We start from the raw sequence: 144,179 nt of genomic DNA, 5'->3' as shown, positions 1-144,179 counted from the left end.
TGCGGCGGGTGACATAGCCCACGGAGTGCCTCCTCCACCACCTCCTCGTTAAGACGTCGCCCTCACACCAAGGCGCGCGGACCCATGGCGTGACCCGCCGCGTGGGGCACCCGCGCGTGAAGAATGAAGCTGCCAGGAGATCCAGCGGCCGCAAGGGGAGGCGCCTGTGAGGGAGTCCTGGATTAGGGGTCCCCAGGTGTCCGGGCTATGTGACATGGGCCGGACTGGTGGGCCGTGAAGATACAAGATAGAAGGCCTTCCCCCGTGTCCGGATGGGACTCTCCTTTGTGTGGATGGCAAGCTTGGCGTTTGGATATGAAGTTTCATTTCTCTGTAAACCGACTCTGTACAACCCTAGTCCCCTCCGGTGTCTATATAAACCGGAGGGTTTAGTCCGTAGAGGCAATAGTCATAATCACAAGTCATACAGGCTAGACATCTAGGGTTTAGCCATTACGATCTCGAGGTAGATCAATTCTTGTAACCCCTATACTCATCAAAGTCAATCAAGCAGGAAGTAGGGTATTACCTCCATCAAGAGGGCCCGAACCTGGGTAAAATTTGTGTCCCCCGCCTCCTGTTACCCTCGATCCTTAGACGCACAGTTCGGGACCCCCTACCCGAGATCTGCCGATTTTGACACCGACAGCGTGCGCTTCCAGCACTGCCACGTCAAGACCGTGCGCCGCCTGTCGTAGTGGCGCGCGAGCTCCAAGATCAAGCCCCACCTCCACGACGGGCTCCAGTGACCATAGTGGGCTGCCGCGCCTTCACTCCCGAGCTTCGCAGTGTCGTCTGGCCAGGGAAGTTCAAGCCTGACTTGCCTCCACGCTACGACGGCAGCCCCGACCTTGCGGAGTTCCTGCAGCTCTATGAGCTGAGCATCGAGGCGGCCAACGGCGACGAGAAGGTCATGGTGAACTGGTTTCCATGGCCCTCAAGGATGGCGCACGCTCGTGGCTCCTGAACCTGCCCGCGGGATCGATCTCCTCCTGGGACGAAATGCGAGAGCGTTTCGTCACCAACTTCCAGGGCACTCGCGACCGCCCGCCGGCCGCGGGTGACCTACGACGCATCAAGCAGCGGCCAGGGGAGACCCTGCAGAAGTACATCCAGCGCTTCAACAGTGTTCGCCTCAAGATTCCCAAGGTTTCGGACAAGGCCATCATCTCAGCATTTTATGATGGCGTCCGTGATGTCAAGATGAAGGAGGAGCTCGCCATACACGAGGACCTATGCACGGCTCTGGAGATGTTCAACATGGCAACCAGGTGCACGAGAGCTGAGGAGGGGCGCCTCTTCCTCCTCGAGCTCCCAGGGACGGACCAAGAAGACAAGAAGGCCAAGGTCAAGGACGTGAAGCGCAAGGGCCGACCGTGCTTGCGGCTGAACCGGAGATGAAGCGCGGCTGCGACCACCAAGAGTCATCCAAGGGCAGCCGCCCGTTCTGCGTGTTCCACAACGTAGACAGCCACAACACTAATGAATGTCAAGAGCTCAAGGCTATCCGCGACGGGCGCCTCGGTCGTCGCCCCGAGTGCAACGACCGGGGCTACGGCCGCAGAGGAGGCCGAGGAGGACGACGCTGGGACGACCGTGCCCCCCGCCAGGAGTGGCCCGATCAGCCTTGTGAGCAGCGCTGGCAAGCCCAGCCTCGCAAGGGCGCCTGGAGAGACCATCCTCGCGAGGACCATCCTCAGGGCAACGCTGACCTCCCTCCGCTACCACCACCACCAAGAAGGAACGACGACCACCTACAAGACGAGGGGGCTGGGGGCTTCCAGGAGCCTCGCGCCGCCGCCTGCATCCTGGGCGGCGCCCAGGCCCCGGCCTCTCAACGCATCTTCAAGCAGTTTGCCCGCGAAGTGAACGCGACCCTCCCTAGGCTCAAGGCCACGCGTCCGCTCAGGTGGTCCAAGTGCACCATCACCTTCAGCTCATCCGACCAGCTCAAGTGCGCAGCAACTGCCGGCGCCCTCCCGATGCTCTGTTCACCCGTCATCAGCAACGTCCTTGTCACCAAAACCCTCATCGATGGTGGTGCGGGGCTCAATGTTCTATCTATCGAAACATTCGACCGACTCCAGGTGCCCTATGACCAGCTGCAGCCCACCAAGCCCTTCTTAGGAGTGACCGACGGCTCCACCACCCTGATACGGCAGATCCGCCTCCCTTTCACCTTCGGCCAGCGTGACAACTACCGCACCAAGCTCATCGACTTCGACGTCGCTCACATCCGCCTTCCATACAATGCCATCCTTGGGTATGCAGCCCTGGCCAAGTTCATGGCGGTGACTCGTCATGGTTACAATGTCCTCAAGATGCCAGGGAACCGCGACATCATCACGATCATCTACGAGGAGAAGGACGCGGTGTGCTCTCTCGAGCGCGCCTACCAGGCTGCGGCGGTCGCGGACCCAGACGACGAAGGCACCATCTACCCTCCTAAGGCTGTCCCCAAGAAGAAGAAGCAGTTGCTCCGCCAAGAGCCTCAGGAGAACGGCGTCTCCAGCGGCACCACTTTAGGACCTGCGCCCACGGACGGGGCGCCTCCCTTTCTCGCATAGGAAGGCGCGCCCGACGCCCCTCTCAAGCTGGGCTCGGGGGCTCTCCTCTGGAGGGCCACTGACCTAGCCCACGTCATGAGGGAGGCGCTCGGGCACCACGTGGAGGTGCGCTTCAGCACACGCTTCCGCCAGGAGGGCACAAGGCACGGGGTGCCAGGTGCTCAGGAGTTCATCACCAAGGCAACCGAGAAGCTTCAAGGCCTGCCGAACGCGGCTGTTACCTTCCAGCGCAACCTGCGGAGCATTCTGGCGGCTCAGGAGGCCAGGCACCATGCGGTCCTGGCGAAAATGGTGATGGTTCTTTGCGAGCCTCCCAGGCCCCCAGAGTCTCCCGAGGCTCAGGACCTGGGTGGCTCGTGAGGATCGACTTCTTCAGCACGCGTCTTCAGCTACTTCAACACCTCTTCAGCAATGGTGCCAGGTGACATTTCCCGGTTTATTCAGTTGGGGGCGCCCCTCAGGCTGCATTATCCCCAGATCGCATGGGCCTGTCCCTGCGACATGTATCCTTTCGCATCTTTAATTCACTCTGTTGGGGGCGCCCCACGGGCCGCATCATCCCCAAGCCGCGTGGGTCCGTCCCTGCGGCATGTATCGTTCTTCGCATTTATTAGAGCTGGATCACCTCCTTTCATGAGTTATTTTATGATTATCATCTGCCTGTCTGGTACTTCGTTGCCATGAATTCCATACGCCCTTGCAAGCCCACCCACGACCGCCTCATGATTAAGGACTGGCACGGCGTCTGTGTTCGGGTCCGTCCCTGCAGCGTCACTAATCCCAAGAGGCCGAGCTTTGGCTCGCGGGCCAGCTCCCGTGTACGTCACCTCCCATGGCCCTTGGTGCCTTTTTCTCGCATGAGCTAATCACGGGCGGACGAGCTAGGGCGCGCGACCCGGTGCCTCGTCACCATGGGAGCCGCGCGCCGTTTGTCTTTCTGCAGGATTTTTGCATGAGAAGACTGGGCACGGCGTCTGTGCTCGGGTCCATCCCTGCAGCGTCGATAAACCCAATGACTGAGCTCTGTCTGGCGGGCCGGCCCCGTTCACGTCACCTCCTAGGGTCGTTGGTGTTTGGCCTTCTCATGTGATAACCTCAGGAGATTCATTCGGCGCAGGTTGCCTAACCACCTCGTAGGGCCATCACAAGTGTTCCGAATCAAATCCAGGCGCAACCCTCCTTGAGGTACGGCCTCGTGAGTCCCACTCTGGCTCACGAGTGCCCAGACACACCTCCTCTAGCCCTGCCGTGCAAGCCATGTGTCAGGGCGGGGCTGTACACGCGTCGGGGGCTCCACTCAGAGGGAGCCCCCACCCACGCACCAGTGGAAGCACCATGCTCCGCGCTGGCAGTCAACACGATTGAGGAGCGGCTATGCCCGTGCAAGTGCGGAAGCGCCATGCTCCGCGCTGGTGATAAACAACTGGGGGCGGCCCCATGGCCGCATTAACCTCAGGGAGCCGCCAGGATCGGTGTTCAGCCTCATTGCAACGCTTTCCCTTCGGGAGAGTCGCGCGAGGGGGCTGGGCACGGGGGCTACGCTCAGGTCACGCCTAGCGTACGCCACCCTGCCAGGTCCCTCAGACCTGGTCGTCGCGCGCCCCTCCCGAGCGGGACCTCGGCGAGGAAAGGTATGGAGGTTTGTTCGTACGTCAAGGGGGACTCCTGAGCATCGCGACTCAGGAGCCTAACTGGTCACATAGCCCCTCACCCCTTAGTCTCGTCCTGGCGATCCGGACGACCCAACGGCGGCTGAGGTATGCGCGGGGCCGGGCCCTGCCGACGCAGAACGCTACGGCCTACTCTCGCATCTCCTTCCCGAGGGCTGTTTGTACGTTAAGGGGGACTCCTGAGCATCGCGGTTCAGGAGCCTAACTGGTCACGTAGCCTCTCACCCCTTGGTATCGTCCTGGTGATCCGAACGACCCAGCGGTGGCTGAGGTAGCGCGGGGCCGGGCCCTGCCGACGCAGAACATTAAAGCAAACGGGAAGGAAATCACAGAATCCTAGCAAATTATTACAAGACATACTGTTTCCCAGAAGTACGAAGCATAAGTTCTTACGCCTCCACGAGGCACGATTCATATTGCAGGAAATAAAATGGAGGGGAGCGCCACCATCGAGCTTCTTCTTCAGCCTTGGGCGCTGCCATCGCCCGCGAGGAGTGCCCCGTCGTCGACAACATCGCCGTCGCCCGTGCCGTCAGCCGTGGCCGTAGGGTCAGCGGTGCCATCAGCCGTGGGCGCAGGGTCGATGGCGAGGAACTTCCACAACAGGGCCTCCACCTGGTCCTTCACAGCATCAACAGTGGTGGTGCAGTGCTCAAGGTCCACAGGCTCAAGCAAGGCTCCGAAGTCGAAGCTGGGATCGCAAAGATGGAGGTGGCTGAAGATGCGCGTCACAGCCGAGGCGGAGAGCACGCGGGCTTCTATTGTGGAACACAGTAATTTTAAAAAAAAATCCTACGCACATCCAAGATCCATCTAGGTGATGTATAGCAACGAGAGGGGAGAGTGTTGTCCATGTACCCTCGTAGACTGAAAGCGGAAGTGTTATGACAACGCGGTTGATGTAGTCGTACGTCTTCACGATTGACAGATCCTAGTACCGAAAGTACGACACCTCCGCGATCTGCACACGTTCAGCTCGGTGACGTCCCACGAACTCTAGATCCAGCTGAGTGTCGAGGGAGAGGTTCGTCAGCACGACGGCGTGATGACGGTGATGATGAAGTTACCGACGCAGGGCCTCGCCTAACTACAACGATATGACCGAGGTGGAAATCTGTGGAGGGGGCCACCGCACACGGCTAAACAATCAACTTGTGTGTCTATGGGGTGCCCCCCTCCCCCGTATATAAAGGAGTGGAGGAGAGGAGGGCCGGCCCTCTCTATGGCGCGCCCAAGGGGAGTCCTACTCCCACCGGGAGTAGGATTCCCCCCTTCCCTAGTTGGAGTAGGAGAGGAAGGAAGGAGGAGAAAGGGAGAAGGAAAGGGGGCCGCCCCCACCCCAATTCAGATTGGGCTTGGGGGGGCACCTTGGTTGCCTCCTCCTCTCTCCCACTAAGGCCCAATAAGGCCCATATACTCCCCGGGGGGTTCCGGTAGCCCCCCGGTACTCCGGTAAATGCCCGAACTCACCCGGAACCATTCCGATGTCCAAACATAGGCTTCCAATATATCGATCTTTATGTGTTGACGATTTCGAGACTCCTCGTCATGCCCGTGATCATATCTGGGACTCCGAACAACCTTTGGTACATCAAAACACATAAACTCATAATACCGATCGTCACCGAACGTTAAGCGTGTGGACCCTACGGGTTCGAGAACTATGTAGACATGACCGAGACTCATCTCCAGTCAATAACCAATAGGGGAACCTGATGCTCATATTGGTTCCTACATATTCTACGAAGATCTTTATCGATCAACCCACATAACAACATACGTTGTTCCCTTTGTCATCGGTATGTTACTTGCCCGAGATTCGATTGTTGGTATCTCAATACCTAGTTCAATCTCATTACCGGCAAGTCTCTTTACTCGTTCCATAATGCATCATCCCTCAACTAACTCATTAGTCACATTGCTTGCAAGGCTTATAGTGATGTGCATTACCGAGAGGGCCCAGAGATACCTCTCCGACAATCGGAGTGACAAATCCTAATCTCGATCCATGCGAACTCAACAAACACCATCGGAGACACCTGTAGAGCATCTTTATAATCGCCCAGTTACGTTGTGACGTTTGATAGCACACAAAGTGTTCCTCCGGTATTCGGGAGTTGCATAATCTCATAGTCATAGGAACATGTATAAGTCATGAATAAAGCAATAGCAACAAACTAAACAATCAAGTGCTAAGCTAACGGAATGGGTCAAGTCAATCACATCATTCTCTAATGATGTGATCCCGTTAATCAAACGACAACTCATGTCTATGGCTAGGAAACTGAACCATCTTTGATTCAACGAGTGTAACACCCCGCATGTAACTTGCCATATTTGTAACTCCGACTCTTGCCATTTCCGGCTATGTGATATGTTTTTCCCTCCGTTGTTGGGTTTTGTCTTTCGTTTTGTATTTTGTCATGTCATGCATTTTCATATCATATCATCATGTGCATTGCATTCGCATACGTGTTCGTCTCATGAATCCGAGCATTTTCCACGTTGTCCGTTTTCCAATCCGGCGCTCCTATCTCCTCCGGTGCACCCCTCTAGTTTTCTTTCGTGTGCGTGTGTCAAACTTTCTCGGAATGGACCGAGGCTTGTCATGTGGTCTTAATATACCACCCGAAGACTACCGGTCAAGTTTCGTTCCATTCGGAGGTCGTTTGGTACTCCAACGGTTAACCGGGCCTCCGCAATGTCCATTTGAGTATCCAGCAAAAACCCCCTCCAAAACCAGCCCAAAGCCCACCAAACTCTCTTCCATGCTCTAGGTCGTTCGATCGCGATCGTGTGGGCGAAAACCGCACCTCATTTGGAGTCTCCTAGCTCCCTCTACCTATAAATGAGTGGGCATCCCGAAAAACGAAATCTCAGACGAAACCCTAACCCTCTTCCTCCGCGCCGCGCCGGACGCGTCCGCTCCGGCCGGACAACGTCCGCCGCGCGCCCGGCCAACCGGAGCGCGCCACGTCATCTCCGCCGCCGCCCGGACCGCGCCGGCCCGCCGGGCCCGTGGCCGGCCCCCTCGGCCCGCTCCTCCGCGCCTCCCGTCGGCCGCCGCCGACTCCGCCGCCGCAGCGCGCCGCCGCGCCCGCCCGCCGGCCGGCCAGCCGCCTCCGCCGCCGCGCCGCGGGCCCCGCCGCCGACTCCGCCGCCGCGCCGGCCACCGCCTCCTCCGGCGCCGCCCCCGCCGGCGGCCCCCTCCTCCGGCGCCGCCGCCTCGCCTCCGGCCGCCCCCGCCCTCGCCCGCCGGCCCCTCTCCTCCTCCGGCCCGAGCCGGCGAGCTCGAGCGCCCGCGCCTGGAACCTCCCCCGATCCGATCTGGTCAACGGGAAGGTTTGACCCGAAACCCCTTTTTTTTTCCTAAGTCTGTGATTTCCATCAGCAAGTGCTTGTGTTCCCGATGCCGTAACTTTGTGCATGTAGCTCCGATTCGTGCGTATAATATGTCAAATTGTTCGTCTCATGATGCTCTACATTTTGTTCAATTGCACCATATTCATTAGAGGTCATCTTGATGCCCAAATATTCGTTGGAAGAGGGCTAGTTGCTGTTAATCTCTGGTTCTTATCAGAACTTGGAGATTTGTCATTTTTGTATCATTTATTCTGTGCATCTTTTGAGCATGAGCTCTACATGTGTTTTGAAGTATGCCACGCCATCTTTGCAGTGGTATAGTCCATGTATTTTTGTGGTCTATGTGGTGACTAGCACAAGCATGCAAAGTAGGCCCCGTAATAATTCTGATTTCAGGGACTTAGTGATTTCTCTAAGTTTTTGTCTGCTGTAATTTTGTTGCCATGTAAACTTGATGCTAGAGAGAGATCCATGCATATTTTGGAGATGTTCAGTAAGGATGTTTTGTAGATATAGTTGCAATTGATCCATTCCTGCAATTTTAGAGTACCATAGCATGACCCAATCTTGCTCTACTTTTGCTATAAAATATTTCTGGCAGATTCTTAACATGACATGCATTTTTGCCAAGCTTATTGTAGTTGATCCATACATGCTATGCAATTGTTCTTGCCATGGATAGCTTCATAAACATGCGATCTTGCTGTAGGTATGCTTGGTTTGTCATGCATTGCTCTGTAGTGAGTGCTTCAAGCTCACAAAGAGGCCTACATATTAATATTTCTGCCATGCTCTGTTTTCTGCTAAGTCTGAAACCTGATAACGAAACTTGCTATGTTTACATGCTTGCCATCATATCTTCTGGTCCTTGTTGGCTTATGATCAGTAAGGGACTTTTGTCATGTGAATTTAGTAGAACACTACTATGCCTTGTTTTGCAATGTTAAGTTCCTGTAGCATGTTGATTTCGTGCTCTGAACATTGCTACCTGATGCTGATTTCTGCCATGTCCAGTTTTTCACTAAGTCTGTGAACCTATAATCTTTTGCACTTTTGCCATGCTTGTTTGAGCTTGTTATGTTGTGAACTAGCCGTAGCTCAGTGTTTATCTTTTGTCAAGCATCTCCTGTAGATTACTGCCATGTGCTTTGTTGCTATGTTGGGGTGCTGTAGCATTGTTACTTGTTGCATTTTAAGTGCTATCTTGCTGTTTATCGCAGATTAGTGTCATTCTTGTTTTGCTTGCCATTTGCAATCCGTGCATCCGATTCCGGTGATCTTTATATCGATTTCGACCGAAATCATCTCATCTTTCCAGTGGCATGCTTGGTTTGCCAAGTTACTGCCATGTTCATCATTTTCCTTCCGGAGCACGCATACGCATCGCATATCATATCTTGCATATCATACATGTCTTGCATCATGTTGCTTGTGCATTTCTCGTTGTTGATTGTGGTTCCGTTTGTTTGTGTTCTTGTCTTGGGTAGAGCCGGGAGACGAGTTCGTGAACGAGGAACCTGTCGAGTACGCTTACGAGGATCAAGCTTTCGACAACTCTGAGAATCTTGCAGGCAAGATGACCACCCCTCGAAATCACTTCTATCTTTGCTATACTAGTTGTTCGCTCTATTGCCATGCTCGCTACCTATCACTTGCTATATCATGTCTCCTATTTCAGCCTTGTCAGCCCCTAACCATCCTTTCCTAGCAAACCGTTGTTTGGCTATGTACCGCTTTTGCTCAGCCCCTCTTATAGCGTTGCTAGCTGCAGGTGAAGTTGAAGTTTGTTCCATGTCGGAACATGGATATGTTGGGATATCACAATATCTCTTATTTAATTAATGCACCTATATATTTGGTAAAGGGTGGAAGGCTCGGCCGTATGCCTGGTGTTTTGTTCCACTCTTGCCGCCCTAGTTACTGTTATACCGGGATTATGTTCCTTGAGTTTGCGTTCCTTACGCGGTCGGGTGATTTATGGGACCCCCTTGACAGTTCGCCTTGAATAAAACTCCTCCAGCAAGGCCCAACCTTGGTTTTACCATTTGCGACCTATACCTTTTTCCCCCGGGTTTTCTAGAGCCCGAGGGTCATCTTTATTTTAAACCCCCGGGCCAGTGCTCCTCTGAGTATTGGTCCAAACTGTCAGTCGCCGGTGGCCACCAGGGGCAACTTTGGTCTGGCCTATCGGAAGCTTGGACAATCCGGTGTGCCCTGAGAACGAGATATGTGCAGCTCCTATCGGGATTTGTCGGCACATTTGGGAGGCTTTGCTGGTCTTGTTTTACCATTGTCGAGATGTCTTGTAAACCGGGATTCCGAGACTGATCGTGTCTTTCCGGAAGAAGGTTTATCCTTCGTTGACCGTGAGAGCTTATGATGGGCTAAGTTGGAACACCCCTGCAGGGTATTATCTTTCGAAAGCCGTGCCCGCGGTTATGAGGCAGATGGGAATTTGTTAATGTCCGGTTGTAGATAACTTGTCACTTGACCCAATTAAAATACACCAAGTGCGTGTGTAGCCGTGATGGTCTCTTCTCGGCGGAGTCCGGGAAGTGAACACGGTCTGTGTTATGTATGACGTAAGTAGGTGTTCAGGACCTCTTCTTGGTCATTGCTAGATGACGTCCGTTCCATTGCTTCTCTTCTCGCTCTCTTTTGCGCAAGTTAGCCACCATATATGCTTTTGCCGCTGCAGCTCCACCTCTTTGCACCATTTCCCCCTTTAAGCTTAAATAGTCTTGATCTCGCGGGTGTGAGATTGCTGAGTCCCCGTGACTCACAGATACTTCCAACACCAGTTGCAGGTGCCGACGATGCCAGTGCAGACGATGGCGTCGATCTCAAGTGGGAGTTCGACGAGGAACGTGGTCGTTATTATGTGTCTTTTCCTAATGATCAGTAGTGGAGCCCAGTTGGGACGATCGGGGATCTAGCATTTGGGGTTGTCTTATTTTCATCTGGATTTTGACCGTAGTCGGTCTATATGATTGTATTTTGGATGATGTATGAATGATATTTATGTATTGTGTGAAGTGGTGATTGTAAGCCAACTCTTTATCCCATTCTTGTTCATTACATGGGATTGTGTGAAGATGACCCTTCTTGCGACAAAACCACTATGCGGTTATGCCTCTAAGTCGTGCCTCGACACGTGGGAGATATAGCCGCATCGTGGGCGTGACAACGAGCTAGTCAAGTAGAGGCATACTAGTGACACTCTGTTTGTCTATGTATTCACACATGTACTAAGTTTCCGGTTAATACAATTCTAGCATGAATAATAAAAATTTATCTTGATATAAGGAAATATAAATAACAACTTTTTTATTGCCTCTGGGGCATATTTCCTTCAGTCTCCCACTTGCACTAGAGTCAATAATCTAGATTACACAGTAATGATTCTAACACCCATGGAGTCTTGGTGCTGATCATGTTTTGCTCGTGAGAGAGGCTTAGTCAACGGGTCTGCAACATTCAGATCCGTATGTATCTTGCAAATCTCTATGTCTCCCTCCTTGACTTGATCGCGGATGGAATTGAAGCGTCTCTTGATGTGCTTGGTTCTCTTGTGAAAGCTGGATTCCTTTGCCAAGGCAATTGCACCAGTATTGTCACTAAAGATTTTCATTGGACCCGATGCACTAGGTATGACACCTAGATCGGATATGAACTCCTTCATCCAGACTCCTTCATTTGCTGCTTCTGAAGCAACTATGTACTCCGCTTCACACGTAGATCCCGCCACGACGCTTTGCTTAGAACTACACCAACTTACTGCTCCACCGTTCAATATAAATACGTATCTGTTTTGTGACTTAGAGTCATCCGGATCAGTTTCAAAGCTTGCATCAACGCAACCATTTACGACGAGCTCTTTGTCACCTCCATAAACGAGAAACATATCCTTAGTCCTTTTCATGTATTTCAGGATGTTCTTGACCGCTGTCCAGTGATCCACTCCTGGATTACTTTGGTACCTCCCTTCTAAACTAATAGCAAGGCACACATCAGGTCTGGTACACAGCATTGCATACATGATAGAACCTATGGCTGAAGCATAGGGAATGACTTTCATTTTCTCTCTATCTTCTGCAGTGGTCGGGCATTGAGTCTGACTCAATTTCACACCTTGTAACACATGCAAGGACCCTTTCTTTGCTTGATCCATTTTGAACTTCTTCAAAACTTTGTCAAGGTATGTGCTTTGTGAAAGTCCAATTAAGCGTCTTGATCTATCTCTATAGATCTTGATGCCCAATATATAAGCAGCTTCACCGAGGTCTTTCATTGAAAAACTCTTATTCAAGTATCCTTTTATGTAATCCAGAAATTCTATATCATTTCCTATCAACAATATGTCATCCACATATAATATTAGAAATGCTACAGAGCTCCCACTCACTTTCTTCTAAATACAGGCTTCTCCAAAAGTCTGTATAAAACCATATGCTTTGATCACACTATCAAAACGTTTATTCCAACTCCGAGATGCTTGCACCAGTCCATAAATGGATCGCTGGAGCTTGCACACTTTGTTAGCATCATTTGGATTGATAAAACCTTCGGGTTGCATCATATACAACTCTTCTTCCAGAAATCCATTCAGGAATGCAGTCTTTACATCCATTTGCCAAATTTCATAATCATAAAATGCAACAATTGCTAACATGATTCAGACGGACTTAAGCATCGCTACGGGTGAGAAAGTCTCATCATAGTCAACTCCTTGAACTTGTCAAAAACTTTTCGCAACAAGTCGAGCTTTGTAGACAGTAACATTACCATCAGTCTTATTCTTGAAGATCCATTTATTCTCGATGGCTTGCCGATCATCGGGCAAGTCAACCAAAGTCCACACTTTGTTCTCATACATGGATCCCATCTCAGATTTCATGGCCTCAAGCCATTTCGCGGAATCTAGGCTCATCATCGCTTCCTCATAGTTCGTAGGTTCGCCATGGTCAAGTAACATGACCTCCAGAACTGGATTACCGTACCACTCTGGTGCGGATCTTACTCTGGTTGACCTACGAGGTTCAGTAGTAACTTGATCTGAAGTTACATGATCATCATCATTAGCTTCCTAACTAATTGGTGTAGTAGTCACAGGAACTGATTTCTGTGATGAACTACTTTCCAATAAGGGAGCAGGTACAGTTACCTCATCAAGTTCTACTTTCCTCCCACTCACTTCTTTCGAGAGAAACTCCTTCTCTAGAAAGGATCCATTCTTAGCAACGAATGTCTTGCCTTCGGATCTGTGACAGAAGGTGTACCCAACAGTCTCCTTTGGGTATCCTATGAAGACACATTTCTACGATTTGGGTTCGAGCTTATCAGGTTGAAGCTTTTTCACATAAGCATCGCAGCCCAAACTTTAAGAAACGACAATTTGGGTTTCCTGCCAAACCACAGTTCATAAGGTGTCGTGTCAACGGATTTAGATGGTGCCCTATTTAACGTGAATGCAACCGTCTCTAAAGCATAACCCCAAAATGATAGCGGTAAATCAGTAAGAGACATCATAGATCGCACCATATCTAATAAAGTGCGGTTACGACGTTCGGACACACCATTACGTTGTGGTGTTCCAGGTGGCGTGAGTTGCGAAACTATTCCGCATTGTTTCAAATGAAGACCAAACTCGTAACTCAAATATTCTCCTCCATGATCAGATCGTAGAAACTTTATTTTCTTGTTATGATGTTTGTCCAGTTCACTCTGAAATTCTTTGAACTTTTCAAATGTTCAGACTTATGTTTCATCAAGTAGATATATCCATATCTGCTCAAATCATCTTTAAAGGTCAGAAAATAACGATACCCGCCGCGAGCCTCAATATTCATCGGACCACATACATTAGTATGTATGATTTCCAACAAATCTGTTGCTCGCTCCATTGTTCCGGAGAACAGAGTTTTAGTCATCTTGCCCATGAGGCATGGTTCGCAGGTACCAAGTGATTCATAATCAAGTGATTCCGAAAGTTCATCAGAATGGAGTTTCTTCATGCGCTTTACACCAATATGACCCAAACGGCAGTGCCACAAATAAGTTGCATTATCATTATCAACTCTGCATCTTTTGGCTTCAGTATTATGAATATGTGTGTCACTACTATCGAGATTCAACAAAAATGGACCACTCTTCAAGGGTGCATGACCATAAAAGATATTACTCATATAAATAGAACAACCATTATTCTCGGATTTAAATGAATAACCGTCTCGCATCAAACAAGATCCAGATATAATGTTCATGCTTAACGCTGGCACCAAATAACAATTATTCAGGTCTAAAACTAATCCCGAAGGTAGATGTATAAGTAGCATGCCGATGGCGATCACATCGACTTTGGAGCCATTTCCCACGTGCATCGTCACCTCATCCTTAGCCAATCTTCGCTTAATCCGTAGTCCTTGTTTCGTGTTCCAAATATTAGCAACAGAACCAGTATCAAATACCTAGGTACTACTGCGAGTATTAGTAAGGTACACATCAATAACATGTATATCACATATACCTTTGTTCACCTTGACATCCTTCTTATCCACCAAATACTTGGGGCAGTTCCGCTTCCAGTGACCAGTCCCTTTGCAGTAGAAGCACTCAGTCTCAAGCTTAGGTCCAGACTTGGGCTTCTTCACTTGAGCAGCAACTTGCTTGCCGTTCTTCTTGAAGTTCCTCTTCTTCCCTTTGCCCTTATTCTTGAAACTGGTGGTCTTGTTGACCATCAACACTTGATGCCCCTTCTTGATTTCTACCTCCACAGCCTTTAGCATTGCGAAGAGCTCGGGAATCGTCTTATCCATCCCTTGCATGTTATAGTTCATCACGAAGCTTTTGTAGCTTGGTGGCAGTGATTGAAGAACTCTGTCAATGACACTATCAACCGGAAGATTAACTCCCAGCTGAGTCAAGTGATTATGATACCCAGACATTTTGAGTATATGCTCATTGAGAGAACTATTCTCCTCCATTTTGTAGCTATAGAACTTATTGGAGACTTCATATCTCTCAATCCGGGCATTTGCTTGAAATATTAACTTTCTCCTGGAACATCTCATATGCTCCATGATGTTCAAAACGACGTTGAAGTCCCGGTTCTAAGCCGTAAAGCATGGCACACTAAACTATCGAGTAGTCATCAGCTTTGCTCTGCCAGGCGTTCACAACATCCGGCGTTGCTCCTGCAGCGGGTCTTGCACCTAGCGGTGCTTTCAGGACGTAATTCTTCTGTGCAGCAATGAGGATAATCCTCAAGTTACGGACCCAGTCCATGTAGTTGCTACCATCATCTTTAACTTAGCTTTCTCTAGGAACGCATTAAAATTCAAAGGAACAGTAGCACGGGCCATTGATCTACAACACCATAGACATGCAAAATACTATCAGGTACTAAGTTCATGATAAATTAAAGTTCAATTAATCATATTATTTAAGAACTCACACTTAGATAGACATCCCTCTAATCATCTAAGTGATCACGTGATCCAAATCAACTAAACCATGTCCGATCATCACGTGAGATGGAGTAGTTTTCATTGGTGAACATCACTATGTTGATCATATCTACTATATGATTCACGCTCGACCTTTTGGTCTCAGTGTTCCGAGGCCATATCTGCATGTGCTAGGCTCATCAAGTTTAACCCGAGTATTCTGCGTGTGCAAAACTGGCTAGCACCCGTTTTATGTGAACATAGAGCTTATCACACCCGATCATCACGTGGTGTCTCGGCACGACGAACTTTCGCAATGATGCATACCCAGGGAAAACACTTGTACCTTGAAATTTAGTGAGAGATCATCTTATAATGCTACCGCTGAACTAAGCAAAATAAGATGCATAAAGGATAAACATCACATGCGATCAATATAAGTGATATGATATGGCCATCATCATCTTGTGCCTTTGATCTCCATCGACAAAGCACCGTCATGATCACCATCGTCACCGGCGCGACACCTTGATCTCCATCGTAGCATCGTTGTCGTCTCGCCAACTATTGCTTCTATGACTATCGCTACCGCTTAGTGATAAAGTAAAAGCAATTACAGGGCGATTGCATTGCATACAATAAAGCGACAACCATATGGCTCCTGCCAGTTGCCGATAACTCTGTTACAAAACATGATCATCTCATACAATAAAATTTAGCATCATGTCTTGACCATATCACATCACAACATGCCCTACAAAAACAAGTTAGATGTCCTCTACTTTGTTGTTGCAAGTTTTACGTGGCTGCTACGGGCTGAGCAAGAACCGTTCTTACCTACGCATCAAAACCACAATGATTTTTCGTCAAGTGTACTGTTTTAACCTTCAACAAGGACCGAGCGTAGTCACACCCGATTCAACTAAAGTTGGAGAAACCGACACCCGCCAGCCACCTGTGTGCAAAGCGCGTCGGTAGAACCAGTCTCGCGTAAGCGTACGCGTAATGTCGGTCCGGGCCGCTTCATCCAACAATACCGCCGAATCAAAGTATGACATGCTGGTAAACAGTATGACTATTATCGCCCACAACTCTTTGCGTTCTACTCATGCATATAACATCTACGCATAGACCTGGCTCTGATGCCACTGTTGGGGAACGCAACAATTTCAAAAAATTTCCTACGCACACGCAAGATCCATCTAGGTGATGTATAGCAACGAGAGGGGAGAGTGCTATCCACGTACCCTCGTAGACCGAAAGCGGAAGCGTTATGACAACGCGGTTGATGTAGTCGTACGTCTTCACGATTGGCCGATCCTAGTACCAAAAGTACGGCACCTCCGCGATCTGCACACGTTCAGCTCGGTGACGTCCCACGAACTCTAGATCCAGCTAAGTGTCGAGGGAGAGCTTCGTCAGCACGATGGCGTGATGACGGTGATGATGAAGTTACCGACGCAGGGCTTCGCGTAAGCACTACAACGATATAACCGAGGTGGAAATCTGTGGAGGGGGGCAACGCACACGGCTAAACAATCAACTTGTGTGTCTATGGGGTGCCCCCCTCCCCCGTATATAAAGGAGTGGAGGAGGGTAGGTCCGGCCCTCTCAATGGCACGCCCAATGGGAGTCCTACTCCCACCGGGAGTAGGCTTCCACCCTTCCCTAGTTGGAGTAGGAGAGGAAGGAAGGAGGAGAGAGGGAGAAGGAAAGGGGGGCCGGCCCCCCACCCCAATTCGGATTGGGCTTGGGGGGGGGGGGGCGCCCCCACCTTGGCCGCCTCCTCCTCTCTCCCACTAAGGCCCAATAAGGCCCATATACTCCCCGGGGGGTTCCGGTAGCCCCCCGATAGTCCGGTAAATGCCCGAACTCACCCGGAACCATTCCGATGTCCAAACATAGGCTTCCAATATATCGATCTTTATGTCTCGACCATTTCGAGACTCCTCGTTATGCCCATGATCATAACCGGGACTCCGAAAAACCTTCGGTATATGAAAACACATAAACTCATAATACCGATCGTCACCGAACGTTAAGCGTGCGGACCCTATGGGTTCGAGAACTATGTAGACATGACCGAGACTCATCTCCGGTCAATAACCAATAGCAGAACCTGGATGCTCATATTGGTTCCTACATATTCTACGAAGATCTTTATCGGTCAAACCGCATAACAACATACGTTGTTCCCTTTGTCATCGATATGTTACTTGCCCGAGATTCGATCGTTGGTATCTCAATACCTGCTTCAATCTCGTTACCGGCAAGTCTCTTTACTCGTTCCGTAATGCATCATCCTGCAACTAACTCATTAGTCACATTGCTTGCAAGAATTATAGCGATGTGCATTACCGAGAGGGCCCAGAGATACCTCTCCGACAATCGGAGTGACAAATCCTAATCTCGATCTATGCCAACTCAACAAACTGTTGGGGAACGCAGTAATTTAAAAAAAATTCCTACGATCACGCAAGATCTATCTAGGTGATGCATAGCAACGAGCGGGAGAGTGTGTCCACATACCCTCGTAGACCGAAATTAAAGCGGAAGCGTTTAGTAATGCGGTTGATGTAGTCGAACGTCTTCTCGATCCAAACGATCCAAGTACCGAATGCACGGCACCTCCGCGATCTGCACACGTCTTGGTGACGTCCCTCGAACTCTTGATCCAATTGAGGCCGAGGGAGAGTTTCGTCAGCACGACGGCGTGGTGACGGTGATGATGAAGTTACCGGCGCAAGGCTTCGCCTAAGCACTATGACGATATGACCGAGGTGTAAAACTGTGGAGGGGGGCACCGCACACGGCCAAGAGATTGTCTGTTGTGCTTTGGGGGTGCCCCCTTGGCCACGTATATAAAGGAGGGAGGAGGAAGAGGCCAGCCTAGGAGGGGCGCGCCTATAGGGGGAGTCCAACTAGGATTCCCAATCCTAGTTGGAGTCTCCTTCCTTTTCCAAGAGGGGAGAGAGGGAAGGAGTAGGAAAGGGAGAAGGAAAGAGAGGGGGCACCGCCCCCTCCCTAGTCCAATTCGTACTTGCCATGGGGGGCATGTGGCCAACCCTTGAGGCCTTTCTCTCCTTTCCCGTATGGCCCATTAAGGACCACTACTTCCCCCGGCGAATTCCCGTAACTCTCCGGTACTCTGAAAAATACCCGAATCATTCGGAATCTTTCCGATGTCCGAATATAGCCTTCCAATATATCGATCTTTACCCCTCGACCATTTTGAGACTCCTCGTCATGTACGTGATCTCATCCGAGACTCCGAACAAACTTCGGTCATCAAATCACATAACTCATAATACAAATCGTCATTGAACGTTAAGCGTGCGGACCCTACGGGTTCGAGAACTATGTAGACATGACCGAGACACATCTTCGGTCAATAACCAATAGCGGAACCTGGATGCTCATATTGGCTCCTACATATTCTACGAAGATCTTTATCGGTCAAACCGCATAACAACATACGTTGTTCCCTTTGTCATCGGTATGTTACTTGCCCGAGATTCGATCATTGGTATCATCATACCTAGTTCAATCTCGTTACCGGCAAGTCTCTTTACTCATTCCGTAATGCATCATCTCGCAACTAACTCATTAGTCACATTGCTTGCAAGGCTTATAGTGATGTGCATTACCGAGAGGGCCCAGAGATACCTCTCCGACAATCGGAGTGACAAATCCTAATCTCGATCTATGCCAACTCAACAAACACCATCGGAGACACCTGTAGAGCATCTTTATAATCACCCAGTTACATTGTGACGTTTGATAGCACACTAAGTGTTCCTCTGGTATTCGGGAGTTGCATAATCTCATAGTCATAGGAACATGTATAAGTCATGAAGAAAGCAATAGCAATAAACTAAACAAGCATAGTGCTAAGATAACGGATGGGTCTTGTCCATCACATCATTCTCCTAATGATGTGATCCCGTTCATCAAATGACAGCACATGTCTATGGTTAGGAAACATAACCATCTTTGATAAATGAGCTAGTCAAGTAGAGGCTTACTAGGGACACTTTGTTTTGTCTATGTATTCACACATGTACTAAGTTTCCGGTTAATACAATTCTAGCATGAATAATAAACATTTATCATGAAATAAATAATTATTATTATTGCCTCTAGGGCATATTTCCTTCAGTCTCCCACTTGCACTAGAGTCAATAATCTAGTTCACATCGCCATGTGATTTAACACCAATAGTTCACACCACCATGTGATTAACACCCGTAGTTCACATCGCCATGTGACCAATACTCAAAGGGTTTGCTATAGTTAGTAATCGAGTTCACATCGCCATGTGATTAACACCAAAAGAGTACTAAGGTGTGATCATGTTTTGCTTGTGAGAGAAGTTTAGTCAATGGGTCTGCCACATTCAAAGCCGTATGTATTTAGCAAATTTTCTATGTCTACAATGCTCTGCATGGAGCTAATTTAGCAAATTGCTCCCAATTTCAATATGTATTCATATTGAGACTTAGAGTCATCCGGATCGGTGTAAAAGCTTGCATCAACGTAACTCTTTAGGACGAACTCTTTATCACCTCCATAACCAAGAAATATTTCCTTAGTCCTCTATGGATAATTTTGACCACCATCCAGTGATCTACTCCTAGATCACTATTATACTCCCTTGCCAAACTCAGGGCAGGCTATACAATTGGTCTGGTACACAACATGGCATACTTTATAGAACCTATGGCTGAGGCATAGGGAATGACTTTTCATTCTCTTTCTATTTTCTGCCGTGGTCGGGTTTTGAGTATTTACTCAACATCACACCTTGCAACACAGGCAAGAACTCCTTCTTTGACTGATCCATTTTGAACTCCTTCAAAATCTTATCGAGGTATGTACTCATTGAAAAATCTTATCAAGCGTTTTGATCTATCTCAATAGATCTTGATGCTCAATATGTAAGCAGCTTCACCGAGGTCTTTCTTTGAAAAACTCCTTTCAAACACTCCTTTATGCTTTCCAAAAAATTCTACATCATTTCCGATCAACAATATGTCATTCACATATACTTATCAGAAAAGTTGTAGTGCTCCCACTCACTTTCTTGTAAATACAGGCTTCACCGCAAGTCTATATAAAACTATATGCTTTGATCAACTCATGAAAGCGTATATTCCAACTCCGAGATGCTTGCACCAGTCCATAGATGGATCGCTGGAGCTTGCACATTTTGTTAGCACCTTTAGGATTGAAAAAACCTTCTTGTTGTATCATATACAACTCTTCTTTAAGAAATCCATTAAGGAATGCAGTTTTGACATCCATTTGCCAGATTTCATAAAATGTGGCAATTGCTAACATGATTCGGACAGACTTAAGCATCGCGACGAGTGAGAAAATCTCATCGTAGTCAACACCTTGAACTTGTCAAAAACTTTTTGCGACAATTCGAGCTTTGTAGATAGTAACACTACTATCGGCGTCCGTCTTCCTCTTGAAGATCCATTTATTCTCAATGGCTTGCCGATCATCGGGCAAGTCAACCAAAGTCCATACTTTGTTCTCATACATGGATCCCATCTTAGATTTCATGGCCTCAAGCCATTTTGCGGAATCTGGGCTCATCATCGCTTCCTCATAGTTTGTAGGTTCGTCATGGTCTAGTAACATGACTTCCAGAAAGGATTACTGTACCACTCTGGTGCGGACCATAATCTGGTTGACCTACGAGGTTCAGTAGTAACTTGATCTGAAGTTTCATGATCATCATCATTAGCTTCCTCACTGACTGGTGTAGGAATCACTGGAACTGATTTCTGTGATGTACTACATTCCAATTCGGGAGAAGGTACAATTACCTTATCAAGTTCTACTTTCCTCCCACTCACTTCTTTCGATAGAAACTCCTTCTCTAGAAAGCATCCATTCTTAGCAACGAATATTTTGCCTTCGGATATGTGATAGAAGGTGTACCCAAAAGTCTCTTTTGGGTATCCTATGAAGACACATTTCTTCGATTTGGGTTCGAGCTTATCAGGTTGAAGCTTTTTCACATAAGCATCGCAGCCCCAAACTTTAAGAAATGATAGCTTAGGTTTCTTTCCAAACGGTGTCATCTCAACGGATTTAGATGGTGCCCTATTTAACGTGAATGCAGCTGTCTCTAATGCATAACCCCAAAACGATAGTGGTACATCGGTAAGAGACATCATAGATCGCACCATATCTAATAAAGTGCGGTTATGACGTTCGGATACACCATTACGCTGTGGTGTTCCAGGTGGCGTGAGTTGCGAAACTATTCCACATCGTTTCAAATGAAGACCAAACTCGTAACTCAAATATTCTTCTCCGCGATCAGATCGTAGAAACTTTATTTTCTTGTTACGATGATTTTCCACTTCACTCTGAAAATTTTGAACTTTTCAAATGTTTGAGACTTATGTTTCATCAAGTAGATATACCCATATCTGTTCAAATCATCTATGAAGGTCAGAAAATAACGATACCTGCCGCGAGCCTCAACAATAATCGGACCGCATACATCAGTATGTATTATTTCCGACAAGTCTGTTGCTCGCTTCATTGTTCCGGAGAACGGAGTCTTAGTCATCTTGGCCATGAGGCATGGTTCGCAAGCATCAAGTGATTCATAATCAAGTAATTCCAAAAGCCCATCAGCATGGAGTTTCTTCATGCGCTTTACTCCAATATGACCTAAACGGCAGTGCCACAAATATGTTGCACTATCATTATCAACTTTGCATCTTTTGGCATCAATATTATGAATATGTGTATCACTATGATCGAGATTCAATAAACCATTCACCTTGGGTGTATGACTACAAAAGGTTTTATTCATGTAAACAAAATAACAATTATTCTTTGACTTAAATGAATAACCGTATTGCAATAAACATGATCCAATCATATTATGCTCAACGCAAACACCAAATAACATTTATTTTAGGTTCAACACTAATCCCGAAGGTAAAGGGAGTGTGCGATGGTGATCTTATCAACCTTGGAATCACTTCCAACACACATTGTCACCTTGCCCTCAACTAGTCTTTGTTCATTTTGTAACTCTTTTTTCGAGTTACTAATCATAGCAACTGAACCAGTATCAAATACCCAGGGGCTACTATGAACACTAGTAAGGTACACATCAATAACATGTATATCATATATATACTTTTGTTCACTTTTCCATCCTTCTTATCCGTCAAGTATTTTGGGCAGTTCCGCTTCCAGTGACCATGTCCTTTGTAGTGGAAGCACTCAGTTTCAGGCTTGGGTCTAGCTTTGGGCTTCTTCATGGGAGTGACAACTTTCTTGCCATTCTTCTTGAAGTTCCCTTTCTTTCCCTTGCCCTTTTACTTGAAACTAGTGGTCTTGTCAACCATCAACACTTGATGCTTTTTCTTGATTTCTACCTTCGCCGATTTTAGCATCGCGAAGAGCTTGGGAATTGTTTTCGTTATCCCATGCATATTATAGTTCATCACGAAGTTCTAGTAACTTGGTGATAGTGACTAGAGAACTCTGTCAATCACTATCTTATCTGGAAGATTAACTCCCACTTGATTCAAGTGATTGTAGTACTCAGACATTCTGAGCACATGCTCACTAGCTGAGCTATTCTCCTCCATCTTGTAGGCAAAGTACTTGTCAGAGGTCTCATACCTCTTAACACGGGCATGAGTTTGAAATACAAATTTCAACTCTTGGAACATCTCATATGCTCCATGTCGTTCAAAACATTTTTGAGGTCCCGGTTCTAAGCCGTGAAGCATGGTGCACTAAACTATCAAGTAGTCATCATACCGAGCTTGTCAAACGTTCATAACGTCTGCATCTGCTCCTGCAATAGGTCTGTCACCTAGCGGTGCATCAAGGACATAATTCTTTTGTGCAACAATGAGGATAATCCTCAGATCACGGACCAAGTCCGCATCATTGCTACTATCATCTTTCAACTTATTTTTCTCTAGGAACATATAAAAAATAAACGGGGAGCTACATCGCGAGCTATTGATCTACAACATAGTTATGCAAATACTATCAGGACTAAGTTCATGATAAATTAAAGTTCAATTAATCATATTACTTAAGAACTCCCACTTATATAGACATCCCTCTAGTCATATAAATGATCACGTGATCCATATCAACTAAACCATGTCCGATCATCACGTGAGATGGAGCAGTTTTCAATGGTGAACATCACTATGTTGATCATATCTACTATATGATTCACACTCGACCTTTTGGTCTCAGTGTTCCGAGGCCATATCTGCATATGCTAGGCTCGTCAAGTTTAACCCGAGTATTCTGCGTGTGCGAAATTGGCTTGCACCCATTGTATTTGAACGTAGAGCTTATCACACCCGATCATCACGTGGTGTCTCGGCACGACGAACTGTCGCAACGGTGCATACTCAGGGAGAACACTTATACCTTGAAATTTTAGTGAGGGATCATCTTATAATGCTACCACCGTACTAAGCAAAATAAGATGCATAAAATATAAACATCACATGCAATCAAAATATGTGACATGATATGGCCATGATCATCTTGTGCCTTTGATCTCCATCTCCAAAGTACCGTCATGATCTCTATCGTCACCGGCATGACACCATGATCTCCATCATCTTGATCTTTATCAACGTGTCGTCACATGGTCGTCTCGCCAACTATTGCTCTTGCAACTATTGCTATTGCATAGCGATAAGGTAAAACAATTATTTGGCGCTTGCATCTTATGCAATAAAGAGACAACCATAAGGCTTCTGCAAGTTGCCGATAACTTCAACAAAACATGATCATCTCATACAACAACTTATATCTCATCACGTCTTGACCATGTCACATCACAACAAGCCCTGCAAAAACAAGTTAGATGTCCTCTCCTTTGTTGTTGCAAGTTTTATGAGGCTGCTACGGGCTTAGCAAGAACCGTTCTTACCTATGCATCAAAACCACAACGATTTTTCGTCAAGTGTGTTGTTTTAACCTTCAACAAGGACTGGGCGTAGTCACACTTGATTCAACTAAAGTTGGAGAAACAGACACCCACTAGCTACCTGTGTGCGAAGCACGGCGGTAGAACCAGTCTCATGAACGCAGTCATGTAATGTCGGTCTGGGCTGCTTCATCCAACAATACCGCCGAATCAAAGTATGACATGCTGGTAAGCAGTATGACTATTATTGCCCACAACTCTTTGTGTTCTACTCGTGCATATAACATCTACGCATAGACCTGGCTCGGATGCCACTATTGGGGAACGCAGTAATTTCAAAAAAATTCCTACGATCATGCAAGATCTATCTAGGTGATGCATAGCAACGAGCGAGAGAGTGTGTCCATGTACCCTCGTAGACCGAAATTAAAGCAGAAACGTTTAGTAACGCGGTTGATGTAGTCAAACGTCTTCGTGATCCAAGTACCGAACACACGGCACCTCCGCGATCTGCACACGTTCATCTCGGTGACGTCCCTCGAACTCTTGATCCAGTTGAGGCCGAGGGAGAGTTTCGTCAGCACGACGGCGTGGTGACGGTGATGATGAAGTTACAGGCGTAGGGCTTCGCCTAAGCACTACGACGATATGACCGAGGTGTAAAACTGTGGAGGGGGGCACCGCACACGGCTAAGAGATTGTCTGTTGTGCTTTGGGGTGCCCCCTTGGCCGGCCTAGGAGGGGCGCGCCTATAGGGGGAGTCCAACTAGGATTAGGAGAGGGAGAAGGAAAGAGAGGGGGGCGCCGCCCCCTCCCTAATCCAATTCGGACTTGCCATGGGGGGGGGGGGCGTGCGGCCACCCCTTGAGGCCCTTCTCTCCTTTCCCGTATGGCCCATTAAGGCCCACTACTTCCCTGGCGAATTCCCGTAACTCTCCGGTACTCCGAAAAATACCCGAATCACTCGGAACCTTTCCGATGTCCGAAAATAGCCTTCCAATATATCGATCTTTACCTCTTGACCATTTCGAGACTCCTCGTCATGTCCGTGATCTCATCCGGTACTCCGAACAGACTTCGGTCATCAAATCACATAACTCATAATACAAATCGTCATCGAACGTTAAGCATGCGGACCCTACGGGTTCGAGAACTATGTAGACATGACCGATACACATCTTCGGTCAATAACCAATAGCGGAACCTAGATGCTCATATTGGCTCCTACATATTCTACGAAGATTTTTATCGGTCAAACCGCATAACAACATACGGTTTTCCCTTTGTCATCAGTATCTTACTTGCTCGAGATTCAATCGTTGGTATCATCATACCTAGTTCAATCTCGTTACCGGCAAGTCTCTTTACTAGTTCTGTAATGCATCATCCCGCAACTAACTCATTAGTCACATTGCTTGCAAGGCTTATAGTGATGTGCATTACCGAGAGGGCCCAGAGATACCTCTCCGACAATCAGAGTGACAAATCCTAATCTCGATCTATGCCAACTCAACAAACACCATCGGAGACAACTATAGAGCATCTTTATAATCACCCAGTTACGTTGTGATGTTTGATAGCACACTGAGTGTTCCTTTGGTATTCGGGAGTTGCATAATCTCATAGTCATAGGAACATGTATAAGTCATGAAGAAAGCAATAGCAATAAACTAAACAATCATAGTGCTAAGCTAACGGATGGGTCTTGTCCATCACATCATTATCCTAATGATGTGATCCCGTTTCATCAAATGACAACACATGTCTATGGTTAGGAAACATAACCATCTTTGATAAACGAGCTAGTCAAGTAGAGGCATACTAGGGACACTTTGTTTTGGCTATGTATTCACACATGTACTATGTTTCCGGTTAATACAATTCTAGCATGAATAATAAACATTTATCATGAAATAAGGAAATAAATAATAACTATTATTGCCTCTAGGACATATTTCCTTCACAAACACCATCGGAGACACCTGTAGAGCATCTTTATAATCACACAGTTACGTTGTGACGTTTGATAGCACACAAAGTGTTCCTCCGGTATTCGGGAGTTGCATAATCTCATAGTCATAGGAACATGTATAAGTCATGAAGAAAGCAATAGCAACAAACTAAACGATCAAGTGCTAAGCTAACGGAATGGGTCAAGTCAATCACATCATTCTCTAATGATGTGACCCCGTTAATCAAATGACAACTCATGTCTATGGCTAGGAAACTTAAGCATCTTTGATTCAACGAGCTAGTCAAGTAGTGGCATATTAGTGACACTCTGTCTGTCTATGTATTCACACATGTACTAAGTTTCCGGTTAATACAATTCTAGCATGAATAATAAACATTTATCATGATATAAGGAAATATAAATAACAACTTTATTATTGCCTCTAGGGCATATTTCCTTCAGCTTCCCCTTCCACCATGGGGCCGACTCCATCGACAACGCCCTCGAGCGCCGTGACAAGCTGGGGGAGCAGCTTGGCGGGGCCTTGCTCAGCAGTCACCAGCGGCTCCTTCAACCCCCTTCCGTAGAGCTCCCGCAGTGCCTTGTGGGACCTCTTCTCAAGGGAGTCGAAGGCAGCACGCCCTTCGGCAAGAACTTTCGCCTTGGCCTCCACCTGGGCCTTCTCTGCCTCCACCTTCTCCTTCAGCTTCTCCAGGCAGCCGCGCTCTGCAGCCTGCTCCCGGCTCGCTTGCTCCAGCTCGGCGTCGCGGTCAGCAACTGCAGCCTCACGAGCCTTCAGCTCCTCTTCCCGCACCTTGAGCTGGCGGGCCTCGGTGGCCTTCCCGTCACGGAGGGTCTTTAGCTCGGCCTCCGCCGCTCGGCAGCGCTCCTCAGCAGCCTCAGCATCCTTCACCGCCACATCGCGGGCAGCCGCGGCCAGGCCGACAGCATGTTTGCCCTCCTCTGAGGCCGCCACGGCCTGGCGCCAGGCCGCCCTGACGGACGCGTCAGCCCGGAGCCATCCTGAGATCAGCTCCAAGCGCCCCGACGCCAGGCGCCGGTTGGCGCCCTGAAGATTGTCACGAAGCTAGTTCAACGCGGAAAGAGCCTCCTCCAGAGCATCAGGCACGGCAGAAGATCCGCGGTCCAGCGGCGTGATGGACGGGGAAGGAGACAGCGTCAGCGCCAGGATCGGCGAGGCAGCAGCGGCAGAGAGGGTCGGGGGCTCCGAAGCCTTCGGGACCTCAGCAGGAGAGCTGAGGGCGGGTGCCTCCAGAGACGGTTTGGCCGCAGAGATCGCCTCCTCCTGAGGCCGGGCCTCCGCGCCTCGGGAAGACGACCCAGCCACGGGGGCGTGCGGGCCGCCCCCTCCTTCTGTGCCAGAGGTGGCACCGCCGCGGCAAGCTGCTTGGCCTCGGTGACCCTGGCCCCCTCCTTGGCGGTGTCAAAACCGGCGGATCGCGGGTAGGGGGTCCCGAACTGTGCGTCTAAGGTCGATGGTTGCAGGAGATGGGGGACACGATGTTTACCCAGGTTCGAGCCCTCTCTATGGAGGTAATACCCTACTTCCTGCTTGATTGATCTTGATGAATATGAGTGTTACAAGATTTGATCTACCACGAGATCGTAATGGCTAAACCTTAGAGGCCTAGCCTGTATGACTATGGTAATGAATGTCTCCTATCCGGACTATGCCCTCCAGTTTATATAGAGACCAGAGGGATCTAGGGTTACATAGAGTCGGTTACATAGGAAAGAATCTTCACTGTTGATCGCCAAGCTTGCCTTCCACGCCAAGAAGAGTCCTATCCGGACACGGGTACAGTCTTCGGCCTTCATGTCTTCATAGCCCATCAGTCCGGACTATGGATAACAGGCCGGACGCCCGAGGACCCCTTAGTCCAGGACTCCCTCAGTAGCCCCTGAACCTGGCTTCAATGACGAGGAGTTTGGCGCGCAGATTGTCTTCGGCATTGCAAGGCGGGTTCCCTTTTCCTGAACTCCAAGATAGTCTTCGGATGCGACGATTCTATCCGGACCTGTAACTTGTACCACACATAACCGTAGAGAGAATATAATACTTGCACGAGTCCCATCCGCTGACAGCTTTTTACATCATGACATTACGTCAGCCCGGCCATAACTTCGGACTGTTTTGTGTTCACTGTTCCACGTTTCAAGACGCGGTTGCCATTGGCACGTCTTGTCAAAGCAGAGATCGTGTCCCTTTATTGCGGGATTCTCATCAATGCAGGCATGGGTAACCCAACCGTGCCGTTTATACAGCCCTTGGGAATAGGCGACTTTTTAGGGCGAGTGGGGAGGCGCTTGATATTCGCGGCCTTTATAAGGGGATAAGGATTCTCTTCCTTCACCCACACCCTTTCTCTCCTTCAGTCCTTCCGTCCTTGAGCTCCAGCGCCCAAGCTTTAGCTTTTCCTCGTTCGAGAAAGCACTCCAAACATGTCCGGATCTGGAGCTGGAGGCAAGTGGATGGCCTCCTCCGTCAAGAGGAAGGACATCACGGAGCTCCGGGAGGCCGGATATTTAGCCAAGGAGATTGCTCACCGACTCCCGGCAAAAGGGCAAATCGTCCCTACTCCCGAGCCCCATGAGAGGGTCGTGTTTCTCACACACTTTTTCCGCGGGCTGGGATTCCCTCTCCACCCGTTTGTCCGCGGATTTATGTTTTACTATGGGCTGGACTTCCATGATCTGGCCCCCAATTTTATCCTCAATATCTCGGCATTTATTGTCGTGTGCGAGGCCTTTCTCCGCATCCCACCTCACTTCGGCCTATGGCTGAAGACCTTCAATGTGAAACCGAAGGTGGCTAGCGGTTAACAAGCAGAGTGCGGAGGCGCCATGGTGGGCAAGATGCCCAATGTCACCTGGCCCGAAGGCTCCTTTGCGGAGACAGTGAAGGGATGGAAATCGGGGTGGTTTTACATCACTGAGCCACGTGACACAAACTGGGCAGCGGCCCCCGAATTCCGATCCGGAGTTCCGATGCGGCTCACTTCCTGGCAAGAGAAGGGCCTGACCTGGGGATCTTCGAATGAGATAACTGGGCTCCAGACGTGCGTCCAGAACATGATAACCAAGAACATAAAGCTTTTCAATGTGATCCAGGTTATGCTCATTCGCCGGATCCTTCCGTGCCAACGTCGGACTTGCTATTTGTGGGAGTATGACCCAGCCAAGCACCAGACGCTACTAGAGCTCTTCGGCGCGACGCACGAAGATATCTGGAAAGTGCTCTTCAAGGTTGGCGAGACGCCACCGCCCACGACTGAAGATCGCAGGCTTAGCTTAAAACACCAGGCCAATTCGGTAAGTCTTTTAATGTTTTCAAGGTATATCCTTTACTGGCATATTTTGAGGATGGATTCTAAGCTCTCCCATCCACTTCGCCAGGCCTGGATCGAGGTGGCGGGGCGGATTAACTGTCCGGCTCCGCTTCCTGAGGAGCAAGAATTCCCACTTCTGACGAAGATGTTGTTTCCGGCGCCTTATGACGTGCCGGAGAAGAAGGCCAACAAAGCGGCCAAGGGGACCAGGAGTGGCCTTCGCCTAAAAGGAGCTTCGGACGTGATGTCCGAAGACGAGACTCGCTCTTCGTCCACCGAAGACGACAACAAAGAGGAGGAAGAAGAAGATGACTCCCCACCTGAGGCGGGGAGGAAGAAGAGGGCGGCCTCTAAGAACCTGGAGGCGAAGGCACCCAAGAGGGGAAAGGCTCCCCCGCGGGTAACTCCGCGTGGGATGTCGATAGCAGTCTGGAGCGGCCTTCCCGGGCCAAGCCTCGAGCCACATCGTAAGTATCAAAAATCCTTATGCACGCCCGAATGTTCGTCCTTTCCGCCTTGCAATGTTTGAATCGTGTTATTGCAGTCCGGCTCGGGACAGCTCTCCGCTATCTTAATCAGAAGGTTCGCTGGACCCAAAGGAGAGGGCCAACATGTCACCGCCGCCCGCTTACTCCCCTTCGACCAAGGGTGATGACGAGGAGCGTCTCAAAGGGCCTCCTCGGACCGGGGGAAGGCTCCGAAGATCATCAGGGCGGCGCCCCAGGATGACTCCCGGACCGCCGGATACATGGGGGAAAATCCCCTACGAAGACTGCTACCTCTTGAGCACTGCGTTGGTTTTCCCTTGAAGAGGAAAGGGTGATGCAGCAAAGTAGCGTAAGTATTTCCCTCAGTTTTTGAGAAGCAAGGTATCAATCCAGTAAGAGGCTACGCGCAAGTCCCTCGCACCTACACAAAACAAATAAATCCTCGCAACCAACGCGATAAGGGGTTGTCAATCCCTTCACGGTCACTTACGAGAGTGAGATCTCATATATATGATAGGATAATATTTTTGGTATTTTTGTGATAAAGATGCAAAGTAAAATAAAAGCAAAGGAAATAACTAAGTGTTGGAAGATTAATATGATGAAGATAGACCCGGGGGCCATAGGTTTCACTAGTGGCTTCTCTCGAGGGCATAAGTATTTTACGGTGGGTGAACAAATTACTGTTGAGCAATTGACAGAATTGAGCATAGTTATGAGAATATCTAGGTATGATCATGTATATAGGCATCACGTCCGAGACAAGTAGACCGACTCCTGCCTGCATCTACTACTATTACTCCACTCATCGATCGCTATCCAGCATGCATCTAGAGTATTAAGTTCATAAAAACAGAGTAACACCTTAAGCAAGATGACATGATGTAGAGGGATAAATTCATGCAATATGATAAAAACCCCATCTTGTTATCCTCGATGGCAATAATACAATACGTGCCTTGCTGCCTCTACTGTCACTGGGAAAGGACACCGCAAGATTGAACCCAAAGCTAAGCACTTCTCCCATTGCAAGAAAGATCAATCTAGTAGGCCAAACCAAACTGATAATTCGAAGAGACTTGCAAAGATAACCAATCATACATAAAAGAATTCAGACGATTCAAATATTGTTCATTGATAAACTTGATCATAAACCCACAATTCATCGGTCTCAACAAACACACCGCAAAAAGAAGATTACATCGAATAGATCTCCACAAGAGAGGGGGAGAACATTGTATTGAGATCCAAAAAGAGAGAAGAAGCCATCTAGCTACTAACTATGGACCTGAAGGTCTGAGGTAAACTACTCACACTTCATCGGAGGGGCAATGGTGATGATGTAGAAGCCCTCCGTGATCGATGCCCCCTCCGGCGGAGCTCCGGAATAGGGCCAAAGATGGGATCTCGTGGGTATAGAAGGTTGCGGCGGTGGAATTAGGTTTTTGGCTCCGTATCTGATCGTTTGGGGGTACGTAGGTATATATAGGAGGAAGCAGTACGTCGGTGGAGCAACAGCGAGCTCACGAGGGTGGAGGGCACGCCCTGGGGGGTAGGCGCGCCCCCTACCTCGTGGCCTCCTCTTTTGTTTCTTGATGTAGGGTCCAACTCTCCTGGATCATATTCTTCCTAAAAATCACGTTCCCGAAGGTTTCATTCCGTTTGGACTCCGTCTGATATTCCTTTTCTGCGAAACTCCGAAATAGTCAAAAAACAACAATTCTGGGTTGGGCCTCCGGTTAATAGGTTAGTCCCAAAAATAATATAAAAGTGAATAATAAAGCCCAATAATGTCCAAAACAGTAGATAATATAGCATGGAGCAATCAAAAATTATAGATACGTTGGAGACGTATCAAGCATCCCCAAGCTTAATTCCTGCTCGTCCTCGAGTAGGTAAATGATAAAAACAGAATTTTTGATGCGGAGTGCTACTTGGCATAATTTGAATGTAATTCTTCTTAATTGTGGTATGAATATTCAGATCGGAAAGATTCAAGACAAAAGTTTAATATTGACATAAAAATAATAATACTTCAAGCATACTAACAAAGCAATTATGTCTTCTCAAAATAACATGGCCAAAGAAAGTTATCCCTACAAAATCATATAGTCTGGCTATGCTCTATCTTCACCACACAAAGTATTTAAATCATGCACAACCCAGATGACAAGCCAAGCAATTGTTTCATACTTTTGACGTTCTGAAACTTTTTCAATCTTCACGCAATACATGAGCGTGATCCATGGACATAGCACTATATGTGGAACAGAATGGTGGTTGTGGAGAAGACAAAAAGGGAGAAGATAGTGTCACATCAACTAGGCGTATCAACGGGCTATGGAGATGCCCATCAATAGATATCAATGTGAGTGAGTAGTTATTGCCATGCAACGGATGCACTAGAGCTATAAGTATATGAAAGCTCAACAAAAGAAACTAAGTGGGTCTGCATCCAACTCGCTTGCTCACGAAGACCTAGGGCATTTTGAGGAAGCCCATCATTGGAATATACAAGCCAAGTTCTATAATGAAAAATTCCCACTAGTATATGAAAGTGACAAAATGAGAGACTCTCTATCATGAAGATCATGGTGCTACTTTGAAGCACAAGTGTGGCAAAAGGATAGTAACATTGTCCCTTCTCTCTTTTTCTCTCATTTTTTGGGGCTTTCTCTTTTTTTATGGCCTCTTATTTATTTATTTATTTATTTTTCATCCGGAGTCTCATCCCGACTTGTGGGGGAATCATAGTCTCCATCATCCTTTTCCTCACTTGGGACAATGCTCTAAAAATGAAGATCATCACACTTTTATTTTCTTACAACTCAACAATTACAACTCGATACTTAGAACAAAATATGACTCTATATGAATGCCTCTGGCGGTGTACCGGGATATGCAATGAATCAAGAGTGACATGTATGAAAGAATTATGAACGGTGGCTTTGCCACAAATACGATGTCAACTACATGATCATGCTAAGCAATATGACAATGATGGAGCGTGTCATAATAAACGGAACGGTGGAAAGTTGCATGGCAATATATCTCGGAATGGCTGCGGAAATGCCATGATAGGTAGGTATGGTGGCTGTTTTGAGGAAGGTTTATGGTGGGTGTATGATACCGGCGAAAAGTGCGCGGTATTAGAGAGGCTAGCAATGGTGGAAGGAAGAAAGTGCGTATAATCCATGGACTCAACATTAGTCATAAAGAACTCATATACTTATTGCAAAAATCTACAAGTTATCAAAGCAAAGTATTACGCGCATGCTCCTAGGGGGATAGATTGGTAGGAAAAGACCATCGCTCGTCCCCGACCGCCACTCATAAGGAAGACAATCAATAAATAAATTATGCTCCGACTTCATCACATAACGGTTCACCATACGTGCATGCTACGGAAATCACAAACTTTAACACATGTATTTCTCAAATTCACAACTACTCAACTAGCATGACTCTAATATCACGATCTTTATATCTCAAAACAATTATCAAGCATCAAAGTTTTCTTAGTATTCAACACACTCATAAGAAAGTTTTTACTAATCTTGAATACCAAGCATATTAGGATTATTTAAGCAAATTACCATGCTATTTAAGACTCTCAAAATAATCTAAGTGAAGCATGAGAGATCAATAGTTTCTATAAAACAAATCCACCACCATGCTCTTAAATATATAAGTGAAGTACTAGAGCAAAACTATATAACTCAAAAGATATAAGCGAAGCACATAGAGTATTCTAACAAATTCCAAATCATGTATGGCTCTCTCAAAAGGTGTGTACAGCAAGGATGATTGTGGTAAACTAAAAAGCAAGACTCAAATCATACAAGACGCTCCAAGCAAAACACATATCATGTGGTGAATAAAAATATAGCTCCAAGTAAAGTTACCGATGGAAGTAGACAAAAGAGGGGATGCCTTCCGGGGCATCCCCAAGCTTTGGCTTTATGGTGTCCTTAGATTATCTTGGGGGTGCCATGGGCATCCCCAAGATTAGGCTCTTGCCACTCCTTGTTCCATAATCCATCAAAATCTTTCACCCAAAACTTGAAAACTTCACAACACAAAACTCAACAGAAAATCTCGTGAGCTCCGTTAGCGAAAGAAAACAAAAGACCACTTCAAGGTACTGTAATGAACTCATTCTTTATTTATATTGGTGTTAAAACTACTGTATTACAACTTCTCTATGGTTTATAAACTATTTTACTAGCCATAGATTCATCAAAATAAGCAAACAACACACGAAAAACAGAATCTGTCAAAAACAGAACAGTCTGTAGAAATCTGTAACTAACGCAAACTTATGGAAATCCAAAAAATCATACAAAATAGGACGACCTAGACAATTTGTTTATTGATCAGCATCAATTGGAATCACTATTTTATCACGTTCTGGTGATTTTTAACAATTATTTTCGTGAACAGAAAGTTTCTGGAAATTACAGCAAGATCAAATAACTATCATCCAAGAAGATCCTATAGGTTTAACTTGGCACAAACACTAATTAAAACATAAAAACACATCTAACCAGAGGCTATAACAAATATTTATTCCTAAACATAAGCAAAAAGCAAAAAACTAAAAATAAAATTGGGTTGCCTCCCAACAAACGCTATCGTTTAACGCCCCTAGCTAGGCATAAACACAAGGATAGATCTAGGTATTGCCATCTTTGGTAGGCAATCCATAAGTGGCTCTCATGATAGATTCATATGGTAATTTTATTTTCTTCTTAGGGAAGTGTTCCATGCCTTTCTTTAATGGAAATTGGAATCTAATATTCCCTTCCTTCATATCAATAATTGCACCAATCGTTCTAAGGAAAGGTCTACCAAGAATAATAGGACATGAAGGATTGCAATCTATATCGAGAACAATAAAATCTACGGGCACATATTTCCTATTTGCAACAATAAGAACATCATTAATTCTTCCCATAGGTTTCTTAATAGTGGAATCTGCAAGGTGCAAGTTTAGAGAGCAATCATCAAAATCACGGAAATCTAGCAAATCGCACAAAGTTTTGGGAATAGTAGAAACACTAGCACCCAAATCACATAAAGCATAGAACTCATGATCCTTAATCTTAATTTTAATAGTAGGTTCCCACTCATCATAAAGTTTTCTAGGGATAGAAACTTCCAACTCAAGTTTTTCTTCATAAGATTGCATCAAGGCATCAACGATATGTTTAGTAAACGCTTTATTTTGACTATAAGCATGAGGAGAATTTAGCACGGATTGCAACAAGGAAATACAATCTATCAAATAGCAATTATCATAACTAAATTCCTTGAAATCCAAAATAGTAGGTTTATTAGCATCTAAGGTTTTGATTTCTTCAATCCCACTTTTATAAATTTTAGCATCAAGATCTAAAAACTCCGAATTTTTGGAACGCCTTCTAGATAAAGGTGGATCATATTCAGTCCCATCGTTATCAAGATTCATATGGCAAAACAAAGATCTAATAGGGGACACATCAATAACTTTTAGATCTTCATCTTTATTTTCATAGAAATTTGAAGAACACGCTTTCATAAAGCAATCTTTCTTAGCACGCATCCTAGCGGTTCTTTCTTTGCATTCATCAATGGAAATTCTCATGGCTTTGAGAGACTCATTGATATCATGCTTAGGAGGAATAGATCTAAGCTTTAAAGAATCAACATCAAGAGAAATTCTATCAACGTTCCTAGCCAATTCATCAAATTTAAGCAATTTCTCTTCAAGCAAAGCATTGAAATTCTTTTGCGAATTCATAAACTCTTTAACACTAGTCTCAAATTCATAGGGCATCTTACTAAAATTTCCATAAAAGTTGTTGTAGGAATTACCATAATTATTAGAGGAATTGCTAGGATAAGGCCTAGGATTAAAGTTTCCTCTATACGCGTTGTTACCAAAATTATTCCTACCAACAAAATTCACATCCATAGATTCATTATTATTCTCAATCAAAGTAGACAAAGGCATATCATTAGGATCAGAAGAAACACTCTTAGTAGCTAATAATTTCATAAGTTCATCCATCTTTCCACTCAAAACATTAATTTCTTCTATCGCATGCACTTTTTTATTAGTAGATCTTTCAGTGTGCCATTGAGAATAATTAACCATAATATTATCTAGGAGTTTAGTAGCTTCTCCTAAAGTGATTTCCATAAAAGTGCCTCCCGCGACCGAATCTAAAAGATCTCTAGAAGCAAAATTCAATCTGGCATAAATTTTTTGTATAATCATCCACAAATTCAAACCATGAGTAGGGCAATTACGTATCATTAATTTCATCCTCTCCCAAGCTTGTGCAACATGTTCATGATCAAGTTGCTTAAAATTCATAATATCGTTTCTAAGAGAGATGATCTTAGCGGGAGGAAAATACTTAGAGATAAAAGCATCTTTGCACTTGTTCCAAGAATCAATACTATTTTTAGGCAAAGACGAAAACCAAGCTTTAGCACGATCTCTAAGCGAAAAAGGAAATAGCTTCAATTTAACAATATCATGACAAGATTCAACAAAGCAGCATTGATTTCACAAGATTCGGTATTGGTAAGAGGAGCAATCGGAGTGCTAAGGAAATCATTATTGTTGGTATTGGTAAAGTCACATAATTTGGTGTTATCTTGAGCCATCGTGATAAACAAGCAATCCAACACACGAGCAAACAAAAAGCAAGCGAAAAAAGCAAACGGAAAAGAGAGGGCGAATAAAACGGCAAGGGTGAAGTGGGGGAGAGGAAAACGAGAGGCAAATGGCAAATAATGTAATGCGGGAGATAAGGGATTGTGATGGGTACTTGGTATGTTGACTTTTGCGTAGACCTCCCCGGCAACGGCACCAGAAATCCTTCTTGCTACCTCTTGAGCACTGTGTTGGTTTTCCCTTGAAGAGGAAAGGGTGATGCAGCAAAGTAGCGTAAGTATTTCCCCCAGTTTTTGAGAACCAAGGTATCAATCCAGTAGGAGGCTACGCGCAAGTCCCGCGCACCTACACAAAACAAATAAATCCTCGCAACCAACGCGATAAGGGGTTGTCAATCCCTTCACGGTCACTTACGAGAGTGAGATCTGATATATATGATAGGATAATATTTTTGGTATTTTTGTGATAAAGATGCAAAGTAAAATAAAAGCAAAGTAAAAAGCAAGGGAAATAACTAAGTGTTGGAAGATTAATATGATGAAGATAGACCCGGGGGCCATAGGTTTCACTAGTGGCTTCTCTCGAGAGCATAAGTATTTTGCGGTGGGTGAACAAATTACTGTCGAGCAATTGACAGAATTGAGCATAGTTATGAGAATATCTAGGTATGATCATGTATATATGCATCACGTCCGAGACAAGTAGACCGACTCCTGCCCGCATCTACAACTATTACTCCACTCATCGACCGCTATCCAGCATGCATCTAGAGTATTAAGTTCATAAAAACAGAGTAACGCCTTAAGCAAGATGACATGATGTAGAGGGATAAATTCATGAAATATGATAAAAACCCCATCTTGTTATCCTCGATGGCAACAATACAATACGTGCCTTGCTGCCCCTACTGTCACTGGGAAAGGACACCGCAAGATTGAACCCAAAGCTAAGCACTTCTCCCATTGCAAGAAAGATCAATCTAGTAGGCCAAACCAAACTGATAATTCGAAGAGACTTGCAAAGATAACCAATCATACATAAAAGAATTCAGAAGATTCAAATATTGTTCATAGATAAACTTGATCATAAACCCACAATTCATCGGTCTCAACAAACACACCGCAAAAAGAAGATTACATCGAATAGATCTCCACAAGAGAGGGGGAGAACATTGTATTGAGATCCAAAAAGAGAGAAGAAGCCATCTAGCTACTAACTATGGACCCGAAGGTCTGAGGTAAACTACTCACACTTCATCGGAGGGGCTATGGTGATGATGTAGAAGCCCTCCGTGATCGATGCCCCCTCCGGCGGAGCTCCGGAATAGGCCCCAAGATGGGATCTCATGGGTATAGAAGGTTGCGGCGGTGGAATTAGGTTTTTGGCTCCGTATCTGATCGTTTGGGGGTACGTAGGTATATATAGGAGGAAGGAGTACGTCGGTGGAGCAACAGGGGGCCCACGAGGGTGGAGGGCGCGCCCTGGGGGGTAGGCACGCCCCCCTACCTCGTGGCCTCCTCTTTTGTTTCTTGACGTAGGGTCCAAGTCTCCTGGATCATATTCTTCCTAAAAATCACATTCCCGAAGGTTTCATTCCGTTTGGACTCTGTTTGATATTCCTTTTCTGCGAAACTCTGTAATAGGCAAAAAACAGCAATTCTGGGCTAGGCCTCCGGTTAATAGGTTAGTCCCAAAAATAATATAAAAGTGAATAATAAAGCCCAATAATGTCCAAAATAGTAGATAATATAGCATGGAGAAATCACAAATTATAGATACGTTGGAGACGTATCAGAGACGGACGGTGCGGGCCGAGTTCTACTCGACCCTCAGCCGGATTCTATTCCGGAGACCTATATGGCTCCGGAGTTCGGCAAATGGCCCTTCCTAAAAGGAGGGGGTGTGCTACCGGTGTCCTCTGTCCAACCAGAGGCGCCAGATCATCTACTGGAAGCGCTGCAAGGCGCCTCATATGGGTACGGTGATTGAAAAGGTTCAGTCCGCAAAAAACAGGCAGACCGAAGCCTGCGCTACCCTTCTAGCAGGCTTTGAGGTGAGTACATAATTGTAAGAAGAATATCACAGTGTAGATTGTAGCCCCTGATGCTCTGTTTGGTGTCTGGAAAGAAAAGCCGAACAGAGGATCAAAATTAATTTTCGCAGGAGTCTAGTATAAGGTGTCTATGTGAATAAGCAGGCCTCGTTGCGGGCTGCTACCGCTCAAACCGTGGAGGTCTCCGGACTGAAGCAGAAACTGGAGCGGGCCGAGGAAGAGCTCGACCTCGTGAAGAAGCAGCTGGAGGATAGCCAAGGTATGCAGTAACCTGCGTGTATATTGAAGAGTAAATTGTTCAAGCTGACTAAAGTGTCATGAACTTTATTAGGGGCCACGACCGAGGTGGCGGCCCTCAAAAAGGCGTTAGCTGAGGCCGAGGACAAAGCGGCCAAGGAACGCGCCGCACACGAGGAGCACGAGGCCCTGGTTAGCAAGGCCCAGAAAGAGCTCCAGGGCACCGTCGAGAAGCTCGAGTCCTTGGAGCGCGATTTTAAGACGCAAGAGTCCAAACTTGCAACGGCCCGTCAGAGCGCACTAGATGCCCGAGCCGAAGCCTAGAGTGCCCTCCATGAAATTCAGGCGGCCAAGAAGATTATGGTGGGTAAGTCTTTCGCTATGCAAAGCCAGTAGGCAAAGGAAACATTCCTTGTACTGACCCGAATTTGGGTTTTCCAGGGGCGTTTACGAATCTTCCGCGCAGCATATCAGATGCTGCCGAGTTTTATCGAGCCGAAGGGGGGATGTCTACGGAGAAGTTGTTCTGGTCTCAATATTTTGGACCAGAACATCCGGTGCCCTCTAGCGACCAACTGAAATAGCTGGTCGAGCTGCACAGGTCGGCCGAGCTGGCCATGAAGGACCTGATAGTCCGGCTGTGGCCTGCCGAGCCCATACCCAACAGTTACTTCGTACTTGTGAAGCGGCTCGTGAGTGTCTGCCCACGGCTCGAAGCCGTGAAGCGATCGGTCTGCATTGAAGGTGCACTAATGACATTTGCCTGCTTCAAGACGCATTGGGCGAAGCTAGATGCCAAGAAGCTGGTGACCGAGGGGCCGCCTGAGGGCAAGGAGCGTCGTCGACCCGAGCTATATTTTGATAGTGTCCTGGAGGGGTGTCGCCTTGTGGCAGAGCAGTGTTCGAAGGATGTTATATTCCCATGAAAACATTCATATTATCCTGTCCTATAATATGGAACAATGATGTTGTGTAATATAATGCTTGCGATTCAAATTTTACCTCCTGTGCGGCCGTTTATGAAATCTGAGGGTTGACCAGTCATCGGCTTCTGCCCCCACGTAGGTAGTACGGGGGTGTTCGGGATAAATCTAAACACTCTTTATTCCACATCATGGTCCTTAAAGGAGGTGTTTAGCGCAATGAACAAGGCAATCAGACTATGCGACCTTTACCGCCCTCACTTAGCCATAGGAGTTTGACAATAAGAAATTCGGCGAAGCCCCTGGTATTCGGAAGACCGAACTAGGGGTGTGACACACGCCTAATCGGGGAAACCGATTCTTCGCATGAAGCGAAGAAAATCTCTAACGATTTGGGACCTCTCGAACAGCTGACCAGCTCTCGCCGCATCATGACAGTCAGTTTTTGGCTTTCTCTACTGAGCTGCTCGTCCGGAAGAACCGGGACACAATCGCAGTAGTTCTCCCTTTACTACCCTAGCCGATATAGCGGAACGTAAGGTAGTAGGCACAAGAGCCGGGCAACCCAACTATTGACCAAAGACATGATTCGGAGCGATGCATATAATGCTATAAGTTCGGGGTGCCGAACTATACTGTAAAAGTGTTCGGACTTTTATTGCTGTAATGTGGGGCGTGATGAAGCCCCTGGCGTAATAATACGTACCAGAGTGTACGTGTGCAATGAGTAATGAATACGAAGGAAAAAGGAGAAAAATTAAGTAATAAGCTGATGCTACCCTTTATTTGTGATGTGATTAACACGCCGAGGCGTACTTGTACAAGTAATGCGATAAGCGAGTAAGGCTATTTAACATGCCATGACCAAGGGCGAGCTGGGTATGTAAAATAAGTATGGCAATCGTTAGCAGAGATCACCTGGGGATTTCCTTGTACGCCAGAGCTCCTTGCCTCCTTGGTGTGTTCTGCAAGCGGGTCGTCCGAATAGACCTCGAAAAGCCCGAAATAAAAAGGGAAAGTAAAGGTGTGCAAATCCCAGGGGCGGTCGAGCCGCACTGTGGATCGGGAGCTTAGTATGCCTCCGTCAGTACCCATGGTGTTTTGAATGCGTAATTATGTACGCGCGGCGTGAATGCCAGTCCCTCGTCAGGGCTGGGACGGAGGCCCAATTGCTAATTGAGCTCTTGACAAGCTAAGCTATCCTGTTGCAGTGTAGTCCGGACCCTCTTAATGATGTCCAGGGGCTCGACCGCCGGATTATGGTGCTGCTTGAGAAGGCCGCTCTTTACTTCTGCTGCTAGGGCGGCGGTGTGCTCTTTTGTATGGAGAGAGCGTTCCGTATTTCCACTGACTGTTATGACGCCGCGTGGACCAGGCATCTTGAGTTTGAGATAAGCATAGTGTGGCACCGCGTTGAATGTAGCGAATGCGGTTCGTCCGAGTAGTGCGTGGTAGCCGCTGCGGAAGGGGACAATATCGAAGATTAGCTCTTCTCTTCGGAAGTTGTCCGGAGAGCCAAAGACCACCTCCAGCGTGATTGAGCCCGTACAACGGGCCTCTACGCCTGGTATGACTCCTTTAAAGTTAGTCTTTGTGGGTTTGATTCGTGAGGGATTAATGCCCATCTTCCACACTGTATCCTGGTAGAGCAGGTTGAGGCTGCTACCACCGTCCATTAGGACTCGTGTTAGGTGAAATCCGTCGATGATTGGGTCGAGGACCAGTGCGGCCGAACCGCCATGGTGGATACTAGTTGGATGATCTCGACGATCGAAGGTGATCGAGAATGATAACCACGGATTGAATTTCGGGGCGACTGGCTCTACCGCGTAGACGTCCCTGAGTGCTCGCTTGCGCTCCCTTTTGGGGATGTGTGTAGCATATATCATATTCACCGTTTTGACTCGAGGGGGAAACTTTTTCTGTCCTCCAGTGTTCGGCTGCCGGGGCTCTTCGTCGTCGTCCTCGCTTTTGCGATCCTGTTTTCTTGCTTTCTGCGTTTGACTTGCTGGCTTGCTTGAAAACTCGGCAATCTCTATTGGTGTGATTGGCTTCTTTGTCTGGGGTGCCATGTATCTGGCACGGACAATCGAGTATGCGGTCCAAGCTGGATGGTCTCTCGATGTTCCTTTTATAAGGCTTCTTTCGCTGGCCGGACTTGGAGCCACTGAATCCGGCGTGAACTGCCGTGTCATTGGTGTTATCGCCATTACTTCGGCGTTTGTGTTTATTGCGCCGGACCTTACCGGTGCTGTTTTTGGCCTCGGAGGGGCCTGCCTCGTTGGCTGTGTTTGTACTACGAGCCAGCCAACTATCCTCACCCGCGCAAAAGAGGGTCATGAGTGTCGTGAGGGCTGCCATGGATTTCGGCTTTTCTTGGCCGAGGTGGCGGGCGAGCCATTCGTCGCGGATGCTGTGTTTGAAGGCCACTAGGGCTTCGGCATCCGGACAGTCAACGATTTGGTTCTTTTTGGTTAGGAACCTAGTCCAGAATTTTCTGGCTGATTCTCCAGGTTGTTGAACTATATGACTTAAGTCATCGGCGTCTGGTGGCCGGACATAAGTGCCTTGGAAGTTGTCCAGAAAAGCTTCTTCCAAGTCCTCCCAACTGCCGATGGAATTTTCAGGCAGGCTATTTAGCCAGTGTCTAGCTGGCCAGTGGGAGGTATTTGATGGCATGGAGGTCATCTCCTCGAGCCATATGTATGTGGAGAATAAAATCTTCGATCCATACTACGGGATCGGTTGTTCAGTCGTATGATTCGATATTGACGGGCTTGAATGCTTCGGGAAATTCGTGATCCAGTACATCGTCTGTGAAGCAGAGAGGGTGTGCGGCGCCTCTATATCGGGCCGCGTCACGGCGCACCTCCGATGAAGTTTGTCTGCGGTTATTGGCCTGGGCGTTACTAGGTTTTTCACGTCCGAATAGGTAGCCGTCATCCCGAGTCGGAAAGCATGCTCCCGATCCGTAGATTGATCTGGTGTGTCCTGCTCTACTGTCTAGTTCCTGCCGAAGGTCGTATGTATAGTCCCGAGCTGTTTTGTCTCTGTTTTTGCGGGGCGGTGGGGCGTTCTGCTGTTCGGCATGAGTTGCCGTTTTGTCCCGATCGCGGGGTGGTCGGTCCGCCGCACTGTCCCGACCACGCGGTGGTCGTTCCGCATTGCACGAGGGAGGTATGGGATCTGGTGCCTCCTCATCGAACTGAGGTAGCAGTCTGCGCTTTGGGTAACTCTTGGCTGGGCGCTTGAGGCCATATTCTTCGGCTGCCAGGACATCGGTCCATCTGTCAATGAGTAGGTCTTGATCGGCTTGGAGCTGTTGCTGCCTTTTCTTCAGGCTTCTTGCGGTAGCTATTAGCTGGCGCTTGAAGCACTCCTGGTCGAGGGTTGCCTCAGGCACGATGAAATCCTCGCTGCTGAGGCTCTCCTCATCCTCGGTGACTGGATGATAACTGTCGTCATCCGGGCAATTGGGCATGGTCTGTTTATCAAGGTTAACTTGCCCGTTGTCTTCTTCCTCCTGCTCGGATGTAGCTCCAACAGGGTCTTCATTGTTTTCGACGTCGCCCGGAGTACTATTTTCTCTGGTGCCAGTGTTGCCATCTTTTGAGCGACGAGGATTAGAACGGCGTTTAGGGCGCCGACGCTTGGACTGTGTCTCAGAAGGTTTATTCACAACTGGATCTTCTTTGTCATCATTGCTAGCTTCTTTAGGTGTGTCAACCATGTACACATCGTACGAAGAGGTGGCCGCCCAACGTCCAGTGAATGGCGGGTCTTGGCCTTGCTCCTTGTCGGCATCGTCGTCCATACCATCGATGTCTTCGGAGCCATAATCAAGCACGTCAGTTAAGTCATCGATAGTGGCTATGAAGTGGGTGGCGGGTGGGAAGCAAAATTCCCCATCATCAGCTTCTAGCTCGAAACGAACATAGTTCGGCTGTGAGTCCTTCTCCAAGGACAAATTCTTTAAAGAGTTTAGCACATCACCCAAAGGTGAGTGCTGGAAGATGTCTGCGGCGCTGAATTCGAAAATCGATAACCAACCCAGCTCGGTGTCCGCAGGCGTACATGGTCCGGAACTTATAGCCGGAGACGAGTCCGGAGTTCCATTGACGCAAATATTGCAGGGTGTCGAGTCTGTGTGCGGCTCCAACGCCGTGGACTTTGTGGCCTTGGATGGCACGATCTGCTTCGGCTCTAAGGCCGTTGCAGCAACAGGAACCATCTCCTAGATGTGACCCGATGACAGATTTAAGTCATGTTCATCGGAGCGAGGGGGAGCGATCGTCGCGGTCTCGAATCCGTCGAAGATCAAGTCTCCGCGGATGTCCGCGACGTAGTTCAAGCTTCCGAATCCGACCTGATGGCCAGGGACGTAACTATCGATCTACTCCAGATGGCCAAGCGAGTTGGCCCGCAGTACGAAGCCGCCGAACAGGAAGATCTGTCCGGGGAGGAAGGTTTCTCCCTGGATAGTGTCACTATGGACGATCGAAGGGGCCATCGAACCTTTCGTCGACGGCACAGTGGAACTCTCAATGAAAGCACCAATGTCGGTGTCAAAACCGGCGGATCTCGGGTAGGGGGTCCCGAACCTGTGCATCTAAGGTCGATGGTTGCAGGAGACGGGGGACACGATGTTTACCCAGGTTCGGGCCCTCTCTATGGAGGTAATACCCTACTTCCTGCTTGATTGATCTTGATGAATATGAGTGTTACAAGAGTTGATCTACCACGAGATTGTAATGGCTAAACCCTAGAGGCCTAGCCTGTATGACTATGGTAATGAATGTCTCCTATCCGGACTACGCCCTCCAGTTTATATAGACACCAGAGGGATCTAGGGTTACATAGAGTCGGTTACATAGGAAGGAATCTTCACAGTTGATCGCCAAGCTTGCCTTCCACGCCAAGAAGAGTCCAATCCGGACACGGGTACAGTCTTCGGCCTTCATGTCTTCACAGCCCATCAGTCCGGCCCATGGATAACAGGCCGGACGCCCGAGGACCCCTTAGTCCAGGACGCCCTCACTCCTCCTTCCCCTTGTTCGTGCCAGCGCTGGCCTAGTCGTAGAGGAGGCAAACATTAAGACACTATGACAAGATCAAGAAACCAAGACAAGACGGTGCGCTTACTGGTCCATGGCGGCGTAGTCCCTCGCCCTCTTCTGAAGCACCATGCCAGCGGGCTTCGCAGGCAAGGGCGCTGGAGCGCGAGCTCCAGGGGCGGGCAAGGCCGCAACGCCCAGATCTGCAGCAGTGCCGGCCGGCGATGAGGTGGTGGCATCGCTTCGGGGGATCAGCGCCGATCTGCTCTTCTTCGGGACCCCTGGCTTCAACTTCTTTGGAGGGGTGCCCTTGGACCTTGTGGTGACCCCGGCGGAACGCGGTGACTCCCTGACCGGGTGCTCGCCGGCGTCGTCATCGTCAGAAAGGGTGCGGAGGAGATCGGTTCGGCGCGGGGGAGAAGTCTCCCCCGCCCCCTCCTGGGTCGCCTCCGAGTCCACCCCCTCCTCCTGGTCGGACTCACTGGAGGACACCGTCATCGGGTAGCCCGGGGGCTGGGAAGGCTTCAGAGGTACGAGCCCACACTCGTGGAAGACAGGCATGGCGTCGGCGATCTTCTCTCCATCCGGGCGGCGGTACAGCGGAAGATGGGTGTCCGGGGGGCAGCCCTGATCCTTGCCAAGCAGGGTGCGCACAATCTGGTCCAGCTCCTCCTTTGACAAGTCATCCGGGCGCAGCCGGAGTTCATCTCCCACGCCCTTGAACTCCCACAGAGGGTGTGAGTGCGCCTGGAGCGGAGCCAGGCGCTGCTTCAGGAATTCCTTGACGATCATGGCCCCCGTCAGCTTCTCCGCCCTCGGGTCTTCGGTCTTCACCTCTGCCGCCATCTTCTCCAGCAATAGCTCCGCCCTGGGATCGGTGAGCTTCTCGTGAGCCCATCCTTCCAGGGGCGTTGGCTGCGAGGTGCTCCAACCGGTCATGGGTGCACTTAGCGCCCAGGAAAATCCACTTGTTCCGGAATACCTCCACCTTCTTCCCCGTCCAAGAGATCGCATTGCTGCCATTGGCAGCAATGAAGCAGGCGCACCCCGAGCACTGGCTGCCGTTAATCTGGAGGTAGAAGAAAAGTGGCGGGGGAGCGCAACAGAGGGCATCACCCCCAGGAACGCCTCGCAGTAAAAGGCGAAGACCGACAGGAGGAGGATGGAGTTGGGATGAAGATGGAGGGCGTGGTGCCCGTAATGGCGGAGGACGGCGTAGAAGAATTTGGAGAAAGGGGGAACCAATCCGGCAAGGACGATGTGCAGGAAGAAGGGGTAAGCAGTACCCCTCAAGGCTTCCGGCTTGGCGGAGCCAACCCAAAGCGTCGTCTCTCCTCCCTGGTTGCTGCTGCCCACCGTCAATTGGAGCGCGGAGGTGAGGTGCTTCTCCTTGGTGATGGTGGACGCGCTCAAGGCCGGCTCGGACCAAAGAGTTGAGCGCGCGGCCACAGCCAAAAACCTCGCCTGCTCGGAATCCATTGGTAGCGAACTCGGGGGAGATTGGCAGATCTGGAGGTTTTCTAAGCAGAAGGGGAAGGGGATCTGGAGCAAGACGAAAGAAGGGCAATGAAGGCTTCGCAGCAGGCGCCAGCCTTTTTTTCAGCCAGGGACAGTTACCGAGGCAGCATGGGGAAGCGGAGACGCCCTCGTCCCATCAATCGCCACGCAGCAACCAAGGCCGCAGGCAGTTAGGGCCCGCGGCGCTCCGCACTTGCCATTTGGCTTTGCCTCGAAGCCAAGTCCGAGCGCGCCTTGGGCCCGGGGGCTACTGTCGCGTCCTGGGAACGGGGGTACACAGACTTGCCTGCCTGCGGCCCATGGCGTGGTTCCATCAACGGCCTGGTACGGCCCAGCTTCAAGCATCAACAACCCAAGACCTTCGCGAGGGGCCAAGCCTCGCGAGGCGGCCGACACCAAGACCTCCCTGGGGGGGGGGCTCCTTAGGCTGGCTCCCGAGGAGCAGAGATATCTATGCAAGCTATACCTCGCGAGGTTCATATGACGTGAGCCATGATGACCAAGGCCAGGCGGGCGCTAGCGGGCGCAGTGTACTAGTTTCCTCTTTGGTGCTAAGGATGCAAGCGCAGGCGCAGAGTCCCGAGGAATCAAGCAAAGGTTTCCATTCTGGTGCAACAAGACCAAGACCGCCGGGACGGCAGGACAGGGGTCATTGCGGAGCCCACTGCAGCGTCACCACCAGGGGCTTTTGCAGGTGAAGACTACTTTTGTCAGGATAACTTGTACTAGTTGTCCCCATTTGAATTTGGTCATTGTGGGATCCCTTCCCGCCTACATTTGGGAAGAGGACCAAGGCCACTATAAGTAGGACTTAGCCACCACCATAGAGGGGAGGATCATTCAGATCACCCTCGCACTCACCAGCTCATCCGAGCCCAAGAACACCTCTCCTCCTGAGGCTGTTCCACCACTGTACTAGTTCATCCTCAGCCCCTCGAGGCAATCCACCACAAAGCTGGAGTAGGGTATTACACCGATGGTGGCCCGATCCTGGATAAACTGTTGTCTCTCTTGTCCCCTGGGTTCGTCGAGCTAGGCCGTGGGTTCGATGATTAGGCAGACTGGGGAGGACGAGTTCTTCGCACGCACCCCAGAGTTCGAACCTCTCAAGGGTCTGCGGAACCCCGAATCCGACAGATCTTGCCTTCGGATCTATGGTAGAAGGTATACCCAACTGTTTCCTTAGGGTATCCTATGAAGACACACTTCTCTGATTTAGGTTCGAGCTTATCAGACTGAAGCCTTTTAACATAAGCGTCGCATCCCCAAACTTTAAGAAACGACAGCATAGGTTTCTTGCCAAACCACAGTTCATACGGTGTCGTCTCAATGTATTTAGACGGTGCCCTATTTAACGTGAATGCAGCTGTCTTTAATGCATAACCCCAAAACGATAGTGGTAAATCGGTAAGAGACATCATAGAACGCACCATTTCCGATAAAGTATGGTTATGACGTTCAGACACACCATTACGCTGTGGTGTTCCAGGTGGCATGAGTTGTGAAACTATTCCACATTGTTTTAAATGAAGGCCAAACTCGTAACTCAAATATTCGCCTCCGCGATCAGATCGTAGAAACTTTATTTTCTTGTTACGATGATTCTCCACTTCACTCTGACATTTTTTGAACTTTTCAAATGTTCCAGACTTGTGTTTCATCAAGTAGATATACCCATACCTACTCAAATCATCTGTGAAGGTCAGAAAATAACGATACCGCCACATGCTGTAACACTCATCGGACCACATACATCGGTATGTATTATTTCCAATAAGTCATTAGCTCGCTCCATTGTTCCAAAGAACGGAGTTTTAGTCATCTTACCCATGAGGCATGGTTCGCGTCTATCAAATGATTCATAATCAAGTGATTCCAAAAGTCCATCTGCATGGAGTTTCTTCATGCGCTTTACTTCAATATGACCTAAACGGCAGTGCCACAAATATGTTGCACTATGATTATCAACTTTGCATCTTTTGGCATCAATATTATGAATATGTGTATCACTACGACCAAGATTCAATAAATTATTCACATTGGGTGTATGACCATAGAAGGTTTTATTCATGTAAACAGAACAACAATTATTCTCTTACTTAAATGAATAAATGTATTGCAATAAACATGATCTAGTCAAATTCATGCTCAACGCAAACACCAAATAACATTTATTTAGTTTCAACACTAATCCCGAAGGTAGAGGGAGTGTGATGGTGATCATATCAACTTTGGAATCATTTCCAACACACATTGTCACGTCGCTTTTAACTAGTCTCTGCAACTCCTATTTCGAGTTAATAATCTTAGCAACTGAACTGGTATCAAATACCGAGGGGTTACTTCGAAAACTAGTAAAATACACATCTGTCGGTGTGGAACGACACCTATGGGATCACAAGAATCCCTACTACGGTTGCCGGGGCGCGGGGTTGCAAGAAGAGCAGGGTTAGTAGACAGCACAAGGATTGTTTACCCAGGTTCGGGCCGCGAGGATGCGTAAAACCCTAGTCCTGCTTTGGTGGGTGTATTTCAGAGAGTTCTTGAGCTCTCGAACTAGCTGTGGTCAGTGCGTGGTTCGAAAGAGCCGAATCCTTCTCCAGTATGCCATGGGCCTCCTTTTATAGTCGGAAGGGGCTGCCACAGTGGCACACAGGAGGTGGAAAGGCGTACAGTGCCCTGAGCTTATCGCTCGTATTACAGGACAAGACGCATTTAATGCGTAGCTTAGGTGTCCCCTTGCTTTATTGGGGACGGGGGGCGAGGCCCGTCCCGTCCGTCGCCGCTCCTCCTCGCTTCGACACGCGCCCTGGCCAGTGAGGCGCGTGGTGCCATGTAGGCAGGCAGGCAACTTAGGTGGCGCAGTGGCGGAGCCTTCACGAAGATCTGCATGTCGCCACACAGGCGCTCGATGAGTTGGCCTGGGAGCTGCATGTCGCCACGCAGGTGCCCGCCTAGCTGGTTGGGCTGACAGCTGCATGTGAACGGCGGTGGAAGCTTGTTTGGCGTGGGCCTAGCGGTGGCCCTGCTGGCGTCCTTGGAGAGGGCCTTGCCGGGTGGCCCGGCAAGGCTCTTGCCGTGTGGCCCGGCAAGGGTCTTGCCATGGCGCGCTGTCGTCCCCGGCAAGGGCCTTGCCGGGGGTCTGGTGGCCTTCCTCGGCAAGGATCTTGCCGAGGATTTTCGTCTTCTAATCCTCATCTGATCTTGAATATGTCTTCACAAAGATCTGCATGCCACCACAGAGGTGCCTCCCGAGCCCTGGTCCAACGTGATGTTGGAGACCGTGGGCTCAAGGGTGGCCCGCTCTGTTGGTGCGGGGCGAGCCGTCCCGGCAAGGATCTTGCCGGGGCTGCTGAGGCTGCCCTGGCAAGGGTCTTGCCGGGGGAACCTGCTTCGTCCCTCTGCTCTTTGTGGTCTTGGCCTTGGCGTTGCTTTCATTATCTTGGGCTTTGGTCTTACCTTGGCTCACCTCCCCTGTTCTGCTTGGTTTGACCGTGGGCGCAGCTCCGACTGCCCGTGCATAGGTAAAGGGGTACCAAAACGCACCCCTCTTTTTGTACACCGACAGGAGCCCCCGGGCTTGGGCCACACATAAGCGCGACACGTTGTAGGGCCAGGCCCCAAAATGGTGCGCGAGCAGGCGGGGCGGTTTTTACCGCGGTAAAACTTTTCGCGCGTGGCGCGGCGTGGAGGGGTGTGCGTGACGTGGGCGGCATGCGTGGGGCGGTTCCTGCATGCATGCGTCATATCGTAGTGAAGAGGCGGCTCGCGCCTTCCCCATAAAAAGAGGGAGGCGTGGAGGCGCGGCTCATTTACCGCGTGGGGCCGGGTCGCGGTCTTCAAGGCGTCCACACCCCATGATCACGGGGTGGGGAGAGGTCGCCTCACCCATCCCCTTGATTCTGCACGTTCACCACACGTCCTTCATGCACTTGGGGTGGCAAGCGCTGGAGGCGGGAAACCGGGCCGTCGCTGGTTGGGGCAGCGGGTCGGTCCCGATTCCCTACGCCTCTGGTGGCTGGATTGGCCGAGCGGGGCGGCCGAGCCCAGGCCCTGCTCCCTTATAAGGAGGGGGAAGGGGAGATGGCGTCCCGCACTCTTCTGTCATCTATCTCCTCTCGCTTCTGCTTCTTCCTTTCACTCGCCATGGAGAAAGGGAATCCTGGTCCTTCGACGGTGGCGGCGAGGGTCGCCGCTCGACAGCGCGTCCCTCCTCCGCCTAAGCCCGCGGTGGCGGAGCCGGCCGCGAGGGGAAGGGGGAGGGGCGAGGCCGTGGGCGAGGCCGGGGCAGAGGTCGCAGTGCTCGGGGAAGAGGAGGACGGGGCGGCGCGCCAGCTTCGCCCCCGCCAATGATGCCTTTTCCGATGGAACGCCATGTCAGAGACCAGCCCCGCGAGTTCTTCATCAGGCTGCGCCGGCCTCCGCGTCGCCGTCTTCGTCTTCCCGCCCCATTTTCTCGGGAGATGGAGCGTGACCCGCCCCAATCCCTTAGACTGCACATGAGGGGCTGTGGGAATGGGGGCAGACGGGTCGTCGTCGACTTCCCGGTTCCTCGGGTCATGTACCTCCATCGTGGATGGAAGACGTTCGCTCGCATCCACAGCCTGATGGCAGGGCTCGTCCTCTACTTCAAATTAATGGAGGACGGCCTGCTCTCCGTCAAGGTCTTCAGAGAGTTTGGAACTCGCCTGAAGTGCTGCGTGGAGAGCTCCTCCGACGGAGATTCCGATGATGGAAGCTCTTCCTCGAGCGAAAGAGATGAGGAGGACAGCGGGGCAGATGACGGGGACGAGTCTGACTAGGCGTCGGACGCCCCGCGCCTGGGCGGGTGTGGCAGCAGCAGCATCTGCACCTGGCCGCTCCTCCGGCAGAGGTTTGCCGGGGGTGGGGCCAGCTCCTTGAACTTCTCGGGGCCGTCTCCTTGGGCGGCTGGCGTCGGGAGGCTGCGGAAGAGGAAGAGGGCGGGCGGAAAGGCCGTCAACTCGGAGTACGTGGGCACCGACGCCTTCATCGCGTATTGTCGGTCCTGCCGCCTCGTCTTCCAGCTCCTTTCCCGGCACCGTCATCACCGGCCCACCCGTGGGAGGCCACCGAGGCGTTCTCTCGGTGCTTTCTGCTGCTCGTAGCTCGCCTAGGCGCCCCTTTTGCCCTCTCGCCTTCTTGACTTGCCTCCTGAGGAGAGGGACAAGAAAGGGATCACGGGTATCTTATCTCTTTTTTAGTTTGTAAGCCCGCGGGCCTTCGTTAAATTTAGAACTTGTAATCCCCTTGCTCATGTTTTTCATTTCATACGAACTATACATGTATGCGATGTTTTTAATGAAAAAGGGATGCTTGCCGGGTTTTTCGTTCGTGGGTAAATCCCGCGACAAGGAGCAAATCCTTGTTATTGTTTAAGACAAACGTTTTTCGCCCGGCAACAGGCCTTGCCGTCCCCCCACTCCACTCGACCGTTCTCGCGCTCTTGGCGGAGGCAGGGATGAAGTGGGCTTTAGGCTCCTCATTCTACTTCCTTGCTGCCGCGGCTACAACCAAATCCGGACCCAGGAAATAATCCTTAGGTATAGGAAAAAAGGGGAGCACGGCAGCCTAGAGATAAAAACGAGGTTTCACATGCCCCAGTCATGTTCCGAAATGCATGACAGAGGATAAAAGACTTATCTGGATCTGCAGCCCCCCGGCAATCTCATCTTGCCGCGGTTGGATCCTTGTGCTTGCAGCCCCCGGCAACTCTGGTTTGCCGGGGTCGGGACGCCGGTCCGTTTTCTTTCTTCGAAGTAGCTCAGCAGAAGTGCTCATGTGCCCTGCGAACCAAAAGCGGACAGAAGAGAAACAGATAGACGCGCACTCGACCTCTAAACTAGGGGTTAGTCGCTGGTGAGCACTATCAACCCTAACCAAGGAAGAGACTCGACCTAGCATGCATGCTATAACTTAGGGCGCCATCGCTTCATTTATTCATGCTCAGGGTCTGCGCCTGGCTTTGTACAAAGGGTCACATGCCTTGCCGGCAAATCTTGTACAAAAGGTGGCTTGCCGGGAGGCCCGACAAGCCGCGCCTTACGGGTAAAACTTGCGAAGATGCTCGATGTTCCAGGAGTTGCTCACTGGGACAGCATCTTCGGTCTCCAAGTGGACTGCGCCGGGCCTGGTGACTCGCATTACCCGATAAGGGTGTCGGGTGGTAGGTGCGACATATGTCAATGGGTGGCTTATCATTGTGGGAGCCAGTAAGACATTGCCGGTGCCTGGAAACGGGATAAGGCGAAGACATGCACGCCGGCGGATCTTACCCAGGTTCGGGGCTCTCCGTGGAGATAACACCCCTAATCCTGCTCTGCGGGGTCTCCGCATGATCGCTCGATCAACACAAGTAGCTACAAGTGCTCCTTGAGCTGTTTGGCTAGAGGAGGAAGAAGGGCAAGGCTAGCTCTCCTCTTCCCTCTACGTGGTGTCTAAAACTATCTCTGAGATCAACCCTTTGCATGGGTGCCCTGGGGGGTTTATATAGACCTACCCCCCAGGGATACAATGGTAATCCGGCTGGGCGCGGGTCCCAGCCGTCAGTGTCTGTGTTCGCCGGCTTCTCCGCCGACCGTTGGGGCCCGCCGACTGGTGGGTCCCGCCGGCTGCTGGATACTGTAGCCTCGCCCCTGATGACGAGGGCTTTGCTGAGGTAAGCATGGCTACAGTGCCGCCGTTCGGCGGACTCTCACTGTAGCCTTACCTCGTCTTGTCTTCTTAATGATACACATACTTCGAGGGAGGGAGATAGCCGGCTATTGGGAGCTGGCTACGCCCCAGGCCGACTAGGGGAGGCCTGGCCGCCTTTGAGCGTCTCTCTGGCTGAAGGGGCTCGCCGCCCGCGGGCCGTACTGGCGCCTGTCGTGGGTGGCGTCACGGTCAACATGGCAACAGTGCCGCGCCGGACGGGGGATGGCTGACCCGTACGACGCACTGTGGCCATGCGTGCTCCGGGATTCGGGGGTGGCAGGCTATACTGTGGCCATGCCCCGTCTCATCACCGTTATGTGGGTGCAGCCCTTGAGGGTGCAGTCTTGGCCGGCTTCCGGGAGTCGGTCATCTTGTGGCCGGCTTCTGGGAGTCGGTCTTCTCATGGCCGGCTTCTGGGAGTCGGCCATCTTATGGTTATCTTCGGGAAGGTTTTTTGAGGTCGGGTCGCCTTCCGGTAGTCGGCCTGTGAGATAGCCGACCAGGGGAAGGCGGCCTTGTGTTTTGGATGCTTGAAGGCCCGATCGGCCTGATAATTTTTCAAAGAGCCAGGGGGAGTCGGTTAGGCTACCCGTGGCCCTTTACTCCGACAGTAGTCCCCGAAGCTGGTTGGGCTTCTAGGCTGAGAAGAGGACGAGAAGCTCGGTCAGCTTCCTATCTTGAAGAGCTAGCAGCTAGGAGCCGGCTTCGGTTGGGTGCACCGTCTTGGCGAGATTTTGAAGTCTGAAGGCGGGAGTCGGCTGGTGCGCACGCCGAGTTGCGGGCCGGCCGCTCGCTACCCGCGCGCCACGTGGCACCCTCCTGCTGAAAATAGCCTGCCAGCCCACGCGCGCGACGGGACGCCGCCGCAGGCCGGTGCCCACCACTCCCACGCCTAGGCCCAGGCGCGGATTCTCTATGGCCCAAAGCGGGCCGCACGCCTTCCAGCGGCAGTTTCTGCACGTCGTTAGGGTGCAATAATCGCGGGACGTGGGGGAGTGGGCGCAGTTAATCCCACGTCCCCCCCATGCCTCGCCTCCTCGGCTTCGCCGCACGAGGCTATAAGTAGGGGGAGGAGGCGGAGCGGCAGGCGCTCGCACGCTCACCCTCCCTCCGCCATTTTCTTCCTTTCCTTCTCCGCCGCAGCAGCCCTTCGCCGCCGCGCCGTCCCACTAGTCTTCGCACTACCCCGCAGCTTCGCCGCCGCGGGGCTGTGGTTTCGCCGTCACCGCGCCCTTTCTCGTCAGCTTCTGGCCGTCATGCAGCACCGCGGAGACTGGGACGGCTCCAACATCCACGCGGACCACATCGACTTCCTCCGCAAGACGCGGCGGCTGCCCGACGAGGACCAGGTGCGGGTCCGTCTTGCGCCGAAGAAGGAGATCTCGCCGGCGCCGGAGGAAGGCGAGCGGGTAATCTTCCGCTCGCACTTCCTGCGCGGCCTCGGCCTGCCCGCGAGTGCCTTCTTCCGCTTCTTCCTCGAATTCTACCACCTCCAGCCGCACCACCTCACTCCAAACACGGTGGTGCTGCTGGCCGCCTTCGTCACTCTATGCGAGGGCTTCCTCGGCGTCCTTCCCACCCTCGAGCTCTGGGGGGAATTCTTCTGATCCAAGCTCGGCACCCGCGTGCAGGGCGTGCCGGCTCAGAGCGGCGCCTTCATCGCGGTGCAGAGGCCGGCAGCCGACAACCCCTTCCCTGCCATCACGCTGATCCAGTCGGTGAAACTCTGGCAGAAATCGTACTTCTACGTGAAGAACGTCGCCCCGCAAGGCGACTACGTCAATTTGCCGGCTTACGTAGCCGGCCCGCCGGCTGGGAGGCGGCCCCAGTGGTCCTATCGGGCCAGGACGCTGTCGCCGGCTGGAGCCGCCGCCGTCGCCTGACTCCGGGTAATGATCCAGTCGGAGGGCCTGACTGGGCCCGACCTGCTGGCCGCCTTCGTGGTGCGCCGGGTGCTCCCACTTCAAGGCCGCCCTCATTTGATCTGTCAAATGAGCGGCCAACTCGATCCGAGTCGGATGTGCACCAAGGAGATGCCTCATGACGAGGTAGCTCACATGGTGAACTATCTTGCGAACTGGAAGCTCTCCGCAGAGTGGCAGTTTCGCAAGGAGCCGTACTCCAGTGCCAATCTCCCGCCTATGGTATGCTTTCTTTATCTTCTCTTCTTTTAATTTTGTCACCAAGTTTTTCTTGGCCGACTCTGACCAGTCGGCTTGTCTTGGCAGAGCCCTCTCCTTCGACCTGCGGCTGGGACAGCGGGGGCGGATCGCCAATTTCTCCCCGACCGGGCGGAGCATGACTTGGAGGACCCCGACTTGGGGGCGACCGCTATGGACGACAACACCCAGGCATGAGGCGGACAAGCAGGCGGCTCCGTGCTTGGAGCCAGCTTCGACGACTGGCCAGAAGAAGACGAGGTGGAAATCGTCCCGCGCCACCAGCCGACGTCCGACCATGGCGCGGGTTCATCTGCCGCGCCGCCTGCTCGAGGCGGCGCGCAGAAGCGCCGGGCCGCATCGGGCTTGTTCGGCAGTCGGCTGAAGAAGCCCGAGAGCGGGGCGATGGTGACCAGGCGGGATGAGGCGGCCGCGAAGGCGGCCCGCTTCCGCAAGGTGGTGAAGCAGCCGCAAAAGGTTTCGGCGTAAGTGTCGATTCTCTTGCATATTCCTTCTTCTTTTCTTGTCGATTTCTGAATCCTTGTCTTGACTTATCAAAGAGGGCTCCGCTCTCTCTTGAGCGGATCGCTGCCACCTCCGTGGTTGGATTGGCGGGAGGATCCGCAAGCACCCGCCGCGTGGACCCCCGTGCCGAGCTTCAAGCGCCAACGGAGCGGAACGCGCGGGAGGCGCAGGAGGAGCGGGAGGCGGAGGAGCTGAGGGCGGCCGCTGCCTAGGCTGCGCAGGAGATGGCGGAGGAGTCGGCGAAGGCACAAGCCGACGCGGCGGCCAAGGCTCAGGCGGAGGTTGCAGCCGTAGCAGCAGCGGCGGGGGCCTTGCTTGTCACCCCCCTGCGCGCCGTGGCGCCCGAGATTCCGGAGCCCCCGCCGGAGGAAGCTGGTGGTGACCTGCCGGGGATTGAGAGGGAGGAGGACGACGTCGTCATCCGGGAGAGGGAGGCGGCACCGCCATCGCCGACTAGGGCGGACCGAGGCAGCCGGCTTGACGCGCCGCCCGTGCGGCCGGCTGGAGGTGAGCCGGCTGCGAGGACGGACTTGGTGGTCCGGTCGCCATCACGCCAGCGCGCGGGGAAGGCGACTTCGGCGCCGGACCCGCAGAAGGCCGCGGGCTCTAGCTCGTCGACCCAGGATCTGGAGACAGCCAGCGCCAGCTCGGGGTGAACGCCGGGTGGTGGGACGGCCGTGGTGAACGTGGCGGCGCAAGAAGTCCGGAACCGGCTTCAGTCCCAGGCCGCCGTGCTGAGGTAGTACAATGACGAGTTCCTCGCGACACGGGCGGCCATTCGGGTGAGTCTTCCCGCTTTTCTGTTTCTTGATCTTGATTTCTTCCGTGGGGGCGCGTCAGCGCACCCACTGGGTGTAGTCCCCGAGTTCCGAGTCGGCTGCTGAGCAGGCAGCTTGGAACTTCTTAGTAGACTTTGATTGCTTATCTTGCTCTTGTTCGCTTCTCTGTCCGACTTGCAGGACTACCACAACCTCCGCGCGGCTGCCTTCAACTCCCAGGCACGGGAGCTGACCCAGAAGACCACTGATCTAACTGAGAGCCGGAGTAAGTGCTTCATCTTTTATCTCACGTGGGGGCGCGTCAGCGCACCCACTGGGTGTAGTCCCCGAGATTCGGGCCGACTGCTGAGCAGTCGGGTCGGATCTTTCCTGGCGACTTCTTTCTTATTGCTTTTTTCTTCTTTGCCATATCTGCAGAGGCCAATGCCAGCCTGAGGGAGCAGCTGGGTGGGACCCAGACCGCCCTTCGCGCCAAGGAAGCCGAGTTCGACGCCTTGGTTCAGGAGCGTGACCGCTAGGTCAAGAGGCTGGCCGACCAGGAGGAGAGCCACAAGGCTGCCCTGAAGGCGGTGCAGGACAGCGAGGCCGCCCTCCAGGCTGAGTACGAGACCGAGGCAGTGAGCTGGGCTGAGGCAAGGCAGTCGCTGATCAGCGGCTACGGCCAGATCGAAGACTTGGTTGACGGTAGGCCGCCTTCTTCTTCGTTTCTTTCTTGCCGCTTGCCATTTGGTCCATTCTCTGACTTTGTGTTTTTTATCTTTATTTCTTTCTTGTGCAGAGTACTTGCCTAGTTACTCTACCGCCGCCAACCAGGTCGTCGAGGCCCACCACGAGGCACGAAGGCAAGCCGGTGTGGAGATCGCACCGAATGCTCGTCGGTCGCTTGAGGAGCAGCTTCTGGCGATCCAAGCCCGCCTCCAGCCGGCTCACCGCATGCTCCGTCGTCTTTAGTGCGTTGGGGCGCAAGTGCTGGCCGCCCTCTGGCCCGGCGAGGTGATTCCCCGTACCCCTAATTCGACTGCCGACTGGCTGGAGGTAGCGGTTGGCCGCTTCGAGGCCTGGAAGGCTTCTGCAGCTCGGTCAGGCGCCAGGCGGGTGCTGGAGTTCGTCAAAGCCTGGTATCCCGAGTTGAGCTTGGACCAGCTGGCCACCTGGCGGCAGGAGGCCGACGAGGAGTTGGAGGCGGTGCGGCCGGATATCATCCAGCGCGCCTCGGCAATCGCCGACTACATCGACACCAGCGCCGCGCTTTTGCTCCTGAGGTGGATGATAACGGCGTTGCTCAGCCGGAGGAGTGGTTCGGGCTGAACCCGGCGGATGGTGAGGACTCGGCGGAGGAGATCGACTCCAGCGATGAGGGCGAAGAGGAGGAGGGAGAGGATGGTGAAGACGCCGTGCCAGCCGGTGGAGCAACCGGCCAGCCTCAACTTGATCGTGCTTCCAGCAACGAGGCGCGTGCGAGCGCGCCGCCTGCAGCCGATGATGATCAAGCCGAGACTCGCCAGCCGGCCACTCCTCCAGTCGGCACTGCCGTCTCCACCGACCAGCCCGGCTTGCCTGTTGCGCCTTTAGTCTGATCCGCCGCCTTTGCTTTCCTGTTTATTGCTCTTCGAACAATATTTTGTTAAGTTTGCGCAGTTCCACCCACTGGGGGTGTATTCAAATTATATTGACTGCCGGCCTGTTAAAGGCCTTTTGTGTAAATATAATCATGCATGTGTTTGGCTTCCCATTGTTCTTGCTTTTCATCCTTTGGCTGTTTCCTTTGTCGCCCCCCCTTGGTCGCCGCCTTCCCAGCCAGACAGCTGCTCTACTGTCTGTGGCTGGAGAAGTGCTTGGCCGGTTGGGAGGGCAAGTACTCTAGCTTTCCTGGATTGTAGCAAAGTGAATGGGAAGTCGGCCAGCCGGCTGTTCTAACAGCCGGTAGGTGTGGTGGGAGGCCGGCTTGTGTTATATAGGTTCGTTAGTCCTTAGCCGTTTTTCGTGTGGGCAGCCTTTCCTGCCTTTGGCTCTTGCCAGTCGAACAATCGGTTCTTCGAGCTGCGACTTTCAATAAGAGAGGGCTCGGGTGCCGGCACACTACTTGTCTGACTGCAGGTAGAACTTTAATATAACTCAAGGCGGCAAGTCCCCGGGCCGACTGGTCGAACCCGGTGCCAGATAGAAAATCAAATGTAATAGTACATTCATAGGTATGACACTCGTCATTCATAGATAAAAGAGGGTAGTCCCCGAGTGCGCTTCGGGGGGCCCGTTGTCTTGTAGTTAATACAAAAGGTAGCGTGGTACATACTGCTTTTAACTGTAAAATCTTCTCAGGAGATTGGCGTTCCATGGTCGTTCCGACTCCTTGCCAGAATCATCCCTCTTGCGTGCCTTCAGCTTCTATGCGTCGATCAAGTAGTAGGAGTCGTTGCCTAGGGCCTTGCTGATGACGAATGGGCCTTCCCAAGGGGCCGAGAGCTTGTGCTGGCCGGCTGTTCGCTGGATCAGCCGGAGCACAAGATCGCCTTCTTGGAAGGATCTTGGCTTGACCTTCCGGTTGTGGTAACGGCGCAAACCCTGCTGGTAGATGGCGGACCGGCTGAGTGCTAACAGCCGGCTCTCTTCCAGCAGGTCGACACCGTCTTCTCGCGCTTCCTTGGCCTCTGCCTCTATGTACATGGTGACCCGAGGCGAGTCGAACTCGATGTCAGTTGGGATGACAGCCTCGGCACCATATACAAGGAAGAAAGGAGTGAAGCCGGTTGACTTGTTCGGGGTAGTACGCAGACTCCAGAGGACAGCCGGCAGCTCATCGAGCCAGTAGCCGGCCGAACGCTCCAGTGGTACGACCAGTCGGGGCTTGATGCCGGAGAGGATGAGGCCGTTTGCTCGCTCGACCTGGCCGTTTGACTGCGGGGGGGCAACGGACGCTAAGTCTAGTCGGATGCCCTGTGTCACGCAGAAACGTGCCAGTGCTCCCTTGGCAAAATTCGTGCCGTTGTCGGTGATGATGTTGTGTGGTATTCCATACCGGGTGGTGATATCTGCGATGAATGTCACGGCAGTCGGCCCGTTCAGCTTCTTGATTGGCTTCGCTTCAATCCACTTGGTGAATTTGTCCACGGCGACAAGCAGATGTGTCATGTCGCCGCGTGCCGTCTTGAATGGGCCCACCATGTCCAGCCCCCAGACGGCAAAGGGCCAGGTGAGGGGGATGGTCTTGAGTGCAGAAGCCGGCAGGTGTTGCTTGGAGCTGAAGACTTGGCACCCTTTGCAGCATTTGACTAATTCCTTGGCGTCTTCCAAAGCAGTCGGCCAGAAGAAACCATGGCGGAAAGCTTTGGCGACAAGTGATCTTGAGGCCGTGTGGTGGCCGCATTCACCTTGGTGGATATCCTTGAGGATTGCTATGCCCTTCTCCGGCTCGACGCAGCGCTGGAAGACTCCAGTGACGCTACGCTTAACAAGTTCTCTGTTTATTATTGTGTATGCTCCGGCTCGGCGTTGAACTAGTCTTGCCGAGATCTCATCAGTCGGCAGCTCTCTGTTTACTAGGAAGTATAGGATGGGCTGGGCCCATGATGGAGCTGTGACTTCTTCTATTGTCAATACGGCTACTGTGACCCGGGTGGGTGGGTTGGGTGGTGAAGAGTTGGAGTCGGCCACCGCCTGTTGTGTCGTTGCAGTCCCCGGGCCGACTGCTGCAGTCCCCGGGCCGGGTTCTGAAGTCCCTGAGCCGGGTGCAACTACGGCAGTCCCCGGGCCGCCTGTCGAAGTACCCGAGCCGCCTGTTGGGTTCCCCAAGTCGGATCCGACTGCATCAGGGGCAGGCGGTACGAAGATGGAGTCTGATTCTGGAGACGGCTTGATAGACGGTTTGAGGAGGCGTTGGAGAGAGACGCCGGTTGGTATAGCTTGTCGGGTGGAGCCGATCCGTGCCAGGGCATCTGCTTGCTCGTTGTCGGCCCGTGGCACGTGGAGGAACTCGCATCCTTCAAAGTATCCGTTGATTTGCTGGACGAGGAATCGATAGCTCGCCATGTTTGCATCCTTGGCATCCCAGTCGCCGGATGACTGCTGGACTACCAAATCCGAGTCGCCATAGCACAGGATCCGGCGTATGCCGAGTTCTTTGGCTAGCCGGAGCCTGTGTATGAGCGCCTCGTACTCGGCCACATTGTTGGAGGCGGCAAAATGAATTTGCAGTGTGTATCTGAGTTTGTCGCCCTTGGGAGAGGTGAGGACGATGCCGGCTCCCAAGCCGGTGCGCATCTTGGATCCGTCGAAGTGCATCCGCCAATGAGTGGAGTCGGGAGCCGGCGGTAGGCACTGGGTCTCGGCCCAATCGACAAGGAAGTCGGCCAATGCTTGGGACTTGATGGCGGTGCGGGGCTGGTAGAAGATCGTATAAGGAGCCAGCGCAATGGCCCACTTAGCCACCCGGCCGGATGCATCTCGACTGCCTATGATCTCGGCAAGCGGGGCACATATGACCGTGATGGGATGCTCTTGAAAGTAGGGCTTCAGCTTCTTGGCGGCAAAGTACACTCCATAGCACATCTTTTGGTAGTGCGGGTAGTTTTGCTTCGAGGTGGACAGTACTTCGCTCAAATAATATACCGGCCTCTGGACTAACTGAGCCCGACCTTCTTCTGGGCGTTGGACCATGATAACTGTACTAACCACTCGACTAGTCGCAGCAATGTAAAGGAGCATGGGTTCTTTCTCAGTCGGCGCTGCCAGGACAGGCGGTGTGGTCAGCATCTTCTTCAACTCGTGGAAACCTTGGTCTGCTTGGTCGTTCCACTCGAAGTGGGTGGATTTCTTCATGAGTCGGTACAGGGGGAGAGCCTTCTCTCCTAGCCGGCTGATAAAGCAGTTTAGGGAGGCCAGGTACGCGGTAAACTTCTGAACGTCTCGCAGCTTGGTAGGAATCTCCATTCTTTCTATGGCCTTGATCTTCACTGGGTTGCACTCGATGCCGCGTTCGGAGACCAAAAAGCCTAGAAGCTAGCCGGCTGGTACTCCAAACACGCATTTCTCGGGGTTGAGCTTGATCTGAAACTGGCGCAAGTTGGCAAATGTCTCTCTGAGGTCTTCCAGCAGGGTGCCGCGCTTCTCCGTCTTCACCACAATATCGTCTACATAGGCATGGGCATTTCTGCCGAGTTGCTTGAGGAGGCATTTCTGCATGCAACGCTGAAAAGTGGCACCGGCATTTCTCAAGTCGAATGTCATAGTCAGGTAGCAGAAAGCTCTGAATGGTGTGATGAAGGCGGTCTTCAGGCGGTCGGCTGGATCCAACTTGATCTGGTGGTAGCCTAAGTAAGCATCCAAGAAACTCAACAGCTCGCATTCGGCTGTGGAGTCTATCACTTGATCGATTCGTGGTAAGGCAAATGGATCTTTGGGGCAGGCTTTGTTGAGGCTGGTGTAATCTATACACATACGCCATTTATTGTTTTTCTTCAACACCAGGACCGGGTTGGCAAGCCATTCTGGAAAAAGCACCTCCATAATGAAGCCGGCTGCCAGGAGCCGGGCTATCTCTTCTCCTACGATCCTTATCTTCTCCTCCGACAGTCGGCGGAGAGGTTGCTTGACTGGTTTTGCGTCCGCTCGGACGTGTAGCTTGTGCTCGGCGAAATCCTTCGGAACACCCGGCATGTCCTTTGGGGACCATGCAAAGATGTCCCTGTTCTCACGGAGGAAGTCGACGAGCTCGCCTTCCTATTTGTTGTCCAGGTTTGCACCAATGACAGCAAACCTCTCCGGGTTCTCCGGGTCCAGAGGTATCTCCTTTGTTTCCTTGGCCGGCTGGAAGGAGCCTTGAGCATCATATTCCTTGGGGTTAGGGGACAGGGCCGGCTGCTTGCCGGCCATGGCCACGACTCGGTCCAGCATCTTCTTCTCTTCAGCAATCACGAGGGACTCGGCCAGCCGGCTGCTGGCTGCAGCACACTCGGTGGATTTCTTGTAGTCTCCGGCTATGGTGATGATCCCCTTTGAACTCGGCATCTTCATCTTGAGGTAGGCGTAGTGGGGCACAACCATGAACTTGGCCAGGGCAGGTCGGCCAAGCAATGTGTGGTAAGGGCTCTCTAGATCCACTACTTCAAACCAGATCGCTTCTCGGCGGAAGTGATCCTTGTCTCCGAAGAGAACATCCATCTTGATCTTGCCGATTGGGGAACAGGACAGGCCAGGTACGATGCCATGAAACACAGTCCGGCTTGGCATGAGTTGCTTCGTCTTGAGGTTCAACTTCTCCATGGTGTCGCGGTACAGTATGTTGATGCTACTTCCACCGTCAATCAGCACACGGGAGAAACGGGCAGCTCGCCTCTCTATCGCGAGGGTGGCGTCCAACACCATTGCGTAAGAGCCGGGAGACGGCATCACCTCTGGGTGATCGGCCTGGCTCCAGCTGATAGGCTTCTCAGACCAATGCATAAACTCGGGGTTGTTGGAGGCGACTGCGTTGACTTCTTGGTGCTGTCGGCGCCGACTGCGCTTGTCTTCAATTTGGCATGTGAAGACGACGTAGGCGGCGTGCTCATCTGGGAACTCATCTTGAATGGCTCCGACTGCTGGTCGAACAGCCGGCTGTTGAGGGGCTGGAGGCGGCGGGCCAGGAGGTGGAGGCGGCAGCAGCCCTTCGCCCTTGGAGATCCGCGTGAGCCAATGGCACTTCCGGGTCGTGTGGTTGGACGGCTTCGCGCCGCTGTGGAACTTGCAGGGGGCGTCAAGGGTTTGCTCGTAGGAGAAAGCTGGCTGCCAAGCCGGCCTGCCGCCCTTCTGCTTCTTGGGCGCGGGCCGCTCTTCGGGCTGTTCGTCTTCGACGGTGGCTACTTGCCGACTGGTGGAAGGTGGCATATTGTCCTTGCGCTTGTTATCGTTCTGGTAAGGGCATCGGTTGGAGTCACCAGCCGGCGTCTTGGGAGCCGGAGCGAGCACCTTTCCAAAGGCGTCCACTCGAAGCTCGGTCTTCATCGAGGAGTCGGCCGTGGCGTACTTGTCTGCTATGATCAGCAGCTCGTCGAGGGTAGTCGGCTCGTCGCAGAGGAGTCGGTGCTTGAGGAGGGTGCCCTCTCGGCACCCGGTGGTGAAGTACTCTATGGCTTGAACCTCGTGCACCCCCTCACAGGAGTTGCGGAGTTCGGCCCAACGCGTGAGGTAGTCGCGAGTTGATTCGCTGGGCCCTTGGACGCATAAGGAGAGCTGGCAGGGCTTGGGAGGCCGCTTGTATGTGCTGGTGAAGTTGTGGATGAAGACTTCCGTGAAGTCAAGCCAGCTGTTGACGTTGTAGGGCTTGAGGCTGTTCAACCAGGTGCGTGCCGTGCCTTGAAGCATGAGCGGGACGTACTTCACGGCAACGCGCCTTTTGCCGTTTGCTATGCTGACTGCGGTGGAGTAGTCGATCAACCAGTCTTCCGGCTTCACAGAGCCGTTGTATTTTGGCGTGTCTCTTGGGAGTGAGAACCCTTTGGGGAAGGGCTCGTCGTGGATGCGGGGGCCAAAGCAAGGCGGGCCGACATCATCTTCTTCTTCTAGCACCAGGGATCGCGCCAGGCGGTCGATCCGGTGGCGGGCGTCATTCTCGCCGACTCCTTCGCGGTGGCCTAGTCGGCCGCCGAGAGTCGGATGCGTGACAGGCGGCGGGGTGGGATATCTCTCCCCACGAGGCTGGGGAGGAGGCGGATTGCCTTGTCGTTCCATAGCTCGGGGGCGGCCTTCTGCGTCGCGCTCAATGGCGAGCCGAGTCCGACTGCGGCTAGCAGCCGGCTCCTTGTCTTTTCTTGCGCGGGCGCCGCTTGTAGTCGGTGTCCGGGATGTCGCGCCGTGCTCTCGGCGTGGGGGAGGGCTTTTGGCGCGGGCGCCGGCTTCATGCCGCTTTGCGGCCGCGTCGATCAGCTGCTGGATGCATCTAGTCATGTAGGGGAGCTCATCGGCCCCCAGCCCGTTCAGCTCGTCTACGGCCGCCTGAGCGGCACGTAGGTTCTCGAGTGGCATGGCGTAGACTGGGCGGTCTGCCCCCAGCATGCCGGCGATGGCCGCGCCGCACTTCTCGATGATGCCGGCTCGGCTCGGCCCGCCAGGAGGCGGCGTACCGAAGGCGGCGCGGTCGACTTCGCGCTGGTGAGCCTCAGTGAGGCGTCTCATGGATGCTATCTTCTGTCCCTCCGTGATGAGGGCGAGGCGGCGTGCCTCCAGTGTTTCGGCGTCGGCGTCGGCCGGGATGGGGACGGACAAGTCGTGCAGCGCCGCTTGTAGGGCGTTCTCGCCTGAGACGGCGCCGTGGCTGATGACCAGCACCTCAGTGACAGCGCTGCTGCCACTGTCGGCTCGAGGGAGAGGGTCGTCGATGATCACCACGTCGGTGGGGAAGGCGTCAAGCGATGCCGTGTCGGAGTCGACCAGCATCGGGTCGGCGGAGCCGACCAACTCCAAGTCCACAGCAAGCTCGCTGGAGACGTGAAGCTGGTCGAGGAGGCTGACGAGGCAGTCTGTGCCTGCGTCGGACGCAGGCTCGTCGGAGATACGAGCTTCGCCAAGAAGATCGGCGAGGCAGCTCGCCGCGCAGGCGTCGTCGACGCCTTGCAGCGCGTCGGGGCAAGCGCCATCGGGCGTAGCGGGCTGGCTACGCTCGCGGGGGAGGAAAAGGGTTCCCGTCCAGAATAGGTCTCCGGACGACGGTGCACCTGGCCCCACGGTGGGCGCCAAATGTCGGGTGGTAGGTGCGACATATGCCAACGGGTGGCTTATCATTTGTTGGGGAACGTAGCAATAATTCAAAATTTTCAACGCATCACCAAGATCAATCTATGGAGTCATCTAGCAACGAGAGAGAGGAGTGCATCTACATACCCTTGTAGATCGTGAGCGGAAGCGTTCAAGAGAACGGGGTTGATGGAGTCGTACTCGTCGTGATCCAAATCACCGATGATCCTAGCGCCGAACGGACGGCACCTCCGCGTTCAACACACGTACGGAGCAGCGACGTCTCCTCCTTCTTGATCCAGCAAGGGGGGAGGAGAGGTTGATGGAGATCCAGCAGCACGACGGCGTGGTGGTGGAAGCAGCGGGATTCCAACAGGGCTTCGCCAAGCGCTACGGGAGGAGGGAGATGTGTCACGGGAGGGAGAGGGAGGCGCCAGGGCTTGGTCATTGCTGCCCTCCCCTTCCCACATATATATAGGGGCAAGGGAGAGGGGGGGCGCAGCCTTGGCCCTTCCTCCAAGGAAGGATGCGGCCAGGGAGGAGTCCATCCTCCCCAAGGCACCTAGGAGGTGCCTTCCCCCTTTAGGACTCTCCCTTTCCCTTATCTCTTGGCGCATGGGCCTCGTGAGGCTGGTTCCCTTGGCCCATATAGGCCAAGGCGCACACCCCTACAGCCCATGTGGCCCCCCCGGGGCAGGTGGACCCCTGGTGGACCCCCGGACCTTTTTCGGCACTCCCGGTACAATACCGATAATGCGCGAAACTTTTCCGGCGACCAAAACAAGACTTCCCATATATAAATCTTTACTTCCGGACCATTCCGGAACTCCTCGTGATGTTCGGGATCTCATTCGGGACTTCGAACAACTTGCGGGTTACCGCATACTAATATCTCTACAACCCTAGGGTCACCGAACCTTAAGTGTGTAGACCCTACGGGTTCGGGAGACATGCAGACATGACCGAGACGACTCTCCGGTCAATAACCAACAGCGGGATCTGGATACCCATGTTGGCTCTCACATGTTCCACGATGATCTCATCGGATGAACCATGATGTCGAGGATTCAATCAATCCCGTATACAATTCCCTTTGTCAATCGGTACGTTACTTGCCCGAGATTCGATCGTCGGTATCCGAATACCTTGTTCAATCTCGTTACCGGCAAGTCACTTTACTCGTACCGTAACGCATGATCCCGTGGCTAACTCCTTAGTCACATTGAGCTCATTATGATGATGCATTACCGAGTGGACCCAGAGATACCTCTCCGTCATACGGAGTGACAAATCCCAGTCTCGATTCGTGCCAACCCAACAGACACTTTCGGAGATACCTGTAGTGCACCTTTATAGCCACCCAGTTACGTTGTGACGTTTGGTACACCCAAAGCATTCCTACGGCATCCAGGAGTTGCACAATCTCATGGTCTAAGTAAATGATACTTGACATTAGAAAAGCTCTAGCAAACGAACTACACGATCTTGTGCTATGCTTAGGATTGGGTCTTGTCCATCACATCATTCTCCTAATGATGTGATCCCATTATCAATGACATCCAATGTCCATGGTCAGGAAACCATAACCATCTATTGATCAACGAGCTAGTCAACTAGAGGCTTACTAGGGACATGTTGTGGTCTATGTATTCACACATGTATTACGGTTTCCAGTTAATACAATTATAGCATGAACAATAGGCAATTATCATGAACAATGAAATATAATAATAACCATTTTATTATTGCCTCTAGGGCATATTTCCAACAGTCTCCCACTTGCACTAGAGTCAATAATCTAGTTCACATCACCATGTGATTAACACTCAAAGTTCACATCGCCATGTGACTAATACCCAAGAGTTTACTAGAGTCAATAATCTAGTTCACATCACCATGTGATTAACACTCAATGAGTTCTAGGGTTTGATCATGTTATGCTTACGAGAGAGGTTTTAGTCAACGGGTCTGCAACATTCAGATCCATGTGTGCTTTACAAATCTCTATGTCATCTTGTAGATGCAACTACCACGCGCTACTTGGAGCTATTCCAAATAACTGCTCTACTATACAAATCCGGTTCACTACTCAGAGTCATCCGGATTAGTGTCAAAGTTTGCATCGACGTAACCCTTTACGACGAACCCCCTTTCCACCTCCATAATCGAGAAAATTCCTTAGTCCACTAGATACTAAGGATAAGTTCGACCGTTGTCATTTGATCCCTTCCTGGATCACTATTGTACCCCTTGACTAACTCATGGCAAGGCACACTTCAGGTGCGTTACACAGCATAGCATATTGTAGAGCCTACGTCTAAAGCATAGGGGACGAACTTCGTCCTTTCTCTTTCTTCTGCCATGGTCAGGTCTTGAGTCTTACTCAATACTCACACCTTGTAACACAGCCAAGAACTCCTTCTTTGCTGATCTATTTTGAACTCCTTCAAAATCTTGTCACGGTATGTATTCATTTGAAAGTACTATTAAGCTTTTTTGATCTATCCTTATAGATCTTGATGCTCAATGTTCAAGTAGCTTAATCCAGGTTTTCCATTAAAAACACTTTTCAAATAACCCTGGATGCTTTCCAGAAATTCTACATCATTTCTGATCAACAATATGTTAACAACATATACTCATCAAAAATTCTATAGTGCTCCCACTCACTTCTTTGGAAATACAAGTTTCTCATGAACTTTGTATAAACCCAAAATCATTGATCATCTCATCAAAGCGTACATTCCAACTCCGAGATGCTTACTCCAATCCTTAGAAGGATTGCTGGAGCTTTGCATACTTGTTAGCATCTTTCAGGATTGACAAAACCTTCTGGTTGTATCACATACAACCTTTCCTCAAGAAAATCATTGAGGAAACAATGTTTTGACATCCTATCTGCAAGATTTCATAAATAATGCAGTAACTGCTAATATAATTCCAACAGACTCTTAGCATCGCTATGAGTGATAAAGTCTCATCGCAGTCAACTCCTTGAACTTGCCGGAAAACATCTTAACGACAAGTCGAGCTTTCTTAATGGTGACACTTACCATCATTGTTTGTCTTCCTTTTAAAATCCATCTGCACCCAACAGCCTTACGACCATCAAGTAGTTCTTCCAAAGTCTACACTTTGTTTTTATACATGGATCCTCTCTCGGATTTTATGGCCTCGAGCCATTCGTCGGAATCCGGGCCCACCATCACTTCTCCATAGCTCGTAGGTTCATTGTTGTCTAGAAACATGACTTCCAAGACAGGATTACGTACCACTCTGAAGTAGTACGCATCCTTGTCGTCCTAGGAGGTTTGGTAGTGACTTGATCCGAAGTTTCATGATCACTATCATAAGCTTCCACTTCAATTGGTGTAGGTGCCACAGGAACAACTTCCTGTGCCCTGCTACACACTAGTTGAAGTGACGGTTCAATGACCTCATCAAGTCTCCACCATCCTCCCACTCAATTCTTTCGAGAGAAACTTTTCCTCGAGAAAGGACCCGTTTCTAGAAACAATCACTTTTGCTTCCAGATCTGAAATAGGAGGTATACCCAACTGTTTTGGGTATTCTATGAAGATGCATTTTTCCGCTTTGGGTTCGAGCTTATCAGCCTGAAACTTTTTCACATAAGCGTCGCAGCCCCGAACTTTTAAGAAACGACAGCTTAGGTTTCTCTAAACCATAGTTCGTACGGTGTCGTCTCAACGGAATTGCGTGGTGCCCTATTTAAAGTGAATGCGGTTGTCTCTAATGCCTAACCCATAAACGATAGTGTAATTCGATAAGAGACATCATGGTATGCACCATATCCAATAGGGTGCAGTTATGATGTTCGGACACACCATCACACTATGGTGTTCCAGGCGGTATTAGTCGTGAAACAATTTCCACAATTTCTTAATTGTGTGCCAAACTCGTAACTCAGATATTCATCTCTATGATCATATCACAGACATTTTATCCTCTTGTCACGACAATCTTCAACTTCACTCTGAAATTACTTGAACCTTTCAATAATTCAGACTTGTGTTTCATCAAGTAAATATACTCAGCATCTACTCAAATCATCTATGAAGTAAGAACATAACGATATCCACTGCATGCCTTAGCACTCATTGGACTGCGCACATCAAAATGTATTACTTCCAACAAGTTGCTTTATTGTTCCATCTTAATGAAAATGAGGCCTTTCAGTCATCTCGCCCATGTGGTATGATTTGCATGTCTCAAGTGATTCAAAATCAAGTGAGTCCAAACGATCCATCGGTATGGAGTTTCTTCATGCATATATACCAATAGACATGGTTCGCATGTCTCAATCTTTTCAAAAACGAGTGAGTCCAAAGATCCATCAACATGGAGCTTCTTCATGCGTTTTATACCAATATGACTCAAGTGGCAGTGCCACAAGTATGTGGTACTATCTTATATCTTTTGGCATGAACATGTGTATCACTACGATCGAGATTCAATAAACCATTTATTTTAGGTGCAAGATCATTGAAGGTATTACTCAAATAAAAAGTGTAACCATTATTCTCCTTAAATGAATAACCGTATTGCGATAAACATAATCCAATCATGTCTATGCTCAATGCAAAAAACAAATAACAATTATTTAGGTTTAACACCAATCTCGATGGTAGAGGGAGCATGCGATGCTTGATCACATCAACCTTGGAAGCACTTCCAACACATATCGTCATCTCACCTTTAGCTAGTCTCCGTTTATTCCGTAGCCTTTTATTTCGAGTTACCAACACTTAGCAACCGAACCAGTATCTAATACCCTGGTGCTACTAGGAGTACTAGTAAAGTACACATTAATATAATGTATATCCAATATACTTCTGTCGACCTTACCAGCCTCCTCATCTACGAAGTATCTAGGCTAGTTCTGCTTTAGTGACCGTTCCCCTCATCTCAGAAGCACTTAGTCTCGGGTTTGGGTTCAACCTTGGCTTTCTTCACTAGAGCTGCAACTGATTTGCCATTTCATGAAGTATCCCTTGTTGCCCGTGCCCTTCTTGAAACTAGTGGTTTTACTAACCATCAACAATTGATGCTCCTACTTGATTTCTACTTTAGTGGTGTCAAACATCACGAATAGCTCAAGGATCATCATATCTATCCCTGATTTGTTATAGTTCATCACGAAGCTCTAATAGCTTGGTGGCAGTGACTATGGAGAACCATCACTATCTCATCTGGAAGATTAACTCCCACTCGATTCAAGCGATTGTAGTACTTAGACAATCTGAGCACATGCTCAACGGTTGACCTTTTCTCCCTTAGTTTGCAGGCTTAAGAAACTTGTCAGAGGTCTCATACCTCTTGACGTGGGCACGAGCCTAAAATCCCAATTTCAGCTCTTGGAACATCTCATATGTTCCGCGACGTTTCAAAATGTCTTCGGTGCCTCAATTCTAAACCGTTCAACATTACGCACTGAACTATCACGTAGTCATCAAAACGTGTATGTCAGATGTTTCGCAACATCTACAGACGACGCTCGAGGTTCACACACCGAGCGGTGCATTAAGGACATAAGCCTTCTGTGCAGCAATGAGGACAATCCTCAGTATACGGACCCAGTCCGCATAATTGCTACTGTCAACTTTCAACTAAATTTTCTCTAGGAACATATCTTAAACAGTAGAAATAAAGCGTAAGCTATGACATAATTTGTAAAGACCTTCTGACTATGTTCATGATAATTAAGTTCATCTAATCAAATTATTTAATGAACTCCCACTCAGATAGACATCCCTCTAGTCATCTAAGTGATACATGATCCGAATCGACTAGGCCGTGTCCGATCATCACGTGAGACGGACTAGTCATCATCGGTGAACATCTCCATGTTGATCGTATCTACTATACGACTCATGTTCGACCTTTCGGTCTCTTGTGTTCCGAGGCCATGTCTGTACATGCTAGGCTCGTCAAGTCAACCTAAGTGTTTCGCGTGTGTAAATCTGGCTTACACCCGTTGTATGCGAATGTTAGAATCTATCACACCCGATCATCACATGGTGCTTCGAAACAACAAACCTTCGCAACGGTGCATAGTTAGGGGGAACACGTCTCTTGAAATTTTAGTGAGGGATCATCTTATGTATGCTACCGTCGTTCTAAGCAAATAAGATGTAAACATGACAAACATCACATGCAAATCATAAAGTGACATGATATGGCCAATATCATCTTGCGCCTTTTGATCTTCATCTTCGAGGCGCGGCATGATCACCTTCGTCACCGGCATGACACCATGATCTCCATCATCGTGCCTTCATGAAGTTGTCTCGCCAACTATTACTTCTACTACTATGGCTAACGGTTAGCAATAAAGTAAAATAATTACATGGCGTTTTCATTGACACGCAGGTCATACAATAAATTAAGACAACTCCTATGGCTCCTGCCGGTTGTCATACTCATCGACATGCAAGTCGTGATTCCTATTACAAGAACATGATCAATCTCATACATCACATATATAATTCATCACATCCTTTTGGCCATATCACATCACATAGCATACCCTGCAAAAACAAGTTAGACGTCCTCTAATTGTTGTTGCATGTTTTACGTGGCTGCTATGGGTTTCTAGCAAGAACGTTTCTTACCTACACAAAAGCCACAACGGTGATATGCCAATTGCTATTTACCCTTCATAAGGACCCTTTTCATCGAATCCGATCCAACTAAAGTGGGAGAGACAGACACCCGCTAGCCACCTTATGCATCAAGTGCATGTCAGTCGGTGGAACCTGTCTCATGTAAGAGTACGTGTAAGGTCGGTCCGGGCCGCTTCATCCCACAATGCCGCCGAATCAAGATAAGACTAGTAACGGTAAGCAAATTGAACAAATCATCGCCCACAACTACTTTGTGTTCTACTCGTGCATAGAATCTACGCATAGACCTCGCTCATGATGCCACTGTTGGGGAACGTAGCAATAATTCAAAAAAATTCTATGCATCACCAAGATCAATCTATGGAGTCATCTAGCAACGAGAGAGAGGAGTGCATCTACATACCCTTGTAGATCGTGAGCGGAAGCGTTCAAGAGAACGGGGTTGATGGAGTCGTACTCGTCGTGATCCAAATCACCGATGATCCTAGCGCCGAACGGACGGCACCTCCGCGTTCAACACACGTACGGAGCAGCAATGTATCCTCCTTCTTGATCCAGCAAGGGGGAAGGAGAGGTTGATGGAGATCCAGCAGCACGACGGCGTGGTGGTGGAAGCAGCGGGATTCCAACAGGGCTTCGCCAAGCGCTGCGGGAGGAGGGAGATGTGTCACGGGAGGGAGAGGGAGGCGCCAGGGCTTGGTCATTGCTGCCCTCCCCTTCCCACATATATATAGGGGCAAGGGAGAGGGGGGGCGCAGCCTTGGCCCTTCCTCCAAGGAAGGGTGCGGCCAGGGAGGAGTCCATCCTCCCCAAGGCACCTATGAGGTGCGTTCCCCCTTTAGGACTCTCCCTTTCCCTTATCTCTTGGCGCATGGGCCTCTTGGGGCTGGTTCCCTTGGCCCATATAGGCCAAGGCGCACACCCCAACAGCCCATGTGGCCCCCCCGGGGCAGGTGGACCCCCGGACCTTTTTCGGCACTCCCGGTACAATACCGATAATGCGCGAAACTTTTCCGGCGACCAAAACAAGACTTCCCATATATAAATCTTTACTTCCGGACCATTCCGGAACTCCTCGTGATGTTCGGGATCTCATTCGGGACTCCGAACAACTTGCGGGTTACCGCATACTAATATCTCTACAACCCTAGGGTCACCGAACCTTAAGTGTGTAGACCCTACGGGTTCGGGAGACATGCAGACATGACCGAGACGACTCTCCGGTCAATAACCAACAGCGGGATCTGGATACCCATGTTGGCTCTCACATGTTCCACGATGATCTCATCGGATGAACCATGATGTCGAGGATTCAATCAATCCCGTATACAATTCCCTTTGTCAATCGGTACGTTACTTGCCCGAGATTCGATCGTCGGTATCCGAATACCTTGTTCAATCTCGTTACCGGCAAGTCACTTTACTCGTACCGTAACGCATGATCCCGTGGCTAACTCCTTAGTCACATTGAGCTCATTATGATGATGCATTACCGAGTGGACCCAGAGATACCTCTCCGTCATACGGAGTGACAAATCCCAGTCTCGATTCGTGCCAACCCAACAGACACTTTCGGAGATACCTGTAGTGCACCTTTATAGCCACCCAGTTACGTTGTGATGTTTGGTACACCCAAAGCATTCCTACGGTATCCGGGAGTTGCACAATCTCATGGTCTAAGGAAATGATACTTGACATTAGAAAAGCTCTAGCAAACGAACTACACGATCTTGTGCTATGCTTAGGATTGGGTCTTGTCCATCACATCATTCTCCTAATGATGTGATCCCGTTATCAATGACATCCAATGTCCATGGTCAGGAAACCATAACCATCTATTGATCAACGAGCTAGTCAACTAGAGGTTTACTAGGGACATGTTGTGGTCTATGTATTCACACATGTATTACGGTTTCCAGTTAATACAATTATAGCATGAACAACAGACAATTATCATGAACAAGGAAATACAATAATAACCATTTTATTATTGCCTCTAGGGCATATTTCCAACATCATTGTGGGAGCCAGTAAGACATCGTCGGTGCCTGGAAACGGGATAAGGCGAAGACATGCACGCCGGCTACCCAGGTTCGGGGCTCTCCGTGGAGATAACACGCCTAATCCTGCTCTGCGGGGTCTCCGCATGATCACTAGATCAACACAAGTAGCTACAAGTGCTCCTTGAGCTATTTGGCTAGAGGAGGAAGAAGGGAAAGGCTAGCTCTCCTCTTCCCTCTACGTGGTGTCTAAAACTATCTCCGAGATCAACCCTTTGCATGGGTGCCCTGGGGGGTTTATATAGGCCTACCCCCCAGGGATACAATGGTAATCCGGCTGGGCCCGGGTCCCAGCCGTCAATGTCTGTGTTCGCCGGCTTCTCCGCCGACCGTTGGGGCCCGCCGACTGGGGGGTCCCGCCGACTGCTGGTTACTGTAGCCTTGCCCCTGATGACGAGGGCTTTGCTGAGGTAAGCACGGCTACAGTGCCGCCGTCCGGCGGACTCTCACTGTAGCCTTACCTCGTCTTGTCTTCTTAATGATGCACATACTTCGAGGGAGGGAGATAGCCGGCTACGCCCCAGGCCGACTAGGGGAGGCCTGGCCGCCTTCGAGCGTCTCTCTGGCTGAAGGGGACCGCCGCCCGCGGGCCGTACTGGCGCCTGTCGTGGGTGGCGTCACGGTCAACATGGCAACAGTGCCGCGCCGGACGGGGGATGGCTGACCCGTACAGTGCACTGTGGCCATGCGTGCTCCGGGATTCGGGGGTGGCAGGCTGTACTGTGGCCACGCCCCGTCTCATCACCGTTATGTGGGTGTAGCCCTTGAGGGTGCAATCTTGGCCGGCTTCCGGGAGTCGGTCATCTTGTGGCCGGCTTCTGGGAGTCGGTCTTCTCATGGCCGGCTTCTGGGAGTCGGCCATCTTATGGTTATCTTCGGGAAGGATTTTTGAGGTCGGCTCGCCTTCCGGTAGTCGGCCTGTGAGATAGCCGACCAGGGGAAGGTGGCCCTGTGTTTTGGATGCTTGAAGGCCCGATCGGCCTGATAATTTTTCAAAGAGCCGGGGGGAGTCGGTTAGGCTACCCGTGGCCAATTACTCCGATAAAGGGCCTTCCCACTTCGGCGTCAACTTGTTGGAATTCTTGGCCGACTGAACGCGCCGAAGATCAAAGTCGCCTTCCTCAAAGCTTCGGGCATGAATCTTGCGGCTATGGTAGCGGTGCAAGGCTTGCTGGTAGCGTGCTGCTCTCACAACCGCCCGAAGACGATCTTCCTCAAGGAGCGTCGCGTCATCTTGGCACAACTGCTCTTGCTCAAGCTCATCATAAGCGAGCACTCGAGGTGACCCGTATATGAGTTCTGTGGGGAGAACTGCTTCTGCCCCGTATACCAGGGCAAAAGGTGTCTGGCTAGTGGCTCGATTTGGCGTCGTCCTGATCGACCAAAGAATCACCGGCAACTCATCAATCCAGCGCCTTCCACTCTTGTGAAGCTTGTCAAAGGTCTTCGTTCTCAGGCCTCGCAACACTTCAGCGTTTGCCCTCTCCGCTTGGCCGTTGCTCCGTGGGTGCGCCACGGAAGCAAAACAGACCTTGCTACCGAGGTCTTGAATGTACTGCATGAAGGTGTGGCTTGTGAACTGTGTGCCGTTGTCGGTGATGACTCTGTTTGGCACACCAAAATGGCAGACCAGTACCTTGAAGAACTTGACGGCTGACTGAGCAGTCACCTTTCTCACTGCTTCCACTTCCGGCCACTTCGTGAACTTGTCGATTGCAACGTACAAGTACTCAAAGCCCCCGACGCCGCGAGGGAAAGGGCCCAGTATATCGAGCCCCCAAACCGAGAATGGCCAGGAGAGAGGGATTGTTTGAAGGGCTTGAGCTGGTTGATGAAGCTTCTTTGAATGGAACTAACACGCTTCACACTTGGTTACTAGTGCCGTCGCATCCTGGAGGGCGGTGGGCCAGAAGAAACCTTGCCGGAACGCCTTTCCGGCAAGGGCCCTCGACCCTACGTGGGAGCCACATATGCCTCCATGTATCTCCACCAACAGCTCCAGTCCTTCCTCCCGGGGGATGCACTTTAGTTTCACACCGTTCGGCCTTCTCCTGTACAGGACGTCATCGACGAACTAGTACAGGGCGGACCGACGGGCTACTTTCTCCGCTTCTTCCTGCTCCTCAGGAAGCTCCCCTGTTTGGAGGAATTGGACGGTATGCTGCACCCATGCCGGAGCCTGGGGCTCGACGGCAAGGACCAAAGGCATTTGTTCCGCCATGGGAGCGGCTGTCTCTACGGCCAGGGCTTGTCGCCCTGCCGGAGGCAGTTGCTCTTGGGCAGGCCCAGCGTCCGCGGCAGCACCCTTGCCGGCGGCCCTAGGGGGCTCGGTAGGAAAGTACTTGCCGGGACCTGACTTCCTCCGCTTGTTCTGCCCCGTTGATGGCTCGACGGATGGTTGAGTTAACCAGAGCAAAAAGGTACCTGGTTCCACAGGTAGCTTGAATGCAGCACGCTTTGACAGGTAATCGGCGATGTCGTTCTCCATTTGGGGGACGTGCTCCGCTTGGATACCGTCAAAGCGTTCCTCCAGCTTCCTCACCTCATCTACGTAGGCCTCCATCAATGGGCTCTGGTAATCCTTGTTGACCTGCCTAACAACAAGCTGCGAGTCACCCCTGATGATGAGTTTCTTAACCCCGAGGTCTGCCGCGATCCTGAGACCGGCGAGCAATCCCTCGTACTCAGCAGTGTTGTTGGTGGACATCCCCCTGGGGAAGTGCATCTGGATCACGTACTTGAGGTGCTCTCCGATGGGCGCGACGAGCAGCACACCGGCACCGGCGCCTTGCAGCGAGAAAGCCCCATCAAAGTACATGATCCAGTCGCGGTCTGCTTCCTTGCCGGGGAGAGTGGTCTCCTGGATTTCTTCGTCAGGCGTTGAGGTCCATTCTGCAATGAACTCCGCCAAGACTCTGCTCTGGATTGTCGAGGTACTTTCAAACTTCAAATCGAAACTTGATAGCTCCAAGGCCCATTCCACAATCCTTCCGGTTGCATCTGGGTTATGTAGTATCCGTTGCAACGGGAGGCGGGTGACGACAGTGATCTCATGGGCTTGGAAGTAATGACGCGGCTTCCTCGAGGCCATAAGGAGGCCGAAGAGCAATTTTTGCACACCGGAATACCTCGACCTAGCCCCCTGCAAGAGGGCGCTGACAAAGTAAACCGGGTGCTGCATCATCTTCTTCTTCTGCACCACCTCACTCGACTGCGCGGGCACCGCCTTGGTGGCATCAGACTCTGCCGGGGGCCGTGCCTTGCCGGCACCAGGCCCTGCCGGGGGAATCTTTGGCTTGCCATCCGCTGGTTGTGCCACCATCACTGCCTCCTCGTCGACCTCCCTCTGTGCCACCAGTGCAGCGCTGACCACTTGATTCGTCGCTACCAGATATAGCAGCAACGGCCCTTGTGGTTTAGGTGCAACTAGTATTGGCGTGGAGGAAAGGTATTTCTTCAGATCCTGCAATGCTACCTCGGCTTCTGGGGTCCACTCCATCGGGCCCGCCTTCTTCAAGATTTTGAAGAAAGGAAGGGTGCGCTCAGCGGACTTGGAGATGAATCGGCTCATGGCGGCGACGCAGTCGATGAGCCGACGCACATCTTTGATCCGCTTGGGCGCCTCGATCTGCTCAATAGCCTTGATTTTGTCTGGGTTTGCCTCGATCCCGCGCTGTGACACAAAGAACCCGAGAAGCTTGCCGAACGGAACGCCGAAGACACACTTCTCAGGGTTCAGCTTGAGGTTGATCTCGCGCAGGTTGGCAAATGTCTCTTCCAGATCTTGCACAAGAGTTGGCCCGTCCTTGGTTTTGACTACTATGTCGTCCATGTATGCCTCCATATTTCTATGGAGCTGAGGTTCAAAACCAATTTGGACTGCTCTTGCGAACGTCGAGCCAGCACTCTTCAACCCGAAAGGCATCTGTAAAAAGCAATACGTACCACACAGGGTGATGAATGTTGTCTTTTCTTCATCCTCTCTTGTCATGAAGATTTGGTGGTAGCCTGAGTAGGCGTCGAGGAATGATAACAGATCACACCCGGCCGTGGAGTCAACAATCTGGTCGATGCACGGCAACGGGAAGGGGTCCTTAGGACAAGCCTTATTGATATCTGTAATCAATACACAGCCTCCACTTCCCATTCGCCTTGCGCACCACCACCGGATTGGCCAACCACGTCGGGTGGAGCACTCCTCTCACCAAACCTGCCGCTTCCAACTTCCTGATCTCCTTCGTGATGAACTCCTGCCTCTCCAGAGCCTGCTTTCTGACCTTCTGCTTGACGGGCCGCACATGAGGGCAGACAGCTAGGTGGTGCTGAATCACCTCCCTGGGAACACCGGGCATGTCGGATGCTTGCCACGCAAACACGTTGACATTCGCCCGCAGGAAGGTGACGAGCGCGCCTTCCTATTTGCTGTCAAGGGTGGAGCCTATGGTGAAGGCCCCTCCTGTGCCATCCTCCCTGGCGAACACCTTCTTGGTCTGCGGTGGCTCAGCTCTGGATTTCTTGCTCTTGGCGGTAGAGCTCTCTGGCACGTCCTCGACGGTAGCGTAGCACTCCGAAGAGGCGTGCTTTCCGGAGTGGGTGCGAGAGGTCTTGTCGGGCTTCCCCTTCCCTTTCGGGCCTCCAGCGGCAGGAGCAGGTGCCTTGACGGTAGCTGCTGCAACTGCTTCCCGGTAGAGTTGGTCGGCGCAGATCAGCGCGTCCTTCTTGTCGGAGGGGACGGAGATGATGGTCAACGGCCCGGGCATCTTTAGCATGTTGTAGGCGTAGTGTGATGCCGCCATGAACTTGGCTAGTGCCGGGCGGCCGAGGATCCCGTTGTAGGGCAAGGGGATCTCGGCCACGTCGAAGATGATCCTCTCCGTCCTGTAGTTTAACTCTCCTCCAAACGTCAAGGGCAGTGTGACCTTCCCCTTCGGCTGGCTCCTCCCCGGATTGACCCCTTGAAACGTACCCGTTTCCTCGAGGTCTCCATCAGGAATTTGCAGTCTTTTGATCATGACAGGCGAGATCAAGTTCAGGTCGGCCCCGCCGTCAACCAACATCTTGTTCACCTTGAGGTTGCGTATCGTTGGTGAGACCAATAATGGAAAACACCCGACCGCGGTTGTGCGGTCAGGGTGGTCCTCGGCGTCAAAGATGAGGGGCGTGCTGGACCACTTCAGCGGCTTCTGAGCGTCGAACGATGGTTCCGCTGCTGTAATCTCACGCGCCCACTGCTTGAGCTGGCGGGGAGAAGTATGCAGCAAGGCGCCACCATCGACGCACATGGCCTCCGTAGCCTTCTGGAACTCTTGCTCACCGGACGCGTCGTCCTCGTCGTGATCATTGTCTTCTTGTTTCTTGTCACGGCCCCGGGCGGGCCTCTCTTGCTGGTTGTCCTTGCCGCGGCGGCCTCCTTGGCCGCCATGCTTCTTGACGGATCCCTCGGCACCATCCAGGTCCTTCTCCTCGTCCCGCCTCTCGTACTCAGCTTTTTGCTTCTCAGCAAGCAGCTCGACTTGTCGGCAGTTCTGGAGGTCGTGGCCCTTGGTGCGGTGGATCTTGCAATATTGCTTGCCGGAGCTTCCTGGCTTGTCGGTAGCCGCCAAGGCCCGGCAAGCGGCACACCCGGCAATCTCCTTGCCGGGGGCGTCTGCGTTGACCTTCTTGGCAGCGCCGGTGTCGTCAGATCCTTCAACGGCAAGCACGGCCTTGCCTTTGCATTTCCTGTTGCGACGCCGGCCCTTCTTCGTCGGGGTGGCGGTGTCTTCGTCGGTAGAGTCGGTTTCCGCACCGGCGTCTTTGCCGGGGTACTTCCTTCCCTCTTCAGCCCGGGCGCACCTATCAGCCAGAACGTAGAGCTCGGCCACATCCTTAACCTTGGTCATCGCCAGCTCTTCGCGCATCTTACGGTTGCGCACGTTCTGATGAAACGCGCTGATCACAGCGGCGGGTTGAACGTCGGGGATGTTGTACTGCACCCGGCTGAATCTCTGGATGTACTTGCGCAGGGTTTCCCCTTCCTTCTGGGGAATGATATGCAGATCACTGGCTGGCCATGAACTTGGTGGCCTCCTGTGAAGGCGTCAACGAACTCATGGCAAAGATCCGACCAAGAAGAAATGGAATCCGCCGGCAAGTGCATCAACCAGGACATAACATTGGGCTTCAGTGCAAGCGGGAAATAGTTGGCAAGCACCTTGTCGTCGCGAGCTCCAGCAGCCTGCATCGCGATGGTGTAGATGCTGAGGAACTCGGACGGATCGGTCTTGCCAGTGTACTTCTCGCCGACGTCGGGCTTGAACGTGCGGTGGGACGACCACTGGAACTGCCGCAGCTCACGGGTGAAGGCCGGGCAGCCCACCTTGTAAGGTAGGCCGCCGGAGCCCCCCGGTGCTGGGTGGTCCATAGTGGGTCCTGCCCGCTTGTCCGACTGGTGGTGTATATCGCGCCGGCGCGCGATGGTGGTCCGAGCATCTTCGTGAGCTCGTTCTCGAAGAACTTGGCGCCGGTCGCGGTGGGTCCGCGGGTCGAACGACGCTATAGAGATGTTATCACAAGCGTCGTCACGACGGGCAGACGCCCGCGGCGGCTGGCGAGGAGGAGGAGAGTGCACCGTGGCCGCAGCTCCCCCGGTCCTCCCAGCGCCAGCACGTGGTGGCTCGGTGGAGCGCCGACCCGAGGGCCCGCTGGTCGTGGATCGTCTTTGTTGGCGACGGCGACGAGGCTCCGGATGGTGGCCCTCCACTCGTCGAGCTTCTCTGCAGCAGGAGGGAAGTCGAGAGCAGCTACGCGCGCGCCAAAGCTTCTGCTGGCGTGGGCGGCGGCGACAGCTGCGTGGATCGCGGCGCGCTTCGACTTCTAACTATGTTAGAAGGAGCTCCATTACGACCCAGCGGCTGCGTGCCATTTTCGCCAGCGCTTCGGCGGGCATGCTGAACCCCTTCATCCCGCGGATGATGCACAGGGCTCTTCCCACGGCGGTGCCCAGGGCCACTAGCGTGGTGACGCTGCTCGGCGCGCACACCATGGGAAGAACGCGCAGTGGTCGCCGTCGTGGGCATCTTGGAGGTCGCTGCGCCGCCCGGAGGTGGCACAACGACACCCCTGGAGGGCCCCGCGCCGCGTGCGGGGGGCCCAGCTCCGTCTTTGGATCTGGCGTCGTGCGGCCGGTCATCTGGGGCGCGAACGATGCCACTCGCCAGGCTCTGACTGCCAGGGCGATGCTGGTGCTCGCAGACCGCGGCCTGGGTCCTGTCCGTGACCGGTCCACTGCTCGTGCGCACCGGCACGGGCCGTTCGGCTCCCAACGAGCTGATCGTCGTGGCCGTCTTCTTCTTGGGAAGCATGGCGAGGAAGAACCGCTAGGCTAACTACTAGACCAGATTCTCACAATTGCGCCCCCTACCTGGCGCGCCAAACATGTCGGTGTGGAACGACACCTATGGGATCACAAGAATCCCTACTATGGTTGCCGGGGCGCGGGGTTGCGAGAAGAGCAGGGCACAAGGATCATTTACCCAGGTTCGGGCCGCGAGGATGCGTAAACCCTAGTCCTGCTTTGGTGGGTGTATTTCAGAGAGTTCTTGAGCTCTCGAACTAGCTGTGGTCAGTGCGTGGTTCGAAAGAGCCGAATCCTTCTCCAGTATGCCATGGGCCTCCTTTTATAGTCGGAAGGGGCTGCCACAGTGGCACACATGAGGTGGAAAGGCGTACAGTGCCCTGAGCTTATCGCTCGTATTACAGGACAAGACGCATTTAATGCGTAGCTTAGGTGTCCCCTTGCTTTATTGGGGACGGGGGTGAGGCCCGTCCCGTCCGTCGCTGCTCCTCCTCGCTTCGACACGCGCCCTGGCCAGTGAGGCGCATGGTTCCATGTAGGCAGGCAGGCAGCTGAGGTGGCGCAGTGGCGGAGCCTTCACGAAGATCTGCATGCCGCCACGTGGGCGCTCGATGAGTTGGCCTGGGAGCTGCATGTCGCCATGCAGGTGCCCGCCCAGCTGGTTGGGCTGGCAGTTGCATGTGAACGGCGGTGGAAGCTTGTTTGGTGTGGGCTTGGCGGTGGCCCTGCTGGCGTCCTTGGCGAGGGCCTTGCCGGGTGGCCCGGCAAGGGTCTTGCCGTGGTGCGCTGTCGTCCCCGGCAAGGGCCTTGCCGGGGGTCTGGTGGCCTTCCTCGGCAAGGATCTTGCCAAGGATCGTCGTCTTCTAATCCTCATCTGATCTTGAATATGTCTTCACAAAGATCTGCATGCCACCACGGAGGTGCCTCCCGAGCCCTGGCCCAACGTGATGTTGGAGACCGTGGGCTCAAGGGTGGCCCGCTCTGTTGGTGCGGGGCGAGCCGTCCCGGCAAGGATCTTGCCGGGGCTGCTGAGGCTGCCCCGGCAAGGGTCTTGCCGGGGGAACCTGCTTCGTCCCTCTGCTCTTTGTGGTCTTGGCCTTGGCGTTGCTTTCATTATCTTGGGCTTTGGTCTTACCTTGGCTCACCTCCCTTGTTCTGCTTGGTGTGACCGTGGGCGCGGCTCCGACTGCCCGTGCACAGGTAAAGGGGTACAAAAACGCACCCCTCTTTTTGTACACCGACAACATCAATAACACGTATATCAAATATACCTTTGTTCACTTTGCCATCCTTCTTATCCTCCAAGTATTTGGGGCAGTTCCACTTCCAGTGACCATTTCCTTTGCAGTAGAAGCACTCAATTTCAGGCTTGGGTCCAGCTTTCGGCTTCTTCACGGGAGTAGCAACTTGCTTGCCATTCTTCTTGAAGTTCGCTTTCTTTCCCTTGCCCTTTTTCTTAAACTAGTGGTCTTGTTTAACCATCAACACTTTATGCTCTTACTTGATTTCTACCTTCGCTGATTTGAGCATCTCGAAGAGCTCGGGAATTGTTTTCGTCATCCCTTGCATATTATAGTTCATCACGAAGTTCTAGTAGCTTGGTGATAGTGACTAGAGAACTCTGTCAATCACTATCTTATCTGGAAGATTAACTCCCACTTGATTCAAGCGACTGTAGTACCCTAACATTCTGAGCACATGCTCACTGGCTGAGCTATTCTCCTCCATCTTGTAGGCAAAGTACTTGTCAGAGGTCTCATACCTCTCAACACAGCCATGAGTCTGAAATACCAATTTCAGCTCTTGGAACATCTCATATGTTCTGTGGCATTCAAAACGTTTTTGAAGTCCTGGTTCTAAGCCATAAAGTATGGTGCACTAAACTATTAAGTAGTCATCATATAGAGCTTGCCAAAACGTTCATAACGTCTGCATTTGCTCCTGCAATAGGTCTGTCACCTAGCGGTGCATCAAGGACATAATTCTATTATGCAGCAATGAGGATAATCCTCAGATCATGGACCCAGTCCGCATCATTGCTACAATCATCTTTCAACTTAGTTTTCTCTAGGAACATATCAAAAAAATAGGGGAGCAATATCGCGAGCTATTGATCTACAACATAGATATAAAAAACTATTAAGACCAAGTTCATGATAAATTAAGTTCAATTAATCAAATTACTTAAGAACTCCCACTTAAATAAACATCCCTCAAGTTATCTAAGTGATACATGATCCAAATCAACTAACCCATGTCCGATCATCACGTGAGATGAGGTAGTCATCAATGGTGAACATCTCTATGTTGATCATATCTACTATATGACTCATGTTCGACCTTTCGGTCTCCAGTGTTCCAATACCATGTCTGTACATGCTAGGCTCGTGAAGTATAACCCAAGTATTCTGCATGTGCAAAACTGTCTTACACCCATTGTATGTGAACGTAGAGTCTATCACACCCGATTATCACGTGGTGTCTCGAAACAACGAACTGTAGCAACGGTGCATACTCAGGGAGAACACTTTTATGTTGAAATTAAGTGAAGGGATCATCTTATAATGCTACCATCGTTCTAAGCAAAATAAGATGCATAAAGGATAAACATCATATGCAATAAAAATATGTGACATGATATGGCCATCATCATCTTGTGCTTTTGGTCTCCATCTCCAAAGCATCATCATGATCTCCATCATCACTGGCTTGACACCTTGATCTCCCTCGTAGCATCATTGCGTCGAGGTCGTCACGCCAACTATTGCTTCTACAACTATCTCTAACGCATAATGATAAAGTAAAGCAATTACATGGCGTTTGTACTTCATACAATAACGAGACAACCCTAAGGCTCCTGCCGGTTGTCGATATTACAAAACATGATCATCTCATACATCAACATATATCACATCATATCTTGACCATATCACATCACAACATGCCCTGCAAAAACAAGTTAGACGTCCTCTATTTTGTTGTTGCAAGTTTTACGTGGCTGCTGCGGGCTACTAGCAAGAACCGTACGCATAAAACCACAACGGTGATTCATCAAATTTGATGTTTTAACCTTCTTCAAGGACCGGCCACAGTCAAATTCGATTCAATTAAAGTAGGAGAAATAGACACCCGCCAGCCACCTTTATGCAAAACTAGTTGCATATTAGTCGGTGGAACCGGTCTCATGTGCGTGAACTGAAGGAAATATGCCCTAGAGGCAATAATAAAGTTATTATTTATTTCCTTATTTCATGATAAATGTTTATTATTCATGCTAGAATTGTATTAACTGGAAACTTAGTACATGTGTTAATACATAGACAAACAGAGTGTCACTAGTATGCCTCTACTTGACTAGCTCGTTGAATCAAAGATGGTTAAGTTTCCTAGCCATAGACATGAGTTGTCATTTGATTAACGGGATCACATCATTAGAGAATGATGTGATTGACTTGACCCATTCCGTTAGCTTAGCACTTGATCGTTTAGTATGTTGCTATTGCTTTCTTCATGACTTATACATGTTCCTATGACTATGAGATTATGCAACTCCCGAATACCGGAGGAACACTTTGTGTGCTACCAAACATCACAATGTAACTAGGTGATTATAAAGGTGCTCTACAGGTGTCTCCGATGGTACTTGTTGAGTTGGCATAGATCAAGACTAGGATTTGTCACTCTGATTGTCGGAGAGGTATCTCTGGGCCCTCTCGGTAATGCACATCACTATAAGCCTTGCAAGCAATGTGACTAATGAGTTAGTTGCGGGATGATGCATTACGGAACGAGTAAAGAGACTTGCCGGTAACGAGATTGAACTAGGTATTGAGATACCGACGATCGAATCTCGGGCAAGTAACATACCGATGACAAAGGGAACAACGTATGTTGTTATGCGGTTTGACCGATAAAGATCTTCGTAGAATATGTAGGAGCCAATATGAGCATCCAGGTTCCGCTATTGGTTATTGACCGGGGAAGTGTCTCGGTCATGTCTACATAGTTCTCGAACCCGTACGGTCCGCACGCTTAAAGTTCGGTGACGATCGGTATTATGAGTTTTTGTGTTTTGATGTACCGAAGGTAGTTCAGAGTCCCGGATATGATCACGGACATGACGAGGAGTCTCGAAATGGTCGAGACGTAAAGATCAATATATTGGACGACTATATTCAGACACCGGAAGTGTTCCGGGTGGTTTTGGAGAAAACCGGAGTGCCGGAGGGTTACCGGAACCCTCCAGGAGAAATAGTGGGCCTTATAGGCCTTAGTGGAGAGAGAGAGAGGGCTGGCCTAGGGCAGGACGCGCGCCCCTCCCCCTCTGGTCCGAATTGGACTAGGAGAGGGGGGACGGCGCCCCCCTTTCCTTCTCTCTCTCCCCTTCCTTTCCCCCTCCTAGTAGGAGTAGGAAAGAGGGGAGTCCTACTCCTACTAGGAGGAGGACTCCTCCTCCTGGCGCGCCCACAAGGGGCCGGCCAGCCTCCCCCTTGCTCCTTTATATATGGGGGCAGGGGGCACCTCTAGACATACAAGTTGATCTGTTGATCTCTCCCAGCCGTGTGCGGTGCCCCCCTCCACCATAATCCACCTCGATCATATCGTAGCGGTGCTTAGGCGAAGCCCTGCGTCGGTAGCATCATCATCACCGTCATCACGCAGTCGTGCTGACGAAACTCTCCGGCGAAGCTTTGCTAGATCGAAGCTCGCGGGACGTCATCGAGCTGAACGTGTGCTGATCTCGGAGGTGCCGTGCGTTCGGTACTTGGATCGGTCGGATCGTGAAGACGTACGACTACATCAACTGCATTGTGCTAATGCTTCCTCTTTCGGTCTACGAGGGTACGTGGACAACACTCTCCCCTCTCGTTGCTATGCATCACCATGATCTTGCGTGTGCGTAGGAATTTTTTTGAAATTACTACGTTCCCCAACAGTGGCATCAGAGCCAGGTTTATGCGTAGATGTTATATGCACGAGTAGAACACAAGTGAGTTGTGGGCGATACAAGTCATACTGCTTACCAGCATGTCATACTTTGGTTCGGCGGTATTGTTGGATGAAGCGGCCCGGACCGACATTACGCGTACGCTTACGCGAGACTGGTTCTACCGACGTGCTTTGCACACAGGTGGCTGGCGGGTGTCAGTTTCTCCAACTTTAGTTGAATCGAGTGTGACTACGCCCGGTCCTTGTGAAGGTTAAAACAGCACTAACTTGACAAAATATCGTTGTGGTTTTGATGCGTAGGTAAAAACGGTTCTTGCTCAGCCTGTAGCAGCCACGTAAAATTTGCAACAACAAAGTAGAGGACGTCTAAGTTGTTTTTGCAGGGCATGTTGTGATGTGATATGGTCAAGACATGATGCTAAATTTTATTGTATGAGATGATCATGTTTTGTAACCGAGTTATCGGCAACTGGCAGGAGCCATATGGTTGTCGCTTTATTGTATGAAATGCAATCGCCATGTAATTGCTTTACTTTATCACTAAGCGGTAGCGATAGTTGTAGAAGCAATAGTTGGCGAGACGACAACGATGCTACAATGGAGATCAAGGTGTCGCGCCGGTGACGATGGTGATCATGACGGTACTTTGGAGATGGAGATCAAAGGCACAAGATGATGATGGCCATATCATATCACTTATATTGATTGCATGTGATGTTTATCCTTTATGCATCTTATTCTGCTTTGATTGACAGTAGCATTATAAGATGATCTCTCACTAAATTTCAAGGTATAAGTGTTCTCCCTGAGTATGCACCGTTGCGAAAGTTCATCGTGCCAAGACACCACGTGATGATCGGGTGTGATAAGCTCTACGTACAAATACAATGGGTGTAAGCCAGTTTTGCACACGTAGAATACTCGGGTTAAACTTGACGAGCCTAGCATATGCAGATATGGCCTCGGAACACTGAGACCGAAAGGTCGAGCGTGAATCATATAGTAGATATGATCAACATAGTGATGTTCACCATTGAAAACTACTCCATCTCACGTGATGATCGGACATGGTTTAGTTGAAATGGATCACGTGATTGATACGTCTCCATCGTATCTACTTTTCCAAACACTTTTCCCTTGTTTTGGACTCTAACTTGCATGATTTGAATGGAACTAACCCGGACTGACGCTTTTTCAGCAGACTTTCCATGGTGTTATTTATGTGCAGAAACAAAAGTTCTCGGAATGACCTGAAACTCCACGGAACGTCTATTTGGAAATAATAAAAAATCGTTGCAAAAGATGAAGACCAGGGGGCCCACACCCTGTCCACGAGGGTGGGGGCGCGCTCCCCCCTAGGGCGCGCCCCCCTACCTCGTGGGCCCCCTGGAGCTCCTCCGACCTCAACTCCAACTCTATATATTTGCTTTCGGGGAGAAAAAAATGAAGGAGAAGAAATCATAGTGTTTTACGATACGGAGCCACCGCCAAGCCCTAAAACCTCTCGGGAGGGCTGATCTAGAATTCGTTTGGGGCTCCGAAGAGGGGGATTCGTCGCCATCGTCATCATCAACCATCCTCCATCACCAATTTCATGATGCTCACCGCCGTGCATGAGTAATTCCATCGTAGGCTTGCTGGACGGTGATGGGTTGGATGAGATCTATCATGTAATCGAGTTAGTTTTGTTAGGGTTTGATCCCTAGTATCCACTATGTTCTGAGATTGATGTTGCTATGACTTTGCTATGCTTAATGCTTGTCACTAGGGCCCGAGTGCCATGATTTCAGATCTGAACCTATTATGTTTTCATGAATATATGTGAGTTCTTGATCCTATCTTGCAAGTCTATAGTCACCTACTATGTGTTATGATCCGGCAACCCCGAAGTGACAATAATCGGGACCACTCCCGGTGATGACCATAGTTTGAGGAGTTCATGTATTCACTATGTGCTAATGCTTTGTTCCCGTACTCTATTAAAAGGAGGCCTTAATATCCCTTAGTTTCCATTAGGACCCCGCTGCCACGGGAGGGTAGGACAAAAGATGTCATGCAAGTTCTTTTCCATAAGCACGTATGACTATATTCGGAATACATGCCTACATTACATTGATGAATTGGAGCTAGTTCTGTGTCACCCTATGTTATGACTGTTACATGATGAACCGCATCCGGCATAATTCTCCATCACCGATCCAATGCCTACGAGCTTTTCACATATTGTTCTTTGCTTATGTACTTTCCCGTTGTTACTGTTACAATCACTACAAAACACCAAAAATATTACTTTTGCTACTATTACCTTTGTTACCGTTACCACTACTATCATATTACTTTGCTACTAAATACCTTGCTGCAGATACTAAGTTATCCAGGTGTGGTTGAATTGACAACTCAGCTGCTAATGCTTGAGAATATTCTTTGGCTCCCCTTGTGTCGAATCAATAAATTTGGGTTGAATACTCTACCCTCGAAAACTGTTGCGATCCCCTATACTTGTGGGTTATCAAGACTATTTTCTGGCGCCATTGCCGGGGAGCATAGCTCTATTCTTTGAGTCACTTGGGATTTATATCTGCTGGTCACTATGAAGAACTTGAAAGACACTAAGACAACAATTTATCCCTCAACTACGAGGGGAGGTAAGGAACTGCCATCTAGCTCTGCACTTGATTCACCTTCTGTTTTGAGTAAGCTTGTGACACCTAAACCTACTTCTGCTATTCGTTCTGATATGTCGCATGTTATTGATGATGCCACTTCTGCTATGCATGATACTTATGATGAGACTACTTCTATGCTTGATATATACTACTGTGCCCCTTAGTGACTTTCTTGATGAACAAATTGCTAGGGCTAGAGAGAAAGAATTATTGAAACTGATTATATTGATGAAAATGATGATGAAGACTTGTCTGTTATTCCTGAGGGTTATGTTTTTGATAAAGAAGCTTCTTTAACTATTTTAGCTTGCAAAGATAGATATGAGCTCAAGAGGTTATTAGCTAAATGGAATCAGCAATCTCTTAATGATAGATTGAGACCTGACCCTGCTTTTGCTACTTCACCTATCTGTGTTACCGATAAGGATTATGAATTCTCTGTTGATCCTGATATAATTACTTTGGTTGAATCTGATCCTTTTCATGGCTATGAATCTGAAACCGTTGTGGCACATCTTACTAAATTAAATGATATAGCCACCCTGTTCACTAATGATGAGAGATCTCGCTACTTTTATATCCTTAAAATATTTCCGTTCTCATTAAAGGGTGATGCTAAGATATGGTTTAATTCTCTTGATCCTGGTTGTGTGCGTAGTCCCCAGGATATGATTTATTACTTCTCTGCTAAATATTTCCCCGCTCATAAGAAACAAGCTGCTTTGAGGGAAATATACAACTTTGTGCAAATTGAAGAAGAGAGTCTCCCACAAGCTTGGGGGAGGCTTCTCAAGTTACTTAATGCTTTGCCTGATCATCCTCTCAAGAAAAATGAAATACTTGATATCTTTTATAATGGACTAACCGATGCCTCCAGAGATTACCTGGATAGTTGTGTTGGTTCTGTTTTTAGGGAAAGAACACCGGATGAAGCTGAAATTTTATTGAATAATATGCTGACAAATGAAAATAATTGGACACTTCCTGAGCCAATTCCTGAGCCTATTCCTAAACCAACTCCGAAGAAGAGAGGTGTTCTATTTCTCAGTCCTGAAGATACGCAAGAGGCAAAGAAATCTATGAAAGAAAAAGGTATTAAAGCTGAAGATGTTAAGAATTTACCTCCTATTGAAGAAATACACGGTCTTAATTTACCACCTGTTGAAGAAACATATGATCTTAATCCTTTACCTACTGAAGAACCTCATGGTCTTGATAACCCGACACAAGTAGTAAAGGTAAATTCTCTCTATAGATTTGATGAAGGTGATATTAAAGGATTAAAGCTGAAGATGTTAAGAATTTACCTCCTATTGAAGAAATACACGGTCTTAATTTACCACCTGTTGAAGAAACATATGATCTTAATCCTTTACCTACTGAAGAACCTCATGGTCTTGATAACCCGACACAAGTAGTAAAGGTAAATTCTCTCTATAGATTTGATGAAGGTGATATTCCTCACTATAAGTCTGCTAGACAATGCTTAGAAGAGTTTGATAATTTTATTGTCAAACAAGAAAACTTCAATGCTTATTTTGGTAGACAATTGAAATACAATTCCGATACGCTTGAACACTTGGGTGATTATATGGCTAATGTTAGAGGTGAACTTAAACTCATTACTAAACATGCTTCTATGGTTACCACTCAAGTAGAACAAGTACTTAAAGCTCAAAATGATTTGCTCAATGAAATGAATAGTAAGAAAAATGATTATGCTGTTAGAGTGGCTACTAGAACTGGTAAGATGACTCGGGAACCTTTGTATCCTGAAGGCCACCCTAAGAGAATTGAGCAAGATTCTCAGAGAAACAATATAGATGCACCTAGTTCTTCTAAAAAGAAGAAAAAGAAAAATGATAGGACTTTGCATGCTTCTAGTGAACCTATTGCTGAACCACCTGAGAATCCAAATGATATCTCTATTTTTGATGCTGAAACACAATCTGGTAATGAACATGAACCTAATGAAAATGTTAATGATGATGTTCATGATGATGCTCAACCTAGTAATGACAATGATGTAGAAATTGAAACTGTTGTTGATCTTGATAACCCACAATCAAAGAATCAATGTTATGATAAGAGAGACTTTGTTGCCAGGAAACATGGTAAAGAAAGGGAACCATGGGTTCAGAAACCCATGCCTTTTCCTCCCAAACCATCCAAGAAAAAGGATGACGAGGATTTTGAGCGCTTTGCTGAAATGATTAGACCTATCTTTTTGCGGATGCGATTAACTGATATGCTCAAAATGAATCCTTATGCTAAGTATATGAAGGATATTGTTACAAATAAGAGAAAGATACCGGAAGCTGAGATTTCCACCATGCTTGCTAATTATACTTTTAAGGGTGGAATACCAAAGAAACTAGGAGATCCAGGAGTACCCACTATACCATGCTCCATTAAAAGAAACTATGTTAAAACTGCTTTATGTGATCTTGGAGCCGGTGTTAGTGTTATGCCTCTCTCTTTATATCGTAGAATTGATTTGAATAAGTTGACACCTACTGAAATATCTTTGCAAATGGCTGATAAATCAACTGCTATACCTGTCGGTATTTGTGAGGACGTGCATGTTGTGGTTGCAAACGTTACTATTTTAACGGACTTTGTTATTCTTGATATTCCCGAGGACGATAGCATGTCTATTATTCTTGGAAGACCTTTTCTAAATACTGAAGGGGCTGTTATTGATTGCAACAAAGGCAATGTCACTTTTCATGTCAATGGTAATGAGCATACGGTACACTTTCCGAGGAAACAACCTCAGGTCCACAGTATCAACTCTATTGGAAAAATTCCATCGATTATATTTGGGGGTTTTGAATTTCCTCTTCCTACTGTCAAGAAGAAATATGATATTCTTATTATTGGGGATGTGCATATCCCCGTTGAGGTAACATAGTGTTATTCGAAATTTCTCCGGTTCCATGTTATTCGGAATGAGTTTATTAACAAGACCTGATCAACCTTGTTAGTGGATTCCTTTTGATGAGCATGAGATGGATGAAACTAGAAGGCACAACCTTCTGTACCCTCTTTCTACTTTCTGTTATTTAGTTGAAATAAAGTAAAAATAGTATTTTTCTGTCTGTTTTCTGATTTATCTGTGCAATATAAAAATACCCCGAAAATAAAAGTTCTCCAAATGCCCTGAAAATGGAATATGATTTTTCTGGAATATTTGAGAATATCTGGCACTGAGAACACAGCAGGAGGGGCAAGCACCTGGCCACGAGGGTGGAGGGCGCGCCCTACCCCCCACGGCGCGCCCCCTGCCTAGTGGGCCCACGGTGGCCCTCCTCCACTTATTCCTGCACCCACACATTCCTTCTTCCTCCCACAAACACCAATATCCAACTCAAGCACGAGTTCTAGCTCATTTTGCTGTGATTTTCGATCTCCTTGCTCAAAGCACCTCTCACAAAACTGCTTGGGGAGATTGTTCCTTGGTATGTGACTCCTCCATTGGTCCAATTAGTTTTTGTTCTAGTGCTTTATTCATTGCAAATTTGTGTTGCCTAGGTGACCATGTTCTTGAGCTTGCATGTCAAATTTACGTGGTTCCAAGTAGTTCTAATGCATGATATAGTCTCTAGGCACTTGTAGGACTAGTTGCTATCAATTTTATTAAGGTTGGTTCACTTTTGTTTGAAGTTACTAAAAATTTCAGATTATTGCAGAAAATAATGAAGAGATTTTTGAGGGGCTCATCGAGCCGAAGCTCGAAGGAAAAGCAAAATGAAGAAGCACAGAGGCCCAAATATAATTTGCCTCGCACCGCGGAGGTACGGCCGTGTGAATGGCCTTCCAATGATTTCTTGAGAAAAGCCGGGATTTATGAAGATTTCTATTCATTGGCTGAGAATGCAGGCCTCACCGACTTCCTCCACGACCAACGTCATCAGTATCTCTTACTCACCAATACTTTTGTGCAAAACTTCTACTATTTTCCTAAGGAATCACCTCCTTCAATAGAGTTTCATTTATATGATGTTGTTAAGAAGATGCCACTAGATTAATTTTTCAAGGTTTGCAAAATACCCTTCAAGGGTACCTTAGATGAACCACATCGCTAAGATGTGGACAGGTTTATTGACACCATTACCGTGGGGGAAACTAGGAAGGTTTCCGATGCAAGAATCACTAGCATACATTTTCCTGTTTTACGCTACTTTGCCATATTTGCTAGTCGTTGCTTGATTGGTCGCGGAAACTGTGGAAACCTTAGTGTTCCTGATATTATCATTTTTCTCCATGGTTTATATTCCGATAACTCCGTTAGTATGGGCGGTATTATTGCTAAACGGTTAAGTTTGAACCGTACAAAGGGCCCCATCTTTGGAGGTATTTATGCTTCACGCCTTGCTGCACATTATAACATACCTATTAGGCTCTATGAGAAAGAAGAAAATTTGTTGCCCAATGCTTATTTAGATTATAAGAGCGCATGATTTTATTGTTAAGAATAAGGAAGGGGAGCTTAAATACAAATTGTTCTTTGATAAACATCACCCTGAGACTATTACCTTGCCTGCTCCTTCCTTGTTTAATTTATCTGAAGGTCTGTATCTCGTTCCGTGGGCGGCCATTCAAGCCTACCAGAACCCTACACCAGCCCTGGAGCCGGAACCACAATTTGAGCCTCCACGACAGTCTGATTACTTTTGGGATCCGGAGATGATTGCCAGCCAGTGGCAGTCAGAGTCCTCTTCGTCTCAGTACGACCACGGCTACAACTACAGGTATCCGCTAGGCCATCCGTGGCAATCAACCAACTTAGGCCAAAAGCCTAAGCTTGGGGGAGTACGTATTTCCCACCGACATTAGATTTATGTTCGCACACTCATTGCTAGATGTCGGTGCTCATACTTTTTCACTGTAATATCCATGCTAGTTTACTTTCCTTTTTCTTGCTTTCTTCTTGTGTGTTTGTTAAACTTTAAGAAAAACCAAAAAAAATTAGTGTAGCTTTTAGTTAGTTTACTTTTCTTGCTGTAGTAGTAATAATTAAAAAGAAAACCCAAAAAGATTTCCCGTTCTTCTTTTGCTTGTTGGGAGCTTTCCCGTGTAAATAGCTTTTATTTATTTCTTTTCTTTGGGAGTCGATAGGAGAAGACCATAATTAAATTGTTGAAGTGGCTCTTATATGCATTATTGTTGATTTAACCAAGAGCCCATAATGCCTTGTCTTCTCCTGTTTATTGAATGCTCGCAGATTCCAGCTTAGTCCAATGCACGTGCACTCTTATTATTATTCACTTCGTTTGGTCGTGCAAGTGAAAGGCAATTATGACGATATATGATGGACTGACTGAGATGAGAAAAGCTGGTATGAACTCGACCTCTCTTGTTTTTGTAAATATGATCAGTTCATCGTTCCTGATTCAGCCTATTATGAATAAACATGTTTGCAATGACAATTAGAGATCATAGTTGCTCGTGCCATGCTTGATTAGCTATGAGTTATAATGGTTTACCTTGCGTGCCAACATGCTATTAAAATGGTTGTGATGTGGTATAGTGGGGTGGTATCCTCCTTTGAATGATTTAAGTGACTTGACTTGGCACATGTTCACACATGTAGTTGAAATAAAATCAACATAGCCTTCACGATATTTATGTTCATGGTGGATTATATCCTACTCATGCTTGCATCCAACGTTTATTAATTTTAATGCATGTTCCTGACTGTTGTGGCTCTCTAGTTGGTCGCTTCCCAGTCTTTTGCTAGCCTTCACTTGTACTAAGCGGGAATACTGCTTGTGCATCCAATCCCTTAAACCCCAAAGTTATTCCATATGAGTCCACCATACCTTCCTATATGCGGTATCTACCTGCCATTCCAAGTAAATTTGTATGTGCCAAACTCCAAACCTTCAAATGAAATTCTGTTTTGTATGCTCGAATAGCTCATGTATCAACTAGGGCTGCCCTTATCTTCCATGTTAGGCGGGTTATTCTCGAGAGGAGTGGACTCCGCTCCTCACTCAATAGAAAATGGCTGGTCACCGGGATGCCCCAGTCCCATGCTTTATGCAAACTAAATCAAAATAATTGCAAACAAAACTCCCCCTGGGATTGTTGCTAGTTGGAGACACTCGTGTTTCGAGCAAGTCATGGATTGATGCTTGTTGGTGGAGGGGGGGTATAAACTTTACCATTCTGTTTGGGAACCGCCTATAATGTGTGTAGCATGGAAGATATCGCCATCTCTTGGTTGTTATGTTGACAATGAAAGTATGCTGCTCAAAATATTATTTATCTCTATTTCAAAACCGAGCTCTGGCACCTCTACAAATCCCTGCTTCCCTCTGCGAAGGGCCTATCTATTTACTTTTATGTTGAGTCATCATCCTCTTATTAAAAAGCACTAGCTGGAGAGCGCAGCTGTCATTTGCATTCATTACTATTAATTTATATTGGGTATGACTATGACTGGATCTCTTTTACCATGAATTACAATGTCTAGTCAGTCCTTGATCTTTAAGGGTGCTCTGCATTTATGTTTTGCGGTCTCAGAAAGGGCTAGCGAGATACCATCCTGTTATATCATATTATGATTGTTTTGAGAAAGTGTTGTCATCCGAGATTTATTATTATCGCTCGCTAGTTGATTATGCCATTGATATGAGTAAACATGAGACCTGAGAGTTATTGCAAATATGGTTAGTCATAATCTTTGCTGAAAACATGAATGCTGGCTTTACATATTTACAACAACAAGAGCAAACAGAGTTTGTAAAAAATTTCTTTATCACTTTCAGTTTGTCAACTGAATTGCTTGAGGAATAGCAAAGGTTTAAGCTTGGGGGAGTTGATACGTCTCCGTCGTGTCTACTTTTCCAAACACTTTTGCCCTTGTTTTGGACTCTAAATTGCATGATTTGAATGGAACTAACCCGGACTGACGCTGTTTTCAGTAGACTTTCCATGGTGTTATTTATGTGCAGAAACAAAAGTTCTCGGAATGACCTGAAACTCCATGGAACGTCTATTTGGAAATAATAAAAAATTGTTGCAAAAGATGAAGACCAGGGGGCCCACACCCTGTCCACGAGGGTGGGGGGGCGCCCCCTACCTCGTGGGCCCCCTGGAGCTCCTCCGACCTCAACTCAAACTCTATATATTTTCTTTCGGGGAGAAAAAATGAAGGAGAAGAAATCATCGCGTTTTACGATACGGAGCCGCCGCCAAGCCCTAAAACCTCTCGGGAGGGCTGATCTGGAGTCCGTTCGGGGCTCCGGAGAGGGGGATTCGTCGCCATCGTCATCATCAACCATCCTCCATCACCAATTTCATGATGCTCACCGCCGTGCGTGAGTAATTCCAGCGTAGGCTTGCTGGACGGTGATGGGTTGGATGAGATCTATCATGTAATCGAGTTAGTTTTGTTAGGGTTTGATCCCTAGTATCCACTATGTTCTGAGATTGATGTTGCTATGACTTTGCTATGCTTAATGCTTGTCACTAGGGCCCGAGTGCCATGATTTCAGATCTGAACCTATTATGTTTTCATGAATATATGTGAGTTCTTGATCCTATCTTGCAAGTCTATAGTCACCTACTATGTGTTATGATCCGGCAACCCCGAAGTGACAATAATCGGGACCACTCCCGGTGATGACCATAGTTTGAGGAGTTCATGTATTCACTATGTGCTAATGCTTTGTTCCCGTACTCTATTAAAAGGAGGCCTTAATATCCCTTAGTTTCCATTAGGACCCCGCTGCCACGGGAGGGTAGGACAAAAGATGTCATGCAAGTTCTTTTCCATAAGCACGTATGACTATATTCGGAATACATGCCTACATTACATTGATGAATTGGAGCTAGTTCTGTGTCACCCTATGTTATGACTGTTACATGATGAACCGCATCCGGCATAATTCTCCATCACCGATCCAATGCCTACGAGCTTTTCACATATTGTTCTTTGCTTATTTACTTTCCCGTTGTTACTGTTACAATCACTACAAAACACCAAAAATATTACTTTTGCTACTATTACCTTTGTTACTGTTACCACTACTATCATATTACTTTGCTACTAAATACCTTGCTGCAGATACTAAGTTATCCAGGTGTGGTTGAATTGACAACTCAGCTGCTAATGCTTGAGAATATTCTTTGGCTCCCCTTGTGTCGAATCAACAAATTTGGGTTGAATACTCTACCCTCGAAAACTGTTGCGATCCCCTATACTTGTGGGTTATCATTGATCACTTAGATGATTCATGGGATGTCTATCTAAGTGGGAGTTCTTAAGTAATATGATTAATTAAACTTTAATTTATCATGAACTTAGTCCTGGTAGTATTAGCATATCTATGTTGTAGATCAATAGCTCGAGTTTAGCTCCCCTGTTTTATTTTTGATATGTTCCTAGAGAAAACTAAGTTGAAAGATGTTAGTAGCAATGATGCGGATTGGATTCGTGATCTGAGGTTTATCCTCATTGCTGCACAGAAGAATTATGTCCTTGATGCACCGCTAGGTGACAGACCGATTGCAGGAGCAAATGTAGACGTTATGAACGTTTGGCAAGCTCGATATGATGACTACTTGATATGGGTATATGAGATGTTCCAAGAGTTGAAATTAGTATTTCAGACTCACGCCCATGTCGAAAGGTATGAGACCTTTGACAAGTACTTTGCCTACAAGATGGAGGAGAATAGCTCAGCTAGTGAGCATGTGCTCAGAATATCTGAGTACTACAATCACTTGAATCAAGTGGGAGTTAATCTTCCAGATAAGATAGTGATTGACAGAGTTCTCTAGTCACTATCACCAAGTTACTAGAACTTCGTGATGAACTATAATATGCAAGGGATAACAGAAACGATTCCCAAGCTCTTCGTGATGCTGAAATCGACGAAGGTAGAAATCAAGAAAAGCATCAAGTGTTGATGGTTGACAAGACCACTAGTTTCAAGAAAAGGGCAAAGGGAAGAAGGGGAACTTCAAAAAGAACAGCAAGCAAGTTGTTGCTCCCATGAAGAAGCCCAAAGCTAGACCCAAGCCTGAAACTGAGTGCTTCTACTACAAAGGAAATGGTCACTAGAAGTGGAACTGCCCTAGATACTTGGCGGATAAGAAGGATGGCAAAGTGAACAAAGGTATATTGGATATACATGTTATTGATGTGTACTTTACTAGTGTTTATAGCAACCCCTCGGCATTTGATACTGGTTCAGTTGCTAAGAGTAGTAACTCGAAACTGGAGTTGCAGAATGAACAGAAACTAGTTAAGGGCGAGGTGACGATGTGTGTTGGAAGTAGTTCCAAGATTGATATGATCATCATCGCACACTCCCTATACTTTCGGGATTAGTGTTGAACCTAAATAAGTGTTATTTGGTGTTTGCGTTGAGCATGAATATGATTTGATCATGTTTATTGCAATATGGTTATTCATTTAAGTTAGAAAATAATTGTTGTTCTGTTTACATGAATAAAACCTTCTATGGTCATACACCCAATGAAAATGATTTGTTGGATCTTGATTGTAGTGATACACATATTCATAATATTGAAGCCAAAATATGCAAAGTTAATAATGATAGTGCAACTTATTTGTGGCACTGCCGTTTAGGTCATATTGGTGTAAAGCGCATGAAGAAACTCCATGCTGATGGGATTTTGGAATCACTTGATTATGAATCACTTGATGCTTGCGAACCATGCCTTATGGGCAAGATGACGCAGACTCTGTTCTCCGGAACAATGGAGCGAGCAACTGACTTACTGGAAATAATACATACTGATGTATGCGATCCGATGAGTGTTGAGGCTCACGGCGGGTATCGTTATTTTCTGAACTTCATAGATGATTTGAGCAGAGATGGGTATATCTACTTGATGAAACATAAGTCTGAAACATTTGAAAAGTTCATATAATTTTAGAGTGAAGTGGAAAATCATCGTAACAAGAAAATAAAGTTTCTACGATCTGATCGTGGAGGAGAATATTTGAGTTACGAGTTTGGTCTTCATTTGAAACAATGCGGAACAGTTTCGCAACTCACGCCACCTGGAACACCACATCGTAATGGTGTGTTCGAACATCGTAACCGTACTTTATTAGATATGGTGCAATCTATGATGTCTCTTACTGATTTACCACTATCGTTTTGGGGTTATGCATTAGAGACAGCTGCATTCACATTAAATAGGGCACCATCTAAATCTGTTGAGACGACACCATATGAACTGTGGTTTGGCAAGAAACCAAAGTTGTCGTTTCTTTAAGTTTGGGGTTGCGATGCTTATGTGAAAAAGTTTCATCCTCATAAGCTCAAACCCAAATCGGTGAAATGTGTCTTCATAGGATACCCAAAGGAGACAGTTGGGTACACCTTCTATCACAGATCCGAAGGCAAGACATTCGTTGCTAAGAATGGATCATTTCTAGAGAAGGAGTTTCTCTCGAAAGAGGTGAGTGGGAGGAAAGTAGAACTTGATGAGGTAACTGTACCTGCTCCCTTTTTGGAAAGTAGTTCATCACAGAAATCTATTCCTGTGACTCCTACACCAATTAGTGAGGAAGCTAATGATGATGATCATGTAACTTCAGATCAAGTTACTACCAAACCTCGTAGGTCAACCAGAGTGAGATCCGCACCAGAGTGGTACGGTAATCCTGTTCTGGAGGTCATGTTACTTGACCATGACGAACCTACGAACTATGAGGAAGCGATGATGATCCCAGATTCCGCAAAATGGCTTGAGGCCATGAAATCTGAGATGGGATCCATGTATGAGAACAAAGTGTGGACTTTGGTTAACTTGCTCGATGATCGGCAAGCCATAGAAAATAAATGGATCTTCAAGAGGAAGATGGACGCTGATAGTAGTGTTACTATCTACAAAGCTAGACTTGTCAAAAAAGGTTTTTGACAAAGTTCAAAGGTGTTGACTACAATGAGATTTTCTCACTCGTAGCGATGCTTAAGTCTGTCCGAATCATGTTAGCAAATTGCCACATTTTATGAAATCTGGCAAATGGATGTCAAAACTACATTCCTTAATGAATTTCTTAAAGAAGAGTTGTATATGATGCAACCAGAAGGTTTTGTCGATCCTAAAGGTGCTAACAAAATGTGCAAGCTCCAGCGATCCATCTATGGGCTGGTGCAAGTATCTCGGAGTTGGAATATACGCTTTGATGAGTTGATCAAAGCATATAGTTTTATACAGACTTGCGGTGAAGCCTGTATTTACAAGAAAGTGAGTGGGAGCACTACAATCTTTCTGATAAGTATATGTTAATGACATATTGTTGATCGGAAATGATGTAGAATTTTCTGGAAAGCATAAAAGGAGTGTTTGAAAGGAGTTTTTCAAAGAAAGACCTCGGTGAAGCTGCTTACATATTGGGCATCAAGATCTATAGAGATAGATCAAGACGCTTGATAAGTTTTTTCAATGAGTACATACCTTGACAAATTTTTGAAGTAGTTCAAAATGGAACAGTCAAAGAAGGAGTTCTTGCTTGTATTGCAAGGTGTGAAATTGAGTAAGACTCAAAGCCCGACCACGGCAGAAGATAGAAAGAGAATGAAAGTCATTACCTATGCCTCAGCCATAGGTTTTATAAAGTATGCCATGCTGTGTACCAGATCTATTGTATACCCTACACTGAGTTTGGCAAGGGAGTACAATAGTGATCTAGGAGTAGATCACTGGACATCGGTCAAAATTATCCTTAGTGGAATAAGGATATGTTTCTTGATTATGGAGGTGACAAAAGGTTCGTCGTAAAGGGTTACGTCGATGCACGTTTTGACACTAATCCAGATGACTCTAAGTCTCAATCTGGATACATATTGAAAGTGGGAGCAATTAGCTAGAGTAGCTCCGTGCAGAGCATTGTTGACATAGAAATTTGCAAAATACATGCGGATCTGAATGTGGCAGACCCGTTGACTAAACTTCTCTCACAAGCAAAACATGATCACACCTTAGTACTCTTTGGGTGTTAATCACATAGCGATGTGAACTAGATTATTGACTCTAGTAAACCCTTTGAGTGTTGGCCACATGGCGATGTGAACTATGGATATTAATCACATGGTGATGTGAACTATTGGTGTTAAATCACATGGCGATGTGAACTAGATTATTGACTCTAGTGCAAGTGGGAGACTGAAGGAAATATGCCCTAGAGGCAATAATAAAGTTATTATTTATTTCCTTATATCATGATAAATGTTTATTATTCATGCTAGAATTGTATAAACCGGAAACTTAGTACATGTGTGAATACATAGACAAACAGAGTGTCACTAGTATGCCTCTACTTGACTAGCTCGTTGAATCAAAGATGATTAAGTTTCCTAGCCATAGACATGAGTTGTCATTTGATTAACGGGATCACATCATTAGAGAATGATGTGATTGACTTGACCCATTCCGTTAGCTTAGCACTTGATCGTTTAGTATGTTGCTATTGCTTTCTTCATGACTTATACATGTTCCTATGACTATGAGATTATGCAACTCCCGAATACCGGAGGAACAATTTGTGTGCTACCAAACGTCAAACGTAACTGGGTGATTATAAAGGTGCTTTACAGGTGTCTCTGATGGTACTTGTTGAGTTGGCATAGATCGAGACTAGGATTTGTCACTCCGATTGTCGGAGAGGTATCTCTGGGCCCTCTCGGTAATGCATATCACTATAAGCCTTGCAAGCAATGTGACTAATGAGTTAGTTGCGGGATGATGCAATACGGAACGAGTAAAGAGACTTGCCGGTAAGGAGATTGAACTAGGTATTGAGATACCAACGATCGAATCTCGGGCAAGTAACATACCGATGACAAAGGGAACGACGTATGTTCTTATGCGGTTTGACCGATAAAGATCTTCGTAGAATATGTAGGAGCCAATATGAGCATCCAGGTTCCGCTATTGGTTATTGCCCGGAGACGTGTCTCGGTCATGTCTACATACTCGAACCCGTAGGGTCCGCACGCTTAAAGTTCGGTGACGATCGGTATTATGAGTTTTTGTGTTTTGATGTACCGAAGGTAGTTCGGAGTCTCGGATATGATCACATGACGAGGAGTCTCGAAATGGTCGAGACGTAAAGATTGATATATTGGACGACTATATTTGGACACCGGAAGTGTTCCGGGTGGTTTCGGAGAAAACCGGAGTGCCGGAGGGTTACCGGAACTCCCCGGGGAGAAATAGCGGGCCTTATGGGCCTTAGTGGAGAGAGAGAGAGGGCTGGCCTAGGGCAGGCCGCGCGCCCCTCCCCCTCTGGTCTGAATTGGACTAGGAGAGGGGGGGCCCTTTCCTTCTCCCTCTCCCCCTTCCTTTCCCCTTCCTAGTAGGAGTAGGAAAGAGGGGAGTCCTACTCCTACTAGGAGGAGGACTCCTACTCCTGGCGCGCCCACAAGGGGCCGGCCGGCCTCCCCCTTGCTCCTTTATATACGGGGGCAGGGGGCACCTCTAGACACACAAGTTGATCTGTTGATCTCTCCCAGCCGTGTGCGGTGCCCCCCTCCACCATAATCCACCTCGATCATATCGTAGTGGTGCTTAGGCGAAGCCCTGCGTCGGTAGCATCATCATCACCGTCATCACGCCGTCGTGCTGACGAAACTCTCCGGCGAAGCTTTGCTGGATCGAAGCTCGCGGGACGTCATCGAGCTGAACGTGTGCTGAACTCGGAGGTGTCGTGCGTTCGGTACTTGGATCGGTCGGATCGTGAAGACGTACGACTACATCAACCGCGTTGTGCTAACGCTTCCGCTTTCGGTCTATGAGGGTACGTGGACAACACTCTCCCCTATCGTTCCAATGCATCAGCATGATCTTGCGTGTGCGTAGGAAATTTTTTGAAATTACTACGCTCCCCAACATGGACTTGTAAGGTTGGTCCGGGCCGCTTCATCCCACAATACCACCGAATCAAAATAAGACGTTGGTGGTAAGAAGTATGACTATCACTGCCCACAACTCTTTGTTCTACTCGTGCATATCATCTACGCATAGACCTGGCTCTAATACCACTGTTGCGAAACGTTGCATGGAAAACAAAATAATTCTACGCACACACAAGATCTATCCATGGAGATGCATAACAATGAGGGGGGAGTGTGTCTACGTACCCTCGTAGACCGTAAGCGGAAGCGTTTAACAACGCGGTTGATGTAGTCGAACTTCTTCGTGCTCCAACCGATCAAGTACTGAATGTACGACACCTCCGCATTCTGCACACGTTCCGCTCGGTGACGTCCTCCGCCTTCTTGATCTAGCAAGACGGCGAGGTAGTAGATGAGTTCCAGCAGCATGACGGCGTGGTGACGGTGATGATGAAGCTATCTCTGCAGGGCTTCACCTAAGCACTACAAAAATATGACCGGGGGTGTAAACGGTGGAGGGGGGCGCCGCACACGGCTAGGCAATTGTCTGTTATGTGCTAGGCGCCCCCTCCCACATATATATAGGTGGAAGGGAGGGAGGAGCGGCCAAAGGAGGCACCCAAGTAGGAGGAATCCTACTTGGGATCCATCCCAGGCCGCACCCCCCTTTCCTTATTTGCATTGCGGGGAAAGGCAGGAGAGGGTGGCGCCCCCCCCCCCCTTTCCATCCATAGGGCTGGCCAAACAAGCGAGGAGGCGCACCAGCCCCCTTGTGGGCTGGTATGTCCCCTCCTTTGGCCCATAAGGCCCATTACTTGCCGGGGGGTGCCCGGAACCCCTTCCGGTAACCCGATTCCTTCCCGGTACGTCCCGAAACACTTCTAGTGTCCAAATACCATCGTCCTATATATATATCAATCTTTACCTCTCGACCATTTCGAGACTCCTCGTCATGTCTGTGATCTCATCCTGGACTCCGAACAACATTCAGTCACCAAAACATATAACCCATATAACACTATATCGTCAACGAACGTTAATCGTGCAGACCCTACGGGTTTGAGAACTATGTAGACATGACCGAGACACCTCTCCGTTCAATAACCAATAGCGGAACCTAGATGCCCATATTGGCTCCTACATATTCTACGAAGATCTTTATCGGTCGAACCGTTATGACAACATACGTAATTCCGTTTGTCCATCAGTATGTTACTTGCCCGAGATTCGATCGTCGGTATCTTCATACCTAGTTCAATCTCGTTACCGGCAAGTCTCTTTACTCATTCAGTAATACATCACCTTGTGACTAACTCCTTTTTCATTTGCTTGCAAGCTTATGATGTGTATTACCGAGAGGGCCCAGAGATACCTCTCCGATACTCGGAGTGACAAATCCTAATCTCGATCTATGCCAACTCAACAAACACCTTCAGAGATACCTGTAGAGCATATTTATGATCACCCAGTTACATTGTGACGTTTGATAGCACACAAGGTATTCCTCTGGTATACGGGAGTTGCATAATCTCATAGTCGAAGGAATGTGTATTTGACATGAAGAAAGCAATAGCAATAAACTGAACGATCATTATGCTAAGCTAACGGATGGGTTTTGTCCATCACATCATTCTCCTAATGATGTGATCCCGTTATCAAATGACAACACATGTCTATGGTTAGGAAACCTTAACCATCTTTGATCAACGAGCTAGTCTAGTAGAGGCTCATTAGGTACACGGTATTTGTTTATGTATCCACACATGTATTTAAGTTTCTGGTCAATACAATTCTAGCATGAATAATAAACCTTTAACATGATTTAGGAAATATAATAATAACCATTTTATTATTGCCTCTAGGGCATATTTCCATCAGTTCGGTGCTCGATCTGCATCAGCACGCTTCTCGAACTCTCCCCTCTATTGCATTACGTTGGTAAGCGATCTAATCTAGATCCAATCGTACTTGAATGTTCATAGTGATCCTAGGATGGTTCGTAGGTGCATATTTGTCTTTTACTACTATATTCCCAAGAGTGGCATCATGAGCGAGCTATGAGTAGATGTAGGTTGCGATCTATGTGAGGTGCGGGTATTGCACAATTATTTTGTTCAAGTAGTAGATGAGATTTATTATTTGACAAATTGGTTTCGCGCGGATAGTAGATAACATCAGTTGTTAGTAGATGCAATCTATTACTTGAGATTCTTGTTGCTTCCCTTGAGTTTGCAATTTTTCGGATCTTAGCGTCATGGTCAGATTTTGTTACAAAGTTTTGGCTATCCATAGTTCTTCTATGCTTCTCATAGTATGTTGGTTGTCAGATCAAAGATGTGCTTCAATTCTTTGGATTTCACCTTAATTAAGAAAGATGAAGTTTCACGAAAAAGAGAGGGCTTGTAGATGTGATCTACATGGGGGCATACGTTAACGAAGCATAGTATGGGGCTCGAGATTTTTCATTAAGTCTCATGTTTCATACACCCCGGATGTTAAACTAGCAACTAGAATAATCATACTTGATGATGATGAACGTAGGTAGCAGCGGTTTGTTTCGAAACCCTAGCAACCATGATTTTTTTTGCATAGACCGATTAGAGGCTTCTAACTTGATTTTGCAAGATGAGGAAGTGATGTGGTATAACGTCATATTAATGAGATTATATATGTTGTGAATTATTAACATGACCTGCGTGTCATGGTACGACATGAAGGCTGGAGCCATGTGATTGTCACTTTTATGACATGTGTGTCAAATTCGTATAATGCATTTATTTTTGTTAGCTATAAAGATAACAATATAAGTTGTGGAGCGGTTGTAAATAGTCCTATTCCAAATCGAACCGTTATGTGCAAGGACACACAGGTGCGTTACCACCACTCATGTGAGTGGTACAACCGCTCCAAGCAGTATACCCTGGCTGCTGTGGCTATGGCGTAGAACAGCCCTACCCACCGGTTACACAAGTTATTACGAGAATATCTTGGATAACTGCCCAGCCACCGCACCGGCCTAGCCACTGCAAACGAGTCAAGTTCAGACGAGTTGGATTAGGCTCGGCTCAACTTATACTAAAATTTGAGCAAGCTCAAACTGAGCGAAGCTCAAGGTCGAGCGGTAGAAAGTGGCTCGTGCTCATCTTGTAACGATCTCGAGCTAAATAAGATGATTTTTTTTAATAATCTAAGACAAAATTTCAAACAAGGTCAGCCACAACACAACATAAGAAACCATTATATAGTTCAACTTATTCTCTCTCAATAGAAGGCTAGTACCTAATAGCAAGAGATCGTGGATTAGCTAGTAAGAGAAGAAATCGAAGGTGCACTTTTGCCAAAATAACATGATATTTATCACATGGCTGACCATATACCATCTTAGGGCTAAATTTTCTCTGCACTTAATTACGCTTCGATCTTTGGTAGTAGGTGAAATGAGAAAACTAGTACACAACATATATGGTAATAAATTATTACTTTTTACTATCTATATGGTAATATAAATTATTCCATTTCTTCTTAATATATATTTAAATTATGTAAGAAAATTATATGATACCGGGCTATCGAGCTAAAATTGAGTGAATCGGTGTTACCTCAAGATCAGCTCGTTTCTCGATCAAGCTACATACAGTGTTCATACTCAGCTCATATCTTTTCGAGTCGATCTTGAGTTGAGCCAAAATACGAGACGATTTCGTGCCGCTCACGAGCCTTGAGTTTTTCTTGCAGCCCTACACCCGGGGGAGTCACCTCTCGGGCGGTTGTTGGGGTGGTACATGGGTTGGCACAACCGCCCCCATGCGCCAGGCCTGACCACGGCTTCGAGAGGGTACAACCACTTGAGACACGGTTGCATCGGTTATTACAAGAATAACCAGAACAAATGCTTGGCCATCGCTCGTGGACAGCTGTCAACCCCGAGGAATCACCCCTCACGTGGTAGTTGGACCAGTACTGTGACGCCCGGATAATTAAGCTACAGTAATCCCCTGCTAATGATGCCTTGTCATCACTTTTACTGTTGCTAGGTCCCACGTTGGTCCAAACCAATTCAAATTAAATTCCAAAATTTAAATTTCTCAAACATGCAAATTAAAATGTTCAAATAGTGGAAAATATTCCATAACTAATTATGGTGATGACCCAACACTTTTTTTAAAGTATTTAAATGCCCTTTAGTGAATATAGCAGTGGCTATAATAATTAATTAAATGCCCTTTATAATTTATAAAATATCAAACTATTTAAATTGCGAGTGAAACCTTTTGTGTCAGTGGGTTATTTTGTAACTCAATTTATGGAGACAGTTGTATATTTTAGTAAAACTATTTTGCTAACTAAAATAAAAGAAACAAGAAAAGTTTTAAAAAGTAAAACAAAATAAACAAACAAAAAAAGAATCCCCCCTGACTCCCGCTGGGCCTAGCCCACCAGACCGACCCAGCCGGCCCATCTTGCCCTCTCGGTCGCTCCCCCTCCCTTCCTGTTCCTCTGTCTCGACCACAACAGGGACGTGCTCCCGCCCAACCACCTCCTCGGCGCGCCGACGCCAGGAGGGGATAAGGACGTCCGCTCTCATCCACTCCATTCCCCTCGCTCTCTCCCTCTCGACCACGCGCTCGTTCCCCTCCTCAGCTCCCCTTCGCCGCTGCCTCATCACCGTCGCGGCAACCCTCGTCGCCTTCGGGCGGGAGGACGTCCAGGAGGTCCGCGGCAGCCGGCTTCGTCCGTCCCGGGCATCAGCTCAACCGGGGCGGTTCATGCGCTCGCCATCGTCGTCCTCTGCATCGTCCACGACCACAGGACGAGCTGGGCACCTACTCTTCATCCGGATCGAGCGCTTCTTCTTCGTCCGGCTGTTGACGCCATTGCCGGAATTCGAAGCCCCTGCAGCTCCTAAACCGTACACCGAGCCTCCTTGTGCTCCTCGGTGAGCTCCTCTTCCGAATCCCCCCTTTCCCGGTCTCTATCCGCGCCGAATGTCGCCGCTGCTCGCCATAGTCGGAGCTTCGCGTCCGCGTACACGCTCACATGCTCCTGCTGCTCGTGGTTGTGCTGCTATTGCTGTTGCCGTGTAGCTGCTGTTGGTCCTACTGTGATGCTGCTCCACCACCGCGGCCCGCGCCCTGCTCCGCGCCGCGCCGCCCGCCGCTGCGCCCGCGGCCGACTCTACTCGGCCCTCCACTCGTCCCTCCCTTGCTTGTCGGCCCCACCGCCCACTGCCCGCAGGCGCAACGCTGCCCTGCGACGCTCGCTTCGCCTCGCCGTTGCCCCGCGCGCGACCTCACTCCCCTGCCGACTGCTGCTGCTGCACTTGCTCCGCCGCGCCGCCCCTGCCCTGGAGCTCCGCTCCCAGCGCACCGCCGCCCCTGGCCGCGACCCACACCGCGCCGGCCGCACGCAACGCGCGCCGTCCCGCGCTCTCCGTGCACTGCATCGCCTGCGCCACGCCACTGCCAATGCGCTGCTATGCTACACTGCTATAGTAACATTCAGTTACTGTAGCTAGTGCTAGCTTTTCTAATTTGACATTGTCTGGCCCTCTGTACAGCCTCTAAACAACGTCTAATCAGCGGTTAACATGGTTAAAATTAATATGAGTAGAAATTATACTTGACAAACTTCATTTTATTCCACTGGACCAAATCCATTTGATGCATGAATTAATTCCTACGAAAATCACAAAATTCAATGTTCTGTTAATAGAAAAACTGAAAACAGTTTTATTTTCATAGCTACTTTAGAGCTGTTGATGATCAAGCAAATTAACTCTAACAGAGATGAAAGTGCTACTATCTTCTAGATCACAGAAAAATGCTCAAAATTGATATAAGGCACAAAATCATAGGAGGTACAGGTCCATAGTTGTAGCCTTTTGAAAACAGCTAAAAGATATTTAAAACTGGCGAATTCTCAGACTTGGCAAAATTTCAGGAATTTTTAGAATATTACTAAAACTTTAGAAAATCGTAAAAAATAATCAGTAACTCGGATGAAAAAGTTTTATACATGAAAGTTGCTCAGAACAACGAGACGAATCCGAGTACATGGTCCGTTCGTCCACCCCGCATCCCTAGCATAGCAAACATGCAACTTTCCCCCTCCGTTTCATCTGTCCGAAAATGCCAAGCTTCGGGAAAGCTTTCCCGGATGTTTTCCCCCTTCGCCGGTATTGTGTAGCACCGCATTAGAACACGTCTAGCTCTGCCTGTTGTCCTGTTATGCTCTTGCTTGCTATGTATTTACTGTTTCTTCCCCCTCTTCTCTCCGGTAGACCCCGAGACCGTTGTTGATGCCCCTGTGATCGACTACGTCATCGACAACCCTTCTTCCCTTTCAACGGAGCTTCCAGGAAAGCCCCCCCTTTGATCATCCCGATATCGCCCATTCCATTCTCTCATGCTTGCATTAGATTTTGCTACTGTATTTGATTGCTCCTATTCTGATGCATAGCCTGCTTTTATACCTGCTATTGTTACCTACCTGCTTCTCCTAAACTGCTTAGTATAGGTTGGTTAGTGATCCATCAGTGACCCCCACTTGTCCTTGTTGCCCCTGCTTCATCATCGACGACTCGATCTACGTGATCGACGACCAGAGCCCGACACCTCACATCATATCACGCCCCTTTTGTTGCTCAACTCTGCAGAGCTACTATCGAGTGCCAAGGGTGATCCCTCATAACGCACTCCTGATGATAATTCTGTAGTGTAGCTATTCGGTTGTGGTCATCGAGGGTGATTTCCTCTTTCACCATTCCCGATACGGCTCTGTCGTTCAACACCTCAAGTGTGAACCTCGAGGGTGGTCCCTCTTACGTTCACCTTGATGATTACATTGAGTGGAATCCTCCGAGGGTGATTCCTTGGGTTTTCTCTTTGATGTTTGGACACACAGATACCTTGACATTACTTGAGACCTTTGGGAAAGTCAGGCGGGCCTGGAGAGCACCCGCAAGATGGTTACGAGGCACGGCCGGGAAGCCAGGCAACCCTCGAGTGGGCTGGGCTTGCCCTTGCCGTATTTCCTTGAGACGGGGCGACGGGGTCACATTATCGTGAGTCTCTGCTCGTCTCCGCAAGCTAATAATACACTATGGTTTGGGTATTTGTTCTGAGTTGGCCTTTGGCCTTTACGCACTAACCACCACGCGAGAATATTTATGGGCCTCGACGTCGCAGTATCAGCCGAAGCTTTGTCAGACGTCCAGTTTAGCATTGCGGCACGGCTGGGCCGGCGCCATCCGGGCAGCCTGGATCCGCCCTGCGCGCAACGATCCGGAGTGCAACGTGCGATGGGCCCAGACCCCGGAGTGCTTAGGATGTAGACCGGCGGGGACCTCTCTGCTGAGCCTAGGTAGGGCTACGACGTGTTGATCTTCCGAGGCCGGGCATTGACCCAGAAAAGTGTGTCCGGCCAGAGTGATTGAGCGTGTTGGAAAACGTGGTGCACCCCTGCAGGGAAGATACATATTCGAATACCGTGTCCACGGTAATGGACGTTCAGACTTATATCTTGATCTAATACAACTAGAAATGGATACTTAAGTTATGTGGCTCCGGGATTGCTTTTTCGCAGGGAGTCGATGAAGGATCTCTGGGCATTATTGCTACAACATGCTTGTTAATATAAAATGCTATTCTTTACTCTTCTACATGCTGCAAGATGCTTGGAGCTGCTTGAAGATGCTAGTCTTTGATAGGCTAGGCCTTCCCCTCTATTCTGGCATTCTGCAGTTCAGTCCACAGATACAGCCCTTCCATTTGATACCAATGCATACTTAGTTTAGATCTGATGCTTGCGAGTACTTTGGATGAGTACTCATGATTGCTTTGCTCCCCCTTTTCCCCCCTTCTTTCTTCTTTCTGGTTGTTTCAACCAGATGGTGGATCCCTGGAGCCAGATGCCACCGCCGACGGATACTACTACATGGAGGCCACCGAAGACCAGGAGTAGTTAGGAGGTCCCAGGCAGGAGGCCTTGCCTCTTCGATCGTGTTGCTTTTGTGCTAGCCTTCTTAAGGCATCCTTGTCTAACTTATGTCTGTACTCAGATATTGTTGCTTCCGCTGACTCTTGTGTATTGAACTTGTATTCGAGCCCTCGAGGCCCCTGGCTTGTAATATGAAGCTTGTATTATTTCATTTTGTGTCTAGAGTTGTGTTGTGATATCTTCCCGTGAGTCCCTGATCTTGGCCGTACATATTTGCGTGCATGATTAGTGTACGGTTGAATCGAGAGCGTCACAAGTACATGGTCCGGTGGTACCGCTCTAGGAAGGAGCGGTACAACCGCTTATGTACACAATACAACCGCTTATGTACGTGATACAACGCTTATGTATTGGTTGTGATTGTAGTTATCCACTCCACAGAGGGAGCGGTACAACCGCTTGGTTAGTTTTTGCACTTGTTAGATTTGAAGTCTCCTCGGAACAACTAGGAAGGCTAGTGTGGGTGCAACATTAATTTTGTGTACATGATTTGATTCTACCCTTGCCTCCTGGTGCAGAACCTCTTTTAGTAGTACCAGTTTCCTACGACCAAAGAAATAAACGCATCTAAAATGTCGTCTCCCATCTTTTCCTTCCAGAGGGGTAAAGAACCGTCTTGTGCCATGTAGATATACCTGAGTAGCTCAAGCACATGATCATGCCGCTAATTGCGTTGTTATCAAAGCCAAAACACTTAGCGGAAAATTCACCACGCCCACTCCCAACCACTCCCCGTCATCAATCAAAATTGTGGATCCACGCCGCCACGCACAGCTCGAGCCCACGGTCGCGGCGGTGCTTCCTCCTCTCAAAGCGGAGCTTTACTCTTCCCCGACTTCCCACCGCCGCTGCTGCCGTAGAGGTAATACCTCGACGTGAAGTAGCAAGTGTGGGGGACGTGCGTTGCGGAGATCACCGACCGTGAAATCCACAGGAAGATTTAGATTGGATCATTCCAATTGGTGGTGTAGGCGACGCGGGAGTACCACATGATGTCGGTGCGCCTCCATGACACAGTTCGACTTCCCCGATGGCCCACCGCAATTGGCTCCCGTCAACCCCCGGGTGGCCACCGTACGGAGATGCGGGAAGACCTGGAGGCCCGTGAGCACCTTGAGGCGGAGCAAGCCGGCGAGGCGTATATGAGAGAGCTTTGCCGCTTGTACCTAGACCGTGTCGAGGAGGAGCGGCGGTTGTATGAGTTGTACAAGTCCGATGTGGCGCCTGTCATTTATATTTGCTCCAGCGACGACTCCGGCTCCAACAGCGACGGAGATGGCAACAACGGTGGTGATGGAACGGGCCAGGGCGGTGCCGGCGAAAAGGACCAAGGCGGTGCTGGCAGAGTGGGCGAGGAGACCATGACCGAATCGGAATGGGAGAGTTGATAAACAAGAGCGATAACGAGTAGTTTCTTTAATTTTTACGCAATCTTGTTTAAATTTTGTCTAAGTTACGTAAAATAGTTTATGCAACTCGTTGAATCAAGTTTGATGAAGGAGTTTGAATGAAATTTGCACCAAATTTGTGCTTTTTTCAGGAGTTAAGTATAAGGGTTCGGTTAGAAACCATGCTTTTCTCAAGGAGCAAAAATATTCCTTCAAAGAATACTCAACCATTTACTCCTCTAAATTGTAGGAGATCGGTTAGTGATGCTCTCATACTTGGGATACTTGGGGATCACGAATTCACGATAATCAACGGGGCTGGAAAAGTAAAGAGGTGGGATGACATGAATTCTTAGTTCCGTGTCTACTTCCAAGCATCTGTCGATCTGATGCCGCAGATTATGCAGGCTAGCATCTTGACATGTTAGTGCCTACAATGAAATTCCTCTAAAATTCGTCCATGTCAAACAGGCCTTCGTTGTTTATAGCTTTCAGCAACCGGATAGGAGCCCCTAATAAGCTGTAAACAGACCGCCAGTTCACTCACATGGCCGGCTGCTAATGCTCTGACTTCGAATTATATAAGTTTTTCAAAGATGCGATCTAGGACAAGTTCTTGAATCAAAAGAAGTACAAGCGCGCCATGTTGCAGTGGCCAGTAGGCACGAGCCGACGACTTTCCTCCATCGACAAACCCCATCATAATCTGGTCTATAAAAGGGCGACATTTAGAGCCATGCATATCCAGCAGCAAAGGCCAAACCCATCAGACCATGTCGACACCGAGAGCTCCTCCGAGCCTGGCCACGGCGGCGACGGCTATCCTGGCCGTCCTGGCCGCGGCGCTCGTCACCACGGGAGCTCGCGCGCAAATGTGCGGCGCGCAGGCCAACGGCGCCAAGTGCGCGAACTGCCTCTGCTGCAGCCGCTTCGGGTTCTGCGGCAGCACGGCCGACTACTGCGGCGCCGGCTGCCAGACCCAGTGCAGCGGCTGCGGCAACACTCCTACCGGCGCCAAGGCCGTGGCGTCCATCGTGTCCAGGGCCCTCTTCGAGCGGCTCCTCCTACACCGCAATGACGCGTCGTGCCTGGCCCGCGGGTTCTACACGTACGACGCGTTCCTCGCGGCTGCCGCGGCGTTCCCTGCCTTCGCCGGCACGACGTTCAGCACCAACACGCGGAAGCGGGAGGTGGCCGCGTTCCTGGGCCAGACATCCCACGAGACCACCGGCGGGTGGCCGACGGCGCCCGACGGCCCCTACTCGTGGGGCTACTGCTTCAAGCAGGAGAGGAACCCGCCGTCCAACTACTGCGAACCCAGGGAGGAGTGGCCGTGCGCGCCCGACAAGCAGTACTATGGCCGCGGCCCCATCCAGCTCTCCTACAACTACAACTACGGACCGGCGGGCCGCGCGATCGGCGAGGGCCTGCTGAACCAGCCGGAGTTGGTGGAGACAGACCCGGTGGTCTCATTCAAGACGGCCCTATGGTTCTGGATGACCCCGCGGGGTAACAAGCCGTCGTCCCACGCCGTGATCACGGGGCAGTGGAGGCCGACGCTCGCAGACTTGGCCGCCGGCCGGTTTCCCGGATACGGCGTGATCACCAACATCATCAACGGCGGGCTCGAGTGCGGGATCGGGCAGGACTCACGGGTAGCCGACCGGATCGGGTTCTACAAGCGCTACTGTAATGTTCTCGGTGTCAGCTACGGGAGCAACCTGGATTGCTACAGGCAGAGGCCATTCACTAGCTGAGAAATCAGCTTCTCAGTTGGGCTCGTGGGTGACAACTGGTCACTCGCGACGGGTCCATAAGGGCCCAGCTGGCTTCCTTAATTTCTCTCATTATTTTGGAGACCTAAATGTTTTCCATTTTTCACGGAGGCGGAAAAAAATATCCTAGATCCTCATTCTGAGGACTTATCATGTTGGATCCACCATCTCCAACCATACAAATCATCGTTATCGTCGTCACCAACAAAAGGCATTGTGGGGTGCATCTTCATCTGCACCATCTTCACAAACAGCACCGTCTACATCTTTCAATGTCACCCCCATGTGTTAGTTTATGTATGTTAGTTGATGCTTTATGTTTTATTGGTATGAGATCCAAATTTTCAGATTGCTATTCATACTCAAATGCTCCCACACATGTTTATGATGTGACTTGCGAGTAGTACATTACATTCTTAAATCTTAAGGACATATGAAACATATGCTATAAATCCTAAACTCGATCGGGGAATGATTCCTTGAAACTCATGCCAACCTATGATGCCGCTGTATTCGAGGTTTGTAATTGATTAAAAAAATATTTGTGGATTTAAAAGTATCTGAACTGGTCATTGTTTAAAATTCTATGCTCCATAGGAATGTTGGTTCTCAGTGCATTGGGGCTTTGGGGGTCGCCCGTGTGCCTACCTTTACGCTGGTATTTTGCATGTTTAGGTCATTTCGGCTGTTCGTCATGGTGTCCGGAGCTCCTAATTGGCGCGTTTTGTGCCTGTTAACGAGCTGGCGCTTGCACCGTCGCTGGTATATGGGCCAGCCCAAGGGCGCGCTCGTTCGCTCGAAAAAGCAAACACCTAACTGTCGCTACTACTGAACGACCGCTCGCTTGCTCGATTTTTTTTCAACAAAGTCCAAAAGAAAGCAACAAATTCAAAAAAATGAATTCAAAAGTTCATGCATTTGATGTTTTTTAAATTTCATGATTTCCAAAAAATAGGTTTCACAAACATGGGACAAAGTTCATCAAATTTGAAAAAAATTCAAATTAAAAAAACAATGATTTTAGAAAAACTCATCGATCTTGAAAAAAATCACAAATTTCAAAAAATAGTTCATCGATTTTTTAAAAAAATCACCATTTATTAGAGAAGTTCATCAATTTTGGGAAAAAATTCAAAATTTTAAAAATAGTCATCGATTTTGGAAAAAGTCAACAATATTAAAAAATAGAAGATAAACTTTAAAAAAGTTGATCGATTCTGAAAAGTGTTCATAGATTTTTTTTAAGGTTTCATCGAATTTAAAACAATTCATGCATTTTGAAACATAAAATGGAAAAAAAAGGAAAAGGAAAAGAATACAGAATAAAGAAAAGAGAGAAAAATAGAAAAGAAACAAAACAAACAAAACCGGTCATCAAAATGGAAAAAAAGGGAGAAGGTTCTGGAAGCTTTCCAAAACCAGGAAAAGTTCTCTCCCGTTGCACCCTAGATGGGCCAGCTCCATGTAAGAGTGCCTTTAGCACCAAGGCGCCGAATAGAAAATGCTTGCTCTTTGTGTTACTTATCGTTGTGTGCGTTGTTTGCTTGTGGTTAGTTGGTTTTGCGGCTACAAACAAGCTCGCCTAACCTCCACCCATCGCCACCGAGACTAAAGTGCGTAACAACACTAGAGCCACACACCGACCAATTCCACCTTCCTCTCAAACTAAAATACCGACTAAAACAGCAAGCCAAGTTGTTACACCCAAAAAAAAATTAAGCCCGGCACAACACATATATAACCAAATTGAAACAACCCGCCATGATAATCAAGACTCTGGGAACTCATGTCCTGCGTGTTACACGCTGGATTGCAAGTTTCTATGTCGCGCCCCATGCATCACTATGTGTGTACTACGCTAGCGATTTTTTTTCTTGATCGGTTTTTAAGCAGAGTTACTCCTTTGGTCCTTTTTTATTAATACTTCATTTCATAACATTCAAGAATTTTAGTTTTTGGTGAATTAAATAAAGAAAATTTTGAAAATGTTTATGAATTTACAAAATAATAGTGAATATAAAGCTGTTCATGATTATGAAAAAATATTGATAAGTTTTTTTAATAACGAGTTTCAAATTTTTATGAATTTCGAAAAAGGTCACAAGTTGAAGAGTCTTCAAGGATTTAAAAAAATTGTGAATGTTTTTTCATGAATATGAAAAATCAGGAATTTTCAAAGATATTCATGAATACTAGAAAACTATTAATAATTTGATGTTTTTGAATTTCAGCAAATGTTTATAAATTTCATGTATGTTCCCAAATTTCCAAAAATATTCATAAATTTAAAAATATTCATGATTTAAGAAAAATAAGAATAAAAGAAAAATAGGAGAACAAATATAAAAACATGAAAATAAAAGTGAACATAAAAAAACTAGTGGTGGAAAAAATCCGAATGGAACCTTCACAAAATTGAAAGGGCCGTCCTACATGGTCAGCCTGATAGCACTTGTAGGGTTGTCAATGTTTGCTTGACTTGCTCTGTAGTATGACTGGAATATCAATTCACATAATAACCTTTGGAATAAAAAAAATTATATGTGACTTTGTTCCCTAAATGGAAAATATAATAAGGACCATATTAAAGTAACAGAAATATGTATGTAAAAAATAATATAAATCATATAAAAATTTATGTGGGCCAATCAGTAAATTGCTCCACGTAATATATGTGATTTTCTCCGAAAGAAAGTGAAAACTATAATAAGGTTAATATTTTGACAAAAAAGTTAGGCCTATCTATGTACATGCATGTCATATAAATATTTCACACTACTAGTTAAATATGTTCCGACATTCCTAAAAAATTGTCTATTGTCGTTCAACAGCATTGACATATATCATTTAAGGTGTTCAAGTGAGTCATACAATTGTTTCAATACATCTTATAAATCGTCCATATGTTTCAAAAACTTGTGTGTTTCAATGTTTTGGAATATGGTCAGGTATGTTGTAGAATGTTCTCTTAACTCTTGAGTTGTGCATTGTTCCAAACGATGAAAATGATGTATTTGTTCGCGCGCACACAAAAACCAACAAATAATGAGAAGGAACAAAGTAAAAAAACACTTTGGGCCTTAGTATATGAAATCCTAGATTGACCAGATCTTGTATTTCGGATGTACGTGACCTCCTCCCACTAATTCCCCACCTCCCTCGTGTTTTTCGCCCTGGGCCTCCATTTCACCCTGTAACTTTCCAACCTTAACAAAATCCCCTAGATGTAGCATCTGAAATATATCACAGAAAGTGTTCGGTCTTAGAAATCCTCCATATATTTCAAAAGTTGCGTGTACCTCGGTGTTTTTGAAAATCTTCATGTATGCCATACAATTTTCAATAAACTCGTGAGTTGTTCCAATGTTTCAATAGATGAAAATGATTTATTTGCTAGCATATATATTATCTTTATCTTGATACATAAAAAATCAATATTTTAATTTAAAACAAAGAAGGAAAAACATGACAAATAGTTTGTTTGTTTGTTTTTTGAAAAAACAACAAAGATGAAAAGGGAACAAAGTAGGAAAAGAAAAGGAAATGGTACATGGATCCTCCAAATGGAAATTGCAAGGCTTACGAGAACGAGGATTACAGAAGGATGTATGCTCTTCCCACTCATACGTCTCAAACTTATCGATAATTTTTGTATGATTCATGCTACTTTCCTATCAATTCCAAAAACTTTGGGCATACTTTTTATCAACTTTTATCTGACTAACTTATTAATCCAGTGCCAGTGTCAGCTTTCGTTTTTGTTGTTTTTGGTATTTCAAGAAAATACAACAGAAAAGTCTGAGAAAAAATCAACAAACATAGTTCAGGAAGTTTCAATCCTTAGGTCATCCACTTGAGGCTCAACATGGTGTCCAAGAATATAAGTATGTAGTAGACATCAAGCTCTTTACTGGTGTCGTTACCAGGAAGGTGGGTGCTTGAAGGTATCTCTTTTAGATCCTGCAATTTTATCTTTTAGTTTCTTGTTCACTTGTTTTGCTTATGGAGGAAACAAAAAGAAAGTGCACTTGATTGTATTTAGAAATTTAATGTTCAGAGTATGGAATTAGAACATGGTTATGAATTATTGAAAGAAAAAAATATAAAAATGTTATTGATGTAAGTTCTTTGAATATTAATCAAGATATAATTTTTGAAGAAAGAAAGAAAAGAAAAGTTATTAGTATGTATTCTATGAATATCAATTATGCTAATGACATGAAAAGCATAAGCTTGGGGAGGATAAATTTGAAAACCGCTTTGCTACTGATGACTATTCTTATGCTATTTCTATCACTTATGATGAAAATTTGGAAAACTTTAAGCTTGGGGATGTTATGTTTGAAAATCCTTTTGGTATTGACATGAAAAATCCTAAGCTTCGGGATGATAGGTTTGAAAGTCCTTTTGCTAGTGAGCATGCTGAGTCTGAAATATGTTTTCTAGTAAGAATGAGGATTACATGTTTGAAGAAGTTTATGCTATTGAGAATCCTAATGATTATCCTCTTGCTTGTGATAATGAATGTGAAACAATGAATGAATATGATCTTTTGAGACCTCCTAATCCTAGCTTAGAGAAGAAATTTATTAAGATGATAATACACCTCCTACACCTAGTTATGATGATTGCAATATTATTAAAAGTGGGTTTAGAGAGGTCATGATGGTAGGTAGTAATGGTATTCATTTTAAGTAGTGTAGATTCCACAATTTTTTAGGGTGTTTCAATTGATTGTGATGAGAACAAAATTGTTACCTATGATGATTACTATGTAATACTTATTCTTTAAAAGATAATGGTAATCATCTTTATGAAACTTTTCATAATTATGAGGAGAAATACACCCCCTCCCCCCCCCCCCCACACACACACAACCTGAACACTACCATTTTATGTTCATGAAAAGTTTCATATATTTTGTAAAGGTTGATGAATTTAGAAAACAATACTAAATTAAAATTGTTCACGAATATGAACAAATTTCCGGAATTTTTAAAGAGTTCATGAGTTTTAAAAATGTTTACTAATTTTAAAAATGGTCATGAATTTAAAAATATTTAAGTATTTGAAAATTGTTCATGAGTATGAAAAATCTCGAAATTTAAAAATGTTCATGAATTCTAGAAATTTGTTCACAATTCTTTTGTGAATTTTAATAAATGTCCACGAATTTGAACTATGTTCCCAAATTTCAAAAAATACCCATAAATTTGAAAAATATTCATGAGTTAGAAAATATAAAGAAAAGAGGAAAAGGTAAATATGTAGAAAAATGAACAGGAAAAATTGACAATAAAAAAATAGTGGACAGAAAAAACCAAAATGGGACCTTTCCAACACTGAAAGGACCTTCCAACATGGCCGTCCTAATAGCCACCACGGGGGTGTCAGTGTTTGCTCGACCGCCTCTATGGTATGGGTGGAATATGAATTGGCATAATAAGTTTTGGAATGATAAAAGATTTCAGTTCCACAAACGAAGAACGACACCGCAAAGATTGCATGACCCTCTTGTAGAATTTATGTGGGCTTCTCCAGCCAACGACTCACCTAATATGTGGCTGATTCTAAAAAAGACTAATATGTGGCTTTGTTCCCTAAATTGAGAATATGGTAAGGAGCATACTTAAAGTAACAAAAATATGTTTGTAATAGACTAATACAAATCATACAAAAAAAATATGTGGGACGGTCTGTTAATATATGTGACTTTCTTCTAAAAGATGAGTACTATAATAAGGTCTATATTTTGAAATAAAGTTAGTTGTATGCATGTACAAATGTTCATGCATGTCAAATAAATATTTCACACTACTAGTTAAACTAGGTGATTTCCTCGTGTGTTGCAACAAGAATTTAAAGATTAATTTTAGATGGATTATGTGTGTTCAAATGCTACCATTTTCATAATGTAGATATATTTCATACTTGCCCTGTGTGTGAAAAAAGAGTATGCATGTTGTTTGCTCCGGCCGGACACAATGTGAATTGTTCATGGGGATGCTGAACACGGAAACGAGAAAAGAGAAAAAAATGATAACAAAGAAAATGGCATAATGATCGAGCTGTTGGTTCACTTAGATGCCGATAAATCTCACTTCGGGTTTTGTTGATTATCGTGAAGCAAAAGGAATAACACGTGGTAACTACACATTCACTCGATAGTTATTCATATGGGTACAAGGGTCAATATGGATGTCCACGGTTGCGCTATTGATCGTTGAACGGAAGGAGTTCCGGTCATATCTATACTTTACCGAACCTGCTGGGTCACATGCTTAAGGGTCATAGATTTGTTGGGTGCTAGATGGATTAGGAGCTTGAGAGAAAATCACCAGAAAAGTTTCAGAGATGTTGAAAATGTTTCCGAGGAAGGATCGAAAGTGTTTCAGAGAAACCAAAAGTGTTTTTGAGAAAACTGGGGGACCAGAAAATGTTTCAAAGGAAATAAAATAAGCTATCGATAGTGTAGGAAGGATCTGAAATTTTTCGGAGCCTGCTGGAAATATTATTGGCGCCATGGGCCAGCACATACGCAAGGCCTATTGGATGGCTGCCCGCATGGGCCTTAGAGGCCCATTAGGTGGGCGCCCCCTTGCCTTGGCGCCCAAGCTTGCTTGGTCCGGCTAGGATTTGGGGGTGGGTCCACCCCTTGGTGCGTCGCCCTAGGGAGGAGGCAACCCTTGATCCAAGGGTTGACCCACTCTCTCTCATTCTCCAGCGAAAATTTCTGTTACGCCGCAAGGATCTCAAGTTCCCTTCCCCATCTGCATGAGGCTGAGGTCCAAGGTCATCGAGCAATCGTCAGCGTTCGTTCTCGTGCCTTTGCCGGTGGGTAGTTCTATGGCCAACGGACCGTGGTCCACGCCTGATATGGACTGCGGAGGCGCCGACTAGGGCCGTAAAAAGGGCGGGTCATTGGTTGTGGTTGCTGGCACAATCACCGTGGCCGGACCGTTGTTCCTGTTGGGGTTTGTTTTGGTAGTATCTGGTCCAGCTCCATCTTCGATAGCACTCGCTCCACCGCAGGCAAATGTGCTAAGTTCTCAAGTTGGTCACGAATGACGAAAGTGTACCCACCCACACCGACGACACCCACCAACAACCCGAGAAAACTGCCGCTACGTTGGTAACAAACTCATCGCCGACCACCGAATCGAAAGCTGCTGCTTTCGCCTTGACCACCCGCTGGACCTCAAGCGACAACAAGCACGAAAATGGTCGGCAAACAACCGGCGATGAATGGCGCGTACCTCCGCTGATAGCATCAATGTATAAGCAAGGGATGAAATCCCTGACGTCGGCGAGCAACAGCGCATGATCCGGTGGCGATGCGCCGGCAACTAACTCGAAACTGTCGCCGCTTGAGAAGATGGAAGGCGATAGAAATTGGTGGGGGGGATCAAGAGAAATGGAGAGTGGAGGAAAGAAGAGAGAGAAGTGGGGGAAGGGAGCAGTTCGCTGAAGCCCATGATGCAACGAACGATTAGGGAGTCTGACGTGGCGCCCTCGCTAGCTTCAAGATTTGTGTGGGAGAACCGAAGGTGACAGGGGCATTCACTAGAATGTGTCAAATATCTGACGGTAGCCCGATATCATTTCTGAAAGTCAAAAGGCCTTCGATATACGGGAAGAGCTTTTCTTTCCTCCCCTCGAAGGAAGAACAGACGCCCTTGCCGCCGCAAGGTGTCTCCACCGCCGCCGCCCTCTGGAGGCTCCCCTCCGCCGGCGGCCTCGGTCGTCAGTGGTGAGGGGGGTCGCCGGATCCACGCGTGTGGATCTTTTTTACTCTCGTAGTTTAGATTTATAGGTTGTTCATCGTCTTGCTTCGGCGGCGGCGAAGGCGGTGCTGAATAAAATTTCTTCAGATCCTAGTCCGGCGAGGCGATCGGTCTATGGTTGGGGATGGATTTGGAAATCAGTTTGTTCAAGAAAGGATGGTGTGGCGGCGGCGACATCCTCGTGGTGGACCTGTGTCCTCGGGCTCCAGAGCTGCGACGGCGTTTGCTCCAGCGCCGGCGCGGAGCTTGGGAGGTAGTCCAGAAGCGGATGCAGATTGTGGTCTGCATCAGCGGCATCTGGAAGATGGTGGATCGTTTGCTAGGTTTGTGGTTCGTGGATGGCAGGTGTGGTTTTCTCCTCTAGCGTCTTAGTCGTGTGGGGGTGCCAGATCTAGAGTTCGATGGCGTGTCCGGGGTGTTGCCCCGCTCTGATTCGTTCAACGGTAATGGTTTCGCTTTTGGTGAGCCACCTTGGAGGTCCGCAAAGCTGCATATCAGCGATGGAGTCGCTTCGAGCTCGAGTGTGAAGATGATCCGTCATTTTTTCCTTTGGTGGCTGCTATGGTGGTTCCAGAGGCAGGTGAGAGCGTTGGTATCAAGTTGAGAGGTTTCTTCGGTCTAGATTGTAATTTTACTTCTTGGTTGTTGTTTCTATGTGCAAAGGCTAGCGTTTTGCTGTCTTTCAGTTTTGCCAGGTCGGTTTGTACGTGGCTTGTATTATGATCCTTATGATACTATAAAAAAGACATGTATTATCATGAAAAAAAGTCAAAAGGCCTCCGAGTTATACGGGACTTTATTAATTCTCGTCTAATCCAAGATTGATAAGCCTATTCCGTAGCGATATGTAATGCTGACGACCTGTTGGGCCACAACACCCGCAGAAAACGCAGCTCGGCCCCGGACAATGCACGCCAAGCATCATCCGCCGTCACCACCCCTCGGGCCGCACGCGCCTCCTGCGGGCTTCGGCAGCACACCACCGCACAGGAACGCGTGGCCGGGGCCGGGGCCTGGTAGTATTCATGGCTGCACGTTGTTGCATTCGGGGGAGCGTACGGTGGGCACCAGAGCGCGAGCAGCCGACGCGCACGGCACGAGATCGACAAGACTCGCCTGGGTCGCAGGCCGTGGGAGCCGGGCCGTCGCCCAGCAAACAGCCGGGGAGCGCGGAGCGGGCTGCACGCACGCCGGGGTGTCGTGCCCGAGCGGATCCCGGCACGGGCGGGCGCCGGCGTACATGGTGCCGGACCGACACACGCGGCCAACAGTGTCTGCCGTTGCCGTGCCTTACGACCGGAAGGCACGTACGTACGTACGGGTTCCCTGTGACCCGGCCGAGCGACTACAATAGAAAAGCAGCTTGTGATGCAAAAATAGAAAAACGAATCTGGGCCATTCAAGTGTAGGGATCCCATGCCACTTAATGTGCATTTTATGAAAACCCCCTTGCTAGTAGTTAGATGTCAAATAGATTTTTGCAGTAACCACCTTCACTTTTCATTCCAAACTTTTGGTTCTTACTCTATTGCCACATCTTCACAGCGTTCATTCCTGCTCCCTCCCTTTGCACATACGTACTGCATGTCAAAGATATTTGAGCAAGTGAAAAAAATTAAGCCAGCCTCTACATGGCAAACTGGACCATCACAGGCACTAATATGTAAGTACGTTTAAGCTGAACCATCTCAGGCACAGGAAATTGTGTATACATGTTAAAATGGACCATTCTAGGCACAAATGCTTGACTGCATGTCAAACTGGACTATCCCCGCCACATTTTTTGGGTACATGTCAAACTAGAACATCCCAGGCATAACACAAGAAGGCATTCATATCAGGTTTCAATAACATGACAGGATCAACAAGAATTACTAGCGGAAATTGCATCAACTCTGGTACATGACGGGCACTGCTGAGTCTGAAGGAATATGATAATCATGGCTCGACAAGCATTGCCATTAAGAACTACATCAACGTTGCTATCTTGATGGCACACAACGGTTGCCTCCAGATGCAGTGTTTCCTGTTCATCGAGCTTCTGTCCTGGGAGAGATCATACATAACAAATATGATTCAGTTAGCGCAAGTCCATGTATGTGTCACGCATTCATACTTAAAACTTTTTAATCGTGGGCTGAGAAAATAAATATGATAAAATGATGTGTTGAACCCTCGAAGCCATTGGACCTTTTAATCACTTGAAACTGGTCACGAGTTCGACAAGAACAATATTAGCAGAGCCACTCCCTAATATAACGAGTGAACCTTGTACAAAGTATAATAATAGACACATAACAATGCCTATTCTTGACATTGTGAAGCATGATAGTCATTACTATACTTATCATAACATCATCACTATAGAACCTGGATCACATAAGAGGCACAACCTACAACCGCAGTTCTTCAATAGTTTCGCCAAAAAAGGGAATAGTTCTTATCCGGTCTGCAACTTGTGCATCATAATACTTGTGGTCAACAATTTGTAGGAGTTATAGAATGTATGATGATCAATGTGTGTTAGTGAAAACCGACATTGAGGACTAACAACAAGAAATCAGTTATCACGGCTCATGGAGCCCGAAATCATTTATCTTTCAAACAACAGGCAAGAACCTTGCTTTTCTGGTGACTCACAACTCATAATAAGGTCTCAAAGCTGCAGGAAAATGTGAAATGCGGGTCCAATATTTTTCCCTTAGCAAGGGTTATTAATGTGCATCATACAACTGACATCAGTTGGGTTTCGAGGATTATTATGTGCACCGTTATACAAATAAATCTCCAAACGAAAAACTCTACTTGCCCACAATGGATGCAATGAATGCATATTGTGACGAGAAAATGGAACAACGACAGATACTAATATTTTCAGTGAAATGTCCTAAACTTCAAATCGAAGATTATCTACCCGTCATCAACCTACCAACTTGGTTCTCCGGACTACTTAACAGTGAAACAGAACTACCAATATAGACTTTCAAACCACCACAAACAGTAGCAATAATCATCAAATGAAGCTACCAATATGCATCATCCACACATGAGCGTGTTTGACATGAACAAGTACAAGAAAATAGAACTGTAGAGATGCAGCATAAATCAACTAGCTAATAAAATTGAGGTGGAGCATAAATGTACTAGCTAAATCAAGTTAGCAACTATTTACCAGGGAAATTAATCATTGTGATGACGCCTTGTAGGTCTGCACCATGTCACACAGGCTGGTTCGGAAGGAGCCAAGGAGCCCACCACCTATGGCAACAGTCTGTGTGTCAGAATATATACTAGGACACTTCCAATTGTTGACCCTGAGTATTCGAAGCACAAATTGTTGACCCTTAATGCCACCATTTTTGGAAATCATAATGGACACTTCTAATTATTCTCTGTTAAACCGGAGCAATTTCAGCGTTGAATCATATATACATGAATCCAAATTTTGATATGCTGATAAATGGACAATATTCATTTTATTTTTGCCTAGCATAATCAAGTTGCTTTCTTTCCAACTTTTCAAGCTATTGAATCTGTATACGGAACTGCGAGTATTAATTTGTTAAGGAATCTGATACAAACAAACTGATGAGTGGAATTCTCTAAATCCATTAGCCAAAAATACTGACAACGCATCCTTAACATGCTTCAGAATCAATGTTATGTCTACACTCACAGATTAACGAACAACAAGCTAAAACATAGCTTCAGCTTTGGACTGTGCATAGCGGCAAAGAAATGGCTCCAAATTAACATCAAAATGGCTTCAGATTAGCATCAGCCTGCATCAAAGTAGTGATATAATCTGTTATTTACGGCAAAGAAAATGACAGTACATAGCAGCGGCATGGTGAGAAAGCAGGGGAGAGGTGGCCACCTTGCAGCTTGGGCGCGGACAGGGTGAGCTCATTCTCGCCGTAGATGCGTCGGAGGCGGGCACGGCGAATGCCACGCAGTGCCTCCTAGGCACCTACACGAGCGGGGCGCAGCCCCCCGTGGAGTTCACCGTCGTGACGGCGGCCAGTTGCCGCTCGAATATCTGGAGCGTGATTCCGGTGTCGGCCAGTAAGAGGAATCAGGTGGCCTTGAGTAAGAGTAGCTAGGAAGGGGAAGGAAGAGGCGCTTGGCACCGGATCTGAAGCGCCGCCGCCGTCTGGAAGCAACAGGGGAGATGGGAGAGGGGTGGCCGTCGTTTGATGGCACATTCAGAAGCAAATTCGGTAGAAACGAAGGTCCTTTTTGAACAGAAGCACGCATTTGTGTGTACACATTCCCACCAGTTGAATCTGTGCCATCCGTCATCAATCGAGTGGTCCAGCTTTGAGTTTTCTATTTTTGCACCACAAGCTGCTTTTCTATACTAGTCGCCCCCAATCCAACAGTGTAAATATTGTCAAGGACAGCCAGCGATTCCGGTACGAAACTGAAGCTGCATCAAACATGAGGATCCCGGGGCACTGACGAGTCCGTGACTACACGAGCCCGAGCAAAGAGAACCCCAGAAAGCAAGAAAGTTCAGAGTTCAGACACGCGGCCAAGTCACATGAACACGAAGGTCGAACATTTTGGTTTGATGAAAGTTAGGAGGTCTGGAGACAGGAGCTACCACTACCCATCCAGCTCCGATCAGCGGCGGCTCTCCGCCGGACCGGCGGCAACGCTGCTGCTGCCGTGCCATGGCTCGGATACTACAAAAACCCTTCGTCCCAGACGCAGCTGGAGAAGGAACCACGAGAGCCCAGGCAGATGCATGCATGCGCCACTAAGCTACCAGCTATGGCTAATAAACCACCTTACAGTTCCTTGCTAACGCAGCTACTAATGCTAAGTAACCAGCCCTAGTTAAACGATCTTGCTATCTCCTCGTGGATGCAGCACCAAAAGGACGACGCTGTAGTCGAGCAAGTCAGTCTCACGCGTCGGCCCACGCGGCGAACACTGGCATGTGCGCCACCGAGACGCCGGGCCTGGCCGGAGCCGGCGATGAGACCCAGGTGCCCATGGGCAGCGAGCTCGCCAGCTTCGGCGCCGCGGGCCGGGCGAATAGCATGGCCAGGCCGCCTCCCTGGTCCGGGCTCTGCTCCCGGGAGTTGCTCAGGCTCGTGGCCAGCGACGACGCGCCCGACATGCGGTTGCCCTGCCCCTGCTGAGCACCAGCCGCGTCGCCGTCCACGGACACCACGCCGCGCAGCAGCGAGAAGGACTCGCTCGACAGGAGGTCCAGGTGGTGGCGGCTCTGATCGTCCGTGGTCACCGCCGCAGGCTGCCTCCAGTAATCCGCGGCGCTGCCGGCCTGCACGAGGGCGGCCGCCGCGCTGGCCACCACGGCGGCGCTCTCGTCGGGGCCGTCCTTCCTGCGCCGCACCTGGTCGCCGGGGAGCAGCGTGCTGCTCTCCATGATCTTGTCCACGTCGTACCGGTTGATGTCGAAGTTGGTGACTGCGTTGAGGCCGCGGAACTTGATCGCCGCCACGTCGTACGCCTCCGCCGCGTCCGCCTCCGCGCCTGCACGCACGCAACAAACAAACACGCATCCGACGATCAAACACACAAACACGCAGCTTCAAACAGCAGCCGAGCTTTTCCCGGCGGTCAAAGCACAGGAGAGGAGCCGAGCGCGAAAGCGACGAGAGCATGCATCATGCACGCACAGAGCCGGCCAGCCTTATGAGAAAGGCGAGCAACGCAAAAACGCAAACCCACTACGGCTGGGGACGGCCTCCCTCGCTCCTCCCTCGCACGCGCAAAAGTGCGGCCAAAAGCATGCAAAGAATCGGCAGAGCGATGCTACGTTCATTCTTTCGGGAGGACCAGGGCGCGCAGGGGCATCATGGAGCTACATCAGAGGTTATGATCATTGCGACAGGACGCCCTGCGTCCTTAAACCGTGACAAGCCTCTGCAGCCTTATTTCGCTGCTGCGGCGACAACGAACTGGTTGCTGCTGTCACATTCGTGAATCGGTGATCATGATGATGCATGCTGCAGATTTGTATCTTGTAGCGAGATTGCAAGATTGCAGTCTCAGAGGAACCTGATTAATGGCGGCAATAGGGGGAGCAAGAGCTAGCTGGGGATGGGCACGTACTGAATGTGCCGAGGTAGAGGTCCTTGTTGCCGGAGACGCGGCCGATGCGCGCCTGCCACCGCCCCTGCTGGTGGTGCCTGGTGACTCCCCGGTACATCGAAGCGCCGCGCGAGAACCCGCTGCTCTTCCTGCACCAATGGCGGCCGCGGCGTGAGTGTCTGTCCACACCATGCGAACGAGTGCAAAATTCTCTCAAGGTTCAGGCAAACATGTCTATGTGTGTACCTTCTGAGGTGAGCCACATACTCCTGCCTGGTCATGTTCTTCATCACCTCCAGCTCCTCCTGGTAGTCCTCCACCTGCACTCACACGCGCACGCAAACAATGGTCATAATCACTGGCTACATTGTGATCACAAGCAAGCAAGCAATGTACACCGGAGATGGATCGAGAGGGAGGTGATCGCCGTACCGGGAAGTTGATGTGCGTGGACGCGCCCCAGTACTTGAGCGCCGCCAGGTCATACGCCCTCGCCGCCTTCTCCTCCATGTCATACCCACCTGCCCAAATCAACAAGTTCTTTTAGTTTTAGGCACAAGCACTAGCATTTGTACTGAGTGATCCCAGCAAGATTAAGCAAAGTGAATATGCTAGGTAGGAGCATCACTCCCAGTGCTACTCACCAAGATAAACTGAAGACGGAGACGAGAAGAAGCACGATCGATCCCCGGGCAAAAGGTCCAGCAAAGGACATGCAAAGAGCAGTTCATTAGTTAGCACTTGGAAGTGCAATCACATCACTACTTAGGAGTACTACTACTAGTACGTAGTACGTACTGCCACTAACTAAAATGGTATACTAGGGGCAAAGTGCTACCACTACTAGTACTAGTTAGGGAGCTTGATTGATTAAGGTTGGAGGTTGGAAGTACCTTGCCGGCCTTTCCTGGTCTGGCCTTCCTTCCGGCAGCTGTTGTCCCAGAGGTGCGCCTCATACCTCCCCGTCCACCTATGCCTGCTTTTGCTAGCAAGCGAGGGTTAGCGCGAGGAGGAAGACGATGGCGGCAAATGACATGCAATGCGGTGATGGGTTGGGTTGGGGCGTGCGGCTACCTGGTGACGCCCCTGTACTTGGACGTGCGCTGGCCGAAGGTGTCGATGCACTTGCGGTGGACGACCGGCTGCTTGTTCTGCCCGGCGCCGGCGCCGCGCTTCTTGCTGGCCGCGGCCGCCTGGCCGACGCAGGCGTGGGCCTGTGCAGCCGCCTGCTGCATGGTCACGCAGCTGGACTGGGACCCGGAGCTCATGGACAGCGTCAGCGGGTGTACGTACCCACCGGGGTTGTCGTGGCCGGCCGCCACGATGGCGCCCCCGCCGTCCTCGCCGTTGCCGCCGTCCACGTCGTAGACGTCTCCGGCACGCGCCATCCAGCCGGCCGCTTCCATCGCGGCCGACGTGGCTGCAGCCTGCTCGTCCAGCAACGCCGCGTGGGCGTCGTAGTACATGTGGTGGCCACCGGAGCCAGGCATCATGGCGTACGGCAGCTGGTGCTGGCCGCCTCCAGCGTCGCCATGGCCGTGGCCGTGGCCGCCGTAGTAGTAGCCGGAGTTGTCCAGGGTCAGCGCCATGGCGGGACTCGCGCCCAGGAAGTCCTCGAGCTTCGGCGGCGCCGACACCCCCGCCCCTGCACAGACCGCAACCCCAACCAAGAAACATAAAGAGACGCGCGCAGCTAGAAGCCAAGAACTCAGGAAACCCAAGCTGTAGCAAAGTAAGAAGCGTAGTACTGTGCAGATATTTACCGTGGTGTTTCTGCTCGCTCCTCCGGAGCGCGTCGGCGAGGCAGAGGGAGCCGTCGGACCTGAGAGGCAGGGCGGAGATCCCGGAGTAGTACCCGCCGCTCGCGGCGCCGACATTGTCGCCGCCGCCGAAGTAGAAGGACATGGGGGAGGACGCGACCGCGTCAGGCTGGTAGTAGACCCCGCCGTGGTGCGCGTGGTGGTGGCCGGCCACGTCGACGATGCCGGCGCCGGCGGCCGCGTCCATGGCCACGTGAGGCGACAGCGAGAACCCCAGCCAGCCGCCAGCGCCGCCAGCGATGCTGGCCCCGCTCATGCTGTGGCCGCCGTTGGTCATCGGGCGGAGCGGATGGGAGCAAGGGCGCACGAGCACGACTGGGGATGAGGAGGCCGTGGTGGTCTCAAGATTCAAGAAGATCTAGCTTAGACGGGAATGAGATAATCAATCATTGGGGAGTACATGTCGCAATGATGCCGCTGCTCTCCATTGCTAGCTCAGCGGGTTTGAAGGGGGACTTTGGTCTGTGCGTGCGCGTGTGCGGTGCGGGGTATGCCCGGCTCAGCGCTTCTTGTACCCCGTGAGGAGCGCAGCGGAGCGGGGGCAAGAAGAGGGAGAGTCGGGGTGTGATCGGCGGATTGGACGACGGGGTGTACTGGGCTTGGCTTTTAACGTGTGTGCAAAGCGAATGAGTTGCTCTTGGTCTTGACCACGCGCGCGCACACACACATTTTGCGAACAAGAAATAAAGAGGATATAAATGGTCGGATAGGCACCAGCACAACATTCTCCAACTAGGAGCTTGGGACAATGGGAAGTCAGCGAAATAGGTTCAAACTTGCTTTAGCAGTATTCGGTACAAAAGCCAGTTTGAAACGGAGGAAGATATTGGATAATGGCGGTTATCTAGGGCATGCGCTAATTATTGCACATCTAAATGACGTAATCAAAGTAGAAAGGAAAAGAAAAAAGACGAAAGCAAATGTTTGCATAAATCTCCGCGTAAAATCAATGACATGGGACTTAGATGTGCAATACTTAGGCATATTTCCATGTGCTTTAGCAAAACTGTTGGATATGTGTCGCGGGACTTTGTGGCAAGACACGTGATTTGCAAATTTTGCGGAACAATGTAGGCCTTGATGACCTAGGTACTGCTAACTATCTGCAACGCGGCTATGGGGCCCGCGCTACTGCTACTCACTGCCCGGCGCTACTGCTTTTATTTTCTATATATTTTCTTCTACGTATATATGTTGTATTTGTATAGGTTTTATTCAATAGTCTCTATATCATATCATACACATACAATCTCATCATATCATACACATACAATAGTCTCATCAGCATCATGATCCAACACAAATGATGTCTCATCATCAGCTCGAAAATAGCGCATGCAACTACATGGTCATTACATACACATATTTCATCATCTATCTAACCTATGATATACAAGAGAAGAGCGATCACTATGAGCAAGAGCGGAATTATGTAGTAGTTCTTGAGGCGTCGATTCTGATTCATCTCTCGCGTTAGCGTGAACCTCAAGTAACTAGCTTCCGCTTCGCGTCAGTTATCAAACCCTCGCTGGCTGCCGCCCGAGAACCCTGATATTTGGGCTTGACAATTTGGTCACTCGTCGTACACTCATGGAACCCTCCCTATGTACACGGCATAGCACTTCTTGGCCATCAATGATCTATATCCCTGCATCATCATGAGGCGAATTCATTGATAATATGCAACATAATACATTTGAGCAACACGAAGAGAAAGAGTTAGCAAATACAAGCAACATATAGTAAATACAAATAACGAAGTTCATCGTATCCAAACTAATTAACTAGAGCAATGTACGCAAGTTGAGGAGGCCGGTTTACATCACAAAGTTTCGTCGTACAAAAATTCAAAGTTTCGTCGTACAGAAAGTAGTAACTAAACGGACACATTGTCATCGTCAATCACTCCGCCATGATGTTCCATCCGTCCAAATCCGGGAGGATACACCCTAGCTTTGCGAAAGGCTTCATGTCCAGACATTGTAGGGCTATGCGTGTTCGGACGTCATCCCGCGACACTGGGCCTTTGTAGAACATTCATGTTTTTTTTCGACAACCTCCTTCATGATGATCGTCGCAATTTCCTGCTGGATGTGATAGATTCTCAGCTCGGAGTCAAAGATCCGGCACGGTTCCTAAGCCTTCGGCCCATTTGCGGATATGGGCATCGCCGGAAGATGACATGCGAAGATGTTGCTGATCCCTCCTATATTCCAGCATGTGATGGATGACGTAGAATCCATCCTTCATACTACCCGTCGGTTGCTGGACGCACCAGAAGTCGGTCTTATGGTCGAAATACGACGCGTCGTTCTTTGTCTTTCTGACCGTGATTTCGCCACCCATATGGCCGAAGCTTATGATAGCACTATCGAGAACACTCTTTATGTGTGTGTAATCCTTTTTCTGTATGTTCTTCGACGAGTCAAATACATAGCGTGGGAGAATCACGGGTAAAGAGAGACTAGGACGGCACGCTCCTCGCCGCGCAAAATAAGTACACCTCAAATTAGCCTCCATGCGTGCAAAGGAATGTTTGAAATGTACGAAAGGAAGTATGTGTTATAGTGGCTATCCGCGGATGACTTACATGGGATGATAAGGGCGGGAGAATCGTTTCCTTGTCCTTATTGGCGACCATGAAGTCGGCAATGTAGTTCCTCGCATATTCACTGTGCGCTGGGCAGTCTGCTAAGAAGCTCTCGTGCATGTAGTACGGGTCCGCGACCGCGATATAAGAGATTTGCTCGTGCCTGATGATGTAGTTCATATGCAGTGCATAAAGGCGAACGAACGTAAAATCCATCCGTCTCATATGAAACATGTCGAAGATGTAATCAAATCGCAGGAAGAACAGATCAGCAGGGGTATGTCTGGACGTACAACCTGCAATCCTGCACATGAACCCCGTAAAGCGGGTATCCTGGGGCCTCTGAGTCGAGAAGGCTTTTCTCTCTCGACAGCACATCGTCACGCAGTCTCCTGAGATCCCTTGATGTGCACTCTAGCGGTTTCGCCGGTAGGATCGGCTTGCCCGACATGGAGTACCGCCGCACCTTTGTGTTGGAAATATGCCCTAGAGGCAATAATATTGTATTATTATATTTCCATATTCATATTTAAGATTTTATATTCCATACTATAATTGCTATGATCCTGGAATATGCGATTCAGTGGAAAACTCATATGCACGTGTGGAATGATAAACATGTAACAATAGGTTCCCGGTCTCGCCTCTAAGACTGGCTCAAGTGTTGATCATGTTTTCCGGATCTTAGGATATTGTTAAGTGTAACGATAGTCCTAAAACAACATTGAGGGTGTATGCTACTTCTTGAGTTTGCGTTGGTTTTCCCTTGAAGAGGAAAGGGTGATGCAGCAAAGTAGAGATAAGTATTTCCCTCAGCTAATAACCAAGGGTATCAATCCAGTAGGAGGAACACACAAGTCTCCAATGATAGCACCTACACAAACAAACAAATACTTGCAGCCAACGTGATAAAGGGGTTGTAAATCCCTTCACGATTACTTACAAGGATGAGATCTGATAGAGATAGGTATAAACGGTGAATAAAAGTGCAAAATAAAGTAAAGATCAATAAAATGCAGCAAGGTATTTCTGGGTTTTTGGTTTTATAAATTTGAAATAATATGATAAGAATAGACCCGGGGGCCATAATTTCCATTAGAGGCTTTTCTCTTGAAAAAACACATATGGTGGGTGAACAAATTACTGTTAGCAATTGATAGAAAAGCGCAAAGTTATGACGACATCTAAGGCAATGATCATGAATATAGGCATCACGTCCGAGACAAGTAGATTGACTCCTGCCTGCATCTACTACTATTACTCCACACATCGATCGCTATCCAGCATGCATCTAGTGTATTAAGTTAACAAGAACGGAGTAACGCCTTAAACAAGATGACATGATGTAGAGGGATAGATCCAATCAATATGAATAGACCCCACCTTTTTATCATTAATGGCAACAATACAAATACGTGCCTCGCTACCCCTTCTGTCACTGGGTGAGGACGCCGCAAGATTGAACCCATTACAAAGCACCTCTCCCATTGCAAGAAAAATCAATCTAGTTGGCCAAACCAAATCAATAGACCGGAGAGAAATACAAAGCTATCTTAATCATGCACAAAAGAGTTCAGAGAAGACTCGAATAATATTTATAGATAATCTGATCATAAATCCACAATTCTGGATCTCAACAAATGCACCGCAAAAGAAGATTACATCGAATAGATCTCCAAAAACATCGAGGAGAACATTGTATTGATGATCAAAGAGAGAGAAGAAGCCATCTAGCTACTAGCTATGGACCCGCGGGTCTGTGGTAAACTACTCACACATCATCGGAAGAGCAGCAAGGTTCATGTAGAAGCCCTCCGTGATCGAATCCCCCTCCGGCGGAGTACCGAAACAGGTCTCTAGATGGGATCTCACGAGGACAGAAACTTGCGGCGGCGGAAAAGTATTTTTGGCGTGCCCTTTGGTATACGAGGAATATTTGGGTATTTATAGAGCTGCGATTAGGGTTAGAGGTGCCCCGGTGGGCCCACAAGCTCGGGGGGCGCACCTGATACCTCTCCAACGTATCTATAAATTTTTTATTGTTCCAAGCTATTAAAGTATCATTCTTCGATGTTTTATACTCATTTACTAGCAACTTTATATCATTTTTTAGGACTAACCTCTTGACATAGTGCGCAGTGCCCGTTGTTGTTTTCTACTTGTTTTTTACTTTGCAGAATATCAATACCAAACAAAGTCCAAATGCTACGAAACTTTTTGGAGATTTTTTCGGGACAGAAGACACCCAAGGAGCCAAAGAAGTGCACAAGAGGAGGCCCGTGGGGCCCACTAAGAACCAGGGCACGCCAGAAGGCCTAGGCGCGCCCTGGTGATAGTGGGGCCAATGGGAAGCTTCTCCACCGACCTTTGCCTCTATAAATACTGTGAAATCCCCAAAACCCTAAGGGAGTCGACGAAACACAATTCCAGCCACCGCAAGTTCCAGAACCACGAGATCCAATCTAGAGGCCTTTTCTGGCACTCTGCCGGAGGGGTCAACGATCATAGAGGGGTTCTTCATCATCACCCTTGCCCCTCTGATGATGTGTGAATAGTTTACCATAGACCTACGGGTCCGTAGGCAGTTGCTAGATGGCTTCTCTCTTTTTGATCTCCAATACAATGTTCTCCTCGATGTTCTTGGAGATCTATTTGATATAATGACTTTTTGCGGTGTGTTTGTTGGGAGCCGATGAATTGTGAGTTTATGATCAGATCTATCCATGAATATTATTTGAGTCTTTGTTGAACTCTTTTATGCATGATTGTTATAGCCTTGTATTTCTTATCTGAAACTTTTGTTTGGTTTGGCCAACTAAATAGATTTTTCTTGCCATGGGAAGAGGTGCTTTGTGATGGGTTCAATCTTGCGGTGCTCAATCTCAGTGACAGAAGGAGACATGACACACATGTATCATTGCCATTAAGGATAAAAGGATGGGGTCTATTTCTACATGAATAGATCTTGTCTACATCATGTCATTGTTCTTATTGCATTACTCCGTTTTTCCATGAACTTAATACACTAGATGCATGATGGATAGCGGTCGATGTGTGGAGTAATAGTAGTAGATGTAGGCAGGAGTCGGCCTACTAATCTTGGACGTGATGCCTATATACATGATCATTGCCTTGGATATCATCATAATTATTTGCTCGTCTGTCAGTTGCCCAACAGTAATTTGTTTACCCACCGTATGCTATTTTCTCGAGAGAAGCCTCTAGTGAAATCTACGACCCCCGGTTCTATTTCCTATCATATTAAAACAAAAAATATCTTGGTGCACTTTTTCTTTATTTATTTTATTTTTGTGTTTTTGCTAGATCTATTTATCCAATCTCAAACAATTTAATCTATCTCAATACCAAGGAGGGATTGACAACCCCTCTTACGTGTTGGGTTGCAAGTTTTTGTTGTTTGTGTGCAGGTGTTGTTTACATAGTGTTGCTTGGTTCTCCTACTGGATTGATAACCTTGGTTTCATAACTTAGGGAAATACTTACCGTTGTTGTGCTGCATCATCCTCTCCTCTTCGGGAATTACCAACGTAGATACAAGCAATCAGGAAGACTTTCTCGCGCCGTTGCCGGGGAGACATCATCAACATCTATCAAGTACCTACGCATAAAAATCTCATCTTCTTGCAATTACTTTATTTACCATTTGCCTCTCGTTTTCATCTCCCCCACTTCTAAAAAGTTTTCACAAAAATACAAAAATATTTTCCGTTTGCCGTTTGCTTGTTTGCTATCTTTACTTGTGTTGCCATGTGCCTTCTATTTGCTTGCATCTTCGCTTGCTAAAAAACTGTTGATATGGATCCTCATCCACTTGCTAATTTTTTAAAAAGACCAAATTATGACGAACCAATTGCTAGTGGGTTGAGTGCACTTGATTATCTCCATGAAGTTCTGCTTGAAAATCATGAATCTGAAAATTGTGATGAAGTGTTAAATGAAGAAATTTATAAGGTGATTTATGATAGATCCTTCAATGAAAAGCATGATTGCAATGGTATTATTATGAATTCTATTAATGTCAATTATGCTAGTGATATGCAAAACCCCAAGCTTGGGGATGATGATTTTGTTATGTTCACTACTTATTGCAATGATCATGATTGGGGTGATAATGATTCTTTTGATCTTGAAAATTTATTTAAGCCTCGTGATGAATATGTTTGCAATAATACTGAAAGTTGGTTTGGAAGAGTGTCAAATCTAGGAAAAAATAATCCCACATATTTGGAGAGTGTTCAATCATATGAAATTATTGATAAAAGTGGGTTTGGAGAGGTCATGGCCTTTAGTTGATTTTAATCCCACTATCTTGGAATATTTTAAAAAAATTATGCATGTGGATCATGAAGAGAATATTTTATATGATAGTTATATTGTAGAATTTGATTATGATCCTACATGTAATTATTATGAGAGAGGAAAATATGGTTGTAGAAATTGTCATGTTACTAAATTACCTCTCATTATGTTGAGATTGTCAATGTTTTAATATTTTCCCTTGCATATGCTAGAAATTTCTTGTCTTGATAATTTTCTTGCTTATAAAATGCACATGCATAGGAAGTATGTTAGACTTAATTGTGTTTTTCACATGCTACATGATGCTCTGTTTGTGCTTCAATTCTTATCTTTCATGTGAGCATCATTGAAATCTCAATGCCTAGCTAAAAGGCTTTAAAGAAAAGTGCTTGTTGGGAGACAACCCAATATTTTTATTTTCTGTTTTTAAGTGTACACACAACTATGCTACTGTTATGATTGTGCTTTTTATGTTTAATTACTGTTTGTGCCAACTAAAGCCTTTAGGATCATGTTGGGTGTTAGTTGATTTGATCCTGTTGAAAAACAGAAACTTTTGCATCCAGTAACAGAATTGTTAAAATTCGCTGGAGCACGATAAAATCCTGAGTTTTTACACATGATTGATATACAAATTTCCTATGTTGTCATATTTTTTCCGAATTTTTGGAGTTACAAAAGTACGGTTAAAGCCCAAATTACTACAGACTGTTCTGTTTTTGACAGATTATGTTTTCATTGCAATGGGTGCTTATTTTGATGAACCTATGGATCGTATTGGGGGTTATAAGCCATGGTAAAGTTAGAAGGTATAATGCAATAATAAAATATGAATGGGTTTGCAACATTACTTCAAGTGGTGATTTGCTTTATTATACTAACGGATCTCACGAAGGTTTTTGTTAAGTTTTGTGTGATTGAAGTTTGCAAGTTTTGAGTGAGATCACGATGGATGAAGGAATAAGGATTGACAAGAGCCTAAGCTTGGGGATGCCCATGGCACCCCAAGACAATATTCAAGGAGAACCAAGCAAATAAGCTTGGGGATGCGCCGGAAGGCATCTCCTCTTTCTTCTAACGACCATCGGTAATTTTACTTGGAGCTATATTTTTATTCGTGACATATCATGAGTTTTGCTTGGAGCGTCTTGTATTATATGAGTCTTTGCTTGTTTTGCATTTTAGTTTGCCACAATCATCCTTGTTGGACACACCTATTTGAGATAGCCATAATGATGCTATGATTTATTAGAATTGCTCTATGTGCTTCACTTAAATTTTTGAGCTATGGAATTGCTCTAATACTTCACTTATATCTTTTTGAGCACGGTGGTGCTTTAATTTTGAAGAAACACTCTCATGCTTCACTTAGGTTATTTTGAGATTTAGTAGAATTTTAAAGAATATCCTCTCATGCTTCACTTATATTATTTCGAGAGATGAAAATTTTGAAGAAATATTTGTGCTCTTATGCTTCACTTAAATTTGTTTTAGAGCTTGTTATAAGCAATGGTAATATATGAAACTAGTCCCAAAGTGATAGATATTCAAGAGGGATAATAAAAACTATCATGAAGATCATTGTGTATTAAAACTTGTTCCTTGCAATAATTTTGCGATATGGAGATAGTAATATGTGAGTCATGTTGGTGAGTAATTATGTTTTAGTAAGAATATTGGTGTTAAGGTTTGTGATTCCCTATGCAAGCAGGAAAGTCGATACTTATGCAATGAAGTTACATCCTACTTGTGGTGCATTATTCAGTGTTAGTTATGTTCAATGCTCATTTATGAGAGTTTTCGTTTTTAGGTTGGTTGCTTCTCAATCTATTTGCTAGCCTTCCCTTGTACTAAGAGAGAATACTGCTTGTGCATCCAAACTCCTTAAACCAAGTTGTGCCAAACGAGTCCACCATACCTACCAATATGCGCTATTTCCATGTCATTCCAAGTAAATCTGTATGTGCCAATTTCCTTTTTGTGTTCCCGTACCGCTCATGAAGCGGCAGGGGCTGGCTGATATTTTCCATGCCAGATATGCTATTCGCAAGACGAGTGTTTATTCACTTGTCATTGCACGAGAGTGTGGCCGGTAATGGGGATGCCCAGTACTGAATTAAAAAAATACTTTATGTTGTCAATAATAAATTCCTTGGAAAGTGTTGGTATGGAAGGCACCCGTGGATACGGCTAGCCATGGATTGTGAAAGAATGGTGAAGAAAAAGGAATGAACTTTATTTTATGTTTGGGAACCGCCTATGATGTATCTAGCATGGAAAGTATTGGGAATTATCGGTCGTTTTCATTGATGGGAAAAGCATGTCTCTCAAAACAATTTTATCTCCCAATTTAAGCTTTGAGCTCTAGCACCTCTACAAATCTCTGCTTCCCCCTGCGAAGGGCCTATCTATTTACTTTTATGCTATTTTTATTTTTATATAGTCTCCATCTTCTCTTATAAAGCACCAACTAGGGAGCACTATTATCATACTTGTGCAGTGAATGTAGCCAATATTTGAGTGTGTTTCATGAATGGATCAATGATTGAGCATAATGGGCTAGGGATAGCTTTCTTTAGTGTTGATATTTTGAAAGACATGGTTGCTTGTTGATATGCTTGAGTATTGAGGTCTTCATGTCAAATTATAGACTATTGCTTTGAATCATCTAAAGTCCAAATGTCCATGCTGTAAAACAAAAGAATATGTGATGAATATTATGGGTAGCATTCCACATCAAAAATTCTGTTTTTATCACTTACCTACTCGAGGACGAGCGGGAATTAAGCTTGAGGATGCTGATACGTCTCCAACGTATCTATAATTTTGATTGTTCCATGCTATTAAAGTATCATTCTTGGATGTTTTATACTCATTTACTAGCAACTTTATATCATTTTTTGGGACTAACCTATTGACATAGTGCCCAGTGCCAGTTGATGTTTTCTTCTTTTTTTACTTTGCAGAATATCAATACCAAACGAAGTCCAAATGCCACGAAACCTTTTGGAGATATTTTTTGGACATAAGACACCCAGGGAGCCAAGGAAGTGCACCAGAGGAGGCCCGTGGGGCCGACTAGGCACCAGGGCGCGCCAAAAGGCTCAGGCATGCCCTAGTGGATAGTGGGGCCCATTGCAAGCTTCTCCACCGACCTTCGCTTCTATAAATACTCTAAAATCCCAAAAACCCTAAGGGAGTCGACGAAACACAATTCCAGCCGCCGCAAGTTCCAGAACGACGAGATCCAATATAGAGGCCTTTTCCGGCACTATGCCGAAGGGGTCAACGATCAGGGAGGGGTTCTTCATCATCACCCTTGCCCCTCCGATGACGCGTTAGTAGTTCACCACAGACCTACGGGTCCATAGGCATTAGCTAGATGGCTTCCTGTCTCTTTTTGATCTTCAATACAATGTTCTCCTCGGTGTTCTTGGAGATCTATTTGATGTAATGACTTTTTGCGGTGTGTTTGTTGGGATCGATGAATTGTGAGTTTATGATCAGATCTATCCATGAACATTATTTGAGTCTTTGTTGAACTCTCTTATGCATGATTGTTATAGCCTCGTATTTCTTCTCCGAAACTTTGCTTTGGTTTGGCCAACTAGATTCATTTTTCTTGCCATGGGAAGAGGTGCTTTGTGATGGGTTCGATCTTGCGGTGCTCAATATCAGTGACAGAAGGAGACATGACATGCATGTATCGTTGGCATTAAGGATAAAAGGGGTCTATTCCTACATGAATAGATCTTGTAGACATCATGTCATCGTTCTTATTGCATTACTCCATTTTCCCATGAACTTAATACACTGGTCTCCAACGTATCTATAATTTTTTTGTTCAATGCTATTATATTATCCATCTTGGATGTTTTATATGCATTAATATGCTATTTTATATCATTTTTTGGGACTAACCTATTAACCTAGTGCCCAGTGCCAGTTGTTGTTTTTTTCCCTTGTTTTTGTCTTTTACAAAAAAATCAATACCAAATGGAGCGAAACTTTTTGAGGAATTTTCTTGGACCAGAAGACAACCACGAAGCTGCGGGAGGAGGCCAGAAGACCCACGAGGGGGCCAAAATCCCAAGGGGGCGCCCTTAGGCTTGTGCCCCCCCATGGCTCTCCTAACACTAATCTCTGCTCTATAAATACCCAAGTATTCCCCTTACGTCAGAGGGCACACCAAAAATACTTTTCCGCTGCCGCAAGCTTCTGTTCTCGTGAGATCCCATCTTGGGGCCTTTTCTGGCACTCTGCCAGAGGGAGATTCAATCATGGAGGGCCTCTACGCCAACCTTGCTGCCCTTCCGATGATGGGTGAGTAGTTTATCACGGACCTAAGGGTCCATAGCTAGTAGCTAGATGGCTTCTTCTCTCTCTTTGATGTTCAATACAATGTTCTCCTTGATGTTCTTGGAGATCTATTCGATGTAATCTTCTTTTGCGGTGCATTTGTTGAGATCCGATGAATTGTGGATTTATGATCAGATTATCTATGAATATTATTTGAATCTTCTCTGAACTCTTTTATGCATGATTAAGATAGCTTTGTATTTCTCTCTGATCTATTGATTTGGTTTGGCCAACTAGAATGATCTATCTTGCAATGGGAGAGGTGCTTTGTTTTGGGTTCAATCTTGCGATTTCCTCACCTAGTGACAGTAGGGGTAGCGAGGCACGTATTATATTGTTGCCATTAAGGATAAAAAATAGGGGTTTTACCATATTGTTTGGATCTATCCCTCTACATCATGTCATCTCGTTTAAGGCTTTACTTCGTTCTTGTTAACTTAATACACTAGATGCGTGCTGGATAGCGGTCGATGTGTGGATTAATAGTAGTAGATGCAGAATTGTTTTGGTCTACTTGTCACGGACATGATGCGTATATTCATTATCATTGCCTTAGATATGATCATAACTATGCGCTTTTCTATCAATTTCTCAACAGTAATTTGTTCACCCACTGTATGCTTTCTTCAAGAAAGAAGCCTCTAGTGAAACCTATGGCCCCCGGGTCTATTTTACCATATTATTTTCAGATCTATAAAACCAAAAATCCAAAAATACCTTGCTGCAATTTATTTACTTTTACCTTTTTATTTATATTTTATACCTATATCTGCCAGATCTCACTCTTGCTAGTGACTGTGAAGGGATTGACAACCCCTTTTTCGCGTTGTGTGCAAGTGTTTGTTAGTTTGTGCAGGTGCATCTAATGGGGACTTGCTTGTGCCTCCTACTGGATTGGTACCTTGGTTCTTAACAGAGCGAAATACATATCTCTACTTTGCCGCATCACCCTTTCCTCTTCAAGGGAAAAATCAACGCAAGCTCAAGAAGTAGCAGGAAGAATTTTGGGCGTCGTTGCCGGGGAGGTTCTACATCAAGCCTACCAAGTACCTATCATAAAATCTCATCTCTTGAACTTACATTATTTGCCATTGGCCTCTCGTTTTCCTCTCCCCACTTCTAAATGTTTTCAGAAAAACGGAAAAATATTTGCCTTTTTATTCGCCTTCTTTCCGTCCGTCTTTTCGTTTGCTTTTTGTTTGCTTCTGTGCTAGATGGCTTGCTTTGTCACAATGTCTCAAGAAAATACCAAGTTGTGTGATTTCTCCAACACTAAATTTTATTAGTACTCCGATTGCTCCCGCCACTAGTGCAGAATCTTATGAAATTAATATCGCTTTGTTGAATCTTGTTATGAAAGAACAATTTTCTGGTAGCCGTAATGAAGATGATGCATCCCATCTAAATACTTTCGTTGAGTTGTGTGATATGCAAAAGAAAAAATATGTGGATAATGATACTGTAAAATTGAAGCTATTTCCGTTCTCACTACGAGGTCGTGCTAAAACTTTGTTTTCATCTTTACCTAAAAATAGTATTGATTCATGGAATAAGTGTAAATATGCTTTTATTTCCAGGTATTTTCCTCCCGCTAAGATCATCTCCCTTAGGAACGATATAATGAATTTTAAGCAACTTGATCATGAACATGTTGCACAATCTTGGGAGAGGATGAAATTCATGATAAGAAATTGCCCTACTCATGGTTTAAGTTTATGGATGATCATACATTTTTTTTATGCCGGATTGAATTTTGCATCTAGAAATCTTTTAGATTCCGCCGTGGGAGATAATTTTATGGAAATCACATTAGTAGAATCTACTAAACTCCTAGATAATAATATGGCAAATTACCCCCAATGGCATACCGGAAGATCTTCTACTAGTAAAAAAGTGCATGCGATTGAAGAAATTAATACTTTGAGTGGAAAGATGGATGAACTTATGAAATGATTGCTAGCAAGAGTGCTCCTATTGATCCTAATGATATTCATTTGTCCACTTTGATTGAGAATAACAATGAATCTATGGATGTGAATTTTGTTGGTAGGAACAATTTTGGCAATAGCGTGTATACACGCAATTTTAATCCTAGGCCGTTTCTAGTAATTCCTCTAATAATTATGGTAATTCTGACAACAATTCTTATGGAAATTATAATAAGATACCCTCTGATCTTGAGAGTAATATTAAATATTTCATTAATTCTCAAAAGATTTTCAATGCTATGGTAGAAGAAAAATTGCTTAAGATTGATGATTTGGCTAGAAACTTTGATAGAATTTCTCACGAGATTGATTCTTTTAAGATTAGATCTATGCCACCCAATATTTATATTACTCCTCTCTCTCAGTTTACAGGGCGTGCACGTACCCCTAGGTCATCAATTTGACCAACCTAATAGAAGTCATATATTACAAAAAATATACAAATATAAACTTCAGATGTTCTATTTTCAAACGCTATAATTTTTGTGTTATATAGTTCATATTAGGATTATAAAATTGGCAACCTAGGTATACGCGCAAGACCTGTAAACTGAAACAGAGGGAGTAATGAGTCTCTGAAGGCTATTAAAATTTCTATTAATGAAAGTAGAGAGAGAACCACTAGGATGCGTGCTAAGGAGATTGGCTAGAAAAGGCATGTTCTTCAAGTTTTCGTGATGATAATGATGAAGATTTTAAAGTGATTGGTGTGACTCCTATTGAATCTTTGTTTGCTAATATAAAACTTGATAAAGAAGGGACTGGAGATGAGTCAACTTTAGCTATAAGGCGTCCCAATAATTTGGAAGGTGAATATCTTAATGAAAAAATTGATAAAAGTGGGATTGGCGAGGTCAAAACTTTAAGTAGTGATGAACCGACTTTTGGATTTCAAGGACTTTAATTATGATAATTGTTCTTTGATTGATTGTATTTCCTTGTTGCAATCTATGCTTAATTCACCTCATGCTTATAATAAAAATAAAGCTTTTACTAAACATATTGTTGATACTATGATGAAATCATTTAAAAAAAACTTGAGTTGGAAGTTTCAATCCCTAGAAAGCTTTATGATGAGTGGGAACCTACTATTAAAATTAAGATTAAAGATTATGAGTGCAATGCTTTGTGTGATTTGGGTGCTAGCATTTCAACTATTCAAAAAACTTTAAGTGATGTGCTAGGTTTCCGTAAACTTGATGATTGTTCTTTAAATTTGCATCTAGCGGATTCTACTAAGAAGGATTAATGATGTTATTATTGTTGCAAATAGGAATTATGTGCCCGTAAATTTTATTGTGTTTGATATAGATTGCAATCCTTCATGCCCTATTATTCTTGGTAGACCTTTCCTTAGAACGATTGGTGCAATTATTGACATGAAAGAAGGAAACATTAGATTTCAGTTTCCGTTAAGGAAGGGCATG

General features: G+C 47.9%; 3 protein-coding genes across 6 annotated transcripts; 2 read left to right on the top strand and 1 right to left on the bottom strand.

Annotated features, from left to right (window-relative positions):
• The first annotated feature begins 46,114 nt into the window (after positions 1–46,114).
• On the top strand, positions 46,115–110,331 carry LOC123120952 (uncharacterized). The gene is made up of 3 exons (XM_044540905.1): positions 46,115–46,199; positions 107,180–107,600; positions 110,249–110,331. Exons 1-3 carry the CDS (start codon positions 46,115–46,117, stop codon positions 110,295–110,297), a joined length of 555 nt encoding a protein of 184 aa, XP_044396840.1. The 3' UTR covers positions 110,298–110,331.
• Positions 110,332–112,806: 2,475 nt separating this feature from the next.
• Positions 112,807–114,172, top strand: LOC123125608 (chitinase 2-like). The gene has a single exon (XM_044546084.1). It carries the CDS (start codon positions 112,824–112,826, stop codon positions 113,805–113,807), a length of 984 nt encoding a protein of 327 aa, XP_044402019.1. The 5' UTR covers positions 112,807–112,823; the 3' UTR covers positions 113,808–114,172.
• Positions 114,173–123,295: 9,123 nt separating this feature from the next.
• LOC123122970 (AP2-like ethylene-responsive transcription factor CRL5) lies at positions 123,296–130,085 on the bottom strand. Of its 4 annotated transcripts, none has more exons than XM_044543355.1 (11): positions 129,439–130,085; positions 128,750–129,320; positions 128,569–128,660; positions 128,320–128,328; positions 128,108–128,196; positions 127,922–127,995; positions 127,697–127,824; positions 125,487–127,114; positions 125,286–125,391; positions 124,782–124,867; positions 123,296–123,655 (listed from the first exon to the last, which is right to left on the bottom strand). In XM_044543355.1, exons 1-8 carry the CDS (start codon positions 129,770–129,772, stop codon positions 126,522–126,524), a joined length of 1,890 nt encoding a protein of 629 aa, XP_044399290.1. In that variant the 5' UTR covers positions 129,773–130,085; the 3' UTR covers positions 123,296–123,655; positions 124,782–124,867; positions 125,286–125,391; positions 125,487–126,521. The 4 variants fall into 4 exon arrangements, with proteins under 4 accessions (XP_044399290.1, XP_044399291.1, XP_044399292.1 ...); XM_044543356.1 differs by having other exon boundaries at positions 123,296–123,650; XM_044543357.1 differs by having other exon boundaries at positions 128,569–128,654.
• Between the last annotated feature and the right edge of the window lie 14,094 nt (positions 130,086–144,179).

This window comes from Triticum aestivum, chromosome 5D, assembly GCF_018294505.1.
Source record: "Triticum aestivum cultivar Chinese Spring chromosome 5D, IWGSC CS RefSeq v2.1, whole genome shotgun sequence".
Taxonomy (NCBI): domain Eukaryota; kingdom Viridiplantae; phylum Streptophyta; class Magnoliopsida; order Poales; family Poaceae; genus Triticum; species Triticum aestivum.
Note: the sequence above shows the minus strand (reverse complement) of the source record. Positions and strands in the feature narration are given on the sequence as shown.

Coding starts and splice junctions, on each gene's coding strand:
- LOC123120952 (XM_044540905.1), top strand. CDS start 46,115: ATGGTGGACGCGCTCAAGGCCGGCTCGGACCAAAGAGTTGAGCGCGCG. Junction 46,200..107,179: donor CGCCTGCTCGGAATCCATTG/GTAGCGAACTCG, acceptor CGACCACAACAG/GGACGTGCTCCCGCCCAACC. Junction 107,601..110,248: donor GAGCCTCCTTGTGCTCCTCG/GTGAGCTCCTCT, acceptor GCTTTTTCGCAG/GGAGTCGATGAAGGATCTCT.
- LOC123125608 (XM_044546084.1), top strand. CDS start 112,824: ATGTCGACACCGAGAGCTCCTCCGAGCCTGGCCACGGCGGCGACGGCT.
- LOC123122970 (XM_044543355.1), bottom strand. CDS start 129,772: ATGACCAACGGCGGCCACAGCATGAGCGGGGCCAGCATCGCTGGCGGC. Junction 128,661..128,749: donor AAGTACAGGGGCGTCACCAG/GTAGCCGCACGC, acceptor CTCGCTTGCTAG/CAAAAGCAGGCATAGGTGGA. Junction 127,996..128,107: donor CCACGCACATCAACTTCCCG/GTACGGCGATCA, acceptor GTGTGAGTGCAG/GTGGAGGACTACCAGGAGGA.